The sequence below is a fragment of the Cervus canadensis genome, chromosome 1 (assembly GCF_019320065.1).
Source record: "Cervus canadensis isolate Bull #8, Minnesota chromosome 1, ASM1932006v1, whole genome shotgun sequence".
Lineage (NCBI taxonomy): Eukaryota > Metazoa > Chordata > Mammalia > Artiodactyla > Cervidae > Cervus > Cervus canadensis.
The window spans coordinates 97,672,912-97,801,435 of NC_057386.1; the positions used below are offsets into that span (position 1 = coordinate 97,672,912).

General features: G+C 39.9%; 1 protein-coding gene, 1 non-coding gene and 1 pseudogene across 8 annotated transcripts; 2 read left to right on the plus strand and 1 right to left on the minus strand.

Moving 5' to 3' along the window:
• Positions 1 to 27,108: 27,108 nt before the first annotated feature.
• Positions 27,109 to 86,019, minus strand: TMEM144 (transmembrane protein 144). Of its 7 annotated transcripts, XM_043487520.1 has the most exons (13): positions 76,087 to 76,258; positions 74,771 to 74,857; positions 66,669 to 66,840; positions 63,995 to 64,117; positions 61,383 to 61,482; positions 59,104 to 59,184; positions 49,523 to 49,604; positions 46,711 to 46,787; positions 44,557 to 44,675; positions 41,509 to 41,628; positions 39,288 to 39,385; positions 34,265 to 34,318; positions 27,109 to 28,860 (listed from the first exon to the last, which is right to left on the minus strand). In XM_043487520.1, the coding sequence occupies exons 3-13, from the start codon at positions 66,775 to 66,777 to the stop codon at positions 28,777 to 28,779; spliced, it is 1,047 nt and encodes a 348-aa protein (XP_043343455.1). In that variant the 5' UTR covers positions 66,778 to 66,840; positions 74,771 to 74,857; positions 76,087 to 76,258; the 3' UTR covers positions 27,109 to 28,776. The 7 variants fall into 7 exon arrangements, with proteins under 7 accessions (XP_043343455.1, XP_043343473.1, XP_043343483.1 ...); XM_043487538.1 differs by lacking the exons at positions 74,771 to 74,857; positions 76,087 to 76,258 and adding an exon at positions 85,956 to 86,019; XM_043487548.1 differs by lacking the exons at positions 74,771 to 74,857; positions 76,087 to 76,258 and adding an exon at positions 85,956 to 86,002 and having other exon boundaries at positions 66,669 to 66,837.
• Positions 49,942 to 52,032, plus strand: LOC122423899 (annotated as a pseudogene).
• A 13,306-nt stretch (positions 86,020 to 99,325) lies between the features above and the next one.
• Positions 99,326 to 99,432, plus strand: LOC122424869. The gene has a single exon (XR_006264583.1). It is a non-coding gene; the product is annotated as a U6 spliceosomal RNA (small nuclear RNA).
• The last annotated feature ends 29,092 nt before the right edge of the window (positions 99,433 to 128,524 follow it).

Here is a 128,524-nt window from a genome sequence, read left to right on the forward strand (position 1 = left end):
TACTACATACTATCTCTATACTATACAAACTTATACTACTTTATAGCGAACCTATACTACATTTACTGATTTTGACTCACACTCTGGAGTTTGCCACTTGTTCTTGTTTTTTTTCCCTCTTGCTTACACATTTAGTAGACCAAATATAAAGCCTAGATTGATCCATTCTCTAAGATGGGCAAATTGCTGAGAGCTGTGATGTCAAATGTAATCACCACTAGTCATATGTGGCTATTAATTAAAATTTATATTAGCGGATGGAATGGAACAAAATTCAGTTCCTCAGTCAATTAGCCACATTTCCAGAACTCAATGCCCAGATGTGGTTAGTGGCTACCATGGTGGATAGTACAAACATTGAGCACTTCCAACTTTTCAGAAAGTTCTACTGAGTAGTTCTGATAGAGTTTTGATAAGATCATGGCATCTGGTCCCATCACTTCATGGGAAATAGATGGGGAAACAGTGTCAGACTTTATGCTGGGAAGGATTGGGGGCAGGAGGAGAAGGGGATGACAGAGGATGGGATGGCTGGATGGCATCACCGACTCAATGGACATGGGTTTGGGTTGACTACGAGAGTTGGTGATGGGCAGGGAGGCGTGGTGTGCTGCGATTCATGGGGTCGCAAAGAGTCGGACACGACTGAGTGACTGAACTGAACTGACTGACTGATAGAGTTTTGAAGTGTACCAGCTCTCTTGCTCCATCCCAGCCTGCAGTTAATATAAATAGCTTTTACTTACAAATGAGATGCACACTGAAAGCTCATTTGAAAACTGGTTAGAACTTTGAATCAGTCCCAATGAACCAATTATATCAAGATTATGGCAACATAAATTCTATGAAGAGATCAGTTGCTAACAAACATATGAAAATGTTCAAGCTTATTAGAAACAGAAATTAAGACAATGAACTTACTTTTGATTATCCAACTGGAAAGATTAAAATAGTGGTCAAGTTCAATGCTGGTAAATGTTCAGTGAAGCAAGAATTTGTGGGTGTATATTTTGGTAAAATTTATCTGTCAAGTAATTTATCAATGCATATTAAAAGGCTTAAAATTGTCTATATTAACTGGCCCTATAATTGTACTTCCCAGGACTTTAATATAAGAAGATAGACATACTTGCAAAATTCAACACAGAGGTTCTCACAACAACATTAATTATAACAGCAGTTGGAAACAACCCAGGTGTTTTACAATAGTAACAGAGTTCGGTCAGTTATGACTTGGATATATTGGGATGCTGTATATCCATTGAAATGTTAATGTTAATGAAAATATTCTTGTTTTAAAACATAGGACATACTCTTGTAGAAATAAATGAAGAATAATATTTAATACTGCATAGCACGTTTAAATAAAGTATCTTTAGGAAATGCTTGAAAATAAACTAAAATATTAATAGTGATAATATTTTAATCATAATAAAATATTGACAGTGATAAAGTTTTACAGGATGGTGTGTGATTTATTTTTTATATTCTTTTGCACTTTTAAGTTGTCTACATTGTACATGTGATGCTTTTGTCATCAGGGAACAAAATTACAATAATATATGGAAACTGTTTAATGCAGATAGTTGAAAATGAATCTAATAGTACTATAAATACAATCAATCAGATGAAAGTTTAAAATAGTCAATAACTATTTATTGGACACATCCTCTGTACTATGTCCTGCTTGAGATGCTTAGTTTAAAAAATAGAACTGGACATTAAATAAAATTACATTAGCATGAATAAGTAATCTGATTAAGGTTTTCATCTACAATATTGGCATATCCTACTAGGTTATGCTGTAGAAACAAATGCACCTGGCACTGTAGTCACACACAGCAAAGAATTATTTTTGTTGATGTTACTTGTCCCTTCAGGGGTGGCTGTGGCTGGAATCCATGTCTTCTTCACTGGGGACACCAAGGCTAACAGAGCAGCCCCTAACTGGAACATCACTGACCTAAACATGGCATAGGGAAAAATGGGAAGATGGAGCCCATAATGATGTAGCTTCTGCTATGACAGAGCTTCACACCCTCTCTGTTTCATTGGCCAGTACAAGATACAGAGGTAAGCTTCATGTCAGTGGGGTGAGGGGTACAATATTTCTGCAGGAGAGGCCGGAGGTGAAGGTGACTGATCTGGAGAAGCCTGGGCCATCTTTAAGTTGACACATTCATTACACACAGCAGTGGAGATCTTAACTCTACAGATAAGTCTCAGGAAGTTGAACTTTGAATGGTGGTCTTCAGAATTTTTATGAGTTCAGTGAAGGGACCCAGGTCTGGGAATAAATAATTAGAGTATAAAAATTATTACAGGGCTTCCTTGGTGGTCCAGTGTTTAAGAATATCCCTTGCAATGCAGGGGACACTGGTTTGATCCCTGGTCCAGAAAGATCTCACATGCCATGGGCCAACTAAGCCCGAGTGCCACAACTTCAGAGCCCGTGCCCTGAGGCTGCCACTACTGAAATTTGCATGCCACAGAGCCCCTGCTCCACAACGAGAGGCCACTGAAATGAGAAGCCCGTGCACTGCAACTGGATAATAGCCCCCAGCCCCTGCAACTAGAGAAAGCCCATGCAGCAATGAAGAGCCCGCATAACCAAAAATAAATAATTTAAAAAATTCTTGGGGGAGGAGCCAAGATGGCGGAGGAGTAGGACGGGGAGACCACTTTCTCTCCTACAAATTCATCAAAAGAATAACTGAACGCAGAGCAAACTTTGCAAAACAACTTCTGATCGCTAGCTGAGGTCATCAGGCGCCCAGAAAAGCAGCCCATTGTCTTCAAAAGGAGGTAGGACAAAATATAAAAGATAAAAAGTGAGACAAAAGAGCTAAGGACGGAGATCCATCCCGGGAAGTCTTAGGCGGCATTGCTTGGGGTAGGGTCCGGGCCTGAGTGCTCTGAGGACAATCGGAGGGAGCTTCTGTGAGTTGCCAACTTGAACTGTGGGAGACCAAAAGAGAGAGAGTAAATTAACCGGCCCGAACACACTGCCGGCCGTTCGCAGAACAAAGATCTTTCTCTAGACAGGATCTTCTCTAGACAGGAAATGCAGAAAGGTTGTATAAACGTGAACCCAAAACAACAAAGTAAATGGCAACGGGACCACACCTATCAATAATTACCCTAAATGTAAATGGGTTGAATGCCCCAACCAAAAGACAAAGATTGGCTGAATGGATACAAAAAACAAGACCCTATATATGCTGTCTACAAGAGACCCACCTCAAAACAAGAGACACATACAGACTAAAAGTGAAGGGCTGGAAAAAAATATTTCATGCAAACGGAGACCAAAAGAAAGCAGGAGTCGCAATACTCATATCAGATAAAATAGACTTTCAAATAAAGGATGTGAAAAGAGACAAAGAAGGACACTACATAATGATCAAAGGATCAATCCAAGAAGAAGATATAACAATTATAAATATATATGCACCCAACATAGGAGCACCGCAATATGTGCGGCAAACACAAACGAGTATGAAAGAGGAATTAGTAGTAACACAATAATAGTGGGAGACTTTAATACCCACTCACAACTATGGATAGATCAACTAAACAGAAAATTAACAAGGAAACACAAACTTTAAATGACACAATGGACAGCTAGACCTAATTGATATCTATAGGACATTTCACCCCAAAACAAGCAACTTCACCTTTTTCTCAAGTGCACACGGAACCTTCTCCAGAATAGATCACATCCTGGGCCATAAATCTGGTCTTGGAAAATTCAAAAAAATTGAAATCATTCCAGTCATCTTTTCTGACCACAGTGCAGTAAGATTAGATCTCAATTACAGGAAAAAAAATTGTTAAAAATTCAAACATATGGAGGCTAAATAACATGCTTCTGAATAACCAACAAATCATAGAAGAAATCAAAAAAGAAATCAAAATATGTATAGAAATGAATGAAAATGAAAACACAACAACCCAAAACCTATGGGACACTGTAAAAGCAGTGCTAAGGGGAAGGTTCATAGCATTACAGGCTTACATCAAGAAACAAGAAAAAAACCAAATAAATAAACCTAACTCTACACCTAAAGCAATTAGAGAAGGAAGAAATGAAGAACCCCAGGGTTAGCAGAAGGAAAGAAATCTTAAAAATTAGGGCAGAAATAAATGCAAAAGAAACTAAAGAGACCATAGCAAAAATCAACAAAGCTAAAAGCTGGTTTTTTGAAAAAATAAACAAAATTGACAAACCATTAGCAAGACTCATTAAGAAACAAAGAGAGAAGAACCAAATTAACAAAATTAGAAATGAAAATGGAGAGATCACAACAGACAACACTGAAATACAAAGGATCATAAGAGACTACTACCAGCAGCTCTATGCCAATAAAATGGACAACTTGGATGAAATGGACAAATTCTTAGAAAAGTATAACTTTCCAAAACTGAACCAGGAAGAAATAGAAGATCTTAACAGACCCATCACAAGCAAGGAAATCGAAACTGTAATCAAAAATCTTCCAGCAAACAAAAGCCCCAGGACCAGATGGCTTCACAGCTGAATTCTACCAAAAATTTAGAGAAGAGCTAACACCTATCTTACTCAAACTCTTCCAGAAAATTGCAGAAGAAGGTAAACTTCCAAACTCATTCTATGAGGCCACCATCACCCTAATTCCAAAACCAGACAAAGATGCCACAAAAAAAGAAAACTACAGGCCAATATCACTGATGAACATAGATGCAAAAATCCTTAACAAAATCCTAGCAAACAGAATCCAACAACATATTAAAAAAATCATACACATGACCAAGTGGGCTTTATCCCAGGAATGCAAGGATTCTTTAATATCCGCAAATCAATCAATGTAATACACCACATTAACAAATTAAAAGATAAAAACCATATGATTATCTCAATAGATGCAGAGAAAGCCTTTGACAAAATTCAACACTCATTTATGATTAAAACTCTCCAGAAAGCAGGAATAGAAGGAACATACCTCAACATAATAAAAGCTATATATGACAAACCCACAGCAAGCATCACCCTCAATGGTGAAAAATTGAAAGCATTTCCCCTGAAATCAGGAACAAGACAAGGGTGCCCACTCTCACCACTACTATTCAACATAGTGTTGGAAGTTTTGGCCACAGCAATCAGAGCAGAAAAAGAAGTAAAAGGAATCCAGATAGGAAAAGAAGAAGTGAAACTCTCACTGTTTGCAGATGACATGATCCTCTACATAGAAAACCCTAAAGACTCTACCAGAAAATTACTAGAGCTAATCAATGAATATAGTAAAGTTGCAGGATATAAAATTAACACACAGAAATCCCTTGCATTCCTATATACTAACAATGAAAAAACAGAAAGAGAAATTAAGGAAACAATACCATTCACCATTGCAACAAAAAGAATAAAATACTTAGGAGTATATCTACCTAAAGAAACAAAAGACCTATACATAGAAAACTATAAAACACTGATGAAAGAAATCAAAGAGGACACAAACAGATGGAGAAACATACCGTGTTCATGGATTGGAAGAATCAATATTGTCAAAATGGCTATTCTACCCAAAGCAATCTATAGATTCAATGCAATCCCTATCAAGCTACCAACGGTATTTTTCACAGAACTAGACAAAGAATTTCACAATTTGTATGGAAATACAAAAAACCTCGAATAGCCAAAGTAATCTTGAGAAAGAAGAATGGAACTGGAGGAATCAACCTGCCTGACTTCAGACTCTACTACAAAGCCACAGTCATCAAGACAGTATGGTACTGGCACAAAGACAGAAATATAGATCAATGGAACAGAATAGAAAGCCCAGAGATAAATCCACGAACCTATGGACACCTTATCTTTGACAAAGGAGGCAAGGATATACAATGGAAAAAAGACAACCTCTTTAACAAGTGGTGCTGGGAAAACTGGTCAACCACTTGTAAAAGAATGAAACTAGAACACTTTCTAACACCATACACAAAAATAAACTCAAAATGGATTAAAGATCTAAATGTAAGACCAGAAACTATAAAACTCCTAGAGGAGAACATAGGCAAAACACTCTCCGACATAAATCACAGCAGGATCCTCTATGACCCACCTCCCAGAATATTGGAAATAAAAGCAAAAATAAACAAATGGGACCTAATGAAACTTAAAAGCTTTTGCACAACAAAGGAAACTATAAGCAAGGTGAAAAGACAGCCCTCAGATTGGGAGAAAATAATAGCAAATGAAGCAACAGACAAAGGATTAATCTCAAAAATATACAAGCAACTCCTGCAGCTCAATTCCAGAAAAATAAATGACCCAATCAAAAAATGGGCCAAAGAACTAAACAGACATTTCTCCAAAGAAGACATACAGATGGCTAACAAACACATGAAAAGATGCTCAACATCACTCATTATCAGAGAAATGCAAATCAAAACCACAATGAGGTACCATTACACGCCAGTCAGGATGGCTGCTATCCAAAAGTCTACAAGCAATAAATGCTGGAGAGGGTGTGGAGAAAAGGGAACCCTCTTACACTGTTGGTGGGAATGCAAACTAGTACAGCCACTATGGAGAACAGTGTGGAGATTTCTTAAAAAACTGGAAATAGAACTGCCATATGACCCAGCAATCCCACTTCTGGGCATACACACTGAGGAAACCAGATCTGAAAGAGACACGTGCACCCCAATGTTCATTGCAGCACTGTTTATAATAGCCAGGACATGGAAGCAACCTAGATGCCCATCAGCAGATGAATGGATAAGGAAGCTGTGGTACATATACACCATGGAATATTACTCAGCCATTAAAAAGAATTCATTTGAACCAGTCCTAATGAGATGGATGAAGCTGGAGCCCATTATACAGAGTGAAGTAAGCCAGAAAGATAAAGAACATTACAGCATACTAACACATATATATGGAATTTAGAAAGGTGGTAACGATAACCCTATATGCAAAACAGAAGAAGAGACACAGAAGTACAGAACAGACTTTTGAACTCTGTGGGAGAATGTGAGGGTGGGATATTTCAAAAGAACAGCATGTATACTATCTATGGTGAAACAGATCACCAGCCCAGGTGGGATGCATGAGACAAGTGCTCCAGCCTGGTGCACTGGGAGGACCCAGGGGAATCGGGTGGAGACGGAGGTGGGAGTGGGGATCGGGATGGGGAATACGTGTAAATCCATGGCTGATTCATATCAATGTATGACAAAACCCACTGAAATGTTGTGAAGTGATTGGCCTCCAACTAATAAAAAAAATAATAATAAAAAAAAATAAAAAATAAAAAATTCTTACAATCAACAGCAGTCTTGAAATAAGAGTAATTATAGGTCTTTGTTGGCTGAGGCTTGCTAGGAGGACCAATGTAATTGTCAAGACTTCTCCCTTTCTTGTAAAAACTATCCCAGTTTATATGATAAATAGTGTGGCCACCCTAAGAATAATTCATTCTTTATTAAAGCAGGAGAGGATATAGTTTCTCCTGCTTTCTTTCACGTGGGCTTAGCCCAGTATAGTCAATTTTCCCCTAGGCCAATCCTATAAACCCTATCTTACTGACCTGATGGATGTCATGTCACAGAAACTCTAGCCCTGAGAGACCCTCACAGTTCACTGACAAACTATTTCTAGGAGTCTCTAGGGATAGCTCACATTTGCTCAGAAAGAGTTTTCTGTGTCCTTTTCATTACTGCAATACGCTGTATTACTGGGGAAAATGATTGCCGTCCCTGTCTACAGAAACACTTGCTACCAGGTGCCTCTCTACCCACCTGTGGGGCAGACACACGTCTCACCCCACGGACGGAAGGCTGGCTGTGACACCTGCATGGCAGGTGAGCGTGAGTGGAAGTACCAGGGCCACTTTAGAACCATCATGCAATCCTGCTTTCTCACTGTTCTCTCTGCTGCAGGCACAGAATGTTCCAGATAGAAGATGTTCCTGGATTCAGCCTTGGTCTGGAAACAAGAGGATGTGCACAAAAGCCACACCAAACTTCAAACAAGACAGGGGTCTTTTTGAGAAAGCCACTATCATTCTAGGGTTAGTTGGCAACGCAGCCTCACTTAGTGGAAACTGAATGAGGCAGTTGCATTTTTCATTCATCTTTTCCCTTCCATGCCAGTTCTCCATCTCGGTCAGTCTCTGATGTCATGAAAGTTGCATATGGCTTTGAAAAGTCACTGATACCCTGAATCAGCTGGGGCTGCTACATTTGGAAAGCCTGTGATCATGCCTGAACGTCTTGTTGAACATCTTCTGGGCTGAGCGGGCATGGTTTCATGCTGTTTTTGTGAGGGGCCTCCTTCCTTTGTGACATTGTCTTTGTCTCTCTTCAGTCATGTTGTTCTGCTGGGGGTGCCCCAGTAGCTTCCTGGGCCCCCCATTCAAAGTATTTGGTATTCCACCCTCCCTGGGACCAGTGGTGAGTCCAAGGGTGAGTATGTGATGAAAGTCTTCTCTGGGGCTCTTGTTTCTAGCTGATGTGGAAGATGCTTTTCTTAAGATATGTGGGAGGTAGTTGGAGCTGTTTGTGAAGCTTCACCACCTTGTGGAGATAGCCTAGATGAGGGCAGGGAATGAAACCAACCAAAGAGGGGTACAGCTGAGAGCAAATGACAGAAAATATGGGGGAGCAGAGGTAGTAAGGACTAAGCTGGCAGGAGATGAGAGAGAAAAACAGAACATCCACCATTCTGAAATGAGTGATGCCTAAGGCCACTCCCTACTGTCTCCCAATTGATATAAACTGAAAAACTTCTATTTATCTCAAGCTGGTTTGTGTTGGGTTTTTGTCCCTTGAAATCAGAGATGCCTCACTACTATGCAAGTGTGAAAGGGGGAGCCCTGCAGAAGTTCCCTTGTTATGCACACCTGCTGATACCATCCACTCCCCAAACACAGCAGAGCCTGAGATTTGTCCTTTTGGAAGTTGGGGACCATCCTGCTCCCCTCGATACTGTGTAACACCAGTTACAGAGAATGGCTGCTACTCCAGTGTCTGACTGGGATTTTAATGGACAGACATTTTGCTCTTACTTGGCCCTTGTTCTCCTTTTGGTTCAAGCAAGTGACCAGGTAAGATGGATCAGAGGGACAAGCCCCATATAGTATCTAATTCCAAGTTCCAATGCTATTCATCATAGTTTTTTTTTTTTTTCTTTTCAACTATTAGCTAATCCCCTTTTGAACAGGCTGTATTTCTGATTTTGCATTTTCCTTTCTCAAATGAGGCCTCTTGTTATTGTCTTTACAGCTTCAACTAACAATCCTGTAGTAGGAAGAGTGAATAACAGAGTGAGCGCAGTCACAGAGAAAGCAGGAAGCATCTCTGTCAATGTCATTAAAGACTGAAAAACAAATTGGGGATGGAGATGCAATAAATGAAGGCACTAAAGAAACAGGATTACTAAATTCAATGTGTGAGTCTTGAATCAATCCTGTATCAAAAACATGAAAGCAGCATAAAGGATCTTATTTTAATAGTCAGGTAGCTTAAATTCAGACTTAGTAATTGTAACAGGGGAGACCAACTCTGACTCCATATTGGATCTGTTTCTTTTAATTTAACCTTTTGTTTTTGCTATAAGTTAAGAATGTTGCCCCACAGCCTGAGATATACAGGAAGCCCATTCTCAAGGCTCTGACCTTTAGAGGTATTATACTCTTCCAATAACATACAGATAAAAAGTTGCAGAACACAGAATAACATTTTTCTAGTTGGAGTTTTACAGGAACATAATGACCTGACCCATGAGGACAGCGGCAAGAACTAAGGATTCCGGCAACAAGAAGTTTGCACCAGCCAAGCTCCCCTTTTAGGATAAAAGAAGAGTGAATTCTAACTCAGGTGATTCTCTGGGACATAACTCTACCATCTCAGTCTGTTTCATGGGCTTTCCTTATAAATTCCCTATTCCTTGCCCTAGCACCTCATCTCTCAGTTTATTGGTAGGAGCATATGAGTTGAGGCTCAGTAACAGTATCATATATTTATTGCTGTGCAACCAATCCAAGCTAAGTAACTGAAAAAGTAATTTGTCAAGCTTCTGTGGATGGGTTGGGAACTTCCTCTGTTGGCATCATCTGCACTTATACAGGCAGCTGGAGGGATCATTGGGTCATGGACTCCTCTGTCCACAAGCCGTTTATCCTCAGGCAGGGTGGACCAGACTCTCTCTGTGGCTCCGGCAGCCTTCCAAGGGGAATGCACATGGGTATAGAAGATAACAGTTTGGGAGCAAGGTTAAATTTTATGAATGTATTAATCATATTGTCATGAAGTGCAATATCCTAGTCTTCAGCAAAAAAAGCTGGGTTAGTTAAAGGTAGTGTGACATGATTCATGTCATGATTGGTGGAATTTACTTTCAGTTACTTTAGGGAAGAAGGGAGGGAGGGAAGTGGTAGGGGGGGAGAGGAGTATAAAGAAAGCTGGAGAGAGAGCGAGAGCAAGGGAGCAAAATGCTGGCAACTATTAGCCTTAGATGAGGGGCATATAGCTGTTTATACTACTATTATTGCAAAATTTCAAACTTGAGTTTGTTGTACAGATTGTCAGTAGGTTTGAAATTTTGCAATGTAAAACTTGGAGGAATTAAAAAGAGTCCCTGGCAAGCTTGAGTGGACCAAGCACACCTCTCCTCCATCTTTGAGATCTGGGGTTCAGTAGGTCTGAGATTAGCCTAAGTAATATGGACTAAAGGGACTCTGTGATTCCATAGTCCACACTTTCAGAAATACTACCCTATACAGAACAACTAAGAGAGGCGTATATATTTTCTAAATTACAAGGAGGACAGAGGGTCAGAGAATACAGATTACATAGGAAAAGACTGGAAAAAAAGGAAGTTACTAAAAATGAAAGACATAAGATGAAAGAATTGGAATAAAACCTTGTGTTTAAAAGGATAACTATAAATGGATAAAACTCATTTCTTAAGTAAAAAAAAAACCTCTTATATTGGATCAAAAAACAAGACTCAACTATATGCTGCTTACATGCAATTCATCTAAAGTTAAGTGAAAAGTGTATTCAAAGATAAAAAGATCTTTTATCTTCTGTAATGAAGATCTAGTTAACTAATAAATCTCTTTGAACTAAATAATATAACATCAGAATTCAAGAAGCAAACCTACATGGAATACAAAAGAAAGTTAATAGAAAAATAATTCTTTCAGGGAACTTTAACTGACAGATTAAATTAAGAAAACAGACTTGTTTAAAGGTGATGAAAAAGATAATCAATAAGGTTGATTTAATAGGTATATGCTGAATTTAATAGCCTTAAAACAATTATGACATTTTATTTTCAAACTTTGTTAAGTATTTATAGAAATAAGATCCTATCTTAGCACACAAAAATTCTTAAATATATTTTAGTAAATATAAAGGACATAGATTACCTCAGTTTTTTGAAAAATAGAATTATAAAAATCAAAGCTTTAACCACCTGGAAATTTTTAAATGCTACCTTAATTATTGTTGTATAAAGCAGGATACTGAAAGTCATGGTACATAATTTCTAGAATGAAAACAAAACTCTAGATATCAAAAATTATAAGACTTGTCTAAAATCATGTTACTAAAAATATTAGTAGACCTAGGAACGTATACTTACTAAAAGAGATAGAACAAAATGCTGAATTGGAGGGATTCAAAATGTTGAAGAGAATTAAAATGATTAAAACAGAAGTATAAAAGATAAGTAGAATTCTTTCAATTATTAATGAAACAAAACCAATATCTGATATTATACTTTAAAACAATAATAATAAAATACAAGATCATGCAGTACCACAACCAAAATGTTTTTTTAAATGTGCAAAGATATTAAATGCTCTTGAATAGAAAGACTCAATCTTTGAAGTTTATGTATTGAATTTTTCAAATTTAACATTAAAATTCAATCTGAAAATTCAGATACTATCCAATAAATATACCAGCAGACATCTCATTGCTGTTGTATGTGTTTGCTTGAAACTTTATAGACTTATTCTAAATTCATCCATAAAAATAAACATGCAAGAATAGCCTGGAATAATGTGAAAGAGAATAACAAAGATAATGGACAAGCTAAACAATTTTAATCTATATTATTAAGACAGTAATTACAATTCTGTGGTACTAACACAAAAAATGATTACGTGATCCAGAGGTTGATTCAAGTTCCTATAGGAATCTAGCATTTCTAAAAACATTTCTGAACACTGGATAAAAGAAGAATTATTTGGCAATCAGTGCTGAAATAACTCATGAAGTGTTTGGAAAAATAATATAGATAAGTCTTCACCCCTTCCTCTAAAATTGACTATGTGTAGATTAAAATTTTAAATATGAAACATCAAAATGAAAGTGTAAGAAAAAAAATCAGCGATTTAAAAAAAAATTATCCTGAGAGTGTGACCAAAATCTGTTAAATGGAGACATTTGATACCTTTACCATATAAGAATTAAATGTATGGTAAATATCAACAAACCCATAATAAATAAACTGGGGGAAATGTTCATCAAAAATTATAACATAGGGATTAATTATGTTGCAGCAAAACCAGAAATGAGTGATTGGTCTTTGGCACATACCAGCCAAACATGCCTGCAAGAATTAAACATTTTTGGACATTCTTTAGCTGTTAATAGTAACAAACACTGGTAGCTGGACTTGTCCTTCACAAGGCTAACTACTCTCTGACTCCATATGTTAATAGATTATACTCTGCACCTGGCATTCTTCTCCCCTAACTCCCTTGAGCACGTGCGCTAAGTCGCTTTACTGGTGTCCCATTCTTTGCGACCCTGTGGACTGTAGCCCACCAGGCTCCTCTGTCCGTGGGATTCTCCAGGCAAGAATACTGGAGTGGGTTGCCATGCCCTCTTCCAGGGGATCTTCCAAAACCAGGGATCAAACCTACGTTTCTTATGTCTCCTCAATTGGCAAGTGGGTTCTTTACCATTAGCGTCACCTGGGAAGTCTACACTCCTTTGTAAGATTCTGCATCTCAAAATGAAGCAGCTCAGCCAATAACTTCAGGGACACCAGACAGAGTTGCTGAGCCGCCTAATGCCAGTTTTTGGCTCTAAACTTGTAGGAAAAAATATATATTCAAGACCTTCATGAGGATATAAAACCTCTCCCTATTCCCCTGGGGAGCAGGGCACAGTTCTTGAGGCAATGTGTTAATTGTTCAGTCGTGTCAGACCCTTTGCGAGTCCATGGACTGTAGCCCGCCAGGCTCCTCTGTCCACGGGATTCTGCAGGCAAGAATACTGGAGTGAGTTGCCATTTCCTTCTCCAGGGGATCTTCCCGACCCATGAATTGAACCCAGGTCTCCTGCATTGCAGGCAGATTCTTTACCGTCTTGAGGCGCTCGCCTGCTATATACTCCCCTTTGCCAGGCAAAGATAAAGCCATTTTTCTATTTCCTCCAAACTCTGTCTCCGTGTTTTTTTTTTTTTTTTTTTTTAGTTGGGGGACAGGGGACCATGATTTTGGCAACAATTACACCAAGGAGATGAATTCTTTTACTAAACAAGGGTATCCTACAAATTATGTTTAGACCCTAAAACTTCCTAGGACAAAATCAACAACAGGAGCAAGAAGAAATCACAAGAAAGGCAAATACAAGGAGCCAATGCACATAGAAAGGATTGATCAGTTCTGTCCACATATTAAAGGTCACTTAGACACATTTAATGGTTTAGATGCCATTTTAACCACATCGTGCTGGGAAATAAGAAAGAAAATCATTTTGGCAAGTGTAAAGAGAATCTTAGCAGTGCTAAAATATAGTTACAACTTTTTGCAAAGTATTATGAAAATATATACAGAAATTTTAAGTGTGTAACTATCTCATGACACAGTAATTCTACTGGGAATATGCCTTGTAAACAAACGTAAGTGTATCACAATATACAATGTATATGGAAAGATATTAATGGCAGCATTTCATTTATCTGTCAGTAACAAACAGGAAATGCTAGGACACTGTGTGTGTAAGAAAGAAATTAAGAGGTTGGGAGACAAGGAAAGTGTGAATAAAGGTGCTATTTAATTTACAGTTTTGTACTTTTGATCTTTTACTATTTTAAAAACAAACTTGTTTTACTGATAAACAAACAAACCCACTTAAAAAATATCTATGTCCATTTTGGAGAGAATTTAGATGGACAGCATAAGTTACATTAAAAAAAAAAGAACCAGAATCTTGTTCTATAAATAACTTTAAAAATATAATTTTAAACTCAGCCAATATGCATAGCAATTTATGTTGATGTGCTTCTCTCCCTTGGACAGGTCAGTTGCAATCAGAATGGACTGTTTTGGCTCTGCTGGAGTTTTCAGAGACTTTTCTGAAAAGTTTGCCTGAATAAATGGTAAATCAAGCAGCTGGGGCTGTAGAAACCAGTAAAATTACACAACACTTGACGATAATTACATTTTGTCCCTTTCATTCATGAACTTGAAACATCTTCTCAGGAAGAGAAATCAGTCCCACACAGCATGGAAATTAAGCAGTGATTGGGCACTTAGAGGGAGAAGGCAATGGCGACCCACTCCAGTACTCTTGTCTGGAAAATCCCATGGACAGAGGAGCCTGGTAGGCTGCAGTCCATGGGGTTGTGAAGAGTCAGACACGACTGAGCAACTTCACTTTCACTTTTCACTTTCATGCATTGGAGAAGGAAATGGCAACCCACTCCAGTGTTCTTGCCTGGAGAATCCCAGGGACAGCGGAGCCTGGTGGGCTGCCGTCTATGGGGTCGCCCAGAGTCGACACGACTGAAGTGACTTAGCAGCAGCAGAAGCAGCAGGGCACTTAGAATTTTTGCAGTAGTCATGTAAAAGACACCGTCTACATAAAACAGCACAGCATGTGGAGATAGCCTGGTTTCTGCAGAAAATCTTTCCTATGCAAAAGTGTCCAACACCAAGTTGCCAATAAAATGCACAAAAACCTATTAAAATATATTGAGAGAGTTAATTATATGTATTTTTTCTAACCACAGAAGAAATATAACACAGTTCCATGTTAAATTTGAAGGCCTTATTACTAAGACAACACATATGTGACTCTGGAATTTCAGACTTGAGGTCTTCTATTGGAAGCAACACAAGATGATGTAAATGAAGAGACAGGATTCTGAATGACATTTATTGTGTAAATGAAGAGAAATTAAGATGCTGGTGCATAGTCGCTCAGTTGTGTCTGACTCTTTGTGACCCCTTGGACCGGAGCCCGCCAGGCTCTCTGTCCAAGGGGATTCTCCAGGCAAGAATACTGGAGTGGGTTGCCATGCCCTCCTCCAGGGGACCTTCCCAAACCAGGGATTGAACCCAGGTCTCCCGCATTGCAGGCAGATACTTTACCATCTGAGTCACCAGGGAAGCCTCAAGATGCTGGAAAATGTCTATTTCTGATTTGAGCATTTGAGGCATGTCCAACTTCCCTATCTCCGTGGAATATATTATGCAGTAATTTTCCACTAGGCATTTCGGAGTTGAAGCAGATGTCATGTTCATTTGCTCCCCACTTTACGTCAAATAATTCACTTTAGTAAGACATTTTTCTGTTCCCTGGAAATTGAAGCTGAGGACATGCCTTCCTGAAGCTAGTGATGGCAAAACCCTTCAGAATCCATATTTAGAAACTATCCAGATTCAGCATATGATTACTTAATAGCCCATTCGGAAAACATTTCTATCTCTTGGTTGCAAAAGTTTCTTCAGAAACAGCAGGGCAAGTAGTCCTGGGTCTCTTTGACCTAAAATGTCTAATGAAGCTCAGGAATTATCAGAACAACTTAGAGAACCCTGAGGCCACTCAGCCTGATGATTTGATAATGATGTTTCTGTCACTGGGGCAGAGAATGTTGAGACTTCCAGCTCAGTATTTGTTCAGCATCACTCATTGTATTGGCAGCACTGGCTGTGAAAATTCTGTGTCCTTAATATTCTAAGGCAACACATTCTTCTGTTTGAATAACTCTAGGGGTGGATTTATTCTGCGATATGTTCAAACTTCTAGGAAACCAAATGATAGAGTGCAAATAGTAAGTTATAAAGGTGTGAAAACTTTAAGAAAGCAGATGTTACAGTGAGAATTCGATTGATACATATAAGATATAGGATTGTTGCTCCTTAGTTGCTAAGTCATGTCCAACTCTTTTGTGACCCCATGGACTGTAGGCCGCCAGGCTCCTCTGTCCATGGGATTTTCCAGGCAAGAATACTGGAGTAGGTTGCCATTTCCTTCTCCAGGGGTCTTCCTGACCCAGAGGTTGAACCCGCATCTCCTGTATTGGCAGGCAGATTCTTTACCACTGAGCCACCAGGGAAGCCAAAAAAAAAAAAATTCACATTTAAAAAATATAGACTTTCACAACTAAACTTACACTGCCCTCTGGTGGTCAAATATGAAAACATTTATACAGTTTTATTAAACAAATGATTATTTTGCACATACCAAAACAACTAAAGGTAAGGCAACCAGGTGCCTCATTTTGCATTTTCAACAACCCACTTGACCCGATTTCCCCTAATTATCAAGGCTGAATGGCTTCTTTATGAAGATGTCCCAATTCTTCATTTTTAAACTTCATTACAGAAGCTTTATGAAGTAAATTGTATTGGGTAATACTACTTACATACTTGGGATTTAGGTATTTATACATGTGACAAGTTGTGCAGAAATAATAAGAAAAATATTTTCCTCAATTTGTTACACTATTTAAAGAGTAGATGATGAATTATTTAATGCCTTAATTTTATATGCATATTAAAATGAATATTTTAGGAATACAGACACACACATTATCATCGTGGTATGTCAGGTCATAGGCTTAATCCAGCAGCCAAACCTAGTGTTCTCTGTCATTAGATAATTTTTCTTATTGACAAGTTTAAATTTTTCTAATTTGAACTTTACTACTTGCACAATAAAAAATATTCTTAAAATATTTAAAAAATATTTTTGTTTATTTATTCACTAGGCTGCATCAGGTCTTAGTTGCAGCATGTGAAATCTAGTTCCCAGACCAGGGATTGAACCCGGGCCCCTTGCATTGGGAGGCAGAGTCTTGGCTACTGGACCACCACAGAAGTACCAGAAAATATTTTTTTAAAAGGAAAAATGTTAAATCAAGAGGAATCAGTTGATATGGCCACAGTTTCACTGCTGGTCATATGTAGGTATCCTGATACCATTCAGTGGTTTTCTCTATAGTCTTCAAATTCTGATATATTCTCTGTTACTAACAAAAATGTGACATTTCCTCTGAACCTGCTTTTCATTAAAATGTGCTGTTGCAATTTGCTTTCAGTCATGTCTCAGATGCTAGTGCTTTGGGGTGAGTGCTCAGGCATGGGGCTTCAGACCTCAAGCCTCAGAGTTTCTCCTGGCTGCACTTCCCCAGTATGTCACAGGGGTCACTAGTGAGTGTCCACTCTTAATGGAGGTTGTAGGACAGATGAAGAAGCTTTTCTGCACACGTGTATACACCGAAAACCAGTGGAGAACTATCTGCAAGGTCAGACCAGGGCGATTACCCGCTTGCTCTCTGCCCGCCTCCCTTCCTCACACCACAGACTTTGTTAGGACGTGGATAAGACAGAAGTCTGTCTGTGTGGACTGTGATGTTGCCTCAGTGAAAAGGGATCTGACTTTTCTTAGCCATGTCCTATCACTCTGCAGATTACATAATTTGCCTCAATAAGAGTAGTCCTCAAAGTTACCCCAAAGCCTCTCTCTCTTATTATATCATATTTTGAACCAAATAGAAACACTATTTTGAACATAGGTTTAATAAAATTTCTCCCTCAAAATTTACGGAATTTTATCACATACTAAACATTTTTTGTATTTGAAACATTTATCGTGAATGAGTTGACCACCAACCTAATGCTGTGACCACTCACGTAAATGACAACTTACTCTGCCCTGCCGGGAGCCGTTATGGGAGGTCCCGCCTGTGACGAGGTCATGAAGAAAATACCGGGCAGGCAAGGCCGTCTAGGATAAGGGACCCTCCAGGTTGGCCTCGGCCTCTACCCCACCCTGTATCCTCCCTCCTTTTTCTGCTGTTGTTCTTGTTTGCCCTGTTGCAGATTCTTGTGTTGCCCGCTGAGAGCTCTCCTGCTCCTCTTTCACTGAATGAGGACCAACTTAAAACCCTAATTAATAAATCTTCTGGACGCTGGTACCCTATGAAGGGACCAGAGATGAAGGAAATGCTTCCATTCAAACATTTTGCTGGCATTCTGGCTTGTGTGATAAATGTGTGATCTCATTGCACAAAATGCTCTTGATTGTTCTAAACATCCTAAGCACAGTACGCTAACAAAAGAAACTATTAAGCATAGGCCCCTTCACGGGGTGAGAAAAGCTCCACAAATATGACAGCCACAAATGTGCCTAATAGAAAATACTTTAGATAGAGATTAGCTGGCGACTTCTTGCAGGTGGTTAACTTTTAGACTAAGAGCCTGTTTTGTGCCATATCTGCTGTTTTTGCAGTCCTTCGCATTTCTGTTCTGTAAAAATGTAATCCTATCTAGTTCCCATAGAGATGACGCTTATTAGGAAGAAAATCAATTATAAGAAAAACAGGGTCGGCTACTGAAGTTGCTTAAGTCACACCAGGTGCAAGCCATAAAATGTTAGCAGGCCTGAAGGCCAAATAAGAAAGACTCTTGTGAACGAAAAAGTATGTGGGTGACATCCTGTTTCTGTTGAAGGTCAAGTTGCTGTAATGTTTTGAGATGCCCTGTGTGTAAGCAACATGCACTTCCCCCAAAGATGCTGTTAAGGGTATAAAGGGGCCGTGCAAAAATAAACTTCAGACTCAGCCCCGAGCTTTGTCTCACTGTCTCTCTCATTCGCCGACGCCGTTCATCCTGAGGGTTCCCCTGGATCCTGCTGGGGCTGGACTCCGGCACTGCCCCTTTATATGTCAACAGTTTTATGTCAGGTTTCAGCTGAAAGATAAATTATACACAGAGAAAATATTGTTTCCTTTTTCAGATTGCACAAATTTCTTAAAAGTTTGAACCACATTTTTTACATGGTTTCACGTTTAATTCTGCAGAGTTGAATTTGACTTTAATATAAGTGAGTGAAATTTGAAATAATATCAATCAGACTAGGTAAGATCCCGGAGAAGGCAATGACAACCCACTCCAGTACTCTTGCCTGGAAAATCCCATGGATGGAGGAGCCTGGTAGGCTGCAGTCTATGGGGTAGCTAAGAGTCAGACATGACTGAGCGGCTTCACTTTCACTTTTCAGTTTCATGCATTGGAGAAGGAAATGGCAACCCACTCCAGTGTTCTCGCCTGGAGAATCCCAGGGACTGGGGAGGCTGGTGGGCTGCCGTCTATGGGGTCGCACAGAGTCAGACACAACTGAAGCGACTTAGCAGCAGCAGCAGCAGGTAAGATCCAGAGGAAAACTTCCTAAGAATTGCATATTCTTTTGTGTGTTTAAAATAAGCATATTTTAACTATAGTCTCAGACATATCATAAGCAATCTCCACCTATCAGTATTACCGGTGTATTCAAGTATTTAAACTCAAGTTCTTTTTATGATTAAGGGGTAAAATATGATTATGACAAAATATTCTCCCATATGTGTGATGGTTAATGTTATGTGCCAACTTGGCAGGGTCACAGGGTGCCCGATATTTGGTTGAACATGACTCTGGGTGTGTCCTGTGAGGGTGTTTCTGGATGAGATTGGCATTTGAAGGGCAGAATGAGTGAGGCAGATTGGGTGGGCCTTATTCCATCCATTGAAGGACGAAATGGAATAAAAGGCTGAGTAAGAGAGAAGCTGGCCTTCCCAGGTGGTGCTAGTGATAAAGAACTTACCTGCCAATGCAGGAGACTTGACAGACGTTGGTTTGACCCCTGGGTCGGGAAGACCCCCTGGAGGAGGGCATGGCACCCCACTCCAGTATTCTTGCCTGGGGAATCCCACTGAGAGAGGAGCCTGACAGGCTACAGTCCATAGTGTCAAACAGGGTCGGACACGGCTGAAGCGACCTAACACGCACAAGAGAGAAGCCACACTCTCTCGGCCTGTCTCTGGGTTGGGGCAGCGGTCTTCTCCTGCCTTGGACCTGGACTCACACCAGAACTTATTAGAGCCTTGGTTTTCCTGGTTCTCTGGCCTTCAAACTCAGGATGGGCTTGACACCATCAGCTCCTTTGTTTTCCAGGCTTCTGGACTCAGACTGGAATTACACAAGCCCTCAGGGCCTCTAGCTCACTAACTGCAGACTAGAGACTTACCCTCATAATCGTGTGAACCAATTACATATAACGAATCTCTTTTACATAGTTGTGTACAGTTAACTCCAACACCAGTATAAACAATGATGAGTGAGTCACAACTCACATAATTAAAATTCTGTGTTATGTTTTATTTTTCACTTTACTCAGAATCCTTAAAAAGATAGGCGTATAATTATCTTCCAGAGAGACAGTTTGTCTTCAATAGGAAAAAGAAAATGACACAGTTCCCACATGAGTACATCAGTAGCTAAAAAACAATTGAGTTCACGTCGATGTCCTGTTTGCTAGAAGGATCTTACTGTCAATATCAAGAAACTTTAGACAAAGTTCTATTATTTTTAATAGAACATAAAGTTCTAGTAAAATAAAGTTTTATTTTTCTTATCTAATTCCTGTTTTCTATACAGAGATGTCTGTCTAAGATGCTTTACACAACATTCCAGGTCATCAGGCTTATTTCTTTTTTTAAAAATGAAACCAAAACAAATGAAAAATCGCGTGACACATTTTCTTTTCATAGAGGAAGAGAGGTATGCCCCCTCTCACACTAAGATGAAATGCACAACTCTGTTGAGGCAAAACCAGCCACTTTTTCAGACCTTCACAAAATGTAATTTTCTACTTATTCTATGTTTGCCTTGCAGTTTAGCCAACATCTTTATCTTTTTTTTTTTCATTTATTTTTATTAGTTGGAGGCTAATTACTTTACAATATTGTAGTGGGTTTTGTCATACATTGACATGAATCAGCCATGGATTTACATGTGTTCCCCATCCCGATCCCCCCTCCCACCTCCTTCTCTACCCAATCCCTCTGGGTCTTCCCAGTGCACCAGGCCCGAGCACTTGTCTCATGCATCCAACCTGGGCTGGTGATCTGTTTCACCCTAGATAATATACATGTTTCGATGCTGTTCTCTTGAAACATCCCACCCTCACCTTCTCCCACAGAGTCCAAAAGTCTGTTCTGTACTTCTGTGTCTCTTTTTCTGTTTTGCATATAGGGTTATCATTACCATCTTTCTAAATTCCATATATATGTGTTAGTATACTGTAATGTTCTTTATCTTTCTGGCTTACTTCACTCTGTATAATGGGCTCCAGTTTCATCCATCTCATTAGAACTGATTCAAATGAATTCTTTTTAATGGCTGAGTAATATTCCATGGTGTATATGTACCACAGCTTCCTTATCCATTTGTCTGCTGATGGGCATCTAGGTTGCTTCCATGTCCTGGCTATTATAAACAGTGCTGTGATGAACATTGGGGTGCACGTGTCTCTTTCAGATCTGGTTTCCTCAGTGTGTATGCCCAGGAGTGGGATTGCTGGGTCATATGGCTGTTCTATTTCCAGTTTTTTAAGATATCTCCACACTGTTCTCCATAGCGGCTGTTCTTTATCTTAATAGTAGTATTGCCAGGGCTAAAGTTCATAGTTTGCATTTGTGCATCTTATTTTGTGCAATATCTGCTATGCTCACTGGATTAGAGATACCCGAGTTAGTTGCTTAGGGGTGTGTGCTCTCTTACACACATCCCTGGTGGCTATCAAGTCTGAAATTAAGATCTTGGCAGGGCTGTATCCTGGAGGGTGTGGAGAAGCAGTCCTTTCCATGTCTGTCTCTTGGTTTCCAGTGCCTTCCAGCAATCCAGGTCCTCTCTTGGCTTGTAGCTATGTCTCTCTTATCTCTGCCTCCCTTTTAAAGTATCCTTTTTTCCTGTGTTCCTGAGAATGTCAAATAACCCTCTCCTCCTCTTATAAAAGTTAGAGTCCATACTAAATCCAGGATGACCTCACTGTGAGATCCATAATTTAATTAAATCTGCAAAGACCTTATTTCCAAATAAGGTCACATTCACGGGTACTGAAAGTTAGGCCTTGGACATACTTTTTGGGTAGTCACACTCACCCTGGTATAATGCCTAATTATTATCTGATGGTGCTGTTTATGAAAGTGTGACAGAAGAGAAGTTTCAGTAATTTAACCTGCTACAATTTAGTAACAGAATGCTCACCAGAGGGCTTCTGCTTCTGGCAAAGATGGAGGAACTGAAGTCACATTAATCCTCCCAAGATAAAGAAATTTAAACATGAGTAAAATATATAAAATATTGGGCCATAGGCAGGACAAGTCTGTAATACCTTTTATAAAGGGAAACAAGTTGAGTCCTGCAATTTTCCAATTTTATTGCCTGGATAGAGTTTGCAGGCTTCAGTGCAGTACGAGGGAAAACAAACAGACCCCAGCAATTTTCCTGAGGTGAGTAGACAGAGATAAGAATTTGGGAATGTCAAGGTAGGTACAGTAAGTAGGATTAAGTACTAAAGTGGGGGAAGGGAGAGAGTGAGATCAAGAGACCCAGCAATACCCAGGGAATTTCTCAAGTCTTCAGGTCACTAAAGTGTCGGAGAAAAATAAAGAGACTGGGCAAAGAACCAGAGAAAAGGAAAGAAACAGGTGGGAAAAAAAATCCCCCAAATGACCTAGAGTTTGGGAGATTTCAGGTTCACCACTGCCAAACAAAACAAAACTAAACAAAAACCCAACCTCCCCCAATACAAAAAACAAAACCTAACAAAGAAAAAAAATCAAATAGCAAAACCACAAAAATTCTAATATAAAAGGATCTGAGTATCAGAGTACCCAGAAGGGTAATAAGTTCTGAACTGTAACTTAAAGATATTCTTCAGGGTATATGGTAAAAAAAAAAAGTCAACTTTCCCCCCCTTGTGTCTACACTGTGCTATGTTCTTGAGATATAAAGATGAATTAAACAACATTCACATTTCATAATACTTTTAACTATCAATTGCCTATAAAGCTCACATAATTTTCAAAGGAAGACAAAACAGCTTTCTATGTCAGAAAAAATTAGAGGTGGGTTTCATAATTCAGAACTTAATGGTATATGTGAAAGACAAACTTATAAACCCTTTAATTATGGGAGGTATGAATGAGTTAGAGTACTTACAAGTACCTGTTGGTAAGAGAAAAAGGAAAAATAGATATCTTTCTTAGCTGTGTCACCACACTGGTCAGAATGGCCACCATCAAAATATCTACAAATAATAAATGCTAGAGAGGGTGTGGAGAGAAAGGAGCTCTCTTACACTTTTGGTAGAAATGCAAATTGGTGTACCCACTATGGAGAACAGTATGGAGATGCCTTAAAAAACTGAAAACAGAGCTACCATATGATCCAGCAATTCCACTGCTGAGCATATTTCCAGAAAAGATGAAAACTCTAATTTAAAAATATATACACAACTCAATGTTTATAGCAGCACTGTTCACAACAGCCAAGGCATGGAAACAACTATCAACAGAGGAATGGATGAAGAAGGTGTGGTGCATATATACAATGGAATATTACTCAGCCATTAAAAAGAATGAGATAATGCCATTTGCAGCAATATGGATGGACATAGTCAATCCTAAGGGAAATCAGTCCTGAATATTCATTGGAAGGACTGATGCTGAAGCTGAAACTCTGATACTTAGACCATCTGATGTGAAGAACTGACTCATAGGAAAAGACCTCAATGCTGGGAAAGATTGAAGGCAGGAGAAGGCAACAACAGAGGATGAGATGGTTGGATGGCATCACCGACTCGATGGACATGAGTTTGAGCAAGCTCTGAGGGTTGGTGATGGACAGGGAGGCCTAGCATGCTTCAGTCCACGGGGTGGCAGAGTCACATGACCGAGCAACTGAACTGAACGGACATAGAGATTATTAAATTAAGTGAAGTAAGTCAGATACAGAAAAACAAATATTATATAATGTCACTTATATGTGTAATCTAAAAAATGATACAAATGAACTTATTTACAAAACAAAAACAGACTCACAGACATAGAAAACAAACTATGGTTATGGTTATCAGAGGTGGGGAAGGGATAAACTGGACATATACATACTATTATACATAAACTAGATAATTAATAAGAACCTATTGTATAGCACAGGCAACTCTACTCAATACTCTGTAATGACCTGTATGGGAAAAGAAGCAAAAAAGAATGAATATATGACTGATTCACTTTGCTGTAACCTGAAACTAACACGATGTTGTAAATCAACTATACTCCAATAAAATTTTTTTAAAGAAGAAAGAAAGGCACATAAAAAAGAAAAAACAGCTAGTGTCTTGGAAGACTCTATGAGGTTCTCCAGAAAACCATGTGGAATGCTGTATTTGTGACTTATACCTGTAATAGGTAGTAAGTTGGGGTCAGACTTGCAGCCTGCTGTCTCCACACAAGAAACAGTTCTCACCTTCCTCTCCAATTCATTTCCAGTGATTTGTTTCACTGGATCTTGCTGCAAAATATCCATTTGGAAGTTGGGATTTTTGTTTGTTTTCATGAGATCTTGTCAAGATGAATTGTGTTAGAGATTTTATTATTAAAGAAAGAGTCAGTTTGCAGAATCTGAAGTAAAAATAGATGTGGCCACTAACTGGAGATGATTCACATATGGAAATTAAGTGTTTGAACCAAAAATAATAATACAATGCCCAGTTATTATTATATTTTGCTAAAAATACCACTTAAACAGAATGGTTTTAAGCATTTCACTTTTTTCTCCCCCAAACCTTCATAAAATTAAATATTTAGAATACCTGTTTTTTAAAAATAACTTTTCTCTCTTCCTATCAAGGTAGAAGACAATATTCTTTATTTTGTAAGAACTTAGTACTTTGAAATCCTTTAAATATCAAGGTATACGTCACAGATTCAAAAGAATTGAGAGTTCAGGTGTGATAAGAATCACCAAAAGCACTTGTAAAAAGTGCAAATTCATACTTTCCAGACCCAGAGATAGTAATCCATTAGGCCGTTGTAGGAAACCCAAGAGTATGCTTTTTTTTTTTCAACATGCCAAAAATGGAGGTGACCTGGTTTAAGCAGCTTAATATTTTGCAGCTCCTCAAAAAAGAACATTAAAGAATGGGGATGGACTCAAAGAGTAGCTAAGAATTCTTTTTAATTACACTATTATTTAAAACAGTGAATTTCTAGAGCAGGATACATCACACACTTAAATATAATAATTCCAAATGTTAGTCATTTTTGCTTTTGTTGTTATTTTGAATACACACATATGCTTTCTTTCACTAGGGAAAATAAATGAGAACAAATTATAATTGTTTGAGATCAAGAAAAATTGTTCGAAAATGGCTAGAACATGAAAGAAATCAGATTCGAAGGGTACATTATATATGATTCCATTTATATGAAATTTTAGAATAGGCAAAAAGTAGTCTAGAATGACAGAAAACAGATCATTTGTGGCCTGGAGCATAAGGTTAGGTGTGATAAGAATCACTCTGCTCCAAAGAGGCAGAAGGGAACTTTTGGGGTCACTGGCAATGTTCTGTGTGTAGTGCACAGTGGTGCTTATATGAGTGTGTATTTGCTAAAGCTCATATAGCACCGGTCACTTAAAATGGGAGAATTTTATTGGATGCAAATTATACCTCATTAAAGTTAATAAATAGACTGTAAGATATTTGTGGGTGTGTGTGTGTGTTTAATGAGTCCAAATTTCTGAAACAACTATGTTAGGTAGCTCACAAGATCTCAAGCAGGACCATGGAATTAGGCTTAGATCCTACTGCAGGGAGGCCATGAAAGTGAGTTTCTGGCATCCACCTTTAGGAGGTGGGATTCCCAAGATGGGAATTTTCCCAACTGTCTTGATTTTTGCTGCTTTTATTTGTGTGTACCTGTGTGTATGTATTCTTGTTTTGACATTTTAACCAGTACCAAAAAGGATAAAGAGGAAAGTAACATTCCTTCAACACTCTCTTTGCCTAGTTTTAATTACTTCAACATTTAGACATATGCTTCTGAACTATTTTGCTGTTGATTCTTTAACACATATTAATGAACACATAAAAATTCATCGCCATAAAAAGTAGAGGACTACAGGTAATGCTTAAGGTTACCTTGACCCAGTGTTGCCATTTTGATCTTATTTATCCTCACTAGAAGCAAACCTTATGAGTTTGGTGTACCTGTTTTTCTAACATGCTGCATACATATGAATTTATAGAAAATGTACATATTACTTTGATTTTTACAATTTTTAAAAAATGGTATCACAATACCATGTACATGGTTCTACAACTCATCTTTTTACTGAGTGTGTTTTTCAGAAGCTCTCCCAATATTGATACACACATGGCTAAGAGGTAGCAATTCTAACAGTACAAATAAATCAGTATAACGGGGCTAAAAGAAGATTTGGTAGCTCAGAGGAAATGCTGTATTATTCATTCTTTAAAACTTGTTAGGGATTTTTAGTAATCAGGCATTTTTGTTGTGATAGTAGAAAATTCTTACTCTGGATGCCAGTCTCACTGGGAATAAGTGCTGCCTCTCTGCACAAAGAGACAGAAAGCAAAGACAAAGTTAATGCAAACACAAGAATCTGACCATACTAAGCCTCAAACTTCAAAAGACATGGGCGTTAACTTCCTAAGGTAAGCAAAGAAAGTGGAGATCTACAATTGCCCATTTAGACCAGTCTCTACCTAAAAAGGTGCTGGTTTGGTGAGCATTTTGAAAAAGCTTCTTTCCTCTAACTTTTACTAACACTACTCTCACTAACGCTATAAGCACTGCCTGGTAGCAGAAACTATACAGTGGTAATGAGATTTTTTTTTCTTTCATTTTTCCTCTGCAACTGCTTTACTTCACATTTAAAATTTTGCATACAAATTTGCAACCTCAACTAAAAAATAATTCAATGCCATTAATATTAAAAAAATTTAAATATATTTAAATGAGAAAAATAGTTTTGCTTCACATCAATTTATTCGAAGTTATCAGTGTAATTAGTGACATTTCAGGTTAAAATTAAATGAAATTTTGGAAGATGTTAATCAAATATTTATTTATATTTGCAATTCAACAATTAGGCAGTGTCATTTTTAAATTGTACTCACAGACAGGTATAAGTAGCTGTTTGCGTCGTGGGGGAGTGGTAAGGGAAGCAATTCTTACAATGTATTCTCTGATCTACAGACACAGGCTTTTTCCCTCAAATAAGATGTAATAATAATAGCTGAGAATTATACACTGTTTGCCAAGTGCCAGACAATCATGAAAATATAGATTTTCACTAATTTGAACTTCCTGGTAACCATGTGAGACGGATGCTAGCAATAGCCCCAGTTTACAGATGAAGAATCTGATTCAGAACATTTATCCAAAGTCACACAATTAAGATGAAGCAGAGGTGGGATTTAAACCCACACAGATCAGCTAGGGAGTCACACATATTTTGCCCCTCCAAGTAGCAAAGTAATGTGATATCATCAAGTGGGAGTGGGTGAAACTTACACTGCACTATTCCAGTTTTTTTTATGCTATTATTTTAAGAGTTTGGGAACCAATGTAATAAACATTGTAATAGCAGTTCCATTTCAGTTTTCTTAAAGACAACTATCATGTTCTGTGATTTTCTTTGACCTAGTGTAAACCACCATTTAAAAATTGAAGAAAACCACCGGCTACAAGAGGGGTTTTAGAAAAAATATATTTCAGAAAAAAAATTAGATTGTACATCTAATGGAGTGTATTGATTCCTTAAAATTCTCACTGTGATAAGATAGAACCCTGCTTCAGCAATTCTAGAATTTCTCCACAAGTTAGAGTAGTACATACATATATGTGTGTGTATTCATGGGAGTGTGATAAGCTAGAATCTTGCTTCAGCAATTCTAGATTTTACACCCAATTTATAGTAGAACATTCAATATATGCATGTGTATTTACGGGTGTATACTTGTAAACATATGTATATGTGTTACACACATATTCTCAACAGTGGGAAGTTTTTGTTCTCTAAGGATGGATTTTATCTGGCATATCAAAGACGTTTTGAGCTAACTGGGTGGGTGATTGAGAATTGGGCAACATTAATTTGAAGTAAAAATAAGTCTGGGCTGAAAATAATGAAATGGCCTTTTTAACATTCACTTGCCAACTCTGACATTTACTTTTTCTCACAAAGGCTCCAGACATCTTTGGATCCTAATTCCATCATAATATAAGTCTTCTTCCTGCTCCATCCCCACGTTTTTATGCCTGTCTTCACGAATGAGGCTCATATTTTGGAAATGTGGACACATACAAAATTCTTTACATATGAATGCCACACTGTTTGCTAGATTATGCGCCAGTAAACACATATTGTGGTCAAAGCAGCATCTTCAGATACAATGAGGTCAAGTCCTACCTTCATAAACAGTTCATTAGAAGAACTTCTCATTTTTACGCTTGACTGAAAGCTGGTTTTCCTTCAGTGTCACATTTGTGGGAAAGAAAGTCATTTACCCTAATCCGGGACAGATGAAGATTCACTTGGTGTGTGAACATGAACTCTATTCTCAGCACAATCTCTTGTGTCCAGGAGAGAAGTGTTCTCAAGTGCTGGCTGCCATCTGCTGGCCTTGTGGTTGTCAAATTTTAGAAAAAGCTGTGCATAAGGCTCCAGTCAAGATGATGCAAAATGCAAGCATCATCAGCAGGTAGTTTTTTCGACCCTGAGTAATAAAAAGAATAACTGTCATTAGAGGACCTGAATCAAATATATAAAAAGCACAAACTTTCAAGATTTCTGTGGACCCTACTAACCATCTGGTCTACCTCCTGTATGCTTTTCCATTCTCCCTCTGTATGAATCTTCCAGATTCTCAGGTCCTCTGTCATTACCCATTCAATAAATACAGGTGCACTCCTACTATCCATCCACATGTTCAGGGATTAAAATGGTAAGGAAAACGTGCCCCTATTCAGTGACTCATGTAATGTGGGAGATGGGAATGAGTAACATGCAAACAGCGGTTGGCTGTTGTGAGTGCATCACAAAGAAATCTTAAGGAGGCAGATCTAGAGCTGAGTTGAGCTCCTGAGTATCAGTGAACTGGGGGAAGAGGAGGGCAGCAGATACAGATTTTGAGTAGAAGGAATGTGTGTGCAAAGTTCTGTTGTAAGAGAAACATAGTACTTGCCAGGGGCTGAAAGAAGGTCTGAGAGGGTGCAGCAGTGAATTAAGTGCAGCTCGATGAGGCTGGAGGCTATGCATGTGCCTGAGCAGGTGGTGTCTTAGAGGCCATGTTATACTTTGGATTTATTTTTCAAGCAATGGGAAGACATGAGAGGAACAGGCAGAGCCAAGTATGTTGAAAAGACAGGCTTGCATTTTGTAAAGCCCACACTTTTGCAGATGATGAATAGATTGGAGGGGGCCAGAATGGATGCAAGGGGACCAATGAGGAGGTGACCGCAGCCCTCCTGGGAACACAGGAGGAAGTGCAGATGGAAAGACAGAGACCAATCTCAAGGGCAAGGGAGAAATAGAAACAAAGATTACTCCCCCAGCTACGTGTGGGTGCACTGGTCTTAGAGATGGAACCACAGAGGATGCCAGCCAATCTTTATACGAACAAACATATACCACTCTGTGTTCAGTAGAAATACTGTATTTCTCAAAAGTTCCATCTCTGAGAGTACAGATAGATCGATTCTAATCTCCCTCCCACAAGATAAACCCTCAAACACTGGAAAATAAGTGTGCTGTATCCTTGAAGCATCTTTTTCCTTGGTCAATATTTTAGCTCCTCTGACCATCTTTCATAGGGAATAATTTCAAGCTCCCACATAGTCCTAGCTGTTCTACTTTGAATGATTGCAAGGCTAAACAGTCTATATAACTGTTTAAATGTAGACCCAATACTCTGAGGCAAGTGGAACAGGATCTCAATTACACTGAGATCTACTGGTAGTCAAATCATATGATACTATTATCAGCTTTTAGTAAAACTAATGACAATTAATATGTAACCAAAATGTCAAAAATGTATATACCCATTTTTCATCTGAATAAAGAATTGGGTTAGAGCAGGTGATTCTGCATCTATCTGATGACCAGAAAGGTCTTTTTAAGTTGGATTTGGCTGGCTGAATTATCTGATTCACTGTCAGCACAAACTCTACAGAAGTCACTGGTATAAGTTCTACAAGTGAAAGACAGCATAAAACCTTACCAAGACAGGGCAGCTAATTTACTCACACCCACATACAACACACACACACACATAAACACACACACACACACACACACACACACACACACTCCTGAAGGCTTTAAGGTTCCCTGACAACTTTTTCTTAAAGGTTGCAGCCTTTGCCTATTTACCAGTACTGGTGCAGAGTAGGCATTCAATAAATGTTTGTTCAGAGTCAATACACTCAATTTCCAAATGTGCTGTGTGAATTAAACAACTGATGAGATCATTGACATAAGGAAAAACAATATATGGGGTCTCAGTTATCAGCACTTGACAACCAAATTATGTGAATATGTTGTAAGCTCTCTGTTTTATTGTCTTTGGAGACAGAAGAACAATGTTCTCAGGGACTAAAATTTTTTTCCCTTTTAAGGTTAACAATCTGAGCAAACTGCCTAGTCTCCTAGAGAAAAAGACCAATTATATTTGGGCAAAAGCAATAGTTTTACTTTGTCAAAGGTGAATGCTAACTCTTAGAGCATGCTAACATTCTTCCAAAAGCAAAAAGTGTTTAAAGTGGATTTCTGAGACAGGTACTAAGATGACAAATCATCTCATTCTTTATCTGGGAGTCGCTATTGACTTGTAAATTGTGGTAACAATTCCCTGCATTGGGATTACTGTGGACATTCTGACTAAAGTGTGTTGCTAAAAATATACTGGTGGTCTAGCTTAAAATAGCTAAATATGAGATTCTAAAACAAACTTTCCAAAGAGGAACAGATATCAGATACAAAAGAATGTCACAAGGGCAAAGTGTCCAACCAGAGCACTAATGGCATTGAAATGAAATAAAATCTTTAAACTCTTCCACACAGTGCTTGGATCTCCGATTAAGTCCTCACTGCTGTAGGTTGTGGACTTTTAAATATGTGTCTTCGAGGACTGCTTCAAGACACAGCTGACAGGACCTACAAGTCACAAAGATAAAACTTTTTGCTAATAAGGACCTAATGTACAGCATGGGGAACTCCGCTCAATATGCAATGATCTATATGGGAAAAGAATCTAAAACAGGGTCGATGTATATAGATGCATAACTGATTTACTTTGTTGTACAAGCAGACACTAATAGAACATGGTAAATCAACTATACCCTAATGAAAACTTTTTTTAAAAATTGCTTTTGTTTTCCCTTAGGGTTTTGTTTTTAAGAAAAATAATTAAAAATATTCAAATAGGATTTTGGTTTCAGGGTTCAGTTAAACTCTTAAACTCATTGGCATATAAAGCATTTAAAACTGTCCTTTAAGTTATCTGTCAAGAGGCAGTTAGGCATCTGCTTTGAATGATAAGTACACTGGACACTCCTTAAGTTCTGCTTGTAGACAGATTTGTAAGGTGTTTTAACTAGAGTTAAAATGTCAGCAAAACTCACTGAGCTTTCAGCTGTAGCCCTCCAGGCTCCTCTGTCCATGGGATTTCCCAGGCAAGAATACTGGAGTGGGTTGCCATTTCCTTCTCCAGGGGATCTTCCCAACCCAGAGACTGAACCCACGTCTCCTGCTTGGCAGGCAGATTCTTTACGACTGAGCTATCAGGGAAGCCTAAAAGGTCAACAAAATTTGCTGTGCTTTCAGCTTTACTTTCCCTCTCTTTATCTGCATACATACCTGGCCAAACTCAAGCAGTCACTTGCACATCTATAGATGGATCACCCTGGGATTTTATTGGAATTACACTGATGGTGAATGGAGATGCTGTCCAGTAACTACAGGGAGCTGTTCTATCAGGGATATGGTGAGTCGCTCATTTGTTATGACAATCTTTGATGTTCTGTAGTAAGCTTCTGCAGTATAGGAAATTATTTCATAAATCCAGCATATTTCTTGCTATTTTCTTACATTTTTATCATTTTTCTTGGTATTAGTAGCATTTATTTTTCTCTTTTTAATTGGCTCTTGGTGGCATGCTGGAAAGTTACTAATTTAATATTTATATTTCAGTGCCTTACAAAGTGATCTTATTGGTTCTCCAGATTTATAGCCGATTCTTTTAAATTTAAAGAAGGGAATATTATATGCAAACAATATTTTTTCTTATTTTTCTCTTATGTCTTAATTTTATCTTAGCCCACTGGCTATGATTTCCAGAAAATTCTGAGTAACAGCAATGATGGAAAGATCTTTGACTTATAGAGAACTCATATTTTTTCAGTTCTATTGAGATATAATTAAAAGAGAATGCTTATGTTTCACTTTAGTTATGTGTTTACATAGTTTTTGATAGACATCTTATATCAACTAAAGCTTTCTTTTATTTCCTATTCCTCCTATTGTTAAAGGTTGTTTTCTCAATTAAAAACTGGTTTTTAATTTTAGTAAATACTTTTTGAATATATACTATTACACAGTTTCTTTTCTATCTGAAAACAGTACAATAAATTACATTATACATATTATGATCCATCATTGCATTCCTGAATTAAATCCTACTTGGTCATGTTTTATCATTTTTAAAAGCCCCTCCTCTATTTGGCCTGAGCTTTTTTTCCAGGTATCTTAAAAAGCCATTTTGTCTTTTATGTGTCTCTTTCAAGGACTCTCAAGAATTAACAATAGGCCCAATAGTTAGGCCCAATAGGCCCAATATTCTCTTGCTCAAGTGAGTTCTTCTATCTAGGGAAGAAGATTTTTAATTCAGTATTGTTATATTGTAAAATAATTTTTACATGCTTCATAATAAATCTATTCTTAGTTTATATTTATTTATACCTACAGTTGTAAATAGGCTTGTGGTTTTCTAAGGCTTCAGCATGTTATGCTGAATAATACCCAGTTCTTAAATAGGAATCATTATCCTTCATGAAGCAGATGAAATATTTGTGAAGAGATTTACAGTATGCTTTGGCATAAAATTATTTTTTTGTGGAAAGCAATCCTAACTAAAATAAAAAACATATTTAAAAGAATAAATAAATGTTTTAAGCTGTCTTGTAAATTTAAAAACACAGCAATCAAGATTGTGATCCAAATATCTTCTAAACAAATTTATTACTTCTTTAACCTGAAAATCTTACTCGTATTAACATCTTATGACTTTCTAAGTGAACACATTTTATTTGAAATGAATGAAATGACATTTTAAATCTAAAATTGAGTAATCATTTTAAGAATTTTCCTGGGACATGTTCACTTTATGGCTCCCAGAGATTAGCAACATCAGATCTTCTTAGAGATAGGAATTATTTGTTTCTTGTTAAGACAAAAAATATTATATTCACAATGCCTTGACAGTGTCTCTAATTTATATTGTTTTCAGTAAAAACTACTACAAAATATCATTTGTATAGCCTCAACTGAAGGCTTTTTCCACAAGTAAAGGTAAAGGGGAAAAATCTTAAAAACAATTTTTAATGAAAACACACACATATCCTAGAACTACTTGGTAAAAGCATTTTAAGTCACCATCATTTACACTTGAGAGGGTGTTCTATAAAGATGCTGGTTGGATGTGGAGGACTTTGGAAGGGATGAGATTCAACAACAACAAAAAAATCTATTCTCAAATTTCATTTGCCTCAAGGATGTTTTAATTTTGGGGGTAAAAATTTTCATCTTGTCTATCTAACATTTTTCACTAGATAAAATTTCTATTTATCTTATTTTATTGGATGATTTAACCAAAATCTCGTAAGGGAAAATAAAGTCAACTAAAGCATTTTTCCTCTAATGTTGGGGTGGAGAAAAACATATCCATAATAATTATCATATAGTTAGTATTTTCTTTTCTAATTAGAGATGATAACACTTTGAATATCTGACCTGTAAAATTCAATCACATGTTTTCTGCCCTGGGCTTTGGTGTTGCAGTTTTCAAAAATAACACATAGTATTAAATATATTTCTTGACTGGATCTACACTTTTGTGTACATACCTGTATTTCCTTAAACATGAAGACACCCCACATTGCAGCTATAAATCCTGGACCCTTAAATTAAAAAAAAATTAATTAAATTGGCTATTTTTCTGTGACTGTACTCTACACAAATACAGTAAGTTGGAGAGCTGACCTGACACTTTCATCAAATAAATTTTGATTGTAAAAACAATATAACAACATTGTCAGGAAAAACTATTCATAATCTCAGTTCAAACTCAACATTAAGTTAAACTAAGCAGCATTAGGAGAAAAACAAAGACTTTTTTCCTTTTTCTCTTTATGGTTTTCATTTTTATTTTTTCAATAATTATAGAATATTGTGTGCCATAGAATGTTTTTCTTCAATGTGATTTGTAACAAAATATTTTCATAAGCAAATAGATAATCTTTTTCACTAGTTCCTCAAGATACTAGAAATGGGCTCAATAGGAAAAAGTGTATGAATACACTTATAACTTCCTTCAGCATGAGATAATTTCAAAACTGAAGAAATTCTAGTATGTTATTTTGGACCTGAAATATAGCACGTAATTTAAAGTTTTCCTTAACTGGAGAAGGAAATGGCAATCCACTCCAGTATTCTTGCCTGGAGAATTCCATGGACACAGGAGCCTGGCAGGTATAGTCCATGGGTTTGCAAAAGAGTAGGACACGACTAAGCAATTAACACTTTAACTGATATTACTGGACAGTAATCAGCTATATCTCACATTTCACTCTAAGGAATGCTAAAGATAGTATTATGGGAAGATGGAAAAATCATGATGGAAAAATAAACAGTGGGTTAGTGAGCAGGAGACAAAGACAGGAATGAAATAATATAGGACAAAAAGAAACAAGATGGAAAAAAGGATGATTCTGCAATTTGAAAATTTTAAGCACTTAAAGCATATTTATTTATTTATTTTTGCTGAGAAAGGACAACATTGGAACTTAGATCAATTGCCGTCTTTGTGGAAAAGATGTATTGTATCTGCATTCTGATGATTCCTTTTCAAGTCCTGCACAAACTCTGGAAGAATTCCAAATAAACAATCCCAGCCTGTTTCCCCCTGTTTCCCAGTTGTACATGACTGGATCAGCAGACTGGACTCCACTCCTGACAGGTAAGCCAAGCAATGGGAACACCTTACTCTCTGTTTATCAGGACCCAGAAAAGTCAAGATCCAGAGTCAGAGAAATAGGTCAAAGGAACTGTCTTCCACCAATGATGTATGGTCCTAAGCCTCAAAAATCCAAACCAATCAAGAAATACCTGGGCCCTTTAGCAACTCCACACTGACTTTGGGCAGGATGGGAGGAAACTATAGCACAGGGCACAAAATATTAATGTTATCATGCCAATCACACTTTATCCTCTTCAATCTGGAAACTCATCTCCCTTCCAGAGTACATGGGCAAAGACAATACCAAGAGGTACCGTTGACCTCCGCAGGTTTTTGGCTGATGATATTTTAAATATGAGTTTGGACGTGGCCTAAGGGTGGTTGCAAGGAGCAATGTAGTGCTTTGCTAGAAGTAATCCAAGCATAAGTCAGTGTGACTGGCTCAGTTCAGGCAAAGGAGACCCGAGTAAGGCGGCTGTTCAGTCCTAAGTCACAGCCGAATCTTTGCGAGTAGGAAGGGCATCTTAAACAAAGGAGATAACTGTTTTGGCATTGGGATCATGCATTTTTCTGTTTTAAATGAACACAAATTACACGTGTATAAATTGACCTTTGAAAAGAAGGTGAGCTGGAGGCATCTGGAGAGGCTGACCCTTCGAGAGAAGCTGATTCAGCTGTTAATCTCCTTGAGGAAGACTGGAAACAGAGCCCTTTGTCTTGCCACATGGGCTTTTCTTCTTTCTTCTTCTTTTTGCTTTTTAACTGAATATTTGCCAAGGAACTATATAGATAATGCTTTCAAGAAACTCCTGGTCTAGTCACCAATGGGTTCTAACAATGGAAATACATGTTCTTGGGAGGAAAAATGTGCTGCTGGGATTTGAAAAATGTACTCTTGATGAAACAAGATGAACCAAATCCATACTTCTTAAAGCTGGGTGGTGGGCCTGGTTGAAATTTTCCATCAAAAAAGTTAAACTTAAAGCAAATCTAGCTCTATGAGTAAAATAAAGAAGAAAAGTAAGATCCCGGAGGGTATGGCTGAACTTTTTCTGCATGTGGATAAGGCCACCTTCAAACTGAATAATGACAATGAAACCAACCAAGCTAGAGCCCAGTAGCAGTAAAGACCTAGGCCCTCATCTCCCAGAGATACCTGTCCCTCCCAGGAGACAATCCTCAGGCACCAGTGGAAGCCACACCAGGGGGGTGAGATGCCTGCTTCCGTCACAGTGGTCAAGAGTCATCCTTCTGATAGGTCGGTCTCCGGACGCTACAGAGACCACTCCCCTTGGCCCTCCACCCACACCCACCTGCCTCGGCAATTTATTTCCACTGCCTTTGGCAGTCATGTCTTGCCCTAAGTCTTCACTGTAATTTAACACAAGAAACAATGGTAGGAAAATCATATCTGTGTACTATAAAATGTTTGTGAAGAATACTATTTATTATTGTTCCACGTCTCCTGTATAAGGACCCACAGGATAAATTCTATTAAGAATTCAGTATTTTTAAAAGAACCAAAAAAAAAATTAGTGTTAGAAAATAATTAGTCTTTTCCGAGGAAATAATGTTACCAGTTAAAAAGAATGAACTATCTCACTGTCTCACCCGCTTCTGCAAGCACAAAGCAAAACAATGTTTAAAAAAAAAAATGTTTAATCACATGACTGTTTACCGTCTGTGCTGTTTGCTTACTCTCTCATTTCCCTCAAACTTTTGATTTTCTATTTGTGTTTGTATTTCTCTTTGCCTTGCGTGATTTAATTGTATCTGTGTGTTTTACATAAAATTGCCTCAAACTCATTTTGAAGAATCCACATTTGTTCAAGAACACAGCTTGATTGAACGGCAAAATCACTGTCATATGACCAAGTTTAAATTTGATGTGATTAATGACTTACCTGTTTCAATATGTGTCATCCCTCCTTATATAGTGGGATATGACAGTCACGTAGCATTTGCATCCCTAATCGAGGTGCATTATCATATTGTATACTTTGCTCTACAAATTTAGTTTAAATTTGCTTAATTTCATTTAGTTTTAAGTATTTCACTGATATGTTTTATAGCCCATCGCCCATTACATTTTTCCAGTTATATGGTCAATTCTAGCACTACCTATCTTTGAAAAAATGAAAAACAAACACTTTTTGGGGAAAAATTTGGGTTTTTACCACTCCAATGATGAGGACTTAAATTATTCCTTATAATTTGCTCTGTTTTGATAACATTTTCCCTCAGTACAGATTAAGAATGTCAAAATGTGAGTCCTTTAAGTTAAAAAAAAACCCCAAACCTTTATTATTTGAATTTAGTTGTACACTAAAGCTAACTATGTTATGAACACAGTAGAACTGTCAAAAATATGCTATTTGAAACCCAGATTCCTATTAAAATTGAAGGATGTTTCAAATTTTTATGCAGTTGCATTTTAGACTAGACAATGTATTTTAAAAATTCAATTTTGTATGCTTGCACAGGTGTGTGGCTAAAATGTTTCGGGCAAATTTTATTTATGATGATGATTTAGGAAGCAGGGGAGGCAGGTAAACAACTGAACAATCTAAGATACCAAGGGTAGAAATCAGAGCAATTAATTCGTGTGTTTGCATGTCAGTCCTGGCAGCATAAGGAAACTGAAACATTCTACACTGGATTTTATACTGAAGGCAGAAAGCAGCTCTGCATTCAGGAAACTCTATCCTGAGAAGCCTTGAGGTGTCCATGTGGCTGTGTCCCTTCAGATGATGCTCTTAGCTGCTGCTGCTGCTGCTGCTAAGTCGCTTCAGTCGTATCTGACTCTGTGCGACCCCATAGACGGCAGCCCACCAGGCTCCCCCGTCCCTGGGATTCTCCAGGCAAGAACATCAGAGTGGGTTGCCATTTCCTTCTCCGATGCATGAAAGGAAAAGCAAAAGTGAAATCACTCAGTCGTGTCCGACTCTTCGAGAGCCCATGGACTGCAGCCTACCCGGCTCCTCCGTCCATGGGATTTTCCAGGCAAGAGGACTGGAGCGGGTAGCCATTGTCTTTTCCGGCTCTTAGCTACTGTCTCAGTTTTTTCATCTTCAAATCAGGGGACAATCCTATCAATACTTGTCCTGTCTATATCAAAAGAAACATTTTTGTTTTTCTGTTACCTGACTATGTGCTACATGTCTGGCACTCAAAAATATCACACAAAGCAAATTACACTATGAATGCATGATAAATGGCACCATCAAGAGACAATACTTTGCTTCATTATTTTCTGAAAACCTTCTTTAAAACACTGACATACCCTATGAAGAGGGGCTGAGGTACTCTCTATCTCACAAGGATGCCATGAGATTCAAGCGTGACAATATACACAATTTTTATATCTATAAACTATTACATAGAGATAAATATTGTTATCAGATTCCCAGATGACTCAATGGTAAAGAATCTGCCTGCCAATGCATGAGACACAGGAGATGTGCGTTTGGTCCCTGGGTTGAGAAGATCCCTTGGAGGAGTTAATGTAAACCACTCCAGTATTCTTGCTGGGAAAATCCCATGGACAGAGGAGCCTGGTGGGCTATAGTCCATGGGGTTGCAGAGTCTGACAACTGAGCAACAGAGCACACACATTGCTATTAATAGCAAATTACAATGTATCCCAAATGAAATTAGGCAAAATGACCAAACAAAAACTGCAAAGGTATCAAAGATGAACAAACTCCTTAAAATGAAGTTAGAAACATTCCCTTAGCAATCAAGGACACGTGATTAGAGGTGTCAGTTTATCCACATGAATCTGTTACACTGACTGTACCCCTGAAAAATCAAACTCCATGACAGACTTCAGTGATTCACTAAGAAAGCTTCAGAAAAGTGTGATTTACATTTGGAAAACAAAAATTTGGAAATGCAAGACAGCTACTTACGGCCGTGATGATTGGAAAACTGACCACCGCACTGAGAGAGTGGTTCGCTACGAACCAACAGCAGGTGGCGATCGCCCAGAGGACCCCGGACAGGAACCCTGAAACACACAGACAGCACACGTTTGCCAACCACATACCTTTCCAGAAAAGTCCACACTCCAGGTGGAGCGGGACCACTAAAGTGAAAATATCACACACTCCTATCAACACCGCCAGCCAAGTCATGTCTATGACCATTTTGGAAACCAAATCATTTATCTTTTTGTGACTGCACTGGATATAAGGATCACCTTTTACCTTATTGACATTAAATCAAGTACCCAAAGTAATAGGTGCAGTAAAGATTGGGTAGTGGAGTGGGACCCAGGGAAGGTCCTGGGTCTGAACATTTTCTGAAAACACCATGTACTCTAAGCCATGCACATAAAAATATGTGAAATTCAGAATGATGCTTAAATAAGGGGGGAAAAAAACTTGGAATCTGAATAAAAATACCAGCTTAAAATGTTCAGGATACTTTAGCTAGACATTCAGTAAATATTCTACCATTTTTCTAAAACTGTATAGTGGAGTAGTGGCACTCCTTGGCTTAAATGAATCAAGCACTCAAAAGTGAATCTCTGATACATGATTTGTTTTGTTCTTTAAAAACATTTTACTTGTGGATCTATATTCCATATTGAATTAGAGTAAACTCTTAAGTGAGAAATTATAATTTCTTATTATATATAATTTATTTTTATAAGTATAATTAAATTAAAATATATTAATTTTAATCTTTTAATAAACAATACATATTTAAATTGAATTATATATAACTTTATTTTTATTATTTATATATTTATAATTCTTATATATAATTTATCATTGTATATGTGTGGGTGTGTGTATATATATACACACCTACACATATATATGGGCTTATATGGGCTTCCCTGGTGGCTCAGATGGTAAAGAATCTGCCTGCAATGCAAGAGACCTGGGTTTGATATATATACATAATTATATATAATTTTCTTTTTATAATTTATATATTTATAATTCTTTTTATATATAATTTCTCATTATATGTATGTCTGTATATACATACAGATGTGAGCATATATGGTGGCTTAGATGGTAAAGAATCTGCCTGAAATGCAGGAGATCCATGTTTGATATATATACACATACATTACCATCAATGCCTAATAGAGTAAATTCAAAAGCATGTATATTTGACATAACTTTTTTATACTCTGAAATAATTTCTCCTAACTTTTTGGGAAAAAAAATGCTTGTTTTTCCTAGGGACAATATAAAAATATGTGAAATTCAGAATGATGCTTAGCTAAGGGGAAAAAAAATCTGGAATTTGCATAAGGATACTAGCTAAAATTTTCAGGATATTTTAGCTAGACATTCATTAAGCGTTCTACCATTTTTACATCTACTAGTACACGTTATACCATTACTATAATGTCTGAATTACAGTAAGCATTCTGTACTATAAAATGGTATAATGGTGTAGTGGCACACTCTGGCTTAAATGAATCAGGCACTCAAAGTGAATCTCTGGCATGTGCTTTATTTTGTTCTTTAAAAAATTTTCCTTGTGGATCTATATTCCACATTGAATTATAGTAAACACCTAAATATTTGAGAAATTATAATTCTTCATCATATATACATGTATGTGTATATATATATATATATGTATATATATAACCAACAATGCCTAACTAATTAAACCCAATAGCATGTTCATTTGACATACCTTTTTTAAACTCTAAAATAATTTCTCCTAAAGTTTTGGAGAAAATGCTTATTTTCCCAAGTGACTGGAAATTTGTATTTGTGGATACCTTTAAGAATAAAAGAGCCCCAACACGCTGACTTTTAATGTGTACCCTTAGTGAAGAAGATCTACTATAAAGTCTCATGCTCATCACACAAGGTATATCAGCAGAGGAAACGATCTCAGATTCACTGGTCCTGTTCTAGGTTTAGTATTAATAACTTGGCATTTCAAATACAGTTTTATAGTTTTTAATCCTCCATATTTGGTGGTGAGCTGAGCCAGAGCAATTGAGGGAAGGAACACACATACCCAGACACACACACACACACACACACACACACACAGAATGGCTTCATTTCCAGAAGACGAGTATTCAAGCTAAATTAATAGGGAATGGTGCTTTCACAGAGTAGGAAGATTTTCTGTAGTAAAGATTCTTACCTGGCAAGACTGCTTCAGGATGGAGTTTAGGATTATTTTTCATGGCTACACAGTAGGCCAGAAAGTAGACTGTACTTGTGAGGAAGATGCCGCTGAAGTGTGCAAAAACATAGTCTAAATCTGGAAGTACAGATTATAAAAATCTCAAGCATATCATTTTAGTCATTTGAAATATATTTAGAGTTCTAAGAATAAAACAAGCTCACCAAAATTAACCTTAACTGTAAAGGGGAAGCATTCATATATTTTATAGTGTCTTATATAAAACATTATTTTATAATGTTTATATTTATATTTATAAAGTAGAAATTATATTTATAATGTATAATATAATAAGCATTAAATTCATACTATTTTTCTACATGATATTTATATAGAATTTTAATTAACATATTTAAAATATTAAGAAGTTAGATACTATAATCAAATCTAAAAGGCTGGCTTTTATATTGTCTTGGAAAGCTAAATAAGAAATGACAAACATTATGTGAATATAACATTAATATCTCATTTTTTAAGAACAGGTACTCAGACTTAATATTACTGATGGCTATAGAAACTGTAGCAAATCTCCAAGTAGACAGTATTTGGGGGGTAGTATGTAAAAAAATTTGGCAGTGCTGATTTTATAGGTTGTATTGATCAATCTGGAAACCAGTGTCCAGGTTGCAGCTATACAGAAGGATATTCAGGAAGTTATTCCAGAGGATTTAATTATTTATTACAAAACTAATTACATGGGGAAGTTAATACACAGATGGTGGCCCAAATTCTGAGAAACCCAACTCCACTGACTAAAGCAGATGGTCCTTTTCCATAGAGATGGGTGTAGCAGGTTCTTGGCCAGGAAGGTCACTTTGGGCCCAGTGTTTCTCTCAACTAAATCTAGAGGATGAGCAGCCATGCTTAGAGAGGAGAGCTTGAAAGTCAAAGGGCTTGTCTATTCTTCTAAAGTCTTACATCCTACTTCTGAGTCATATCACAACACGTCTGTCTCAAGACCATCACAAAAGGCAGCTTAATCTAGCGATCAGAAACACAGACCACCTGGTGAGACTCCTGAATCCACTATTTGCTAACTTGGAGACTTCGGTAAACTCACTTATATGTCTGTCTCATCTTATTGTAAAACCAGGATAATAATGGTACCCAAACAGTAAAGCTGCTATGAGGGTCAATCAAGTTATTACTGTAATTAGAAGAGTGCCCAGGACACAGCATGTACTATTTATGTGATCATTAAATAAATGAAATAAAAACTATGCCCCCTTGAATTAGTTTTGAGTGAATTGAAATAAAGTGTGTTTCTATCAGACTACATTTGAGTTGTCATAAAAAGATCCCTTAGACCTGATTGTACTATTAATGTGAAGAGATTACTAAGGACATTGTTCATTATGTTCCAGGACCAAGAACAACTGTGCTTCTGAACAATCAGTTGTTTTCATCTTGTGTTTGCTGAATTCTGGGACTGATCTGATTTCCTTTGTGGCTATAAGAATCTTAGAGCCAAATTTATGACTCATCGCTAGCAAGTGTACAAGTGTGGTGCAGTTTTTAAGACTCGTTCACGGTTACACTTTACTCGTTCATTCATTTTCCCTTCCCTCTTAATTTTTCCTAAGTGATTCTATTTTTATTAGTTTTTATCCTTTAAAACAAAAAGAATAAAAATACAAAAAATATTTGCATAAAATCTTAAAAAGCACAGAAGGTAATAAAAGTTCTTTGGGAACTGTTTGTGGGGCTGAACATAAAAGGGAAAAAACAAACCATGGTATCTATTCAAAGTCAATCCATTCATTTAGAGTCCATATCCCAGTTTTTCCATCCATCTTCCCCTCATGACTTGCCCTCCAAACTTCTCCCTTATCTGAACACAGATGACATTCATTTTCTGTGCCATTGATGTAGAACTAACTTAACCATGATCTCCTTCTTTTATCATCATAGATGTGAGCCACATTTTAATATAATCACAGGATCCTAAACTATACCCTCTCCTCTCCTTCTGAGCCTGTAGAAGGGTGTTGCACGCAGTGTGGAGGTGACATCTGAGAGATGAATTCTATCACTAGAAACTGAGACAATTTGCAAGCATTACATTGGGTCTTTCAATGTACTATTTTGTGCTTGAAAAAGAATATCCTAAGCAGGCTATATTTTGACCTTTACTTGATTTGAAAGCACTGTATGCTCCACTTCAGTTTCTTTTTTAAAGAGGAGAAGAACACACATTTTCCCAGAGATCATCAAACTGGAAAATGATCTCCAAATCTTGCAGCAAAGCCAGAAACCATATGTTAAGATCCAAGTAGCTGAAATGAACCTTGATTAAAATCAATTCCATTCGTACGTTGAAGATCATATGAAAATATTGAAATAGTCCTTTCTTTTAGTTTCCAGGGCCCTTCCAATTCACCATTTACAATGACAAAGTAAGATCAAATCTGATGAAAGGAAATTTATACTTTAAGACGAGATGAGAAAGCTTAAGCATAAAATTCTCTCTGTGTCTGTCTGGGCTTTCTCCCTAACACAAGGTATGCACCTGCCTTTTACTTTAATCGGAGCTTCTCAAAGATGAGGGTGCTTGCTTGACCATAAAGATCAATTTCTTTCTTTCTTCTCATGCTAGTGATGTATTAATAACTTCTTAAAAGAATAACATTCTTTCCCAGCTCTGCAGGGGGTCATGGTGACTGGCTGTTCACTTTGTACTATGCTTCCCTAGACTATGTATCCTTGGTGAACTTTATGTGAAATGTCAGTATGTCATTTTGATGTACACCCTTTGTCTCAAAAGTGCCTTCAACTTTTAACAGGTGGAACTGTTCTCAGAGCTTCAGAGAGTCGGTCCCCCGGGTTACAATGCCCAGTTTCGCTCAGATAAAATTTCCTTTTTTTATTCTTAACTTGATTTTTTGTTATATCCCCATCAACCAATCTATGTACCAATATCTACCACAGTCCATTTCTTTTTATAGTCTTAAGTAGAAACACAGGTATTGAGTTTACTTATGAAGTAAAATGACTTTTTCCTCTCACCATTCTGGCTTGCCCCTGCATATATACTATCATTTCTCTTGCTGTGGTCCTTGATGTAAATGATGGGCACAAATGTAGATCCATAGAGAATTCCAGATATCACTGCGAGACTGCAGCCCCTTAAAAAACAAATACATTCCTATTCATCTTGGCCCAAAGCAATATTTCTGCCAAACACACAAATGGAATCATACCTAAAGCATGCTTCAAAATGTAAACCACAAAGCATCATATAGCAATTACCCTTCATCTCAATTGGGGTGATGAGCAAAAGTCCCAGAAATGGCCTGCAGCATCCAGGTACCTTGTTGGGACACAGCCTCAGCCCTTCACTATCTACTGGTGGAAGGACATGATTTACAGACACTGTAAAGGATTATTATTATAAATTGTCATTACATAGGTGAGAACATTGCCATCATAGTCTACAAGTGACATGAAAAAGCATGGCTCTCTAACTAAATTAGGGCTTCACTGGTGGCTCGGTGGTAAAGAATCCGCTTGCAATGTAGGAGACTCGGGGATCGAACTACAGGAAGATCTCCTGTAGTAGGAAATGGCAAACCCACTCCAGCATTCTTGCCAGGGAAATCCCATGGACAGAGGAGCCTGGAGGGTTGCAGTCCATGGGGTCCCAAAGAGTTGGACCATCCTGGGTGACTTGTAGGATCTTAGTTCCCCAGACCAGGGATTGAACCTGGGTCCACAGCAGCAAAAGCACCAAGTCTTAACCAATGGACTGCCAGGAAATTCCTTAATAAAATAATTTGAATATTTCAGATAAAACATTACTTTTGTAAAAAGAAATTGTTTTGCCTTAAGCAGTAGAGTCATGTTGGGCCTTCATACTTGGGCTATATCTGTATGAAGCAACAGTCTTCATTGACTTTGGTGGGAGATGATTAATATTTTAGAACAGTCCCTTGAGCTTAACATAAAGGAGAATGGCATGAAACAGGAAAGAGTTTTAGGCAAAAACCATTCCTTTCTAAGCTTAAAAATAAATGCTTAAAGTCTAATTTAGTGGTGCTTTGAGGAATATGAGACTGTAGGTACTCACACGACCATTGAGCTCTGTTCTTGATGGAAACCTCTACATCGTGGTGAAGACCACGAATCCTGGAGGAGGGTCCCAAACACAGACCAGACTAATGGACTAGGCTGTCCAATGAGACAACTAGAAGAGTGCTTAACAAATATTCTCTTAATGAAGGTGATGCTTTGTGAAAAACATTTTGCTGGAGAGATCTATTTTATTTCAAAACAAAAATAACATATTTCTTTCTTCCAAAGCCCATGGGTTAGTTCATTCTTTCATTCATTTAATTGATTCCAATATTTTTTGGGCATCTATTATGTGCCCAGCACTGCCTCTTTCCACTGTGAAGACAGTGTATATACTAACAAGAGGACATGCTTTCTGTTCTTAAACTGTCACCACATGAAGTCTAAAACAGCCCTCAATTGAAAAACGCAAGCTACATACTATTATGTATTCATATTTCTTATATAAACATATAAGGGTTCATACATAAAACATATCATTCTCATATTTCTTTGCTAGTCCCCCAAACCCCTAAATATAGGAGCTATTGTTGAGCCTAAGTGTCTCAGTCTTTACAGAGAGAGCACAGGGGTGGGGACAAGGACCTACACGGACACAAAATATTCTACCATATTTGACAATAAATACCTCGGGATTATAAAACTCTCTGATACACGAGTGGAGGGATTCCCAGGGCACAGTGGTCATCCTGGCTAGAGATGTGGCTTGCCTAAGTCGACAGTGATTGCTGGGAGTGTACTGGTTGTTACACTCTGTGGCCTGTACTTTTCCTTTATTTTGTTTTATTTATTTATTTTTTTAATCTTTCCTTTTACTTTAGGCATGCAAGTCCTGCAAAATGAGATTGCTTCTGTGAGCGACTTATTAACTAGAAACACGGCAGGGGCTTAGGAATTCCTTGAAGCACTGAGACCAAGGCCCACTGTGCTGTAAAATTCAGCAAGGGACCAGAAAGTCTCTCTACCATGAAGTTAAGAAGTCAAAGCTTGTGTTCCCATTTTCATCTTGAGCCCAAATGGATACAACTCCATTCTGCTTATCCTTGCTGTAACCATATATGAAACAGAGTTAACAGAACCTCTTCTTACACTAAGCGGCTTTGTGCTGTGGAAAGTTTATCCACCCAGGAAGAGTCAGGATCAGGATCTTGAGTTTTGTTAATCACCTAGTGAAAACATTGGCAAAAAAAAAAACAAAAGAAAAACAACACTCAATTAATAGCCACACTGGTGACAAGATTTTCAGTGTTTTTCTCTTCTGTCTCAAATACACTTTAAAATAAAATAAAACCATGTCACCCTGCACCCTGATTCTGTGGGCATAATTAGACTCACATGTTTCCGATTCTGTTTCTCTTTTACTCAGAATGGTCTGGTCTCTTTTAAAATGTTTTTCACAGTTTAATAAATGGCTACTTTGATACACTTATCAAAACTAACAAAAGTTATTAGTGCTTGCATTTTATTTGCAAACTTTAATAATCTGCCAAGAAATTAGAATTTAAGACTCTTCTACTATGGAGTACTTAAGATCAACAGGCATATTTTTATCCAGACTTTTTAAAACTAAATTAGTTGCTTAAACATTTCCAGCCTTGTTTCAAGATTAGCTCATATTCTAACTTAGGAAAAATTTTGTCCAAGTTCATAATATTTCTATCAAAGTAATCATCTTTGTCTCTTAGCTGAGGTTTCCTTGATGCTATACTCCTAATAGTAAGAGATGAGAAATTAGAATTGAATTCTTTGTTATGTGCTAGGTCAAGCTTTCTTTTGACAACGATGCTTTCTTCCCTCACGAGGACCTCTGGATGTATGACTGCATCATAATCAACACTGTTTATGCATCTTTAATCTTAATCGGCTTACTTACTGCCAGCTTGATGGAAAACTCTAAGGCAATTAGACTCCTATGTAGCTTTCCCCAAGTTGCATTTATTTCCTCCCCTCCTCCATTGTTTAAAGGGAGGTTGGTTAGGAGGTATCTGGAACACTAAAGTAGGCAAGGACACCAGACACTTTCTCCCCATCTCACTTCTCTATCCTCTCTAAAGAGTTCCCTGATTAGAGATGCCCGTGGATGAATACATCTCTTTCCTCTTACCCCTAAGCTACTTATTATTTAACTTGACTCCGCTGGTGACTCAGATGGTAAAGTATCTGCCTGTAATGCAGAAGACACAGGTTCAGTCCCTGGGTTGGGAAGATTCCCTGGAGAAGGAAATGGCAACCCACTCCAGTATTCTTGCCTGGAGAATCCCCTGGGCAGAAGAGCCTGGTGGGCTACAGTCCATGTGGTCACAAAGAGTCAGAACAGCTGAGTAACCAACATACTTAGTGTCAATTTAAGTAAGGTTTCTGTCACCTTAGTTGAGAAGAGTTTTGATATGGGAAAGATAAAAGGGGGAAGAAAGATAAATTTTGAAGTAAGGAGTAGGGATCATGGCATCAGGTCCCATCACTTCATGGGAAATAGATGGGGAAACAGTGGATACAGTGGCTGATTTTATTTTTCTGGGCTCCAAAATCACTGCAGATGGTGATTGCAGCCATGAAATTAAAAGACGCTTACTCCTTGGAAGGAAAGTTATGACCAACCTAGACAGCATATTAAAAAGCAGAAACATTACTTTGCCAACAAAAGTCCATCTAGTCAAGGCTATGGTTTTTCCAGTGGTCATGTATGGATGTGAGAGTTGGACTATAAAGAAAGCTGAGTGCCGAAGAACTGATGCTTTTGAACTGTGGTGTTGGAGAAGACTCTTGAGAGTCCCTTGAACTGCAAGGAGATCCAACCAGTCCATCCTAAAGGAGATCAGTCCTGGGTGTTCATTGGAAAGACTGATGTTGAAGCTGAAACTCCAATACTTTGGCCACCTCATGCAAAGAGCTGACTCATTTGAAAAGACCCTGATGCTGGGAAAGATTGAGGGCAGGAGGAGAAGGGGACGACAGAGGATGAGTTGTTTGGATGGCATCACCGACTCAATGGACATGGGTTTGGGTGGACTCCGGGAGTTGGTGATGGACAGGGAGGCCTGGCGTGCTGCAGTTCATGGGGTCGCAAAAAGTCGGACACGACTGAGCGACTGAACTGAACTGAACTGCACTGAAGGAGTAGAGGCTGTGCCTTCCAGGGGGGGCACACAGTGGGGGTGGGATGCAGGATTGAGGCCAGCTTGCTACCACTGGACCCTGGCAGGTGGACAAGATACGTGACATAGGAGGACGGGAGTCTGTGCTCATGGCCACGAGGGTTTGCCCTGAAATCGCTTCTGTAACATGGAGCCGCTGGCACTGGTGTGGTGTGGGCTGTCTTGTAAAGGTTGTCCCTGCTTAATCTAGTTTGCTATGTTCTGACTCACTTAGCTTCTTTAAGGTCAAAATAGAGATTCCTTACCTAGTTACCATCTTCACCTTTGAGTGGAGGAGATATGGCAGAAAAATGAGAAGAAAACCAAGTCTAATTCCTACATTCATATGACCTGATTTACCTTTTCATGAACTTCCTCTGATCGGTTCCCTGCTACCCTCCCTGGGGTTATTAAAACCTCCTCCCTCCTTCTTTCTAAGTACTTTTCATACTCCTCTGTAGTATTTAGAATTCCTGTACTGCAACAACCTTAAGTTATTCCAAAATACGGGCTTGTATGAACCTCTCCTACTAGGGATCTACCATTAATAAAAAGAACTAGACCTCTGTGCTTGTTGAGAAATTTTACTGTGGAAATATGGACTGACTGCTACATAAACCTATTCATGATAAATATGCTAAGATATTTCAGATATCCTTGATTTAACAACATACCCTACCAGCCTCTCATCTGAGTTCAAATCCATGCAATTTCCTTTTATTCTAATTTCATGTTTCAGATTAAGTTGGTTCTCATTCTGTACTCACATGCTCTGATATCAGTGGTGTGGTGTCCAGAGAATATGTGTTATTTGGTATTTCACTTTTGATGAACAAAAATATGAAAGCACTGTAAAGAAAATAAATTTTAGTGACATTTATCATAACCCTGGTTCACATTAAGATGCCTGAATTTTAAGGGAAAACAGAGCTAAAATGAAGACCTAATGGTATTAATTCCAAACTGCCTTTGCAGGGATCCTGCCATTTCTCCAGCACTGACATTCTCTTTGATGTCTCTCCTTAACCTTAATTTCCTTATTTTTAATCCTGCTTAGTCATGGAATCGCATGGTAAGAAAAACACAAATGAAAACTACATTGAAATATATTTCTCACCTATTCTATTGACAAAACCCCAAAAGTTTAACATGCTTGAACAACCTGGAGGAGAAAAGCACCATTGATATGAGTGCAGACTGTGTGACCCCCACGGAGGAGACTCTGGGGCCACGTACCAAGGGAACAGGTGTGTCCACTCCTGCCCTAACCAATCCTGCTCCAGGCCCTATAACACAGGGACAGCCACACTCAGGTGAGCTGATCTTCACGGGCATGTGATGGAATACAACACAGCCATAAAAAAGGAATGAGGATACCCTCTATGTTCTGATATGGAAAGACCTCCAGACTATATTTTAAGAGATAAAAACACACATGTAAGCTGAACGTTTTTTTTTTTTTTTTGCCCTTGAACCTCTCTCTCCTAATTTACTAACTATTCATGTCCAGCATCTTTGTAATAAATACCTCACTGACCTTGACTTTTAAACTATGCAGAAATGTTAAAATGTACTAAAGTATTTAATTAACTGAAGGAAAGTTACAACTCTAGTATCCTTTTGATATTTCTTTTTTTAAAACATTTGCATGGCTCAAAAGTGAAAGCAATATAAGAAGTTTTCAAAGCACATAAGAGACTGAAATAGTATAGATAGCTGGGTGCAGACTAGGGCACCCAGATATGCTATCCTTTGTATAAAAATTAAATATGTCTAGTGGCTTCCTTACTTCAGTCTCTTGTCTGCTTTATACACTTAACTGGCTCCATACTCCATCCCATAGGAGATCTAAGCTTCCTTTTGAATTTTTAAGAATGTATTTATTTATTTATCTTTGGCTGTGCTGGGCCTTTGTTGTGTGTGGGCTTTCTCTAGTTGTGGCTAGTGAGAGATACTCTCGCTAGTTGTGCTGCGTGGGTGTCTCATCGCAGTGGCTTCTCTTGTTCAGAGCACAGGCTCTAGCTACGTGGGCTTCAGTAGTTGTGGCGCACAGGCTTATTTGCCCTGTGGCATGTAGGATCTTCCCAGACCAGAGATGGAATCGTGTCCCTTGCACTGGGGCAAGCAGATTCTTAACCAATGAACCACCTGGGAAGTCCTCCTTGCATTGCTCTCACTTCATGCCACACCCAACCTTCCTGAACATAACTCCCCCGTGGACTTCTCTCTCTGACCAGTCCCTGCTCCAAGCTTCATGTCTTGCTTGCCAGGCTTCCTTAGCTGAGCATACCATATTCTCACCTCTTATCCAAATGACAGAAGAGGTGACTACTGACTGTGAGAGGGGAGCTCTCCCCAGGCCAATCCTCCCCAAATCCTCCTCTTTTCTGAATTCCTGCAACACTGAGAACCATCATCACACAATCCAGACCATTTCCCATGCAATCTTTTTTCTCTAAAGATGTTCCAATTCAATAGAAAATTGAATAGCAACCACACTTTCTATCTCTTTCAGGGTTCTCAAAGTACTTGAATGAATTGTATTCAGTTTAACTGAATGCATAAAATCTGATTATATGTGTCTATCTTAATTGTTAAATATGTAAACGTGTGTGTGCTCATTTATACGTTCATTCACAAAGCTAATATTAGACACTACCTTTGCATTTTCTCCTCAAAATTACCATGAAAACTTTCTACTTTGAATAGACCAGTCTGTTTTCTAATAACAATAGAGAATGACATGTTAGAAATACTTGATGGAGCTTCGGATCTGCCATCTGCGGAGGAACCGCCGCCAAGGTGCAGATTTTCGTGACGACCCTGACGGGGAAGACCATCACTCTCGAGGTCAAGCCCTCGGATAGCATAGAAAATGTAAAGGCCAAGATCCAGGATAAGGAAGGAATTCCTCCTGACCAGCAAAGACTGATCTTTGCTGGCAAGCAACTGGAAGATAGATGGATATACTTTGTCTGACTACAACATTCAAAAGGAGTCCACTCTTCATCTTGTGTTGAGACTTCGTGCTGGCGCTAAGGAAAGGAAGAAGAAGTCTTACACCATGCCCAAGAAGAACAAGCATAAGAAAAAGAAGGTTAAGATGGCTGTCCTGAAATAACATAAGCTGGATGAGAATGGCAAAATCAGTCGCCTTCGCCGGGAGTGTCCCTCAGATGAATGTGGTGCTGGAGTTTTTATGGCCAGTCATTTCGACAGACATTATTATGGTAAATGTTGTCTGACCTATTGTTTCAACAAACCAGAAGACAAGTAATTGTACATTGGTTAATAAAGATATGAGCTAACATTACAAAAAATAAAAAATACTTGAAGGATCCAGAGAAAAGTCCTTGAACGCTTCTTCAAACACCTCTATGACTTTTCAACAAATCAGTTAACCTCTCTGACCTTCAACTGTTTTCATCTAAAAAATGGGGAGAGACCCACTTTACAGAGCTATGATGAGCAACTGTCCTCGAATAATTATGTTTTGGTCTATACTTCTCAATAGTGTACAATTATAATCTTTGACAATTAAAAACAATTCAAAAAAATCGTCACAAAATTCTCAAGGTACTTTTTGGCACATGATAAAAGCTCAAAATATGTTATTCAGCTGAGAACCTTAACTATAAGCTGGATGGAAGAGAAGGGTGCTGAGCATATGAAAGAAGTCAAGACTGAGTCAGTCGTCTGAGCCTGTGTGACTAGACACAAAATGGCTAAGTCAGATAGAAGAGTCCCAGCTAAGTTAGGTCAAGAGAGGATGTGGCACTAAGTCAGGGAAAGGTAATGAGATGCATCATATATGTCAATATATTAATATGAACATAAAGGTAAATAGATCACATGGTCTAGGCTACAGATGCAAAGAACTTGGTATGGTTTATCAAACACAAAGTTCCATGAGAAAGTCTAGAAATCTTGTCAAAAGCATGGGAAGCAAAAAAAAAAAAAAGAAGAAAAATAATCAATATGTTATAGGCAAGGATGCTTCTTTACATTTTCAACCTTTCCAATTTCCCTAGATCTGCAACCCTACATATCTTACTATTTGGAAAACTCATGTGTGTGTGTGTTTACACTGACAACTGATTTCAACAAGCATTTATTCTGAGTCAAGCACTGTCTGATAGTGATGGTGGGGGAGATGGTGCACAAAGAGCAGACTTTGTCCTTCAGGATCCCATGGTTTAAGCATAAAGACAGTTGTGTGAATAATACAAAACAGACCTGGAGGATGTGTATAACATCAATAGAGGAAGTGCAAAATACAGTAGGAATTTAGGAAGAAGAAAATGAAGAAAACATCATCAGATGGGAAATCTTACCTGAAATTTCAGGGTGGTGAATGAAGCAGAGGAAAGGACTTTTGGGGCTGAGGGAAGTGTCAGGTATGCTGTGATAAGTTAATGAGTCAATCCCAGGTCAATGAGTTGACAACACAGGGGAAACCGTGCTAGGAAGAAGCACTGGATCTGTAACTACGGAGCACATGCCAGACTAAGGAGACAGATTTATTCTGAATCCAGTGGGGAGGCTTCAGAGGTTCTTAAATAGAAGAGTGATATCACAATTTGAGAGCAGATACATGCAAGTCATTCTGACAAAGGAAAGAAGAGAACTAGGGAAATGAGATGTGAGATTTGTACAACAGTATACAGGTGAGTAGATAGAAACGGGCCAAGGGAAAGGAGGGGAGGAACTTGTGAAACGTTCAAAGAGAATTTTACAGAATTAGATATTGGGGGGGGAGGGCTATAATGGAAACAAAATAAGAAGCCTGAGTTTCTGAATTTGAATGACTGTGACTAATATCTTCCATGCAGAGAAGAAACGCAGGAAGAGAAATCAGTTTTAAGGGAAGGCTGAAGTAAGAAAAGTATTTATTTTTTTAAAATAGATGGTACTTTTCAAATTAATTTATTTGTTTGGACATACATCATGTGGGAATCTTAGTTCCCTGACCAGGGATCAAACCTGTGCACCTTGCATTGGAAGCACAGAGTGTTAACCACTGGACCACCAGCGAAGCCCTAAGAAAGGTAATTCTGATTGAAAATGTTGAAGGCAAAGAGAAAGGAACCAACATCCCAGGGTTTGCACAGTCCTGGCCTTGTTCCTGACCTGGCAGGGTCCCCTTCCACAGGTAACCCCACCTGAAATGGAATAGGAGATGCCCGGAGAGCATCTACCTCAAGATGACTAGCCTGGTCCACAGTTCCACGTAAGGACTCTGGCTCTGAAGAAAGGTAACGGCTAGAGTCCAAGGCCTGGGTTTCCTCACAGCACCATTCTCCAAGGAAAAAAAGTTAAGAAAGTTAAGAATGGAAACCATATGATTATCTCAATAGATGCAGAGAAAGCCTTTGACAAAATTCAACACTCATTTATGATTAAAACTCTCCAAAAAGCAGGAATAGAAGGAACATACCTCAACACAATAAAAGCTATATATGACAAACCCACAGCAAGCATCACCCTCAATGGTGAAAAATTGAAAGCATTTCCCCTGAAATCAGGAACAAGACAAGGGTGCCCACTCTCACCACTACTATTCAACATAGTGTTGGAAGTTTTGGCCACAGCAATCAGAGCAGAAAAAGAAGTAAAAGGAATCCAGATAGGAAAAGAAGAAGTGAAACTCTCACTGTTTGCAGATGACATGATCCTCTACATAGAAAACCCTAAAGACTCTACCAGAAAATTATTAGAGCTAATCAATGAATATAGTAAAGTTGCAGGATATAAAATTAACACACAGAAATCCCTTGCATTCCTATATACTAACAATGAAAAAACAGAAAGAGAAATTAAGGAAACAATACCATTCACCATTGCAACAAAAAGAATAAAATACTTAGGAGTATATCTACCTAAAGAAACAAAAGACCTATACATAGAAAACTATAAAACACTGATGAAAGAAATCAAAGAGGACACGAACAGATGGAGAAACATACCGTGTTCATGGATTGGAAGAATCAATATTGTCAAAATGGCTATTCTACCCAAAGCAGTCTATAGATTCAATGCAATCCCTATCAAGCTACCAACGGTATTTTTCACAGAACTAGACCAAAGAATTTCACAATTTGTATGGAAATACAAAAAACCTCGAATAGCCAAAGTAATCTTGAGAAAGAAGAATGGAACTGGAGGAATCAACCTGCCTGACTTCAGACTCTACTACAAAGCCACAGTCATCAAGACAGTATGGTACTGGCACAAAGACAGAAATATAGATCAATGGAACAGAATAGAAAGCCCAGAGATAAATCCACGAACCTATGGACACCTTATCTTTGACAAAGGAGGCAAGGATATACAATGGAAAAAAGACAACCTCTTTAACAAGTGGTGCTGGGAAAACTGGTCAACCACTTGTAAAAGAATGAAACTAGAACACTTTCTAACACCATACACAAAAATAAACTCAAAATGGATTAAAGATCTAAATGTAAGACCAGAAACTATAAAACTCCTAGAGGAGAACATAGGCAAAACACTCTCCGACATAAATCACAGCAAGATCCTCTATGACCCACCTCCCAGAATATTGGAAATAAAAGCAAAACTAAACAAATGGGACCTAATGAAACTTAAAAGCTTTTGCACTACAAAGGAAACTATAAGTAAGGTGAAAAGACAGCCCTCAGATTGGGAGAAAATAATAGCAAATGAAGAAACAGACAAAGGATTAATCTCAAAAATATACAAGCAACTCCTGAAGCTCAATTCCAGAAAAATAAATGACCCAATCAAAAAATGGGCCAAAGAACTAAACAGACATTTCTCCAAAGAAGACATACAGATGGCTAACAAACACATGAAAAGATGCTCAACATCACTCATGATCAGAGAAATGCAAATCAAAACCACAATGAGGTACCATTACATGCCAGTCAGGATGGCTGCTATCCAAAAGTCTACAAGCAATAAATGCTGGAGAGGGTGTGGAGAAAAGGGAACCCTCTTACACTGTTGGTGGGAATGCAAACTAGTACAGCCGCTATGGAAAACAGTGTGGAGATTTCTTAAAAAACTGGAAATAGAACTGCCATATGACCCAGCAATCCCACTTCTGGGCATACACACTGAGGAAACCAGATCTGAAAGAGACACGTGCACCCCAATGTTCATCGCAGCACTGTTTATAATAGCCAGGACATGGAAGCAACCTAGATGCCCATCAGCAGATGAATGGATAAGGAAGCTGTGGTACATATACACCATGGAATATTACTCAGCCGTTAAAAAGAATTCATTTGAATCAGTTCTAATGAGATGGATGAAACTGGAGCCCCTTATACAGAGTGAAGTAAGCCAGAAAGATAAAGAACATTACAGCATACTAACACATATATATGGAATTTAGAAAGATGGTAACGATAACCCTATATGCAAAACAGAAAAAGAGACACAGAAGTACAGAACAGACTTTTGAACTCTGTGGGAGAAGGTGAGGGTGGGATGTTTCAAAAGATCAGCATGTATACTATCTATGGTGAAACAGATCACCAGCCCAGGTGGGATGCATGAGACAAGTGCTCGGGCCTGGTGCACTGGGAAGACCCAGAGGAATCGGGTGGAGAGGGAGGTGGGAGGGGGGATGGGGATGGGAAATACGTGTAACTCTATGGCTGATTCATATCAATGTATGACAAAACCCACTGAAATGTTGTGAAGTAGTTAGCCTCCAACTAATAAAAAAATAAAATTAAAAAAAAAAAAAAAAGAATGGAGACAGATTCAAGGATAATCCAGAGCCTGCTTTTAACTGAAAAGGAAATCTGTCTTTTTATGAATTCTGACTCCTGGATCTTCACTAAAGCATGTCTAAGAGAGGGTCTTGAACTTTGTTTCTTGGCATCAGTTCCACTTCTATCCTGAACCATGGAGCCCAGAAGACTGAAAACTATATTTTCCCAAACCGTGCTTCATTTTGGCTTTGCCAGCAGGAGACACACAAATAAGGCAAAAGTAGGGAGGCGCTATATTGCCTTGGTGGGGGCTCCAGAGGCGGTGGTAGCTCAGGGCGGGAGAGTCTGTGCCCGCAGCGCCAGCAGGAACACGGACTCTGGGGCTTCTGGTGAGGCCACTTTCCTCCCTTTGATTCTCTGGCCCTTGTAACACTTTTGTCAACAATTCCCTGGGTTAAATCCTCTGCTGCTTAGGATGCCTGGGGTGGTCCTGAATGTGGAAAGTGACTTACAATAGATATCATGTAGGAAAAACGGAATGCTAGACATGACCTAAGCAACCTGTTAAACATGATGGTCAGGAGGACTAAGGCAATCACTGCAATTTTAAAAAGAAAAGCAACATCCTAAACTGAGTTGACCATATGCCAAGTTTCCTTATACTGACCATGAGACTCCAAGGTATTTCCGTGAATTCCACTCAGAATAAACTAATTTATAAATTTCTCTTAGGAAAGCATCAAAAATTTTAATAAACAGAACCTTTAATTAAATAGAGGGAAAGGAAATTTCTCACACCCTGTGAGGATGGTAGAGCCAAGAGAAAGAAAAAGGCACCTCTTCCTTCCGGGCCAGGACTCAGTCAGGGAAAATCCATGCAATCCTTGTTTACTGTAGCCTTCCCAGCTTCCTTCTCCTTCTCCCCTCTATAGAGTTCCTCCCCTTGCTATGGGAGACTGGCGCTGGCTCGTCATGGCTGCAGACCCCGAATGGCAATTCTCTGTTGATCCCAAATAAACCCATTTTTTTGCTGGGGACCATCTGGCCGTGTAGTCTTTATTTCAGGTCAACAAGAGAGCCAGGATGCATCACAGGCAAGAGACCATTGCATCTCCCTGCCTCAGATCAAGCTCCGGGCCAAACTGGGAGACTCCCCAGGCACTCTGACTAGCTGACTGCAGGGATGGACACCAGAGGTCCAAAGAGGAAAGAGTGACTAAGCATGGAACAGCTACTAACAAAAGAATGACTAGTGTAATTAAAATTACCTAACACATAGAGTATTAGCTACATGCCTAACATATTTTATTTCATTTAATGCTCAAAATGTCATATAAGTCTGGTGCAATTATTATCCACACTTTATCCCCAGATAAAGAAACCAAGATTTAGAGAAATTAAGGTCACACAGGTGGAAGTGGTAAATCATGAAGAATGTCATTTCAAAGAATGTACACTTTCTAAAGGAAGTAGGAATATGGAAAAAAAGAAAAACAATGTCTGATGGACTGGGTAAATTGGCCTTAAATTACCATTAAGTCAAGATAAAGGCATGCCACATTCCAATTCTAGGGAGTAAAGAAATGGTTTTTGAGAGAGCTATTCAAAGCTCGAATGCTATGTGAATTGTACAAAATGCACAAAATTGCCTCTAACCAAAAATGTCAAGAATCTGCTATTGTAGAATAATCTATGTTATTTCCTCTCTGACTGGCCTGGAACCACTCTTGAAGGCAACATTTCAATGACAAAGAGATTGTTCCTGAATGTGACTGGGGAAAAATCATCACCAGAGGAGGAAGAGAAATATAGCGTTCTTTCCCTGAAGAATAAAAAAGTACTAAAAGCTTCGCAGGCAGTGTTATCCATTATGTGAGGTGCTGACAGGAAATATAGATGGAGTCCAGAGAGGAGAGGGGAGTGAATCAAAGGTGACCTAATTCAGCGATGATTTTATGGACTGAACGCTGCCGTGCAGAGATTCAGAGTCACTTTGACCCTCGTTCATACAGTGACTATAACTAGACATCCCCAAAGAGGTAGTCACATGAGTGTGTGTTGTCACAGGTGAGTGTGCTTATCTGAGCAGGCTAGGAGACGGGAGTGAGGCCACAGGAAAGTGGAAACTGAGTGCAAAGAGTCTCTAAGAAATAAGAAGAGAGAGCCAGTAGCTATTTCAGACCAACAGGAAGCCAGCACAATGCTGATTCATATAGGATTTTCTAGTTTGCAAAATACTGGGTTGGCCTAAAAGTTCATTCGGGTTTTTCCATAAGCGCATACAGAAAAATTCAAATGAACTTTTTGGCCAACTCAATACTTTAACTGTCATTTGATCCTCATTTATGAGCCATGTTTTAGGACTTTCTGAATATTACAGATAAGGAAAGTGAGCTTGACAACAGCTGAACAGTTTCCCGGGGTCTCAGAGCTTTCGAACTGTGAAGCTGGGGCTCCGGACCCCAGAGCTGGCACTTTCTATCCTCTGAAGGCATGGCTGTCAATGTAAATGAAGGGTCTGAGGAAAAAAATCATGCTGATTGATGAGATGTGGATGTAAAACAATGTAAACACATCCGGATCTTTAAAAATGGTTCTCGATGTTGAAAAGAGAAATTAAATCATCATAAATGGCCACGTACCTTACTACAGACAGCCCAGCTCCAATATAATTGAGCAGTGGTTTTGCCACTTCTTCCGCATCCATTCCAAACCAGCCAAACCTGGAAATGGAGAAAGTCACATCAAAGTGGATGTTGCACTGTTTGCAGAGACATGGATGGACCTAGAGACTTGTCATATAGAGTGAGGTAAGTCAGAAGGTAATCTATGATAAAAAATCACATATTAATGCATATGTGGAATATAGAGAAACAATACAGATGAACTCATCTGCAAAGCAGAAATAGAGACACGGGTGTAAAGAACAAACATACAGACAATAAGGGGTGGAAGCGGGGTGAGATGAATTAGGAGACTGGGACTGACATATATATATAACTACTAGGTATAACATAGGTAACTAATGAAAACCTAGTATATAGCACAGGGAACTCTACTCAATGCTTTATAATGATCTATATGGGAAAACGATCTAAAAAAAGTGGATATATGTGTATGTGTAACTGATTCACTTTTCTGTAAAGTAGAAACTAACACGACATTATGAAACAACTATATTCCAGTAAAATAAATAAATAAATTGTCAAAAAGCAGATATTCTTGAATATGTGTTCATCACACTGTTTAAGGCCATGGACTCAAGGTCAGATCCCTGATTCAAACCCTAGATCCATCATTTACTAACTGCGACTTGGATAAGTTAACTACCTTTATTGTGTCTCAATTTCTCACATTTAAAATGGGGATAATTATACCTATAATTATACCTAATATACAGGTTTCTTATGAAGATTAAATGAGTCAGTATATGTAAAAGTACTTGTCTAAAAGAAAACTCCTTTTCACTTTAAGACTAAGAAATAAAGAAGAAAAAATAGGTTAAGTGGCTAACTGAATGCTGATAAGTTGACTGCAATTTTGTATAGTACTTGAAATAAACTTCAGTGACTATTTGGTTAAAGATCTCTACTCTTTGGCATCACTTTAAATTCTGTTTTTAATGCCTTGTTCTTGCAGTGACCATTACCAATAATCACTGTGAACCATCCAAGGGTGAGAAAAATGGAGGCAAGAAGGAAACAGCACTTGTAAAAGGCAGAGTGGGGGTGGAGAAAAGACAGGAAAGAATGTCTTGGAAGTTAGTTTGCTTCATCATAACTGAGGTTGCTGTAGTGCTTTGAGTAGGAAGAGGATCTGGAAAAGTAAGGTTAGAATAAAATCCTCCTTCTATTTATCATCCCAGACTCAACTGGAATGTTTATCTTAATGCTGACAGAGGGTGGTGCAGTCCAACAGGACTTCTCGAATGTTCCATGGCTGTCCCATGGTTGCACAGGGCAGCTTCTAACCAGATACAGTGATGGAGCACTTGACATGTGGCCAGTACCACTGAGGAACTGAGTGCTTAACTTTATCACAGTTTAATTAATTTAAATATACACATGTTTATATGCCACATGTTTTGTGGCAACCCCATCTGACAGCTCAACTCTAGAGCTGAGGGGTTGGCTAACTTTCCCATAAAGGGCCAGAGGGTAGATATTTTAGGCTTTGAGGATTAGACAGCCTCTGGCAGCTACTTACCCCTGCCTTTATGGGGTAAAAACAGGCATGCTGTAGACGCTCCTAAAATGGATGTGTTTGGCTGTGTTCCAACAATATTTTATTTACAAAGTGGAAGCTGGGCAATGATTTGCTTATCCTGGCTCAGACCCTACAGGGAAGAATATAGGCTCTAGAACTATCAGACCTGGGTTGAACTCGGTTCATTAGCTCTGTGACCTTCAACAAGTCACTCATCCTTTTGTGGGTCAGTTATCTTCTAAGACAGCACCTACCTCATTTATTTGTGGAAATAAGATTAGAATGATGATGTGTACAACAGGTGAAACAAAACTGTCACACGTAGAAAGGGAAAATAAATATCAATGCCCTTTCTCTCTCTCCCTGTTTCATTCTCTAAAGAAAATTATTTATCTTGATTGGCATGTTAGATCACTTCTTTAGAATTATTAAGGCAAATAATTCAAGGTAGCACATGTTATATGTATGTCTTACAAGAAGTGACCTTTGTGAGGGCAGGAATCCATGTTTGCCTTACACAGAATGTGAGTGCAGAGAATCTGATTTGGATGGGGAGGGAGATGGGAGGGGGGATCGGGATGGGGAACACATGTAAATCCATGGCTGATTCATGTCAATGTATGGCAAAAACCACTACAATACTGTAAAGTAATTAGCCTCCAACTAATAAAAATAAATGAAAAAAAAAAAAAGAAAATACCCTGTTTTGTGTTACCTTGAGCTTGCCCATCCAGTTAAGGCATTAAGTGATCCCCAGATTAAGATTCCAAGGCCCAAACCAATGGTTTTGATAATTGGGACAACAGCTATGTTACCTGTGGATGAAATATACAGAAGAAAGATGTTATTTTTCAATACAGAAAATCTATTTATAAATTAAATTAGCTTTAATTTCAGATAAAGCTTATGGGATTTGGACAAACTTAGTAAAGCTTAATTCCTCATTTTAAAAATAAAACAACCAATGTTTGGCATTAACCTCATGATTATGATTGCTAAAAAAGCCAGGCTTAGGGAAAAATCCTACAAAGAAAATGTTAAATTAGCTCTTTGCCTAACTGCACCAATGTTCTTCATCCTTAGTGTAGGTCTCCATTGTATGACTTTTTTGCAGAAGTTGGTCAATGATAAAATTAATGGTGACCATCCTCTTAGACTGGAATTAGGACCAACCAATGGCAGATGTCCTTGGCTCAACATGGCCCCAGACTTTGCTCTGTCATGCTCATTTACTTGCCTTTTGGATTGCCCCACCCAATGCTTTGTACTCTTGAGGGTCACTCAGGACCAAATTCATGGTTTTTTTTTTTTTTTTTTCCCAGTTCCTGACCTGCTGTCTGACTTAGTCAATATCCTCTCGAAAGGTTTTCTCTCTTGGATTCCAAGATGCCTTCATCATCAGATTCCCTCCTGTTTCTCTCTTCCTTTGGCTGTTCTTTCTCATCATACCATCTTGATTTAGGTGCTTTCTAAAAATTATCCCTAAAATACACTCCTTCTCTTGCAATATTCTTTGGGCACTTGACTTAGTTTCATGATTTCAGCTATCAGCTAGAGACACATGCTTCCAGCACTAGCCTGGGCCGTCTCCAGAGCTTTAGTGCCAATAAGAGATTACCAACCAGATGTCCCTTATTGTGGGAATATTAGGAACTTTAAACTAAAAAGGTCCCAAGCTGAAGTCATCATTTTCCCTTTCATCCATGTTCTTTTCCCTTTTCTCCTCATCTGTGTCAATGACACTGTCACTCTCCTAATCACCTACAATAAAATCCCTACATCACCATGAACTCTTCCCCTTCCTCTACTCCCCATATCCAGTTAGCTACTGTGCCCTACACTGTGAGATGGTTAGATAGCATCACTGCATCAATGAACATGAATCTGAGCAAACTCTGGGAGATAGTGGAGGACAGAGGAGCCTGGCGGGCTGCAGTTCATGAGGTCCCAAAGAGTAAGACACAACTTAGCAAACAAAGAACAATACTGTGACCTACATCATCCCAGTCTGCAGCAGTTCTCAAACTAAACTCTTCCCAAGAACTCCTTGGACCATAAGAAGGCTGAGTGCTGAAGGACTGATGCTTTTGAACTGTGGTATTGGAGAAGACCCTTGACAGTTCCCTGGACTGCAAGATCAAACCAGTCCATCCTAAAGGAAACCAATCCTGAATAGTCACTGGAAGGACTGATGCTGAAGCTCCAATACTTTGGCCACCTGATGCTAAGAGCTGACTCATTAGAAAAGACCCTGATGCTGGGAAAGATTGAAAGCAGGAGAAGAAGGGGACAACGGAGGACAAGATGGTTGGATGACATCACCAACTTAATGGACGTGAGTTTGAGCAAACTCCAGGAGATGGTGAAGGACAAGGAAGCTTGGCGTGCTGAAGATGGGGTCGCAAAGAGGCAGACACAGCTGAACGACTGAAGAACAACAACAAGCAACTCCTAGTGTGAACAGCTGTTTGAACATAAATACTGCGGTGGTTGTCAAGATTTGCAGGATGAATGATTGCTTTCTCTGTTCCCCTCTCCTATTCAAAATGATGATCACAATTGTACTAAAGCATACATGAGGTATAATAATTACAACTCTAGTGCAAAGTTAACTCTTTTGTCCTCCAACTCATCATCTTCACTAAATGACTTAATTCTGTAGAGATTCAAATTAAGTAGTTGCCCAATAAATTTTTAACATGTAAACATCTATTTGCTTTTAATCAAATTACCTCTAGAAATCCTTGATTTTCTTTGTTAAAGAAAAGAAAACTCTCCTGGGTTATATGTTTATATTAATAGAAGAAAAATATTCCTGATAGGCCAAGCAAAGGCATAAGCTCTAGCTATAAAATTTCAGGCAATAGTGATAAGGCAACAGAAGGAAGATTTTTGTTTGTTTTTGTTTTTCTGCCAGTGCTTTTGAAATGATACTGTGTGTGTGTTTGTCTACTTCTAAGGACAAGTCCTAAAAATGCTATTAGTAGAGACGATTATTTAATAAGTATTTTCTGATAAACATGCTAGAGAAATGGCAGAGCACTTATGCTTGAACAAACAGCAAGTGAAACAATTTTCCTATAATAATTTTATACAATGATATAAGTATAATAATTTTGCTATAATAATTTTCTTGCAGGAACAAGAAAGAAATCATTAAAAGGAAAGAGTCAGGAAAAATATCTGAGTCAAAAATATGAACCAAAAATATTTATGGAGCATATAAATGAAAGAAATGAAATCACTAATTTCTAGTATCTATTGCCATTTCCTTCTATTACGATCATAGCATCAAATGATTAAAGGATAAGTTATATCATACATTACCTGTTGCCCAAATGCAGCCCCCAACCATTGCAAAAGGCCAAAATTTAGGGCAATGTAGTATCAGATTTACCACCAAGGCAACCAACCATATAGCAGCACAGAGTACCCACTGGAGAAACATTCCTAGAAATAAAAAAATCGGTGTCAGGGCTTCAACCTGATATAAGAAAATTGGTGCTTAGGAATATCAATGAGATGTTATAATAATAGTCACAATTTATTGAATGCCTATATTCCAGATGCTTTACACCTCTATTATAACACCTGTAACTACTATGCATCATAATTAACCCTAGTTCAAAGAGAGAGAAAACAAATCTGAGATGAAGCAACTTGTCCAAATAGCTAACAGTTTGTAAAATTAGAATTTGAACTTACTTTGCTCCAAAGCTTGCTCTATATTGTGCATTCCTGCTTAACAGGGATCAAGAATTTTCTGCCAAAGAGTAAGGGCAAGACCAAGTCAATATATTTTTATTCAGATGTCATACTTGGTGCCATTCCTAACCAAACAGAACAGCATTAAGAATTTCAGAATAGTACCGTAGCAATTTGAACCTTTGGAGATCATATGAGTCACTCTGAGATAAACATAAAGCCCTTTATGGCCACGTGTGGGATCCATGCACTTGGAATTGAGTGTCTGTGATGAGGCAGACATTCCAGACCTGAGAATCAGCCTTTCTACATCAGGGCTACTCCCTTTCCTATGCTCTTGGCTGCCATCTGCCACTTCCTGGAAGGTCATGTGGTGATATAGGGTGTATCTGTACCTTTCTGAGGCTCAGAAAGAAGGTTCAGGGATTCAAAGGATACAGAAAACATCAACATTGGAAGAAATACTAAGGTTGTTAAAACTCAACGTATTTATAGCACTTTAGACTCTATCGGAAGATTTTTGCTTATTTCTACTCAATCATGGTGGAGGAGAGAAAAACATCTGTTAACCTCTAAAATTAGGAACACAGAGATGAAAGGGAACTTCATTTTACAAGCCCTTCAATTTTACAAATGAGAAACAGAACAAACAAGCTGATCAGGCTTCCCAGGATCACACGGTTCTTGTAAAACCCCGAAAGCCAGATCCTCTACCCTTTGACATCTTTTTTGTTCTTCTTCTAGTACTTGTCATTCCTGTTTTGACTCCAATGGGAAAAAGAAGAAAGGCTATGGAAGGAAAGGATCTGCAACTCTATTGTCCAGGTAGTATAAGGACATAAGAAATTGGGGGTGATAACACAATGCTTCTCACCCGACTTTCACCATAACATCCCCAATTCCATTTCCTGGCTTTAATAGGAAAAGCAAGTGGATAAAAAAACTATTACTTCTCTTTCCTTGAATTCACATTATACTCAATTCTATGATAATGAGACATGTACGTTTCAAAAATCACTGCACTAGGTAAGAAAATGTGATAAAACCCACAGAGCTCATGGGGGAAATGGGGCTGAGGACACAACACTTGAAAACTTCATTTAAAAAAAGGTATTAAGAAGCTTCCCTGGTGGTTCAGTGCTAAAGAATCTGCCTGCCAATGCAAGAGACACAGGTTTGATCCCTGGTCCAGGAAGACTCCACATGCTTGGGAGCAATTTAGCCCACGTTCCACAACTATTGAGACTATGCTCTAGAGCTCAAGAGCTGCAACGACTGAAGCCTGCACACCCTGCAACCTGCGCTCCACAAAGGGAGAACACTGCAATGAGAAGCACTCGCACCGCAGCAAGGAGTAGCCCTGCCGGCTGCAACTATAGAAAAACCCGCCCAGCAGCAAGGACCCAGTACTGTCAAAAATAAACAGATAAAATTATTTTTTAAAAAAGCAAGCCTAATAAAAAATGGTAGTACAGCTTTATACTGGTTAAGTGGTTAAGAAATTCACAAATTCTGTAATAAATATGGCACTTTACCTTGTAAAAGACACGAAGTTTACTTAAGCAAATGAGTGTCAAAAGTGTTGCAACCCATGAATTATTGCAAAGGTTGGGAGGGTTTGAACACCAGATGTGGATGGGTGTGGTGGTTTGAGGCAGAGGGTGTGAGCACATTTTGTGCATTGCTATGCACCTTTAGCCACCTGGGTGCAGTTTTCTGTGTTCATGTAAGGTTTGTCCAAGTCAAAATTGTGTATGAGCAAGCACAAAATTTGTCTTGTGAGCAAATTGCTTCCTTTGGATCATTTGTGTTGGATATTCGTGTTTTAAAAAGCAAGTATTATTACAGAACTGACTTCTTTTGTAAACACAGCTTTTGTTGCTGAACTTGTTCAGCTCCTCTGTCCACAGGATCCTCCAGGCAAGAATACTGCAGTGGGTTGCTATTTCCTTCTCCAGTGGATTTTCTCAGACCAGGGGTTGAACCCATGTCTCCTGCCTTGGCAGGCAGATTCTTTACCACTGAGCCACTAGGGAAGCCCATAAACATAGCAGATATGGCTAAAAAGCTTCCTTCATCCTAGCTTTACCATGAAACAGAATATTAAGGTTATCCTATACTGACTAGCACTTAGATAACCTGGCATGGGCATTATCAACTGCTTGTTTTAAGCTCTATTCATTTGGCATCTGGCACAGAAAAATTCATTTTTATAGTCATCATTTAAAGAAGACCGAAACAGTGAACTTTACATTTAAAATTAATTTAAGGTTAACAATGAAGAAGATATAATTACCATCACCAGTCTCATATTTTTTAAGTGGTACAAAGTTTGAGCCGAATAAAACGATGGCTACAATAGAAGCGATGAAACCAGTGGTGAGGTCTGTTCCATTGCTGCTCATGGCTCTGGTGCTGCCCAAGAACAAGCTGATTCACTTTTGACTTGATGTTCTTTTCAAGAGCTTCTGAAATAAAAGAAATAAAAATGAAACAATTAAGAAGTTGTGAATATGTGAGCAAATTATGATCAATACATGATATTTATTAAGTTTTTCAAAAGTATGGTAAGATTCCTTCATCTAGATTAAAAACTTAGGACATTATGAATTTATGTCCACACCCCATGTTAATTCATTTTCTTCATTTATTTTGCCAACAAATATTTTTTGACTACTGACCTAAATAAAATCAAACAAAAAAAACAAGCAAACTTTGTCTTTAGAGTTTGAAAAACCTAACTTCTTTCAAGATCTGGCTACAATTTGTATGATATTTTAGAGAAATTCTCCTGTGTGGGTAGACTGGTATAATGAAGATTTGCGGACCAAAATTCTATTAATTTCAATCGGGTCTTGTGACAATTAAGTGATAGAGCACATGTGAAGACTGAGAACTATCAGTTCCTTCTGAGCACAAGCTCTTCTGCTATTTGAAACACAAGCTTAAGGGCATATTTAGGTTGTATTGTTGCTACATACTCAGGATCCCCTAGAGGTAAAGTCATTTTTCTTCATCAGTGGCACCCTTTCAGTGTATAATAGTTCAAATAGTTTAGTTCATGAAACTATCTTTTATGACTTGAAAAAAAAAAAAAAACTGAACAGATAGAAGAATCTCCTATAGACCTCTTCAACAACCTCCTAAATCTCTTGAAAGTGGCCAACAAGGTGGAGTGGGAAGGCTCTGAACTCACCTCCTCCCATGGACACACCAAACTCACAATTATTTACAGAGAAACCATCAATGAAAGTGACCTGAATACTAGCAGAAACAATCTTCTACAACTAAAGAAAATAAAGAAGGAACCCCAAGGGGATTTCCTGGTGGTCCAGTGGTTAAAACTCTATGCTTCCACTGCAGGGGGCATGGGTTTGATCCTTGGTCAGGGAACTAAGATCCCACATACCATGAAGTGCAGCAAAAAAAAAAAAAAAGAAGGAACCCCACAGGGATGGGAGGAATGGTGGAGACACAGTAGAGTTGAGACCCATACCTGTTTGTATGGTGACCAACAAAGAGTATGATAATCATAACTGCTGGGATTCTGCCAAGGTGAGGGGCCCAAGTTCCATACTGGGCTCCCCAGACTGGGGGTACTGCATGGAGAAGAGGGCCCCATGCTTTGAAGAGAACCCTTCTAGCTTTGAAGGCCAGAGAGACTTGCATTTGGAAACCCAGAGGGCTGCAGAAAACAGAGACTCTGCTCTTAAGAGGACACATAAAATCTCACACGTTCCAAGATGCAGAGCAGAGGTTGTCATATGAAAGGAGCTGGGTCAGACCCCTTGCTAGTCTTAAAAAGTTGCCTGGTGGGGAAGGAGGCAACTAACGCTCACTCTGGGGATGCAGATGTTGACAACGGCCATTTTGGGGACCTCTGTCTGCCAGGAAGATGCTGGAAAGCACCATTTTGAAATCCTCCCACTAACCCGGCCTCACCCAAAGGCCTGCTGGCACCATTCCTGTGATGACCCATCCCAGCAACCAGCAAGGCAGGGACACAGCCTAACCTACTAGCAGACCAGTAGCAGCCGTAGGTAGGCCCCTGCATAGTCCCCAGTACTCCCAGGACTTGACCCGGCCTACTGACACCAGCACTGGGACCACTAGGACCCGGCCCTGCCCATCGGCAAGTCCAGACTAGCTCCAGAATCTCCTGGCTTGTAGCTAGCTATCACAGGACCTGACTCAGCATTAGGGGGGTTCTAGAGCTAGTCCTAGCCCACCAGTAGAACACATGAGATTTTGCATTCACCTTTTATTTTATTTATTTATTTTTTTAAATGTTTTATTGATTTTTAGTTACTTATTTATTTTGGTTGCATTGGGACTTCATTGCTGCATGTGGGCTACTCTCTAGCAGTGGTGCATGGGGTTTCGTTGCGGCAGCTTCTCTTGCTGTGAGCACGGGCTCTAGGGCGCGCAGGCTCAGTAGTTGCGTCTCCCAGGCTCTAGAGCACAGGCTCAGTAGCTGTGGCACACAGGCTCAGTTGCCCTGTAGCATGTGGAATCTTCCCAGACCAGGGATCGAACCTATGACCCCTGCATTGGCAGTCGGACTCTCAACCACTGGACCACCAGGGAAGTCCTGCATTCACCTTTTAAAAGCAAAGTCTATTTCCACCAGTTCATAGCACTAGCTCCATGACCTCCTAGTGCACTTCAGTCAGCTGCATTAGGACCTCACCAACCAGCAGGTGGGCATCAGCCCTGGGATGACCTGAGCCCCATAGCCAGCCATGCTGGGACTTGGCCCCTCCTACCAGTGGCCAGCAGTCTATGCACTAGGCAGGGCCAGGCAAGCAGCTGATCTGAGGGCCAACCACACCGAGCAATGTACCCACAGTAGTTGGCTCTAACATAACAGAAGGGTTCATGCAGTCCATATAGAGGGCACCCTTAGAGCTCTGGTGATCAGAGAGGAGTGTTATGCTGGGATGCATAGGATGTCTACTACTTATGGCTACTTCTCCAAGATCAGAAAATATAGCCAACCTACCTAAAACGGAGTAACAAAAACAAAGAACTGGAAAAATGAGGTGACAGAGGAATAGTTTCAAAATAAAAAAACAAGATAAAACTAAACAAGAAAAGCTAAGTGAAGTGAAGAAAGAAATTTACCCAATGAAGAGTTCAGGTAATGATCATAAAGACACTCAAGGAACTTAAGAATGGATGAAACAATAAGAATTTTAACAGTGAGCTAGAAAATATGAAGAAGCAAAGAGAGGTGAAGAATACAACTACTGATATAAAAAGTACACTCGAGAAAAATAACAGTTGACGATTAGATGATACACAGGAAGGGATCAGCTAACTGGAAGACAGCGTAGTGGAAATCACACAAGCTGAACAGAAAGAAAAAATTTAAAAAACTAAGGATAGTTTAAGAGATCCTTGGGACAACATCAAGCATCTAACATTCACATAGGCTCAGTCACTTCAGTCGTGTCTGACTCTTTGCAACGTTATGGACTGTAGACCCCCAGGCTCCTCTGTCCATGGGATTCTCCAAGCAAGAATACTGGAGGGGGTTGCCATGCCATCCTCTAGGGGATCTTCCTGACCCAGGGATCAAACCCGCATCTCTTATGTCTCCTGCACTGCAGGCAGATTCTTTACCTCTAAGCTACCAGAGAAGCCCAGCACTCACATTAAGCAGTGCCAGAATGAGAAGAGAGAGAAAAAGGGAAGAAAAAGTTATTTGAAAAAATAATAGTTAAAATTTACAAACAGCTCATGTAGCTCAATATGCAAAAAAAAAAAAAAATAAAATAAAAAAAAAACAATCAAAAAATGGGCAGAAGACCTATTATATGATTCAGCAAACCTGGGCAGAGAAAAATGTGGTTCAAAAGTATACATGCACCACAATGTTCACTACAACACTATTTACAATAGTCAAGATATGGAAGCAACCATAAGTGAAAAAAAAAAATATATATATATATATACATATATGCCAAAATTCCTCAATAAAAAAAAAAAAAAACAAATGAAAGGATAAAGAAGATATGATATGTATATACAATGGAAGATTCAGTTCAGTTCACTTGCTCAGTTGTGTCTGACTCTTTGCATCCCCATGAATCACAGCATGCCAGGCCTCCCTGTCCATCACCAACTCCTGGAGTTTACTCAAACTCATGTCCATCGAGTTGGTGATGCCATCCAGCCATCTCATCCTCTGTCGTCCCCTTCTCCTCCTGCCTCAATCCTCCCAGCATCAGGGTCTTTTCCAATGAGTCAACTCTTTGCATCAGGTGGCCAAAGTATTGGAGTTTCAGCTTCAGCATCAGTCCTTCCAATGAACACCCAGGACTGATCTCCCTTAGGATGGACTGGTTGGATCTCCTTGCAGTCCAAGGGACTTTCAAGAGTCTTCTCCAACACCACAGTTCAAAAGCAGCAATTCTTCGGCACTCAGCTTTCTTTATAGTCCCACTCTCACATCCATACATGACCACTGGAAAAAACCATAGCCTTGACTAGATGGACCTTTGTTGGCAAAGTAATGTCTCTGCTTTTAAATATGCTATCTAGGTTGGTCATAACTTTCCTCCCAAGGAGTAAGCATCTTTTAATTCCATGACTGCAATCACCATCTGCAGTGATTTGGAGCCCCCAAAAATAAAGTCAGCTACTGTTTCCAATGTTTCCCCATCTATTTCCCATGAAGTGATGGGTCCAGATGCCATGATCTTAGTTTTCTGAATGTTGAGTTTTAAGTCAACTTTTTCACTCTCCTCTTTCACTTTCATCAAGAGGCTCTTTAGTTCCTCTTCACTTTCATTACTCAGCCATAAAAAGAATGAAATAATGCATTTGCAGTAACATGGATGGACCTGGAGACTACCATACTAAGTGAAGTAAGTCAGACAAAGACAAATATCATATGATATCGCTTACACACTCAATCTAAAAAAACAAAAACCAGATACAAATGAACTTATTTACAAAACAGAAAGAGACTCACAGACTTCGAGAACAAACTTATAGTTACCAAGGGAGGATGGTGAAAGAGGAGGAATAGTTAGGGAGTTTGAGATTGATAAGTACACACTGCTCTATTTAAAATAGATAATCAACAAGGGCCTACTGTGAAAAAAAAAAAAAAAGAATAATAATAATAGCTGAAACTTTCTATAACCTTAGAAAATAAACAGAAATCCAGATCCAGTAAACATCCCAAACAAGATCAAATCAGAGAGGTCCACACTAAGACACATTATAAACAAAACATTAAAAATTAAAGATGGAGAATATTAAAAGCAGCAAGGAAAAAGCAACTAGTTACATACAAGAGAACTCCCATAATACTGTCAGCTAACTTTTCAGCAGGAACTTTGCAGGCCACAGGGAGTGGCATGATATATTTTGGTGATGAAACCAAGATGGCTTTATTCCAGGGATGCAAGGATATTTCAATATCTGCAAATCAATCAGTGTGATACACCACATTAACAAATTGAAGCATAAAAACCATATGAGCATCTCAATAGATGCAGAAAAAGTTTTTGACAAAATTCAACATCCATTTATGATAAAAACTTTCATATTAAGAATTAGTATAGGGTAGAGAGGGAGCAAACCTTAACATAATAACAGCCATATATGATGAACCTGGGGCTTCTCTGGTGGCTCAATGTTAAAGATCTGCCTGCCAGTGCAAGATACACAAGAGATGTGAGTTCGATCCCTGGGTCACAAAGATCCCCTGGAGAAGGAAATGGCAACCCACTCCAGTATTATTGCCTGGAAAAATCCATGGATAGAGAAGTCTGGTGGCACCTACACACACAGCTAGGTGGTGGTGTGTGCAGCGGGCATGGGCATGATGAACCTACAGCTAACTTCACTCAACGGTGGAAAGCTGAAATCATTTCCTCTAAGAATAGGAACAAGACAAAAGATGTCCACTCTCATCACTTTTATTGAATGCAGTATTGGAAGTCCCAGCCATGGCATTGTGGACAAAAAAAGAAATAAAAGGAATTCAAATTGGAAAGAAAGGTGTAAAACTGTCACTGTTTGCAGATTACATATAATATTTATGCTGCTGCTGCTGCTGCTAAGTTGCATCAGTCGTTCCCAGCTCTGTGCGACCCTATGGACAGCAGCCCACCAGGCTCCTCTGTCCATGGGATACTCTAGGCAAGAATACTGGAGTGGGTTGCCATTTCCTTCTCTAAAAATGCATCAAAAATGTGAGAACTAGTATATGAATTCAGTAAAGTTGCAGGGTACAAAATTAAAATACAGAAATCTGTTGCGTTTCTGTATACTAGTAATGAACTATCAGAGAGAGAAATTAATTAAACAACCCCATTTACAATAGCATCAAAAAGAATAAAATCTCTGGGAATAAATCTAACCACAAAGGTAAAAGATCTGTACTTGGAAAACTATAAGACATTGATAAAATTGAAGATGACACAAATGGAAACATATACCATGCTCATGGATTAAAAGACTTAGTATTGTTAAAATGATCATACGACCTAGGGCAATCTACACATTTCATACAATTCCTGTCAAATCAGCATGGCATTTTTCACAGAAGTGGAACAAATAATTCTAAAATGCGTATGGAAACACAAAAGACCCCAAATAGCCAAAATGATCTTGAGAAAGAACAAAGTTTGCGTTATTATGCTCCCTGATTTCATACCACTAAGCTCCAGTAATCAAAACCATATGGTACTGGCACAAAGATCAATGGAACAGAATAGACAGCCAGAAATAAACCTACAAACATATAGTAAACTAATTTATGACAGAGGAGGCAAGAACATACAATGGGGAAAAGAAAACTTTTTTGATAAATGGTGTTGGGTAAACTGGACAGCTATGTGGAAAAGAAATACCAAATAACTGTGTTGTGTACCTGGAAATAATAGAGTGATATAGGTCAACTATACCTCTATTAAAAAAAAAAATTAGACACTGGGAGGAAATATGTCAAAATAGCAAAGACAGTTACCACTGGAGGGTAGGGATTATGAGTGAATTGCAAATTTTTACTTGATGCCTTTATGTGTTTCTAGTAGAACATATGGGCTTCCCTGGTGGCTGAGCTGGTAAAGAATTCTCCTGCAATGCAGGAGGCCTGGGTTCGATCCCTGGGTTGGGAAGATCCCCTGGAGAAGGGAACGGCTACCCACTCCAGTATTCTGGCCTGGAGAATTCCATGGACTGTATAATCCATGGGGTCACAAAGAGTCGGACACAACTGACCGGTATAGTAGAACATATATTGCTTATAAAATGAGAAAAAAAAACAATGTCATTAAGAATGAAAAAAATTAATCTCTTAAATCCCTTCAAGAGTAATGTTCTCGAAAAATACCTTCAGGACTATCTGAAAGTCCAAGGTCAGCAGTTGTGTCCCGCACGACACTATAACCAGCCACTAGAATAAAGGGAAGCAGCTAACTAGCTGTCTGTGCAATCTGGTAGCCATGGGTCACATAAGGATAACTACATTTTCATTAAAATCAATTAAATTTAGCAAAAGAAAAAAATTCAATTCCTTAGTTAAATTAACTACATTTCAAGTGCTCAATGGCCACATAGAGCCAGTAGTTATCACACTGGACAATGCAAAGTGTATGCAGAACATTCCTATCACTGCAGAAAGGTCTACTGGACAACACTCCTAAGCTTATTAAAAAGCTCTGGTTTACTATGAAGAAAAGGACCAAAACTCAAAGAGCTAAGAACTAGACATTTTTCACAAGATAATATCTGGAAAAGGTTACTGAACATAATTCACTTTTCTAGTTGTAAAAGCTATATGAGAAAAATACAAGTCATTTTATCACAAGAGGTAACCACAGTCATGCCACAATATCACTCTTAAATCATATTTGCCACACTGATCTTTTGTTTCACTCACTTCTGTATAAAAATTCTCTGGAATGTAATTTAAAACAATCCAGCTCTTTCCCCCCCAAATTTATATTATAGTGATACCTTCCTATGAATATGTAATGAATAAAGCATTTTTTTAACATCTAAAATCACATTTATTATTTTATTTTACAATAATAAACATTTACTTTCAAGGTGTTTCATTTTTTTCATTGTCAAAGAACAATGCTCTTTGCAGAGAATATTATATATACAACTATCTACAATATATCTTCTTTGGTATTATTAAAGATAGTTTAACCCCAAACAGGGATAACTTCAATACTGATCAATAACTTCAATACTGATCAATAATTTTTAGTAAAAAAGCTATCTATTTGAAACTTTGTGTGCTTTTTTAAAAGGAAACAAAATGCCGGAAAGACAATATCCTCCATGAGGATGTAGTTGAGAAAGAGGTGCTGACATATTTAACACTGACACAGTAAAAAAAAACTTCAATAAAAATACTACAAATCTTACTGTTAGATGCAAACAAAGTTTCAGCCCTGTGGCTTCCATCAGTGGCTTACATGAGTTTTGTTCAAAGGTCAAGCTGGTGGATTGTTGCTAAAATATCAGAGAGGCAATAGGTCAGAGAAACAGGCGATATCCAGGAAGGATATCACAAGACTAAGAACACATGAGTAGGCTCAGCTAAGAAAGCAATTTTGTTTCTATTTTAACTAAACTCAAGGAAGCGGAAAAAAAATCCTTGATAAGCACATTGCAAAGAGAATGCCCACCCTTAAAAACTAGCAAAGTGAGCAAAAAGATGGTTCTATTGAAGAATATTGACAGCCCCAAACCTCTCAGATTTCCCTGAAAGAATAACCTGGTGTGCTAATCACAGTGGATACACTGCGTTTTGACTGCTGGGTGAACCTTAACGGGAGTTACTTAGTTATTAAGGGCAGATGCAGACAAATAAAGTTTACTGCATGCGCCTCTGGTATATTGCAGGAAGCACGTGATCTAATTTCATCGTGGGTTGGCAATGTTTACTATCTTTAAGGAAGAGTCTATTCTTTCTAAATCAATGAAATTTTTGTGGGAAAAAAAAACACCACTCTAGCACATTACTCCCAGTTGTTTTTTTTTTTTTGGTGCAAACCTATCGAGTTAACAAGGCTCAAACTTTTAATTATAATGTTTAATTTAATTTAAATAATTGAAAATATTTAAATTAACTTATACTCTCGACTAAAGTAGTTTTTAAATGGCTACCTACTGATATATTGTTAAACCATATTCATTTATTTTTGTTCTAGTACTTCTGATTCACTGAATAGTACTTCTTTAAATCTCTAGTGGTAATTTCAACTTTTTCCTCTAAATCTCTCCTAGCAACTGAAAGCTTTCCCTCTCATTCTCTCCTAACAATTTAAACGTCTATAGAGACCTTTTTTTGGCTGATATTTGGTTGCGTTCTGATCAATTTTGCTTGCTCCACTTCACCTAAGATTTCGGTTTTAGTTTCATGTTAATTTCCTCAAATCTCCTGGCAGGCTGCGCCGGAGTCTTGGCGAACATTAGCAGTCTTCAATTTACTTACTCTGAGACTTTTTTTTTTTAATTTCAATCAGGAGCATGTTCTAAAAAATCATCAGACACTCCGCTGCCCAGCTGCCCGGGTTTCCCTGAGTTGCTGTCCCCACGCCGCTCGGTGCTCGGGGCTGGGCTGAAATCCGCGGGCGCTCCGCAGCTGCACAGCCGCCTCCCAGCGCAGATGCCGAGCCAGCGCCGCCTTACTCTTCCGGCGCCCAGCCAGCCTGGACTTCCTGCACGACCTTCCTTACCTGTTCACCTGCAGAAAGGGGGGGGGGCAGGGCTCCTGCACCCACGTTCCCAGGCTCGGTCGGGCTCCTTTCCTTCCCGGGAGGCAATGACCCGCACACCTGGCCGCAGAGGACGGAGAAGAACTTCACAAAGGAGATCCCGGACCTGCGGGGCGGCAGGTTGGGAAACACCTTCCCCCAGCTGCCGGGCAGTGCAGGTCACGTGACTTTGTTGTGCGGTCCACAGGCCCCTTGTCAATCAACCAGCAAACTAGAAAGGCTTTTGTGTATTTTAAAACGTGATTGTTTTAGGGAACTCAAAGTGTCACTCTCACTAAATCTCCCAGAGCATGGTATGTTTGGTACTGTTAATGGATAAAAGGACAAGGCATTTCACAACTGTTAGAGATTATCTAAAGCTGTGTTTTCTTTTTTACAGAATGTGAAGAAATTCATCTGACCCACCAATGTCACTAATATCTCTTGTAACATCACAAGATTTTACTTGACATCACCACCCTTTATAAAAAGCTCACAGACTTATTTATCTGTATATTTATTTGGTCTGCTTTGAGGAGCACGTGAGAACAAATCTTCTAGACTCAAGCTTGGCTGCCCATCAGTCCTCTGGGGAGATTTTCTGTTTTGTTTTATTTTTTGAAAAGACTAATACTTGGGGGTTTTCCTGGTGGCTCAGTGGAGAGGAGTCCACCTGCCGATGCAGGGGACATGGGTTTGCTCCCTGGTGAGGGAAGATCCCACGTGCCATGGAGCAACTAAGTCTGTGCACTCCAACTACTGAACATGTGCTCTAGAGCCTGGGAGCTGCAGCTACTGAAGCCTGCCCCGCGCCTACAGCCTGCAGTCTGCAGCAAGAGAAACCACTACAAGAAGCCCCCGCTCACTGCAACTAGAGAAAAAGCCTGCACACAGCAATAAAGACCCAGGGCAGCCAAATTAAAAAGAAAAACTAATACCTGGACCCCACTCCAGGCCAACTGAAATGTAATCTTTAGAAGTGTGATTGGGACATATTTGCTTCTAAAACTTCCTTCAGGTCAGTCTAGTGTGAAGCCAGTATTGAGAATTCCATTCTAGACTGATAGTTATGAAATTTTGTTCCTGGTAAGAATTATCCAGAGAATGGGTCACTAAGCACCTTAGTGACATCTTGATTTAGATTTTGAGAAACATGGCTCTAGTCCCCCACTGTCAGAGGTGCAGCCACAAGCTGAATTTAGCTATTTAAATTTAAATTAGGATAAAAAAATTCAGTACAAGTAGCCACATGTGTGGAGAAGGAAATGGCAACCCACTCCAGTATTCTTGCCTGGAGAATCCCAGGGATGGGGGAGCCTGGTGGCTTGCCATCTGTGGGGTTGCACAGAGTCGGACACAACTGAAGCGACTTAGCAGCAGCAGCAGCAGCCACATATGTGGATTACAGACCATTTCTATTCCTGCAGAAGGGTCTAGTGGACAGCACTGTCCTGGCCTGTCTGTCCTGGGGATCAGCCGTGACTTGCGCAGAGTCTACCCTCGTGAAGATTCCAAAATAGCAAGGGACGGAGCTATGAACACACAGGTTCGGAAAGAGGAAGTTCAAGGAAGGCCTCTCTGAGGAAGTGACTTTGCAATGAGACAGTTCAACGGTTGGTAGTGGATGTAGAGTTACAATGAGAAAGCCTAAAACAGTTCAAAGACAAAGGAGACCCTGGAAGGAAGTCTTGTTTTAAATATCAATCACATTCATAAACTATCATTGTAATTAAGCAGATGGGAAGGTAAAGTGTCATCCCATTTAAGGAATTCAAGAAGCTAAGGCTTTCCACTTCAGGGAAAGAACAAATTTAACAGTTCAGAAAAACTGTGGAGAAATAAGTTCCCCTTTCCACATATCCATACTCACTGATACACACATATACAAACTCTCTCTCTCTTCCAAAAATACAGAGCCTGAATGCAACCTAGAATTGCTGTTTTTGTGATTACAAAAGACCTCAGTGAATGATCACATGGTTAGGTCTTGCTCCAGATTCATTGAGAAACTGAGACTCCCATTGTTGTGAATTCCCTAAAATCTGAGTATGAGTTGGGGACACAGTCAGGCTTGAGGACACATTATGGAATATCCCTCTCCAGGGCTTCTTACATCAGGTTGCAGAGACACCTGAAACATGGACAATCCAAATGTTTTTTTCAAGTTGTTTCATGAGCATTCATGCCTGAGCATGAAGTTTTGTGTTGAAGGAGTCTTGGTAACCTCTAGAAGATGTGGGTTACCTTCACCTTCTGACCCCTTATCTTGGCAAAGTCATTCATTCTCTCTCAACTTCAGTTTTCTAGTATGTAAAATGTGAATAATAAGATCTGTGTACTTTGCCCTTGTGAAATAAAATTCATATTTTATGCCAAGACAGGGATTCCCAGATAGCTTAGGGGTAAAGAATCCATTCTCTTGCCATTGCAGGAGACCCAGGAGACCTGTGTTCTATCCCTGGATCAGGAAGATCCCCTGGAGAAGGAAATGGCAACCCACTCCAGGATTCTTGCCTTGAAAATCCCATGGATTGAGGAACCTAGCAGGCTACAGTCCATAAAGTCACAAAGAGTCGTACGTGACTAAGTTGCACACACATACACATACGTGGGAAGACAAGAAAAATTTAAACGTAAAATTTCTCCTCTGACCAGTGACTGCTCTGCCCTCTGCATTGTGGATGTGCATTTATGCATGGACCAGACCTCCCAAATCAGCAGGAATACTTCAGTTCAGTCACTCAGTTGTGTCCAACTCTTTGCGACCCCATGGACTGCAGCACATCAGGCACCCCTGTCCATCTTGGAGTCTTCTCCAACACCACATTTCAAAATTATCAATTCTTCAGCACTAAGCTTTCTTTATATTCCGACTCCCACACCCATACATGACTACTGGAGAAACCATAGCCTTGACTAGACAGACCTTTGTTGGCAAAGTAATGTCTCTGCTTTTTAATATGCTATCTAGGTTGGTCATAACTTTTCTTCCAAGAAGCAAGCATCTTTTAATTTCATGGCTGCAGTCACCATCTGCAGTGATTTTGGAGCCCCAAAAAATAAAAGTCTCTCACTGTTTCCACTGTTTCCCCATCTATTTGCCATGAAGTGATGGGAACAGATGCCATGGTTTTACTTTTCTGTATTTTGAGTTTTAAGCCAGCTTTTTCACTCTCCTCTTTCACTTTCATCAAGAGGCTCTTTAGTTCCTCTTCACTTTCTGCCATAAGGGTGGTGTCATCTGCATATCTGAGGTTATTGATATTTCTCCCAGCAATCTTGATTCCAGCTTGTGCTTCATCCAGTCCAGCATTCCTCATGATGTACTCTGCATATAAGTTAAATAAGCGGGGTGACAATATACAGCCTTGATGTACTCCTTTTCCTATTTGGAACCAGTCTGTTATTCCACGTCCAGTTCTAACTGTTGCTTCCTGGCCCGCATACAGATTTCTCAAAAGGCACATCAGGTGGTCTGGCATTCCCATCTCTTTCAGAATTTTCCACAGTTTGTGGTGATCCACACAGTCTAAGGCGTTGGCGTAGTCAATAAAGCAGAAGTAGATGTTTTTCTGGAACCCTCTTGCTTTTTTGATGATCCAGTGGATGTTGGCAATTTGATCTCTGGTTTTTCTGCTTTTTCTAAATCCAGCTTGAACATCTGGAAGTTCACGGTTCATGTACTGCTGAAGCCTGGCTTGGAGAATTTTGAGCATTACTTTACTAGTGTGTGAGATGAGTGCAGTTGTGCGGTAGTTTGAGCATTCTTTGGAATACTTCCTCAATCATAAAGAGTAACATTCTTCCAGCATTGATAAGACAACTCCTTAAAAGATAACATTCTTCACGATCTTGTAAAGGGTCATGTGATCTACTATGATGATGTTTAGTCTGGATTATGTAAACTGTGAATAAGATGTCATTTGATATATAGCCCTCTGTCTCAAAACACATAACTGTGCCTTGACTTTTGAAATGCTCTTCCTGGTTATAATCCTCAAATTTGGCTCAAATAAAAATTTTCATTTCTTTGATTGACTGATTAATTTTCCATCAACACCCTTTTGTGTGGTCAAAAGATATAATGGATATGAAATATTACTATTAATATTTCTGGTTTCTGCTCTGACATATGAAGATCTTGAAAATTGTCACTACTGCCACCACAATAAGAAAAAGTTGAACCAACTGAAAATCAGTGATTCTTTTTACACCTACCAGAGAACTGAGGTCACCGGACAAATCACCTCTCTGGAAACTGAAGCAGATAATCCCAGCTGACTAGGAGCAGAAACCCCTGTCGCCAGTCACGGATGGGGCAGTAATCAGAGCACAGCTTGAGACCGAGTGTGAACTTGACAGAGTGGAAAACTCTGAGGCAGCAGGATGTAGGCTTAGGTCAACACCCACACTTTCATGATTTTTACCTTGAGGAGCCCTACCAGTTTTTCCTGTGAAGATAAGACAGAAAGTCCCTCTTGGGTCCGGCAAGGAGGAGGAGCAATAGCTTTGAAATACACATAAAACTTCCTGTCCCTGAAACAAAGGCTGCATGAACACTCAGTCGCTCAGCCATGTCCAGCTCTTTGTGACCCCATGAACTGTAGCCCACAAGGCTCCTCTGTCCATGGGATTTCCCAGGCAAGAATACTGGTATGGGTTGCCATTTCCTTCTCCAAAGAATCTTCCCCACCTGGGGATCGAACTGACATCCCTTGCATCTCCTGCAGTGGCAGTTGGATTCTTTACCACTGAACCACTTGGGAAGTTGAAACAAAGCTAGTTCTCAAGGGTCATTTCTGTATCAGAGCTCTATCTGACCTTGAGAGAGAATAATTAGACAACTTCTGCTCCTTCAAGCCTGTCTCACATGAGGAGAAAGAGAACTGCTGGTTCCCACTTGTATATTTGAATATTTTGCAGGTTGTCATGCCTGTCATCACAAGAAAGTTGAAGAACTATTCATAGCCCAGGGATTCCAGCTCGCTAAAAATGGAGATTTAATCATAAGATTATAGACTGTATCCCCTTCCCAATTCCTTACTTTCCAGTTACAGTAGCAGTGGATTATAACTGAGAGCTGCAGGACACAGACACAGTTCTGGAAGGAGTTTCTAAGAAAACCTAAAGACAAAAGAGCAGGCAAAACAAATGGCATTAAAGGAAAGTGAAACCTCTGCTCAGCAAATATTAAACACAGCTTAATGTGGCCATTTTAACATAAAAGCTCACACTAAAGACTTGCTTATCTCAGTTCCTATTATCTGACACATTATGCCTGGCTTATAAAAAAATGCTGAAAGGTGAGCAGTCTGAAGAAATAGAGCAAGCATCAGAAGCAGACTTGAAATTGGTAGAAGTTTTGGAATTATCAGGGTGGGAACTTAAAATACTTATAATTAATATGCTAAGAGGTTTACTGGAGAAATTAGACAACATGCGAGAATAGATGTGTAACATATGCAGAGAAATAAAAAAACTCTTAAGAATCAAAAGAAAGTGTTAGAAAACAAAACACTGAAACAGAAATGAAGAACACTTTTCACAGTTGAGAAATAATCCATGAGTCTGAATATATGTCAATAGAAACATCTCAAATTTCAGTATAAAAACAGATTTTTTATTTTTTTTATTTTTAATTTTTTTTTCATTTATTTTTAGTAGTTGGAGGCTAATTACTTTACAATATTGTAGTGGTTTTTGCCATACATTGACATGAATCAGCCATGGATTTACATGTGTTCCCCATCCCGATCCCCCCTCCTGCCTCCCTCCCCATCGGATCCCTCTGGGTCTTCCCAGTGCACCAGCCCTGAGAACTTGTCTCATGCATCCAACCTGGGCTGGTGATCTAAAAACAGATTTTTTTTAAAAAGGAACAATATTCAGGAACTATGAAAAATTACAAAAAAGTGTAAAATATAGGTAATGTGAATACCAAACAGAAAAGAAAGGATACGAATATTTGAAGTAATAGTGCCTGAGAATTTTCCAGAATTGATGCCAGATACCAAACCAGAGACTCACAAAGTTCAGAAAACACCAAATAGGATAAATACAAAATTATCTACATGTCAGTATATCATATTCAAATTGCAGAATGTCAGATAAAGAAAAAAAATACTGAAAGAAGCTGGAGGAGAAAATTACCTTACCTATGGCAAAGCAAGAATAGAATTACATCAGATATCTCTCTTCAGAAACCAGGCAAATGAGTGGAATGGAACATTTAGAATGCTGAAAGAAAAATCCACCAATGCATAATTCTGAATCCAGTTAATTAATTATCCTTCAAAAGAGAAGAGGAAATAGACTTTCTCAGACCTCCCCCCGCCAAAAAAAGGAGGGGGGAATCTTTCACTACTAGATATACCTTGGAAGAAATGTTAAAATAAGTTCTTCATAGACAAGAAAATAATATAATCAGAAACTTTGATCTACATGAAGAAAGGTAGAACACGAAAAAAGAATAAACAAAAGTAAAAATAAGATTTTTATTCTTAATTGATCTAATAGGTAACTTCAAAATAATAATAGCAACAATATATTTTATAGGGAAAGAGTGAAGGGACAAAGTAAGTGATTATATTGTTAATCCCACTCAGTTCAGTCGCTCGGTCATGTCGGACTATTTGCGACCCCATGAATCGCAGCTAACCAGGCCTCCCTGTCCATCACCAACTCCCGGAGTTTACCCAAACTCGTCCATCGAGTCGGTGATGATGCCATCCAGCCATCTCATCCTCTGTCGTCCCCTTCTCCTCTTGCCCTCAAACCCTCCCAGCATCAGGGTTTTTCCAATGCGTCAGCTCCTCGCATGAGGTGGCCAAAGTATTGGAGTTTCAGCTTCAGCATCAGGCCCTCCAATGAACACCCAGGACTGATCTCCCTTAGGATGGACTGGTTGGATCTCCTTGCAGTCCAAAGGACTCTCAAGAGTCTTCTCCAACACCACAGTTCAAAAGCATTAATTTTTCAGCGCTCAGCTTTCTTCACAGTCCAACTCTCACATCCATACATGACCACTGGAAAAACCATAGCCTTGACTAGACAGACCTTTGTTGGCAAAGTAATGTCTCTGCTTTTAAATATGCTATCTAGGTTGGTCATAACTTTCCTTCCAAGGAGTGAGCGTCTTTTAATTTCATGGCTACAGTCACCATCTGCAGTGATTTTGGAGCCCCAAAAAATAAAGACTGACACTGTTTCCACTGTTTCCCCATCTACTTCCCATGAAGTGATGGGACAAGATGCCATGATCTTAGTTTTCTGAATATTGAGCTTTAATCCAATTTTTTAATTCTCCTCTTTCACTTTCATCAAGAGGCTTTTCAGTTCCTCTTCACTTTCTGCCATAAGGGTGGTGTCATCTGCATATCTGAGGTTATTGCTATTTCTCCCGGCAATCTTGATTCCAGTTGTGTTTCTTCCAGTCCTGCGTTTCTCATGATGTACTCTGTGTATAAGTTAAATAAGCAGGGGAACAATATACAGCCTTGACGTACTCCTTTTCCTATTTGGAACCAGTCTGTTGGTCCATGTCCAGTTCTAACTGTTGCTTCCTGACCTGCATACAGGTTTCTCAAGAGGCAGGTCAGGTGGTCTGGTATGCCCATCTCTTTCAGAATTTTCCACAGGTTATTGTGATCCACACAGTCAAAGGCTTTGGCATAGTCAATATTTAAGCAGAAATAGATGTTTTTCTGGAACTCTCTTGCTTTTTCGATGACCCAGCGGATGTTGGCAATTTGATCTCTGGTTCCTCTGCCTTTTCTAAAACCAGCTTGAACATCTGGAGGTTCTCGGTTCACGTATTGCTGAAGCCTGGCTTGGAAAATTTTGAGCATTACTTTACTAGCGTGTGAGATGAATGCAATTGTGCTGTAGTTTGAGCATTCTTTGGGATTGGAATGAAAACTGACCTTTTCCAGTCCTGTGGCCACTGCTGAGTTTTCCAAATTTGCTGGTATATTGAGTGCAGCACCTTCAGAGCACCATCTTTCAGGATTTGAAATAGCTCAACTGGAATTCCATCACCTCCACTAGCTTTGTTCGTAGTGATGCTTTCTAAGGCCCACTTGACTTCACACTCCAGGATGTCTGGCTCTAGGTGAGTGATCACACCATCGTGATTATCTGGGTCATGAAGATCTTTTTTGTACAGTTCTTCTGTGTATTCTTGCCACCTCTTCTTAACATCTTCTGCTTCTGTTAGGTCCATACCATTTCTGTCCTTTATCGAACCCATCTTTGCATGGAATGTTCCCTTGGTATCTCTAATTTTCTTGAAGAGATCTCTAGTCTTCCCCATTGTTTTTTTCCTCTATTTCTTTGCATTGATCACTGAGGAAGGCTTTCTTATGTCTCTTAGCTATTCTTTGGAACTCTGCATTCAAATGGGAATGTTTCCTTTTCTCCTTTGCTTTTTGCTTCTCTTCTTTTCACAGCTATTTTTAAGGCCTCCTCAGACAACCATTTTGCCTTGGTTGTAGGTAAAAAAAAAAAAATTATATATATATATATATATATATCCCCTGTAGGTTAATGATTATTCAAGAAACCAAGTTTGCTAAACCACAAGACCAACCATATTTGCTTAGCAATAAAGCCATGCAGTAGAAGCATAAGACATGCCCCAAAACAATAAAGTAATGGTGCATGAGAACCGTAGACTGACCAATGTGCTCAGTAAGTTAATGATTTCTGTGACACGCTGTCTTCACACATACAAAACAATAATTTCCAAAACTTGACCATGTAGGGACAAGGAAACTCCCTGCTCAACCTGGAGGAGGAACTGCCTACTCAAGAGAGACAAATAAGGTCTTCTTCTCCCTCTCCACTTTTCCTTTGATTATAAAACTGTAGCCCATAGGTTCTCAGAGCAAAGCATTTCTTGCCCACCTGCTTGTAAGCCTCACAAGCATCCTATTCTAATACATCACTTCTTACCTACCACTTTGCTCTCATTGAATTCTTTACACTGAAACATAAAGGACTATGGTAACAAAGTTCTTTGGAGCACTCCTGAAATGACACTTAAAGACTTCCCATTAGATTATTATAGCTTATGGGTAAGTGAAATGAATGACAGAGTGTTATAAGAGATAAGAAGGAGGAGCTGGAAATAGTTTATAATAAAGAAATTGCATTACCCGTGAAGAGGTATAGTGTTATTTGAAAGTGGTTTTAGATTAGTTATAATTGTGCTGTATACTCAGACAATTCTTAAAATAACTGTGCAGAAAGTATAATTAATATGCTAAGAGAGGAGAGAAGATGGAATAAATCACATAAATCATTACGGACCTCCAGGTGGCACTAGTGGTAAAGAACCCACTTGCCAATGCAGGAGTCTTAAGAGATGTGGGTTCAGTCCTTGGATCAGGAAGATCCCCTGGAGGAGGAAATGGTAACCTACTTTTATAAAAAGCATAATTAATATGCTAAGAGAGGAGAGAAAATGGAATCACATAAATCTTTAATTAAAACTAAAAAAAAAGCAGAAAGGGGGAGGGAAGAAAAAATAAAAGCAGAAAGGCAATAAGCAGAAAAAAGTTTATGGTAGATATTAATCTACCTCTATCAATAATCACTTTAAATGTGAATTGTTTAAATACACCAACAAAAAAATAAAGACTGGCAGAGTGAATAAAATATAGGACTCAATTACATACATGTTGTTTATAAGAAACTGACTTTAATTATAAAGACACAAATGAAAAAGGATAAAGATACACCATGGTAACACTGATCAGAAGAAAGTTGGATTAACCATTTTAATTTCTGACAAAACTGACTTCAGAACAAGGAAAATTTTAAGGATACATAATGATAAAGGGTCAACTCACCAAGATGACATGACAATCCTGTGTCTGCATCTCATAGTACAGCACTGAAGTATATGAGGCAAAGCCAGATAAAACTGCAGGGAGAAAGAGACTTAAATGCACTATTATAGGTGGAGTCTTCAGCAACCCTCTATTGGTAATTGACAGATTCAGCAGGCATAAAATCAATGAGGATATAGTTGAATTGAATGCTGCCATCATCATCTGGGTCTAACTGTCAGTTGTATATTCCACCCAATCAGAGGAGATGATGCATAAAACACTAACCTTATACAGAAAGTTCTTCAAGCTCACATAAAACATTAACCAGAATAGGCTACATTCTAGGCTGTACAGAACATCTCAACACATTTAAAAGAATAAGTATCACACAAAGTATTGAGAAAGTTAAAGCTTAAGGCCCTTTAAGGAGGAGGTGAACATTCTTGCTCATAAGTATAAGGAAAATTCCTTAAGCCTTGTGCAACAAGGTATCTTCCCGGAGAACTGGCCTTTCTTTAGGTCTGGAACTAATGATCACACAATACAATGTCTTATTCATGGAAATGGTTTTTTATGTTAATGATTATAATTGTAACAGATCTTGCCTGGGAACCTGTTTCTTGATACTTGTATCCCTGATTACATAGCAATAGTATATCTCACCCAGAGAGGTTGCCCAGAACTGTTCTTTCTGGCTAATTTTGTGCCAAAGTTATCTTAGGATGTATACCTTGGGAAAAGGTCTGGTGGAACTCTTACAACCTTGAAGTATTCTTTTTATCTATTATCAGCAGCTAGTTGAGAAGTATATAAGGTCGCGCTTTAATTAGTGAGGCAGTTTTACCCCCTTCTGATGTCTATGTCAGAAGCATTCTCTGTCCCGTCACTTTAAATAAAATTTTGCACACAAAGCTCTGAGTGACTGAGACCTGTCTTTGGTCCCAGAGTTAAATCTTCTCTTTCAGAGACCATGAATCCAGCAGCACCATTCACTGTAAGCTATCAGTACACTGTCAGAGCACAACAAAATTAAGTGACAAATAAATGTGGAAAATACACAACACATTTCTAAATAACTCATGGATCAAAGAAGTGCTCTCAAAAGAAAATTTATTTCAAGCTGAATGAAAATACTGCTTATCAAGCTTATGGGATGCAGTGAAAGCAATATATAGAGGAAAATTTATGGCACCTAATACATACATTAGAAAAGAAACATCTAAACTCAACAATCTAAGTTTCCATAAGAGGAAACTAGAAACAGAAGAGTGAAATAGGTGCAAAGTAAGAAGAATAAAAAAAACCAGAAATCAATGAAATTGAAAACAGGAAAACATTAGAGAAAATAAAGGTAATAACTATTTATTTGAAAAGATAAAATATATAAATCTCTAGCTTAGGCTAACTAAAGAAAAAAATGCACAAATCACTCTTCCTAGAAATGAAAGTGAAGACATCACTACTTACCACAGGGATGTTAAAAGGATAATAAAGAAATGTTATAAACAGTCCTATGGCCATACATTTGATAACCTAGGTTAAATGGACCAATCCATAAAAAGACATAATTGCCAAAACTCAACTAAAGAGAAGTACACAGTTTGCTTCAGAAATGTTATGCAAAGAAACTGAATCAGTAATAACCTTTCCAAGCAGAAAGCACCAAGCCCAGATAAGTTCACAGGTGAATTCTACCAACATTTAAGGAAGAAATGTGTACCTATTATCTATACTCTTTCAGAAAATAGAAACAGAAAAACACTTCCTAACTCATTCTATGAGGCTAGCACTACCCTAATAATAAAACCAAATAATCACAAGCAAACTACAGACCAGTATCATTCATGACTATATATGAGAAGATTGACAGTAAAACATTAGCAATTAGAAGCCAACAATATTATAAAAAGAATTATACCCAATGTCCAAGTGAGACTTATTGCAAGTGTGCAAGAATGATTCAATATTAAAAAACCAATTAATATAATGCATCATATTAACAAATTTTTAAAAAATTGCATGATCACATCAATAGATACAGGAGAACCATTTGACAAAATCCAATACCCATTCCTAATGAAAATACTCAGCAAACCAGAAATTGAGGAAGAGGAACTTCCCCAGTTTGATAAAGAACATCATTAAAAACCTACAGTTATGATCGTACTTCACAGTGAGAGACTAGGGGCTTTCCCACTGAGATCAGGAACAAGATAAGGATAGCTCCTCTCACAACTGCTTTTCAACACTGTGATAGAAGTACTCGCTAAAGCAATAAGACAAGAAAAAAATAAAAGATACACAGATTGGAAAGGAAATAATACTACTGTCTTTATTCATGCATGATTTGATTTTGTATGTAGAAAATCCTAAAGGATTACAAGAAGAACTCCTGGAACAAGTAAGCAATTATAGCAAGGTTGCCAGATACAAGATTAGTATATATGTCAATTGTTTTCTATATGCCAGCAACAGTCAGTATAATTTGAAGTTAAAAGTACTATACCATTTACATTATCACTAAAACAAATACTTAGTATAAATATAACAATATATATATACATAAGCCCTATATGAGGAGAAGTAAAAAATAATTTTGAACAAAATTGAAGAACTAAAGAAATGGAGAAATATTCCATGTTCATGGATAGAGAAAGTATTATTACGATGTCACTCTTCTCAAGTGGATCTGTAGGTTGAAAGCTATCCAAATAAACATCCTAAAAACTTATTCTGTGAATATTGATGAATTGATTCTAAAGTTTATACAGAAAGAGGAAAGACCCAGAATTGCCAACAAAGTACTGAAGATAGCAAAGAAAAATGATAATACCAAGTTTCAAGACTTACTGGAAAGTACAATAATCAAGATAATGTGGTATTAGTGAAAGAATAGACACATAGATCCATGGAACAGAATAACGAGCCCCAAACAGACCCATATGTAGAGAGTCAATTATTTTTTATAAAGAAACTGGTAGAGAAAGAGTAGTCCTTTCAAGAAATGGTGCTGAAACAGCTAGACATCCATGTGCAAAACTAAGTTAGCTGCAGACCTTATAATTTTTACAAAATTTTAAGACAAATCATATACCTAAATGTAAAATATGAAACTTAAAAACTTGTAAAAGATAGCATAGGAGAAAATCTAACTGACACTAAGTCTAGTGATGAGCTTTTATGTGCAATGCTAAAACCACAATGAATAAAAGAAACAATTAATTGAACTTATTAAAATTAAAAATAGTGCTCTGTGAAAGATGTTAAGAGAATGAAAAGACAGTCCTAATATGGGAGAAAATATCTGTGAAATACATGTCAGACAAAAAACTTGTATCCAAAAATATACAAAAAACTCTTAAAATTCAATAGTAAGAAAGTCAGCAACACGTTAAAAAGTGGACTCAAGATCTGAACAGATAGTTCATTAAAGATTTTAAAATAGCAAATAATTATATAAAATGATGCTTAGTATCATATGTTACTAGGAAGTTGCAAGTTAAAATATTTGAAAGTTACATCACACTTTTAATCACTATACACCTACTAAGATGGTTCAAATCCAAAAATCTGACAGTAGCAAATTATGAAAATGTCTTAGAACAATAAGAACTCTCATTCATTACAAGTAGGACTGCAGAATGATGTGGTTACTCTGAAAGACAGGTAGGTGGTTTCTTACAAAGAAAAGCAGTCTTACCATAAAATTTGGTAAACATTCTTCTAGGTATTCATACAAAAGTATTGATACTTATACATAATCTTTCTAGCAGCCTTATTCATAATTGCTAAAAATTGTTAAGCAACCAAGATGTCTATCAATAGGTGAGTGGGTAAGCAAACTGTGGTACATCCATACAGTAGAATGTTATTTACTAATATAAAGAAAGAAACTATCAAGCCACAACAAAAACATGGAGAAACTTTAAATGCATATTTTTAAGTCAAAGAAGCCAATCTGAAAGGGCTCCACACTGTATGATTCTAACTATACGATGTTCTTGACAGAACAAAACTATGGAGATATTAATACTAAAAAGACCAGTAGTTGTGAGAAGTTCAAGGGGAGGAGGGGAGTGATGGTGGGGGATTAAGGAGAGTGAAACTGTCTGAATGATAATGTAATGATGGGTACTTGATATAATACATTTGTTGGAATCCATAAAACTGAACAGTGTAAAATGTAACCTCTAACCAAACAACAGACTTTATTTCATAAAAATGTTTCAATATTGGTTCATCAATTATATCAAAGGTACCAAACTAATGCAAGATGTTATTAACAGGGGAACTGTAATAGAGGAGGGGTGAGGTATATGGGAACTCTATCCTGTATGCTTAAATTTTTCTGTAAATCTAGAGCTGTTCTAAAAATAAATTTGGAGGGGGAAGGATAAATAGGAGTTTGGGACTAACATGCTCAGTTCAGTTCAGCCAGTTCAGTCACTCAGTCCTGTTCAACTCTTTGCGATCCCATGGACTGCAGCATTCCAGACCTCCCTGTCCATCACCAACTCCCAGAGTTTACTCAAACTCATGTCCATTGAGTTGGTGATGCCATCCAACCACCTCATCCTCTGTCATCCCTTTCTCCTCCTGCCCTCAATCTTTCCCAACATCAGAGTCTTTTCAAATGAGTCAGTTCTTCGCATCAGGTGGCCAGAGTATTAGAGCTTCAACCTTAACATCAGTCCTTCCAATGAGTATTCAGGACTGATTTCCTTTACGATTGACTGGTTGGATCTCCTTTCTGTCCAAAGGACACTCAAGAGTCTTCTCCAACACCACAGTTCAAAAGCACCAATTCTTCAGTGCTAAGCTTTCTTTATAGTCCAACTCTCACACCCATACATGACTACTGGAAAAACCATAGCCTTGATTAGATGGACTTTTGTTGGCAAAGTAATGTCGCTGCTTTTTAATAAGCTGTCTAGGTTGGTCATAACTTTTCTTCCAAGGAGTAAGCATCTTTTAATTTCATGGCTGAAGTCACCATCTGCTGTGATTTTGGAGCCCCAAAAAAAAGTTTCTCAGTTTCCCCATCTATTTGCCATGAAGCAATGGGATCAGATGCCATGATCTTAGTTTTCTGAATGTTGAGCTTTAAGCCAACTTTTAAACTCTCTTCTTTCACCTTCATCAAGAGGCTCTTTGGTTCTTCTTCACTTTCTGCCATAAGGGTGGTGTCATTTGCATATCTGGGGTTATTGATATTTCTCCCAGCAATCTTGATTCCAGATTGTGCTTCATCCAGCCCAGTGTTTCTCATGATGTACTCTGCATATAAGTTAAATAAACAGGGTGACAATATACAGCCTTGACATACTCCTTTCCTGTTTGCAGCCAGTTTGTTATTCCATGTCCAGTTCTAACTGTTGCTTCCTGACCTGCATACAGATTTCTCAAGAGGCATACCAGGTGGTCTGATATTCCCTTCTCTTGAAGAATTTTCCACAGTTTGTTGTGATCCACACAGTCAAAGGATTTGGCATAGTCAATAAAGCAGAAGTAGATGCTTTTTTGAAACTCTCTTGCCATTTTGATGTTGGCAATTTGATCTCTGGTTCCTCTGCCTTTGCTAAATCCAGCTTGAACATCTGGAAGTTCACAGTTAACGTACTGTTGAAGCCTGGCTTGGAGAATTTTGAACATTACTTTACTAGTGTGTGAGATGAGTGCAATTGTGTGGTTGTTTGAGCATTCTTTAGCATTGCCTTTTTTGGGATTGAAGTTAAAACTGACATTTTCCAGTCCTGTGGCCACTGCTGAGTTTTCCAAATTTGCTGGCATATTGAGTGCAGCACTTTTGAAGCATGATTTTTTAGGATTTGAAACAGCTCAACTGAAATTCCATCACCCCCACTAGCTTTGTTCATAGCGATGCTTCCTAAGGCCCACTTGCCTTCACATTCCAGGATGTCTGGCTCTAGGTGACTGATCACACCATTGTGATTATCTGGGTCATGAAGATCTTTTTTGTACAGTTCTTCTGTGTATTCTTGCCACCTCTTCTTAATATCTTCTGCTTCTGTTAGGTCCATACCATTTTTGTCCTTTATCGAACCCATCTTTGCATGAAATGTTCCCCTGGTAGTTCTAATTTTCTTGAAGAGATCTCTAGTCTTTCCCATTCAACTGTTTCCCTCCACTTCTTTGCACTGATCACTGAGGAAGCCTTTCTTATCTCTCCTTGCTATTCTTTGGAACTCTGCATTCAAATGGGTGGATCTTTCCTTTTCTCCTTTGCTTTTTGCTTCTCTTCTTTTTATAGCTATTTGTAAGGCCTCCTCAGACAGCCATTTTGCTGTTTTGCAATTCTTTTTCTTGGGGATGGTCTTGATCCCTGTCTCCTATACAATGTCATGAACCTCTGTCCATAGTTCATCAGGCACTATGTCTATCAGATCTAATCCCTCGAATCTATTTCTCATTTCCACTGTATAACCGTAAGGGATTTGATTTAGATCATACCTGAATGGCCTAGTGGTTTTCCCTACTTCCTTCAATTTAAGTCTGAATTTGACAATAAGGAGTTCATAATCTGAGCCACAGCCAGCTCCCAGTCTTGTTTTTGCTGACTGTATAGAGCTTTTTCAACATGTACACACTACTATATATAAGATAGATAAACAACAAGGACCTACTGTATAGCTCAGGAAACTATTTTAAGTACCTTGTAAAAATCTATAACAAAATAATCTATACATGTATGTATGTGTACGTGTGTGTATAACTGATTCATTTTGCTGTGTACTTGAAACACTGTAAATCAACTATTTACAATGATTGAAGGCAGAAAGAGAAGAGGGGGACAGAGGATGAGATGATTGCATGGCATCACCGATTCAACGGACATGAACTTGGGCAAACTCTGGAAGATGGTGAGGGACAGGGAAGCCTGGCATGCTGCAGTCCGTAGCATCACAAAGGGTTGGACATGACTTGGCAACTGAACAACAAAATCAACTATATTTCAGTAACAAAGTAAATAAAAAGTAAAACCTATGGAAGTATTAAGTCTGTGATTATTTTGTGAAAGTTAACACTATTTCGTATGCTAGTTAAAGTATATCAACTACATACATATGAGAAGATATAGATAGATAGATATGCTTTTTAATTTGATTATCTTTTTAGACCATTCACTGAATATAAGAAACAAGTTTATAAAGTGAAACATATACTGAGAAGTACCACTTTATCCTTTCCCTTAGAATAAAAACCAATTACTTCCCATTTTGATCTCTGAACACCTGTTTATTATTTGATGGCTCTTCTGGATAAGTACGGATGTAAGACCTAGGCTTCCTTTCTCTTTCCCATAGTTGCTAAATGATCTTCTCGGATATAATATGTGCTATCCTTATCCCAAATTTAGATTCTAGACAGAATGAAGAACTGTGAATTGCAGAAAAATCCTGTTTATTCACTAGATAGTGAAATAATTCACTTCAGTGTTGAAAAGAACTCTTCCTGGGTTCTTTGCAAAGGAAGACATCAATTTAAAACAAATAATTTTCAAGAAGAGTTTTGTTATATCATGAAAGCAAACAAAAATTTCCAAGAATAACGTGACACTAGAAAAATATGCTGTGGGCATTGATGATGCAAAATGTTAAAAATAAATGTTCCTTCCCCAATCCAAAGCTTATTTATCATGTAAACAATTTCACAATAAAGTTTAGTTCAAAGAAAAATAATTACATTTTATTGAGTTTTTAAATTGGGTTCACAAAAGAGTTAGATCTTTATTCTTGAAAAAGTTCACTATAATAAACTGAACCAGTTAGTTTTAATCACCTATTTTGAGTTTAGGAGAGAACTAACACTATTTATTTGCTTTTATTTATTTATATTAATTTTATGAAGTCTTGGAAGCAGTGTAGAATGAGAACATAATAGGAATGAAATATAAAAAACAGAGAACTTATAAATGAGAGAAGAAAATCAAGATGAAATGAAACAAAAGGTACAGATTCTAAGAACCCATATATTTGTTATGCAAACTAGTAGTAAATTTTAGAGGCATCTTTATAAAGTGGAAGCCAATCACAAAAGCCTATATTTGAGGCATTTTTAAAGTATTATTTTTTTAAATCTTTTGACCATGCTGAGAGGAACATGTCATCTTAGTTCCCTGACCAGGCATCAGGTTGACTCCATGACCCAGAGTCTTAACCACTGGACCACCAGAGACATCTCCTTAAGTTAATGTTGATTGGATATCCATGCATCCTTGACACTCATGTATTCATCTGAGAAATCTTTATGGAGGACCCACAATAAACTGGAGTGTGTATCCGAATTGGGAAGAGACAACAATCCATGCACCAACTCAGCTCTCAGCTACCCAGTGCAGAGGTATCATCTATAACAAAAGTGAAAGTGAAGTCGCTCAGTTGTGTCCGACTCTTTGTGACCCCATAGACTGTAGCCTACCAGGCTCCTGCATCCATCGAATTTTCCAGGCAAGAGTACTGGAGTGGGTTGCCATTTCCTTCTCCAGGGGATCTACCTGACCCAGGGATCGAACCCAGGTCTCCTGCATTGCAGGCAGACGCTTTACCATCTGAGCCACCAGGGAAGCCCGTTGTACATAATATATGAGGTCTATTAAACAGTAATGTGTGTGAAGGAAAAACTAAAGGAAAGAGAAAGAAGAATGTTTGTGGGTGTAGGTATATGTGGGGAGCTGGGTTTCTGGAAAGGTCGTCAGGGAAGGCCTCCCTGGGAGTGGAACACTGAGGGATGGCCTAGCAGGGGGAGAGGGGAGGGAACAGTGATGCCCTGATGCTCCTGAGGAAGGCAACGGGGTCCCTGTGGGTGGGCCTGGGGTGGTGAGAAGAGGGTGGGGCCAGGTAGGAAATAGGAGGCAAGCAGGATAGGAAGGGGGCTTCCCAGGTGGCACTAGTGGTAAAGAACCTGCCTGCCAGTGAAAGAGATGTAAGAGATGTGGGTTAAATCCCTGAGTAGAGAAGATCCCCTGGAGGAGGGCATGAACCCCTCTCCAGTATTCTTGCCTGGAGAATCCTATGGACAGAGAAGCCTGGCAGGCTATGGTCCATAAGGTTGAAAAGAGTTGGATTCAGTGAAGTGACTTAGCACACAGGCAGGAGAGGAGGGTCCTTGTGGGGTCTCCAGAGGACTCTGCTTTTCCTCTGGGGAAGGTGGGGAGAAGTTCAAGTCCTGTGATCACAGAAGATGTATTAGTTATTTATTGCTGCATAACAAATTGTCCCAAATACATTATCTTGGGGAATATTAGACAATTTGTCCTCTCTCACAGTTTCTGTGGGCCAGGAATTCAGGAACATCTTGGGTAGGGTTCTCACTCAGAGTCTCTCCTGAAGCTGCATGGAGACGCTGGCTATGGTTCCTGGCATCTGAAGATGTGGATGGGCCCCGAGACTCCACCTCCGAGGAGGCTTGCTCATGGGATGGGCACACTGGCTGTCTCTCGGGGGAGACCTCAGTTTCTCTTCATGGGCCTCATCAGAGGACTGCTTGAGTGTCCTCATGGCAGTGTGGCATCCCCAGGGTGAGAACTCCAAGAGGGTGGAAGACCCACTGTCCTCTATGACCTCGCATCTGAGGTCACACAACGGGGCATCTGCAGAATTCTGTTGATCACATACTTCAGCCCTGACTCCGTGTGAGAAGGAACTGCTTCATAGTGTGGGTACCAAGGGCTGAGGTTCATCAGGGGCTGTCTTGGAGGTGGATGACCAGGGAAAAGAAAGGAGGGAATTCCTGGAACAATATCCTCCCAAGCAATGGAATCTAGTGCAAAGGAGAGAATAGGAACATCCCGACCAGCGACAGCATACAGGTGCAGCTGCAAGAGGTTGGGAAGACGTGCTATTTTTGTTGTTATTGTTGTTGTTCTACTTCTGATTTTTTCCTACTTTTCAGTGAAGTAGAAAACAAGGTCATACGTCAAGAATGAGGACTGGGAAGGAGGTTTTGGAAATTCATCAGTATTTCAAGTTTTCCAGTATCTCTCAAGCAATGCAGTGGTTGTTGTCACTAAGCATTGCCTGGTCATATTGCTAAGCAGGAAAGAAAAACACCTTTTTGGATCATTGTTGTATTATATGAGGCGCGGCCTGGGTTTGGGGAAAGTAAAAGAAAAACCAAGAAGTTTAGTCATTGGTTTTTGTTTTTCATTTTAAGTACAGTGATTTTCTCCTTTGATCTCAAGAATTTTCTATGTTATATAGCATGGAAACTTTTAAGTTATAAACATCCTTTGGTTTGCAATTAGATTATTTTGTTACTCCTGCTTACAGAATGGAATAAAACACAGATAATTAAAAGTAGATATTTGAAATATAAGACACATTCTTTTCCTTACCTGTTCAGCCTAAGACCACCAGAGATAAACCTGTGGACTACCAAAGTCAGGTACACTGACTCATTGCCATGTGGGGACATTTCGCGAGAGAAAAAGAGAGAGTAATGATGGGATTTTGCAAGAATGGCATTTAGGTGTAATGTAAATGAAGCAGTATCTTTTTTTTTTTTTTCCTTTGACCGTGCTGTGTAGCATATGGGATCTTAGTTCCCCAAACAGGAATCAAATCTGAGACCCATTCAATGGAAGCATAGAGTGGCTTCCAGGGAATTCCTGAAGCACTGTTTTGATGGTCTCCAAGCAAAGTCGGACGGTGCGTAAAGGGGTCACCATCAGTTATGGCCTGTGAAATGGACCTGTGGTTCTGTTCCTTGGAAACGAAGTTAAGAGAGATGTCAAATGCTATGTCCAAGATTGCCGTGCAAAACTCTGCATATGGACCACAAGTCAAGGCTACTACCCCGTGATGCAATGACTAAACTCCTTCAGACCAGACTTGGATATTTCATCTTACTGAAATAATTTCAAAAAGAAATGTTCCTGATAGTCCATGATTTCAGAAAGTAAGATTTTTCAGTATTAAATTCATGGCCACTCCAAGAATTGCATTGCTATGACACTTTATGGCTGTAGTGTGTATTTGGAAGAATTACCATTTTCTGATAAATTTGCACCTGGCTTTACCTGAAGTTCAGAACCCAGATTGGTGAATTGTAAGGAAGATGTTTATTCTTAGTCAAAGTAAATTTTTACTTTTCTCCAGAGGATCTTTCTGTCCCAGGGATCGAACCCAGGTCTCCTGCATTGCAGGCAGATTCTTTACTGTCTGAGCAGCCAGGGGAGCCCTATATTCTGTATTATTATAATTTACTAAATCTAAAAATCTTTTTTTTGATGGTTAAATGTAGTTTAATGATGTAAAAAAATGGCAGTAACCTATATGTTCAGCAATAGAAAAAGGTTAAGTAATTTTATATCTATGTTATGAAATATTACACAGCCATTAAAACTTGTGTGCCTCACTTCTACTATATATAAAGAGGTTATCTCATTAGGTTGTTGCACAGATTAAATGAATTATTATGTGTAAAGTAAAGCTCAAAATCTTGGTGCAAATGTCATTCTCCCTTCCTGGGTACTCTTGGTCAAGACACTTAAAGAGTTTGTACCTCATATTTTTAATCTGAAATATAAGGAGGTTGAAGAAATTCCTTGCCAGTGGTTTATGAAATTAGACCCCTTTTATGTTTAATACTGATGTTACGATGCCTCCAGCAGTGTGTTTATAAGACCTCAGCATCTGAGTTCCCACACCATCGCTCAGCACCTGCCAGTCCCTCAAAGGAGGCCTCCCAGGTGATCACAGTGCCCATGTGACACTTTCATCTTCTTTTCTTGTTCAGTTTCCCCAGGCTAACAGCTACCAGCATCCAGTTGTCTGGGGAAGACCTGCAGTGTCTGTGACGGATGGGATGGGCACCACACCCCTGCTCCCATAGCTGCAGCTCCCCAGGCATGGGACACTGTTGGTTCAAGAAGCTCAGAGGAAGCCCCTCCTCTCAGGACGTCCCCTGGGCCTTGAAGCAGTTCTGCTCCACCTCATTCACCTGGCTGAGCCGCTTCTGCCTTCTGGGCCTCATCACCTGCCAACAATCCTCAATGCTTTGAACAAGTAAGCAAATGAAACAAAATCAAAGAAACAAATCAACCGATAATAACAATAATGATAAAGAAAGGATGTCTATATTCTCAGAGATCCAGCTCATTCTACCTTGCGTGGTGACTGATCAAACCTCAACATCTAACTTCAGCCTACAGATCACCTCATCTTTGTCAGAAGAAAAGGACTTGCCTTAAGTGTGTGTAGTCAAAGGGCTGGTCTGCTGATCTTTCTAAACACATGGTAATAGCATGGTCCAGGTAATTTAAACTCTCTGTGTTTGGAGATCAAAGTCTTCTCCTAGTATCACATTTAATTAAAAGTTTTATTTTATTTATTTATTTATTTAACTATTTTTTATTGAATATAATTGGCATACAACATTATGCTGGTTTTAGGTGTACAACATAATGATTTGACATTTGCATACCTTATAAAATGAGCATCATGATAAATCTAGTAACAGTCTGCCCACATAAAAAATATATTACAATATTGTTGACCATAATCCTTATGCTTTATATTGCATTCTTGTGACTTATTTCTTATATAAGTGGAGGTCACATTTAACTAAAAGTTTTAAATTGATTTTACTCATCAAAAATATAAAGTTTGCTGAGTCCAATCTTATCTGGGATAAAGTAATCTTTTACTGCCTGCCGGTGAACCCACATGGGCTCTTTTTGCTTGCTTGTCAGGGTGAATGTATTTTTTTTTATGTTTATTTATTTATTTGGCTGTATCAGGTCTTAGTTGCAGCACTCAGGATCTTCGCTGGGTCATGCAGGATCTTTTGTTGTGGAGTACGAGCTTTCTAGTTGTGACTTGCAGGCTTTAGTTGCCCCTCGGGATGTTGGTTCCCAGACCAAGGATCAAACCTGGTTCCCCTGCATTGCAAGGTAAATTCTTAACCACTGGACCACCAGCAAAGTCCTGTGTGACTGTAATTTTTCCTCAACACTGTTTCCAGTTGATGAATTCACAGGATGAGAGGGAGGTAACACAATACCTGTGGTGGAAAGACATGGGAGCAAGGTCATAGGGCAGCTGATGAGAACTGGTAGTGGGGTGGGGGAGGCAGAAATGGAGTCAGATACGGAGGCAGGAGAGAAGGTCACTAAAGGGGCCCTAAAAGGAAACCTTCTGGATGGTGGATAATTACATTAATGCTAACTAATAATTACTGAGCGTTTACTATAGGTGTTTACAATAGACCCTTCTCTTCATTATCGTGTTCAATTCTTAGACCAACTGGGTGATGCCATTACTACCTCTGTTTGATGGTGAGGACGCTGAGCAAAGTTTGAAAAGTGACCTCAGATTCACACAGAGCATCAGTAGCAGTGCTAGTTCTCAAGTCAAAATCTCTCTGATGTGCTTGCCTTGGCAGCACATATACTAAAATTGGAACGATACAGAGAAGATTAGCATGGCCCCTGCGCAAGGATGACACGCAAATTTGTGAAGTGTTCCATATTTTTAAAAATATGCAAGCAACTCCTGAAGCTCAATTCCAGAAAAATAAATGACGCAATCAAAAAATGGGCCAAAGAACTAAACAGACATTTCTCCAAAGAAGACATACAGATGGTTAACAAACACATGAAAAGATGCTCAACATCACTCATTATTAGAGAAATGCAAATCAAAACCACAATGAGGTACCATTACACGCCAGTCAGGATGGCTGCTATCCAAAAGTCTACAAGCAATAAATGCTGGAGAGGGTGTTGAGAAAAGGGAACCCTCTTACACTGTTGGTGGGAATGCAAACTAGTACAGCCGCTATGGAGAACAGTGTGGAGATTTCTTAAAAAACTGGAAATAGAACTGCCATATGACCCAGCAATCCCACTTCTGGACATACACACCGAGGAAACCAGATCTGAAAGAGACACTTGCACCCCAGTGTTCATCGCAGCACTGTTTATAATAGCCAGGACATGGAAGCAACCTAGATGCCCATCAGCAGACGAATGGATAAGGAAGCTGTGGTACATATACACCATGGAATATTACTCAGCTGTTAAAAAGAATTCATTTGAATCAGTTCTAATGAGATGGATGAAACTGGAGCCCATTATACAGAGTGAAGTAAGCCAGAAAGATAAAGAACATATAGCATACTAACACATATATATGGAATTTAGAAAGATGGTAATGATAACCCTATATGCAAAACAGAAAAAGAGACACAGAAGTACAGAACAGACTTTTGGACTCTGTGGGAGAAGGTGAGGGTGGGATGTTTTGAAAGAACAGCATGTATATTATCTATTGTGAAACAGATCACCAGCCCAGGTGGGATGCATGAGACAAGTGCTCGGGCCTGGTGCACTGGGAAGACCCAGAGGAATCGGGTGGAGAGGGAGGTGGGAGGGGGGATCGGAAGGGGGAATACATCTAACTCCATGGCTGATTAATGTCAATATATGACAAAACCCACCGAAATGTTGTGACGTAATTAGCCTCCAACTAATAAAAGAAAAAAAAAAACTCTCTGATATCATTGCTTGGGTTATTCATTCTTAATATGCTTTCTAAAATATTATAACATGGATGCCTCATTCTGACCTCTAAAGAGACCTGAAACATGCATCTGAGTATCTGAGCAAGTAAAAAACTGTAATGCATCTATACAACCTGACATGTATGTTCAAAAATTCTCTAAGCTGGCTTCATCCACCGCTGATCAACTACAGCTTTACTCACTTTGTTCCTGACCTCAGGGCTCTGCTAATCTGACTCTGTTCCCAATGTCTTTATACTTTTCAGGTGGATGTCCCATTTTCAAACTTATCAATTTCTCCCTGTAGGATCTCATCTGGGTTCTCATTTGGGAACCAAAACCAAGAGTAAGAGGCAGCTCTACAGCTCACAGTATCACAAGAAAAAGACCAGATGTATTTGAAAAGAACTGTCGACAATAAGCTATGGGTCCGGTAACTCAGACGGTAAAGAATCCACCTGCTGTGCAGAAGACCTGGGTTTGATCCCTGGGTCAGGAAGATCTCCCGGAGAAGGGAATGGCAACCCACTCAAGTATTCTTGCCTGGAGATTTCCATGGACAGAGGATCCTGGCAGGCTACAGTCCATGGGGTCACAAAGAGTCTCACATGACTGAGCAACTAACACTTTCACTGATATGGGAAGCTTATGAAAAGAAATTTATAGTGGATATAGCAAACCCATTTCTGGATATGTATTAGAAGATTAAATCTATATCTCAAAGAGATATCTGCCCACTGTGTTCACTTCAATGTTGTTCACTTCAGACAACCTACATGCCCGTCAACAGATAAATAGGGAAAGAAAATGTGATATAACAACATTACTATACATATATTATAATGGAATATTATCATTCATGAACAAGAAGGAAATCTTGCAATATGAGGCAACAGGGTGAATCTGGAGGACATTATGCATACTGAAATAAGCCAGTCACAGCAGGAAATAAAGGGCATAATCTCACTTTTATGTGAAATCTAAAAAAGTCAAAACAGAGAGTAACGTGGTAGTTGCCAGGGTCTGGAGGTTGGTGGGGGAAATGAGGAGATGCTGGTCAAAGGGTTGGAAGTGTCAGTTTGAAGATGAATAAGTTCTGAGATCTGATGTATGGCCGAGTGACTATCTTTCATATAATATTGTATATCTGAAAGATGCTGAAAGAGTAGATCTTAATCATTCTCACCACACAGAAATGTAACTGTGTGTGATGATGGGGTGGGAGGTGATGGAGTGTTAACTAGCTTGATTGTGGATCATTTCATAATGTATGTATATCAACTCACCACATTGTGAACTTTAAATATGTATGATTTTCTCTATAACACCATAAAGTTGAAAAAAGTTATCATGAAACTTTACTCCAACTAGAGTAAAAACTTATTATTAACACAGGTGGCAAATCCAATACAAGGACACCACGTAGATCCCTTAGTGTTGTCTGTCTCTGACTTGGTCTTTCTCCCCACCTGCTGGTAAGAAGGGAGAACATGAACTTTGATTTAGGGTTTAGTGGGATCTGCTCTTTTAAGTAAAAGCTTTATTTAGTGCTCAGGTTCTCTTAATAACATAAGAAAACAGTGCTCAGTTGATCAAAGAGCCTCCCAGCCCCTGTTCTTCCAATGCAGGTGTTGGGGGGAAGGTGTGGCTTATGAGACGTTAGGGATCTGGAGGAATCATAGCCTTAAGGGGTTGTGTTTTAGGAGATTATTTAAAGTCTACAATGTGGTCCAGGTTAGGGACTTGGAGGAATCAGAGCCTTAAGGAGTTGTGTCTTAGGGTCCTCTGTTTCCAGGACAGTGTCCCACTTAATCTCTGTTTCCTGTGCTGGCATTCCCAGCTCAGATGTGACTTTTGCCTTGAGTGCCATCACTTCGTGGAAACTGTCAACATCACCGATGTCAGCCACATTGCTAAATCGGATGACTAATTCTTAGTCACTTTTCCTGTGACCCTTCAGCGGTACTGTCACAGTGATCTTCTCTTTGATGTTTTTCATTGACATGTCTTCAGAACATCACTCTTCCTGGTTTTCCTCCCATAATCTGAAGGCTTCCTCAATCTGCTTGGATGGTTCCTCATTTACTCCTGAACTCTTAATATCAGACCCACTGAATAACACAGGGAACTATACTGAACACTAAGTAATAACCTACAAGGGAAAAGAATCTGAAAAAGAACAGCCATAAATATATGCATAACTAAATCATTTTGCTGTACACCTTAAACAAACACAACCTTGTAAACAAAGACACTTCAATTAAAAAAAAAATGACCAAAAACAGAGAGTCATCAAAATGTAAATAGGATATGTAAGTTGAAATCATGAAATCCACCCACCCTGAAAGTCAATATTAAAAACAAAGAGGAAATCACAAAAAATAAAACCAGTAATTCAATCAAAAATTGCAGCAGTGACCAGACTGCTCTTCTGATATCCAGTCCCACATTTCTAACAGTTTCCTTTCTTTTTAAGATTTTTTTTTTTAATGTGGACCCTTTTTTAAAAAGTCTTTATTAAATTTCTTACAATATTGCTCCTGTTTTATGTTTTGCTTTTGGGGCCAGGAGGCATGTGGGATTAAGATCCCTGGCCAGGGATAGAACCCACACCTCCTGCATCGGAAGGCAATGTCTTAACCACTTAACCAGGGAAGACCCTCTAATAGCTCCCTTGACCTCTCCTTGTGAACATCTGAGAGAAAACTCAAACTTACCCTAGCCCTGCCCTGCTCATAAACTCCCCCTTCTCCATCAGCTAGCCCCATTGTTCACGTTGCTCAGATCAAAAATCTTGGGGTTCTGAGACTCTGTTAGCTCATGACCTTGTCTCCTGCCCCAGAAGGGAGAAACACATCAGGATGTTTTGCTCTTGAGCTCTTGCCTTTTTGTGACTTATGACCCATTCTTTGCTCTTATAACACCCACTCTACTATAGCCCATACCCATCTTAAAGTGAACAAAAATTCCTCTGAAAACTAAAGTTCTAGATAGTCTCATGGTAAAATTACACACACTTTATAGTTTGAAGTTTCGGCTGAGATGACCTGTTTCATTAGAATCAATAACATGCATAAATTGTCTCTTATAGATGTTGAGCGTTAACTGTTCACATTTCCATGGCCTCATTTGCATCATCCATGGGGCTTCAGATAGGCTACCCTCTCCGGTATTCTTGGGCTTCCCTTGTGACTCAGCTGGTAAATAATCCACCTGCAATGCAGGAGACCTGGGTTCGATGCCTGGGTTGGGAAGATCCCCTAGAGAAGGGAAAGGATACCCACTCCAGTATTCTGGCCTAGAGAATTCCATGGACTATACCCATGGGGTCTCAAAGAGTCGTACACAATTGAGTGACTTTCATTTTCACTTTTTTTTGGTGGGGGGGGGTGCTTCAGATTCAGCATATTTGAAACATTATCCTTTCAGTAAGGGACACCTCTGCTGTTTGCCCTTCTTCCAGGAGTAGTACGCCTGTCCTTCTTGGAATTATTCCTCTCCCTTCTCTGACTTTGTGGTTTCCCTGAGCATGGCTGTTCTCTTACACAAGTCTGCCCCACTGACCTCATTTCGTTGGTTCAGGGGTATCATCCTGGCCCAACCTAAGCGAGGGGTAGGACTGCAAAACCCGTGTGACGATCGCTTGATCTTTTGTATGGCACAGGGCAGTTGATCAGATTCCTCTCTTAGAATTTCTGAACTTAAAAGCACAGAGAATAAAAGGTAGAAAGTAAAACTGCCTGCCTTTTACTCTCTGCACTTTCAAGTTCAAAGATAGAGACAGAACCTGGTTCAGAAATAGAGACAGAACCAATGAAGAGTGAACCCAGGGAGCTGCATGGTGGCCACGTTGCCAACAATGGAACGTAGTCTGTAGTGAGAGGAAAGGAGGCCAGCATCCACAGAGACGCACAGAGGAAAGGCGGGCCAGGTTCTGCTGACAATCTGACAGGCCAGTCCCTGGACTGAGCTTTCCCTGAGGCCCAGCTGTAGCTCTGGCCTCTCAGCAGGTATTCATGGAGAATCCCATGCTTTGTATTTCAGAGTCCCATTGCTAGCTAAAGGGAGAAAAGGGCCTTTATTTCCTCATATGATTGGGAGGGATGTTGAAAAAGCTAATATGATCAAAGAAATACCTGCATTACCCAGGCCTCTGCTTACGCCTGGAACTCACACTGTCCATTTGTCACCTCTGCTTCTCTCAGCAATTGAGTTGGTCTCAACTGAACTTCATACAATTACACTTTTTTCTAGGTTGTTGCGGAAGAGGGTTGCTTGCTGCTGTAGTTGTTCATTCTTCCTAGACATTTCCCCAAAGACAACAACTCCAGGAGAAAGTCCCTGCTGGCTGTCCTGGAGAAGTCTCCAGAAGCCCTGATTGGCACACTCAGGTCTTCAGACCACCTCTGAGCCGGTCGCTCTGGAAAAAGTGTGGGCACACTGACTGGCCAGCCCTGGCTCCTTCACCGCTCCTATGTCTGTGAGTAGGTCAGAGTTGCTATACTTAAAAACTGGAGACTTATTAAAAGGGTTATGAAAATGCATTCTGAGAAGACAATTGTAGCTACCACTGTCCACTACTCCATTGCTGGGTCAAGGCTTTCTTTAATTTCATGCAACAGAAAAAGCTTTTTTTTTTGGTCTTAGTCAGTTTACTTGTTTTATCTCGTTTGCCATCAAGAGTCTGATCTCCTCTCTGTTTTTCATTTTATGTGCCTCTCTCCCATCAGGATGCTATTTACCAAGCCACCCTAGAAGGAGATGTGGGAATCTGCTTCTATTTCTTCTTATCCCTCCCTCCCTCTATCCAAAAATGTGGGAATTAGCCTCCATTTCTGCTTATCCTTCCCTCTCCATAGTCAATCAAATATCCTACATTAGCTCTAGCTCTGAAATGTCTCTAAAAATTTCTAGTTCTGATACGTCTCTAAAACTAACTTCACAATTCCATCCCTATGGTCTCAGCTACTGTTCATGCCTTCATCATCTTTCAGTAGATTTGCCCCCTTCGTTGGTTTCCTTACTGCTAGTCTTTTTAATAAAAAATATAGTGACTTTATTATTTATGTATTTGGCTGCACTGGGTCTTACTTGCATCACTGGGCTCTTTTAGTTGCGGCAGTGGAATCTAGCTCCCTGACCCAGGGTCTAACCCGGGCCCCCTGAACCGGGAGTGTGGAGTCTTAACCACTGGACCACCTGGGAAGTTCCTTACTTCTAATCTTGTTTCTTTGCCTTCCATCATCCATCTTACTGTGAAAGTAAAATGATCATGTCACTTCCTGAATAGAGTTTTCTCTTGGGCCCATTGCCAAGAAGATAAAAACTCCCTGGTGACACATTCAGGACCCCTGTAAGCCTGTGCTGAGGATGCCTCACAGGGGCCTGGTGTTCGAGTCTCAGCATCAGCTCCTAGCTATACATCCTGTACCTTGGCTGGTGTGTTATCCTGTTATCTTGGGTCCTATTCCTTTCAGGCATCGCTGCCTTGGCCCTGAGCTCTAATGTCATAACTCAGTGTCTCTTTTTGGCTCTGGGGATTCCTCAATATCCTGACTCCTTCTGTCTTTGATATCTACCATGTTTCCAAGCATGATATTCTCTATAAATAGCTTAGAAAGATTTTAAAAGTCACATAATTCCTTGACTCAACCCAGATACTCTATATTGGAAATATTTTTTGAAATGAACTCCTGGAGAGTCTGAAGCAGATGGTTTGCAGAAGCAGGACTTTGGCAAATACCATGCTTTGGTGTCTGCTTTTGCCTGCTATCCGGTTCTCTGATGCCTCTTCTTCCCATTGACTGGCTTTCCTCCCCTACTTACTCCTGAGACCTCTGACTGGTTGACTTGACTTTGGAATCTCTTCAGATTTACATTCTAGTCATCTCTGCTCTGGACTCTGGAGCCATCAGCCAAGGATCAGTTATTTCAACCACTGAGCTCTCCTTTGGCTATGTAGCCCATCATAATTCTACAACCTTGGATTTATTCTATTTTTCCTTTATCATCCATCCTTCAACCTATAGTTCAAGTCCAAATTACTTTTCCCATCTACTTTGGCCGTGTCTCCAGCTATAAATTCTCCTGACTTAGGGTTCCAAATGGGCTTCCCTCGTAGCTCAGCTAGTAAAGAATTCACTTGCAAGTCAGGAGATCCCGGTTTGACTACTGGGTCAGGAAGTTCCCCGAAAGAAGGGATAGGCTACCCACTCCAGTATTCTTGGGCTATCCTGGTGGGTCAGATAGTAAAGAATCCACCTGTAATGCGGGAGACCTGTTCGATCTCTGGGTCAGGAAGATCCCCTGGAGGAGGGCGTGACAACCCACTCTAGTATTCTTCCCTGGAAAATCCCATGGACAGAGAAGCCTGGAGGGCTACAGTCCAAGGGGTCACAAAAAGTCAGACGTGACCAAGTGACTAAGCACAGCTCAGGGGCGCAAATACTAGATAGATAGGCAGATTGTCACTAACCCTTTAAAATTATCATAAAGGCTCAAGTTAGTGGTAAACTTCAGCTGACAGGAGACTGTACTTCTCTTCCAAACTCCACATTCAGTAAAATCATGTTGTTTGAGATTGAATTTGAATATTTACACCAACTGCAGAAATCAGCAAATACTCAGAAAATGCTACTCTCCCCAACCCCAAGGGACTGGGAAACATTTTCCAGCATACCCCTGTTTTCAGAGCAAGACCCAGCGGTGGGAGTCTGGGTGCCAACCTGGACTATCTGATGTAACCCTTGCAGGAAGAAGTGTGCACCATGAGTGCACAGGTGTACTGAGCCTAGACATGTGGGTAGTTAGTGGTCTCTGAGCCTTGGGAAGTAGAAAAGTAAACCCCTCATATTGCTTCAGATTTGTTCACCTCCTAGATGGGTCCCTCTCAGCTAATGGCAACTACGTTTACACATCATGTAAGCGATCTGTACAGCAAGTTCCTCATTCATAAAAAGGGAATGCTAACATTTATCTTGCAGATAAAAACAAAACAACCCCCAGAGTGATCCTTTTCCATCATTTTTAGATTAAGTCCACTTCTCAGCTGAAAACTCTCCAATGGCTATTTCCCTAGAGTAAAAGCCAGCGTTCTTATAGTGGCCTTGGCCTTGCTCTGAGCTCTCCTGGGACATAAAACCCTCTCAGTCAATCCAGACTGGACATCCAAGCCATCCTAGAATGGAGTGACTGTGGGGAATACAGTGGAATTGTTAAAACAAGAATAGGTGGGAATGAAGATGGAGATACTGAACGCATGTGGGGCAGGTTTAAGTGGTAAGGAGCAGAGGAGGAGCAGGTCAGGAATTCTGTCCAAAGCAAATCAAGTAAAAGCATGATCTGTAATGGGTACCTTGGAAATGGGCCTGCTATGAAGAAGGCAAGAAAATATCCCCAACTAGTACCTGCAGAAAACCTGGCAACCTTCAATACTCCTTAGTCCTAGGTAGACGTGGGCGAACTGTGGTCTGGCTTTGTTGTGGAGTATTCAAAGTTAGGAAGTCTGTGCAGGTCTGGACGAAAAGTATTTCCAAATCGTGTGGTATGTAGAACATGCTCCACTAATAACATTGACCTGCTTCTCTCCTAGAAAAGCGAGTAGGAACTGAATGTTCCTTGGGAGCAGCTGGGATGGGTTTAGGGTTAGGGCGAGGGTTAACACAGCAAAGAACAAAACAAGGGCACTTGGGAGAATCAGTCTCAGTCCAGCTCGTGGATAATCTTCTTTTTCTTGACGCAGAAAAAACATAGGCCAAGAACAAATATCCTGGTGTTATCTTTAAAGTCTCATCTCGATAAGGTCGGGATTATAAACCAAACACGCAGATAATCAAAGAGAAAACAAACATAAAAACTGATATTTAGCTTGTTCAGTTTAAAAACATTGCACTTGGTACTTCCCTGGTGTTCTAGTGGTCAAGACTTTGCCTTCCAGTGCAGAGGGTACATGTTCAGTCCCTGGTAGGGGAGCTAAAATCCTGAATGCCTTGGGGCCAGAGAGTCAAAACATAAAGCAAAAGCAATGCTGTAACAAATTCAATAAAGACTTTAAAAAAAAAACAAAAAAACTTAAAAAAACCCCTCAAACCAAAAAAATCATTGTATTAAGTAAAAGATCCTACAACAAAATCTACCAGATTTGTCAGAAGAATCAGTGTGAGATCCTGTCTGTTGTCTTCAGCCTGGCTTCATCTATCTTTTCTCCTTTTCTGGTACTGGTCTATTGATTCTGTTCTGGTCTGGACACGCACCTTTTGGGCTGGTGTCTGATCCCTGAGCTGCTTGTTAGCCTGTATCTCAACACTCTTATTATAACTTGGCTGTGGTTTGTCTGCTGGCTAGATCCTATGCTTTGGTACCCAGTGGTACAGGAGACTCTCACACTATCATCCTTCTGAAACCGTTTACCACAGATTGGGACTTGAAACCAGCCCAAATCCACAGTACCTGGTTTCAGGACCTAGTGAAGCTCAGGTTCTTGATGTCTGATCACAGAAAGAATTCAGTGAGAGACAAAGTGGTAGCTATAAAGTGGGTTTATACAGACTCAGAGAGAAGCGCACTCCATAGACAGTGTGGGCCATCACAGAGGGGGAGTGCATAGCAGTCTCGGAAGGTGGCTTGGTTAGTCTTTAGAGGCTGGGTAATTTCATATGCTAATGAGTGGGAGGACTATTCCACCTATTGTGGGGAAGGGGTGGAGATTTCCAGGATTTGGGCCACCACCCACTCCTTGGTCTTTAAACAGTGCCTTGGAGCTGTCAGGGCGCCTCTGGGTGTGTCATTTCACTTGCTGACTGAGGATCAAGGTCCATCTTGGTCCCATTTGATTCTAATCTGTTTATGTTGTGCCCTTGGGCTATGTGATTCTTTCAGAAGCTGTGCCCTGCCTCGTTCCCTCCTGTTACATTTCCCCCGCTCCCCTTTGTCCCCTGCATCCACTCCATCCTGGTTTCTTCTAGATCACATCCTTGGGTTAATCCAGGTTCTCTCAGAGATACATTCACAGAGATAGACTCTGTGCAAATGTCTCACTGCAGGATAGAAAATTCCATCACAGCACATCCAGCTAGCAAATAAAAGATTCTGGAGTGCTGACAAGGTCAAAGCTTTGTCTTGGAAAATTTGTTCCTGCTGAGAGTTGAGGACTTGGTGAAGAATCGTTTCTGCTTGTATGCAGTTGAGGCTGTTGGTTCCCACAGAGTTCCTGTAGCTGGTGTGTCCTCCCCCAGCTGCTTTGAGTAGAGGAGCTCAAGCTAGACTACAGTTTCCTCCCGAGAATGGCCCTCACCCTTCCTTGGCTAGTGGAACCTGGCCCTCCCACAGAGGCTCAGGACTTACTCCTCCCTCCCCTAGCAGCCCACTTGGATCAGATTTCAAATCTCATTCCACTCGTAGGTGGAGTTGGGAAGAAAGATGCTTCTGCCGTATAATCACCACACGTAGTCCTCTGCAAAGGTTGTGGGTCTGTGACTTTGTGACTTTGTGCTGACTGCTGCTGTCAATTAAAATGATCCTCCTCCCATCTTTATATAAAATCTACCTCATGACTTGGATTTTTTTTTTTCCCGTCAAGTCAAGCATTCAAACCTTTCTCTAACTCTGATTAGGGAATTATTTCCAGATGAGAGCTCTGATACATCTTCTGGGACAAGCTGTCAAACCCACACTTCATCAAGGGTGCCTCACCCCAGTAATGATTTGCATCTTTGGGAGGTAATATATCTTCAGACTTATTAAAAAAAAAAAAAAAGAGGTAGGAGGTGGTGTGTGAGTCTCTCTCATCAAATTGCATTGATGTGAAGCTCGAGACAGAGGTATTGGATTCTGTTTCCATAGCAACTGCTTCACTGCTCAAGGGGAAAAACAGGACAGCAATTGAAGTCTGTGTTAATAGCAGCTCTAAAAATAATCGGTAATGTGTTGAAATCAAGTGAAAGACCCAGAAAGCAATAGGTAAAAATTACAGCCATGCAGGATGGGGTTGAAAATGAGGTGTTGTGCAAATACTGTCACAACTACAATATGCTTTAAGAATTACAGGAATAGTTGGTAACAAATACATGTTTGAGGCAATCAACTATTATTTTATTTGCTCATTCATTCAGGCAACTATCCAATCTTGATTTTATGCCAGCCACTAGATAGCATCTGAAGGCACAGAGGTATGTCAGGACTGTCTCTCTTACAGGCTCTCACGGTTTTATGGGGGCAATAGATGGTGGTTAGAATGGATGTTTTGTTTGTCTCCCAATACCAGTCTGTTTCCCACCGTGTCGCAGCCAGAAGATTAAGGATTTGTATGGGATTGCTATCACATGCGGCTCCAGGGACAATTGAAAGTCATTTGCTTCAGTTATTGGTTCAGCAGTGAGGGTATAACCCTACATGGCACCATTTTAACTATGCTGATTGCCTTCTGCGTGAGGCTCAGGAATCTTATTTGGTGCCGTGCTTATAATTATTTTTTTCACCTAGGGGTAAAAGAGGGGTCATGGAGGGTCTATTGCTCCAGGAAGCCACCCACTTGGTGATCAGCCTGAGGATGTCAGCTGTTGACAGAGGCAAGGCCAGGATAAGAACACAGAAACATGGCCAGACGTGACCCAACAGACCAATGGCCGGCTCTACCCTAGCTGTTCTGGCGATGGCAGCCAAGACAATTTCTCTTTTGTAGATGGATTTTTTGTAGAATTTTGTAGCTTGAATTGAGTTTTTAGGTTTCTTGCTGCCTGCAAACAAAAACAGCATCGCACTAGTGACAAATGACAATATCATGGAATCAGTAAAATATTGGAAACAGGTGGAGGGAATGAGAGACATAAAGAGGAAGAATAAATCAGGAGGAGGTGACAACTAGCTCCATCTTGGAGAAAGGAGTACAGGAAAGATCCAAAAGTGTCCTCTGTAATGAGGTAGAGAGTTTCTGATGGTTGCTAGAGAGACAGGCCTCTCCTAACCCAGGCTGAGTGCCCAGGGGGCGGGTGCACTATGATCCCCAGGGAGCCCGAGCCCAGGCACCCTTCACCTTCACTGCCCGTTGTGGGGATGAACATCACAGCCCCCGTTCACAGCAGCAACTTGACCCCAGGATGGAGGTCCCCCTCCAAAACCCAGGGGTGTTTCTAGGCTGCGGGTGGGGAAGGGGGTGCCAGTGGCATTATTTTTCCACTTTTCTGGACTTCAAGTTCATAGCCCTGGTGGACTAGTGGCTAGGATTCCTGGCTTTCATCCATGCTGTGTGTGGTGCATGCGAAATCGTTTCAGTTGTGTCTGACTCTTTTCAGCCCTATGGACTATAGGCCACCAGGCTCCTCTCTCCATGGGATTCTCCACGAAGAATACTGGAGTGGGTAGCCGCCTTCCTCTAGGTGATCTTCCCCACCCAGGATCTAACCCGTGTCTCTTGTGACTCCTGAATTGGCAGACAGGTTCTTTACGACTAGCGCCACCTGGGAAGCCCCTTTCATCCAGGCTACACAGGTTCAGTTCTTGGGCAGAGAACTAAGATCTTACTTCGAGCCACCACTCACTGCTGTCTCCCTCAGATCAGATGGAGGTCACCCTCCAAAGCCCGGTGGTGTGTCCGGGCTGCTGCGGTGGTGGGGCCGGGGGCGGGGTTGGGGTGGGGGTGGGGGCGTTGTTGCCAGCAGCACTATTTTTGTACTTTTTCAGACCTCCGGTTCACAGCCCCCTAGACTCCATTGAGCACCAGGCCTTTATCTTTGACCCGGACATCCTGCTTTCCTTCAGGTCTGCCCTGCACCTCCACAGTGGAAAGTTGACCAATAATCTGAGGGAAGTGTGAATGCAGATTTAAGAGCAACCTGTCTGAGGACCCCTATCCTCAAAGCCCAGCTCCTTTGGCATTGCTGACTCCATGTCTCTCTGAGCCTGGAAGACTTGTGCCTTCTTCTGGAGCCCTCGTCACCCCGGCCACAATCTGGAAGATGCCCACAGGAGATGTCTGAGGTCACTGGGGTACCCCATGTACTTCCCTTTCCAAGGATTCCCACTGCTCCAATTCACTTGTGCTAACTCTCCAAGGCCTTCAATTTACCACTAGCGCCACCTGCCGCATCCTCCAAGGATTGCTTATATGTTTCTCCAACTTTCAAAGTTATTTTTTGGTAGATGATTTTATTCAGTATAAACTACATTGTTGGGCCCAGGGTTCAAAATTGTATCCATTGAATTTTAATTTCTATGATTTCTTTAATCATCTCTAAATGTCACTTTAAAATTTCTTTTAAATATGTGCTCAATCATTTTTAATCTTTTCTTATTGCCTACTCACTTTGCTGTCTTTTAAACACTATTTGTATAGTGCATACTAAATATATGTTTGGATTCTAATTCTAAAATTTCTCTCTTTTTCTTTTTAATATTGGTGATTTCTTATATTCACCTCATATAAACTTATATCCATTTGTGGAAACTTTAAATTTGAGAGATGTTTCATTTTAGAGAAGTTGCAAACAGTGGATCCTCTGCTTTTCCTTATTTATTTTGGGTCTAGATTTAAAACACAAAGGCCTGTGAGAGTATCTAGCTTGACATAATGCTGAAGCAGAAATTATACAATTTAATCTTGAATTGTGTTCTCTGTGGAAAACTTATAAAAGTGATGGAAATGTTTAGTGATGAACTTAGATTCACTCAGCTTCTCAGGCAGTTAAAACCTTTAGCTGCTGAAATCCCATGCTCATCTTTTAAATGTTTTATTTATTTAAAAATTAATATTTTAGAGGGAAGGTTATTTACATGTTGGTTAAAATTAAACTCATTTTAAAAGATTTTTTTTTTTTCCTTAAGGAAAAGGACAATGTCTTTTCCCCAAGGTCCAATAAGTGAATACATAAAAATAAGCCCCTGTTTGGTTTGAAATTTATGACAGATTGGCAGTTGAATTATTCATCAAACTAAAATGAATAATCTATAAAACTAATCAAAGCAGTCTAGCTTAGTCACTTGGCAGATGACAAATTTGGCCTGATTAGGATTGTCGTGTTTGAGGCTGTGTGTAGGCGGGATCAGTTTGACTGTGTTGGGACAAGACAGGATGGGAAGAATTTAGATCTGAAGCCAGATGTGTCTGTTAGGTTCGGGCAGGTCCTGAGGTGGTGGCTGGGGAAGAGGAGGAGAACCGATAGGGTGAAAGCTCCAAAATAGAGTCTGGCCTGGACAGTGGGATCCCATACTCCTCTTGATGGGGGCACCATTGACTCTCCTTCATGACTACGTCCAAAGAGACTTGACAGCGACTGCCGCAGAGTAGCTACTCCAAAAATATTTTAAATAACAAAACAAAAGACTAAAACAGGAGCCTAAAAACATGGCAACAGGCACTTCAGGCTCTCATAACCCCTTACAGGTGTCTCTATAATAGGGAGATACCTGCCTGGAGAAGAGACATGTAAAACCGTCCAACAACTGGTGACCCCTCCCCTGAGTTCTGAGCAGATGGGTGTGATCAACTTGAACCTCTTTCTGGCCATGATAAGTAAACATTCCTAAGGTCTTCTTTTTTTCCCCTCACTATAGTGTCCTAGTAAAGACCAAGCTAACTCCTTTTTGGTATGCTAAGGGCTTTTATGTATTAATTCATCTAACCCTAAGGAAAGCAACCCTAAGGAAAGCTATTATTAAGAAGAGTAAAATGAACCTTAAACTATTATATGTCTACTGACATCATTCATTATTGTTCTGGTAATGTTGCCAGGGGTCTAAGCAGCCTGAAGATGTCAATTTACCTGAGGAGAAGTCTGTCCATGTGTGATCTACACACAAGACCGTCTATGACAAGTGCCCCCTGCCCATGGCCATCACATTGCTAAAGAACCTTGACTATAGCCTCATGTGGTTACCACAGACTAATTTTGAATAAAGGCAAAAATTACCAAAGATTTGAATCCAAAATAAACCAGCAGGATGTACCTGATTATCTTTAAGTCCTTTGCTAAGTGTAGAAGGAGATAGTGAATCAAATTCCGAATAATTTGCTGTGTTAATAACTCAGTAAGGCTAATGACTGTTGAATCTGAAACTAAGTGCTGATCAGCGTTTTACCCACCGCTGTTTTCTTGCAGCCTCCTTAGAGAATGCTCAGTCATCGGCATCATCCTTGCTAGAAAAAGGGAGCAGGTGACTAAGCCATGACTTCTTCTGGGTATTAAGCACTGTGCTAAGTGCTTTACATACATGTAATATGTAATTTGACTGTTGGCATAACCCTTGAACTAGATACAATAATCCCAGTTTTTCAAATGAGGAAATTGAGCAAAATGAACTTTCTTGGTGTCTTAGTCTAGGCTACTATCACAAATTATCATAGACTGGGCGATTAAAACAACACACATTTCTTTGTCACAGTGCTGCAGGCTGGGAAGTCTGGGATCAGGGTGCCCGCATGGTGGGACTCTGAGAGCACTGTTCCTGGTTGGCAGGGGGCCGTCTTCTTGCTGTGTCCTCACATAACACAGAGCAGAGGCAGGAAGCAAATTCTTCTGTCTCTTCTTTTTATTTTGTTTATTTGGCTGTGTCAGATCTTAGTTGTAGCATGTTCCCTGACCAGGGATTGAGCCCCTGCATTGGGAGTGCGGAGTCTTAGCCACTGGACCACCAGGGAAGCCCTGTCTCTTCTTCCAAGGGCACTAATTCCACCAAGGCGGCTTCACTTTTACGATCTCATGACCTCCCGAAGGCCTGGACACCATCACAGTGGTCATCAGAGTTTCAACATGTGAATTTTGAGGGGACACAAACATCCACAGCACTTGCCAAAAGCACCTCACTGAGATAAGAGTATTTTGTTTACAGATTCCTCAGCTCAACTGAATTCAAGTGCAGATTTCCTGTCATCAGCTCTATTGTCTGGTTATTTCTATATCCTAAGCAATTAGTGCAAAGATAAAGCAAAGAACCTTGCCTTTGAGCTGGTGATGACCTCAATCAAGGTTGTTTTCATCCCCCAGAGAACTGCAAAATGATGTGCCTGCTTCACCAAAGATTTCCTGAGGGGAAATAATTGGGGTGTGTTATATTTAGAGAAAAAATATGTTCGTTCTTAGAAAAATATTTGATTTTCTTCTATGTGTTATAGCGCTTTGTATCTGTTCATCTTTTTAGTTTCAGAATCCATTCCAGGCTTCTCACCAAAGTTTTCTGGCTTATAATTTTTGGCTGCGATACACATTATGTGGCCATGGGAACCTGAGGACTGCTTTTTGGAAACCAGAGTGATTTTACCATAAAAGGTGTCTTTATGGGCACAGAACTGGTGCTGGCCTGAGGAAGTTTTGATTCTTCCTGCAATTTTCCTCAGTCCCTCCACACCCAGCCACGAGGGCTCCTGGTTTTCATTTCATGGACTGTGAATTGCAGTCTCTCTCAAATTTTTCCTTTCCCCAGTGTTTATACAGCATGACCTTACTTTGAGAAAGGGGCTTGGATCCAGAGGGCTGGGTGACTGGCTGGGCAGATATGTGTATTAACCTGTTCTGTCTGTTCTAACCCAACAGATTAAATGTCGAGAAGGAAAAAGAACACTCATAAAGGGAGAAAAGGTACAGAATGACTTTGCATAATGTGGTTTTGAGTCTTCACACAACTTTTTTGTTTCCTTTCCTTCCTCTCTTGGCATTTTTCCTCTCTTCCGGGACTGCCTAGTTCTTTTGAGGGTTTGTCCATCAGGGCAATGGTTCTCAAACATAAGTATGCATCAGATTATCTGGAGGGAGGGCTGGGTTGAAGTGCAGTTGAAGAACTGTGCTTCTAATAAATTCCCAAGTGAAGCGGTAGCTGCTGGTCCAGGGCCAGAGTCTGAGAACCACTGGTCTAGGGACTGTGCTTTATTATCTGAATCTTTTCATTCATTCATTCATTCAGTGTTTAGTGAGACATTACTGAGTCTTGGACACACCATTCCCCTGACAGAACCCAGTTTTAGGGACTGGTATTGTAACTGAAAGTGGGGTCTGGCTCAAAAGCCAATAAAGAGGCCAGGTTGGTAGAAAGGAAAGTTTGCTTTACTTTGGAAGCCAGCAATGAGTGGGAAGGGTAGTGTGCGTGCTCAGTCACTCATTCATGTCCGATTCTTTGCGACCTCACGGATTGTACCCTGCCGGACTCCTCTGTCCATGGGACTCTCCAAGCAAGAATACTATAGTGGGCTGCCATGTCCTCCTCCAGGGGAATCTTCCCAACCCAGGGATTGAACCTGCATCTCCTGCACTGCAGGAGGATTCTTTGCTATCTGAGCCCTGGGAAGGGTGGACACCTGTTCAAAGGCTGACTACACCCCACATCCACCTACTGACAATCGGGGGCAAGAGCTTTATAGCTGGGGGTGGGGGAGTCTACATGCAGAAACAGCACAGTCATCTCTAACAGTCATCTTGAAATTGGTCATCGGTGGTCCGATCAGTGTCATCTTGGTTGTTTTAGGTACAGTTAACCTTCAGTTCCAGGGTCTGTTCCCACTTCCTTGAGGCCACTTCTTGGAACTGTGGCAGCTCATGTCATGGCCACAGTCTGGTCAAAATGTAGTTCACTTTTTCTACCTGGTGGGTGTTTCAGTACCTGCAAAAGAGCTCACAGGATATGACTCTGAATATTATCTATAGCCCCTGAGAAGAGCTGAAAGTCCTTGATTTTGCTTACTGACTACATTATTATTATTTGGTCTCCTTTGACTGTTCTTCTTTGCTTCTGACTGCTTTTCTCACTTCTCTGATTACGCTTATTCTTTGGCTAAAGATTTTTTCAAAGACAGAAGGTGGGCAGAGGACATGGGGGGCAAGGGCCATAAAGTCCTGCTCCATTTCGTTACTTAGTGAGTCTTTAACAAATGTTAATTTGTTGTGCAACCTACAATTTCCTCCAGTCTCGGCAGTCTCTGGGAACCAAGCATTCTTTGGTGGGACTGACTCCAACTGCACTGATGCTCCCCATCTCCTGCATGAAAGCAGACCTCCAGCAGCTCTCAAAAAGCACTATTTGTGCCACAGGGACTTGTCACTTGTGTGTTTATAAACCCAGTCAGTTCTGATCACCACACGCCAGTCTCTCTCCGGGATGTTTTCTCTGAGGAGCTGCTTACAAGGGACTCACTGCCCAGCCTCCTCCTGCCACTGCCGCCGCCTTCTATGGTGTCCACACCAGGAGCGCCAGCCCTCTGTGTCCCAAACTGCCAATGTCTGGAAGTGGGAGCGGGAGGAGAGCAGCTCCCTGCCCCTGCACTCTATCTCTTACCTGGAAACCAACCTGTACGGCCAGAGCCTCAATGTCTCAGAATAAAACATGTAAATCCCTCCATCAGAGTTTGCCTGTAGTTCTTTCCTGGGGCTTGAACTCATAGGGTCAATGGGTCGGATACATGACACTCACACCTTCTGTCTTTTCTCATCCAGCTTTTCTATCTGTTCATAACCACGTGTGTGTGGTGTGCCACATGTGTCTGAGCCATCATCGGGAGCACAACTGAGTCTCAAAACTACTAGATAGAAATGCAAAAAGGGACCTCAATTCCTCCTGGTCTTATTTTCCTGTACTTTTAATGTGTTCATTTATAGCTCCATTTCTAATGTGGCAAATTTAATCTAGGATTGCCAGGGCCTTCCTTCCTTTAAGTGTACTCTGCCTGCAGCTTATTTCTCTTACAGCAACTTGCCGTAGGGTAGGAGAGAAGTGATGCTTTGTCCACACTAGGCTCCTGCAAGGAGTCTAAGGATAGAGACACAGACCGAAAACCACTGCTGCCCAGGACGTTTGGTCCTAAGCCACGAAGGACCCAGGGCCAGTGTGTCTGTCTGTCCTGGCTTTCTTCTGTGTGGCCTGGGAGTGTGGGCGGGAAGCAGAGAATTAAGGCTTTCAGCATCCACAGCTGAAACAAAGAAGCTTAGTTGTCTAGACTGGGGCTTTTAAACGGAACTTACCTCCAACTTACCTACTTTTTCTGTTCCTCCACGATGACTCTGGGTGTCGTTGGGTTTTAAAACTATAAAACAGATGCTGATTATTATAACATGCATGGTTATAATGGTGGCGGTTTAGTCTCTAAATCATGTCCGACTCTTGTGACCCTATGGGCTGTAGCCTGCCAGACTCCTCTGTCCATGGGATTTCCCAGGCAAGGATACTGGAGTGGGTTGCCATTTCCTTCTCCAGGGGATCTCCCCAACCCAGGGACTAAACTCCCATCTCCTTCATTGTAGACGGATTCTTTACCACTGAGCCACCAGGGAAGCCTATTTCATGCGTAAATCCTCTAATTATTCAGAAGTGAGATGACAACCCTATGAATATCTGTTATTGCAAACAGATGTCAAATTGGTCGAAGTACATTTCATCTGCTTCCTGGAAACACTGCTCAGTTTCTGATCATCCTAACACAGTTCAGTTCAGTTCAGTCGCTCAGTCATGTCCGACTCTTTGCAACTCCATGAATCGCAGCACGCCAGGCCTCCCTGTCCATCACAAACTCCCGGAGTTTACTCAAACAAATGCCCATCGAGTCGGTGATGCCATCCAGCCATCTCATCCTCTGTCGTCCCCTTCTCCTCCTGCCCCCAATCCCTCCCAGCATCAGGGTCTTTTCCAATGAGTCAACTTTTCGCATGAGGTGGCCAAAGTATTGGAGTTTCATCTTCAGCATCAGTCCTTCCGATGAACACCGAGGATTTATCTCAGAGACATTACTTTGTCAACAAAGGTCCCTCTAGTCAAGGCTATAGTTTTTCCAGTGGTCATGTATGGATGTGAGAGTTGGACTGTGAGGAAAGCCGAGTGCCGAAAAATTGATGCTTTTGAACTATGGTGTTGGAGAAGACTTTTGAGAGTCCCTTGGGCTGCAAGGAGATCCAACCAGTCCATCCTAACACAAACACACTCTAAATAAATGGAACCAACATTCGTAGGGAGATGAGGGCAAAGGGACTGTTGTGGGGGATTCCTACACTGGGAAATGGCAGGGTAACTCTTCACCAGGTGTAACAGCGGACCGAGGGGAGGAGGTCCAGTGGGTGAAAGACTGGGTAGTTTGTTCCCTGGAAATAGGCCTACTGGGGGCTCTCCTGGCCGCATACGAGAGATGAATCTAGGACACTCAGCACCACTTCATAGATCTGTAAGGCTAGCTCTGAGGCGACACTGGGTTTTCTTTCACAGGGCTCCCCAGGAGGCTCAGTGGTAAAGAATTTGCCTGCCCATGCAGGAGACTCAGATTCGATCCCTGAGTTAGAAGGATCCCCTGGAGAAGAAAAGAGCAACCCACTCCTGTATTCTTGCCTGGGAAGTTCTACGGACAGCAGAGCCTGGCAGGCTACCATCCGTGGGGTCTCCAAGAGTTGCACATGACTTAGTGACTATACAACAACAACTCCTACTGAGACTAGATGCGATGACCTGAGTCAACAGGAAAGATGTCCTTAACCGTGAGTCATCAAGTGTCAGATAAAAGTGCACATATTTCTAGAACATACAACACAAACCCTGTAAATTCTTTATAAGGGTTTACAGACAGATCTAGGACTTCCCTGATGGCTCAGATGGTAAAGAATCTGCCTGCAATGCAGGAGACCTGAGTTCAATCTCTGAGTCAGGAAGTTCCCCTGGAGAAGGGAATGGCTACATACTTCACTATTCCTGCCTAGAAGATCTCATGGACAGAGGAGCCTGGTGGGCTACAGTTCATGGGGTTACAAAGAGTCGGACATGACTGAGTGACTAACACACAGAGACAGAACTAATATAGATCACTATTGAAGGAACCATCAATTTCTTGGTACCAATTAAACCCGTCTATAAAAAAAATTTCAAAGCTTATCAGGCTAAGGGTGTTTCAGTAACAGGCCAGGCCAGCTTGGTGCTGCCCAGGCCTGATGTTAAGATGGGTGACAAGAGTACTAGCAAATTCCCCATGACAAGCAGGACAGAGGTCGGACCCAAGAACTGAGACTCAAGTCAGGATTATAGTTCTAGAAGAGCTGTGGATCCTAGAGATCAGGAGGGCAGCAGGCAAAGTTCAGGACTCAGTGGACAGGTCTGCTCATCACAAATTGATTTCACAGAGGAAGCAGTGAGTGAGATCTTAGTTCCCTGCCCAGGAATTGAAACTGAATAGTCTGGTTCAACTGCGTAGAAGCGCGCCGGCTGCGACGGACCACGCAGAAGCGTGGTGGTGAGGAGCTACCCCTCGCCCAAGGTAAGGGATAGCGACCGAGAGCACCAGGCTGCGACAGCGCAGGAGCGGCAGCCAAGAGGAGCTTCCCCACATCCAGGTCAGGGGCGGCAGCCGAGAGGAGCTACCCCACCTCCAAGGAGCGGCTGCTGCGGGCGCAGGAGGGCTGAGAGGAGCTACTCCACGTTCAAGGTCAGGAGGGCAGCTGTGAGAAGGTACCCCTCGTCCAAAGTAAGGAGCAGCGGCTGTGCTTTGCTAGAGCAGCCGTAAAGAGATACCCCACATCTGAGGTAACAGAAACCCAAGTAAGACGGTAGGTGTTGTGAGAGGGCATCATAGGGCAGACACACTAAAACCATAATCACAGAAAACTAGCCAATCTGATCACAGGACCACAGTCGTGTCTAACTCAATGAAACTAAGCCATGGCGTGTGGGGCCACCCAAGACGGACAGGTCATGGTGGAGAGGTCTGACAGAATGTGGTCCACTGCAGAAGGGAATGGCAAACCACTTCAGTATTCTTGCCTTGAGAACCCCATGAACAGTATGAGAAGGCAAAATGATAGGATACTGAAAGAGGAACTACCCAGGTCGGTAGGTGCCCACTATGCTACTGGAGATCAGTGGAGAAATAACTCCAGAAAGAATGAAGGGATGGAGCCAAAGCAAAAACAATACCCAGTTGTGGATGTGACTGGTGATAGAAGCAAGGTCCGATGCTGTAAAGAGCAGTATTGCATAGGAACCTGGAATGTTAGGTCCATGAATCAAGGCAAATTGGAAGTGGTCAAACAGGAGATGGCAAGAGTGAATGTCGACATTCTAGGAATCAGCAAACTAAAATGGACTGGAATGGGTGAATTTAACTCAGATGACCATTATATCTACTACTGTGGGCAGGAATCCCTTAGAAGAAATGGAGTAGCCATCATGGTCAACAAAAGAGTCCAAAATGCAGTACTTGGATGCAATCTCAAAAATGACAGAATGATCTCTGTTTGTTTCCAAGGCAAACCATTCAATATCACGGTAATCCAAGCCTATGCCCCAAACAGTAATGCTGAAGTTGAACGGTTCTATGAAGACCTACAAGACCTATTAGAACTAACACCCAAAAAAGATGTCCTTTTCATTATAGGGGACTGGAATGCAAAAGTAGGAAGTCAAGAAACACCTGGAGTAACAGGCAAATTTGGCCTTGGAGTACAGAATGAAGCAGGGCAAAGGCTAATAGAGTTTTGCCAAGAGAACGCACTGGTCATAGCAAACGCCTTCTTCCAACAACACAAGAGAAGACTCTATACATGGACATCACCAGATGGTCAACACCAAAATCAAATTGATTATAATCTTTTCAGCCAAAGATGGAGAAGCTCTATACAGTCAGCAAAAATAAGACCAGGATCTGACTGTGGCTCAGATCATGAACTCCTTATTGCCAAATTCAGACTTAAACTGAAGAAAGCAGGGAAAACCACTAGACCATTCAGGTATGACCTAAATCAAATCCCTTATGACTATACAGTGGAAGTGAGAAATAGATTTAAGGGACTAGACCTGATAGACAGAGAGCCTGAAGAACTATGGACGGAGGTTCGTGACATTGTACAGGAGACAGGGATCAAGACCATCCCCATGGAAAAGACATGCAAAAAGGCAAAATGGTTGTCTGAGGAGGCCTTAAAAATAGCTGTGAAAAGAGAGAAGTGAAAAGCAAAGGAGAAAAGGAAAGATATTCCCATTTGAATGCACAGTTCCAAAGAATAGCAAGGAGAGATAAGAAAGCCTTCCTCAGCAATCAATGCAAAGAAATAGAGGAAAACAACAGAATGGGAAAGACTAGAAATCTCTTCAAGAAAATTAGAGATATCAAGGGAACATTTCAGGCAAAGATGGGTTCGATAAAGGACAGAAATGGTATGGACCTAACAGAAGCAGAAGATATTAAGAAGAAGTGGCAAGAATACACAGAAGAACTGTACAAAAAAGATCTTCACCACCCAGATAATTACAATGGTGTGATCACTCACCTAGAGTCAGACATCCTGGAGTGTGAAGTCAAGTGGGCCTTAGAAAGCATCACTACGAACAAAGCTAGTGGAGGTGATGGAATTCCAGTTGAGCTATTTCAAATCCTGAAAGATGATGCTGTGAAAGTGCCAAACTCAGTATGCCAGCAAATTTGGAAAACTCAGCAGTGGCCACAGGACTGGAAAAGGTCCGTTTTCATTCCAATCCCTAAGAAAGGCAATCCCAAAGAATGCTCACACTACTGCACAATTGCACTCATCTCACACTCTAGTAAAGTAATGCTCAAAATTCTCCAAGCCAGGCTTCAGCAGTACATGAACTGAGAACTTCCAGATGTTCAAGCTGGTTTTAGAAAAGGCAGAGGAACCAGAGATCAAATTGCCAATATCCGCTGGATCATCAAAAAAGCAAGAGAGTTCCAGAAAAACATCTATTTCTGCTTTATTGACTATGCCAAAGCCTTCCTGTGTGGATCACAATAAACTGTGGAAAATTCTGAAAGAGATGGGAATACCAGACCACCTGACCTGCCTCTTGAGAAACCTGTGTGCAGGTCAGGAAGCAACAGTTAGAACTGGACATGGGCCAACAGACTGGTTCCAAATAGGAAAAGGAGTGCATCAAGGCTGTATATTGTCACCCTGCTTACTTAACTTATACCCAGAGTACATCATGAGAAACGCTGGACTGGAAGAAGCACAAGCTGGAATCAAGATTGCCGGGAGAAATATCAATAACCTCAGATATGCAGATGACACCACCGTTATGACAGAGTGAAGAGGAACTAAAAAGCCTCTTGATGAAAGTGAAAGAGGAGAGTGAAAAAGTTGGCTTAAAGCTTAACATTCAGAAAACTAAGATCATGGCATCTGGTCCCATCACTTCATGGGAAATAGATGGGGAGACAGTGGAAACAGTGTCAGACTTTATTTTGGGGGGCTCCAAAATCACTGCAGATGGTGACTGTAGCCATGAAATTAAAAGGTGCTTACTCCTTGGAAGGAAAGTTATGACCAACCTAGATAGCTTATTAAAAAGCAGAGACATTACTTTGCCAACAAAGGTCCGTCTGGTTAAGGCTATGGATTTTCCAGTGGTCATGTATGTGAGAGTTGGACTGTGAAGAAAGCTGAGTGCAGAAAAATTGATGCTTTTGAACTGTGGTGTTAGAGAAGACTCTTGAGAGTCCCTTGGACTGACAGGAGATCCAACCAGTCCATCCTAAAGGAGATCAGTCCTGGGTGTTCATTGGAAGGACTGATGCTGAAGCTGAAACTCTAGTACTTTGGCCACCTCATGTGAAGAGCTGACTCACTGGAAAAGACCCTGATGCTGGAAGGGATTGGGGGCAGGAGGAGAAGGGGACGACAGAGGATGAGATGGCTGGATGGCATCACCGACTTGATGGACGAGTTTGAGTAAACTCTGGGAGTGTGCTGGCGTGCTGCGATTCATGGGGTCTCAAAGAGTTGGACACGACTGAGCGACTGAACTGAACTGAACTGAACTGAGTCTGGATGAAAACCAGAAATCCTAGCCATCAGAACAGCAAGGGCTAGTGGCTAGAAGCTAGAAGTTATTTTTCCCTGGATCTTTGCTCCCATTGAAAAATGCATGTCTTGGAAAGGCAAAACTGTAAATGCAGGTACAAAGTTTATTATTACTGACACAGCACCACAAGTGAGGAAGCACACAGAAAAACAGTTTTAGTTAAGACAGAACTAAGGTAGAGATGCAGGAAGAGAAAGGGTGTGGGAATCCCCTCCTAGTGAGGAGGCAGTTAAGTCATTTTTATATAGGGCGGTTCTTCCGGGTCTTTGTTTACCTTTAGCCAATTATCTTTTTTTCCCCCCCACACCTGACGTGCCCTATGACCCTCCCCAGTGTTTTTTCCAAGATAGATTCCAGCCCAGAGGCCTATGGGATATTAGCATCACCTATTATGGGGTGGTGCCCCCTCCTTTTTGACCCCCAAGGAGCCTTTCTGCGCATGTACCGTGTCTCTGTTGCTCCAAGGATGGCAAATATGTGACCTCTTGATCCTTGACTCAAACAAGATCTAGCCCCTTTCCGTTCCTGCCATGATTATTACCTTAAGGTATCCACAGGAAGCAAAGCCTGGCTATTTATCCTGTTTCAGTCATCATTGCCATTTCGGAGAGCAAACAGGAGGCTGGTTGTAAGTATCTTAACCTGGAGCCCACTTATCCCCTGTTTCAGGAAATTCAAACAGGTTGTAAGTGTCTGGCCCGAAGTCCATCTTTTTCTTGCCCCAAGAAATGTAAACAGGAGGCCAGTTGTAAATATCTAGCCTGGGGCCCATCTATCTCCTGCCTCAGACCAGAAACAAGTATCCATCTGTGGGTCTGTACCTTATGTATCAAGTCTGGGTCAAGCACAGCAAGAAGTTTACCACTAAGCTTTTCAGTGACTGGGGCCCTTAGGCATCCGTCTGGTGGGTGAGCTTGTGCCCACGTCAGCAGCAAATAGCACATCTGACAGATGTGGGGAAAGGAGAGCCCTCCTCACCATCTGCTCTGGTCCTGGATTTCTCCCAGGTAAAGGACAAACAGTCTTTCCACATGTCTATCTTTTCCTGGGAAGCCTTGGAAGATTTAAAGATTATTTCATGGCCAGTAAAACCTAAGATGTTTCACTTGACTGTAGATAAGTGTTAATTTGCTTCTGAAACTAGTCATTTAACTTTTAGAAGCCTGAATTATAACCTTTCTCACTAGACTTTTTCAAACTGTGAATTTCTGGGCTCCTCACAGAAATTAAGGGGAATCTCTGGGGAGCTGGATGGAATATAGGCATCTATTTTTTTTTTTTTTTTTCCAAATTTTCAGTGATTTCATTGTTCTTTAACTTTTTAATTTAATTTTGAAATAATGAATACATCAGGCTTCCCTGGTGGCTTAGCTGGCAAAGAATCTGCCTGCAATGCAGGAGACCTGAGTTTGATCCGGGAAGATCCCCTGGAGAAGGGAAGGGCTACCCACTCCAGTGTTCTGGCCTGGAGAATTCCAACGTCTGTATAGTCTGTGGGATCGCAAAGAGTCGGACACAACTGAGCAACTTTCATTTCATTTCACTTCACTTCAATGAATTCATCATTGTAAATCACAAATTCTTCACTGTAATTACAAAAAGATGTAAAAAAGTATGACTCTGAGCAACTTTCATTTCATTTCACTTCACTTCAATGAATTCATCATTGTAAATCACAAATTCTTCACTGTAATTACAAAAAGATGTAAAAAAGTATGACTCTCTTACTCCTTTTCTATATAAGGGTATAGTGTCTATGATCATGATATAAAGAATATAAATGAGTATTTGTTTACCCACCATCTTTTTCAGTTTTATTAAAGGATAAGATATGTATGGGAAATGCACAAATAATAAATGGATAGCCAAGAAGCTATCCCCAAATAAACACCACCTAGGTGAAGAAATAGAATATTAGGGAATTCCGTGGTGATCCAGTAGTTAAGACTCAGCTCTTTAACTGCAGGGATCCAGGTTCAATCCCTGGTCAGGGAACGAAGATCCTGCAAACTGTGTGGCACAGCCAAAAAAAAAAAAAAAAGTGTACAATATGATTAAAAAAAAAAAAAGAAGTGGAACATTAGCACACACCACAGTGCCTGCTCACATTACTTCTCCATGAAGGTATAAAAAATTAGCTGGTTATTTATTTATTTTTTTTAGTGGGTTATTTCAATGGGCCACACCATTGTCTCATTGTCTACTTTTCCACTTTGTTCTTCTGATAGATTTATTTTTCAACGGAGAGAGAATGCTTTAGGTGTGAGGACTATCCTATCAGTCTCTCTGAGCTAATAATATTCATAGCAATCACAAATATTTTGAGTGTTCTATGTGTCTTTATGTGGCATATGTGGATAGTAGAGTGTGGCAGCAAATTTTCAAGCCATGAATTCAAAGAATTCAGTCTTGTTTTTCTAAAAGTAAATGAAACTTCTCTTTGGAGCCCATGATACCTGATGGGGAAAAATACTTTTGTGTTCAGTTTCAATTGTGACCTTGAACAAAAGGTGGCAAAGGTTACACATTTCCGTGTGGGTTCACCAGGCCTGGGAATGCAACAGCTGCCCTGGGGAGCCTGAGGTCTCTGGGGCAGAGGATGTGACTATGTCTGTTGGACCACTTGTGGGCAATGCACACAGGCCCAAAAGAGAAAGTCAGCCTGCTGGTCATCTTGAGTACTGCCCAAGAGGACAGCCTGAAGAAATAAGGAGCTCTCCATGGAACAGTGGGCTGTCAGATTCCAAAGGGCTGAGCAGACATCAACAGCCAGCCAGAGAGGCCATAATCTTCAAAGTGAGGGCCCCATCCCCCTCCCCGGTCAAGGGTCAGCTTTAAGCACACGCCCAGTCCAGAGAGACAGCACGCAATTCACAGTATCAGAGGGGAGCAAGGCCATTTCTGCTCTTAGCTTTATATCCCCATCACCCTTCACCTCTGGGACAGCCAGAGCCACTCACGGCAGAGTGAGTGGGCGGGAGGATCAGGTACAGGAGGTCTAGACAGAGAAAACAACCCTGTGTGGATTTCCTTTCTCCTTTTTCTATAGATTTTGGCCACACTTTCTGAGGAATAGCAAGCTTCCAGAGAGGGCAAATGCTGTAAACATAAATGTGAACATCTTGACTATTACACAGAATCTAACTTTTGATTAGTTTATGTCTGTGTATATGTGTATATCTGTGACTAAAATACAGACATTGGAAATAAAATCTAACTGCAGAAGTTATGTCTGAATTTTTATCCAAAGGAGTTGACAAGCGCTATACTAGTCCAAAGAGCAGGTTTGAACAGGCAGTGAGAAGAATGATTCAAATTGCTTTCTGGGGCTTCTTGGCTCAGTGGTAAATAATCTGCCTGCCAATGCAGGGGACATAGGTTCGATCCCTGATCCAGGAAGATCCCACATACTGTGGGGCAACTTAGCCCACTTGCAGCAACTCCTGAAGCTTATGCACCCAAAGCCTGTGCTGCACAACGAGAAGCCACTGCAACGAGAAGCCCATGAACCGCAATGAAGAGTAGCCCCCGCTCTCCGCAACTACAGAAAAGCCTATGCAGAAACAAAGCCCCGACGCAGCCAAAAACTCAAACAAACAAAAAAAAAGTTTTCTGATTTTCACTGCTGAGCATTGCTTATCCAGTGTATTTTTCATATCAGCATGTTAGCTACTATGAGCTGGTTCCTAGCTCTACCAGAGATCTTTGCCTTGGGGCAATGATGACTCCCTGTCTAGAGGCCAAGGCTGGGAAGGGGCTCTGAGAGGATCTGTGAGGCGTCAGGGACAAAAATGTGGGGAGAAGAGGGACAGTCAACCAAACTCACTAGCTCAGACATTTCTTATCTACTTCCTATACATTTCTCCACTCAAAAAACAAGCTTTGGAAACAGTGGAGCTTTCTCCTTAGTATAACCTGGCCTCTGCCAAACACTAACTTTTACTTTTTAAAGAGTTCAGGTCAGTTATTCTAAATACAAGAAAATAACAAGATAGTTTTACAAACCAGCTTTGTTAGAGCTTTCTTTCAAGAAGTTAATATTTAGTATCTAGAAAGTAATTCTGTGCTCATGGAGGTGTGCTTTAAAGAGTATTGCTCCCATATAATCCAGCAATCTCACTCCTGGGCACATATCTGGAGAAAAATATGGTTTGAAAGACTACGTGCACCCTAGAGTTCACTGTAGAGGTGTTTACAATATCCAGGACATGGAAGCAACCTAAATGTCCATCAACAGAGGAACAGATAAAGATGATGTGGTACATATATGTGGTGGACTATTATCAGCTATTAAAAAGAAT

Bases quoted from the DNA above. Each gene is read 5' to 3' on its own strand.
- TMEM144 (XM_043487538.1), bottom strand. From the start codon at position 66,777: ATGAGCAGCAATGGAACAGACCTCACCACTGGTTTCATCGCTTCTATT. The intron at 61,483-63,994 runs GTAATGTATGAT...TTTCATCCACAG, and splicing joins GGGCTGCATTTGGGCAACAG to GTAACATAGCTGTTGTCCCA. The intron at 59,185-61,382 runs GTAACACAAAAC...CTCCATTTCCAG, and splicing joins ACTGGATGGGCAAGCTCAAG to GTTTGGCTGGTTTGGAATGG.